We start from the raw sequence: 144,179 nt of genomic DNA, 5'->3' as shown, positions 1-144,179 counted from the left end.
ATGAGCTGTGAGGGCAGGGGAATATCTCACTCGGAGATGAGCTGTGAGGGCAGGGGAGTATCTCACTCGGAGATGAGCTGTGAGGGCAGGGGAGTATCTCACTCGGAGATGAGCTGTGAGGGCAGGGGAGTATCTCACCTAGAGATCAGCAGTGAGCGCAGGGGGAGGGGGTATCTCACTAGGAGATGAGCTGTGAGTGCAGAGGGAGGCTGTGTCTCACCCGGAGATCAGCAGTGAGCTCAGGGGAGGGGGTATCTCACCTGGAGATGAGCTGAGAGGGCAGGGGGAGGGGGTATCTCACCTGGAGATCAGCTGTGAGTGCAGGAGGAGAGGGTATCTCACCGGAATATGAGCTGTTAGCACAGGGGGAGGGGGTGTCTCACACGGAGATCAGCTGTGAGCCCAGGGGGAAGGTGTCTCACCCGGGGATCAGCTGTGAGTGCAGGAGGAGGGGGTATCTCACCTGGAGATGAGCTGAGAGGGCAGGGGGAGGGGGTATCTCACCTGGAGATGAGCTGTGAGGGCAGGGGAGTATCTCACTCGGAGATGAACTGTGAGGGCAGGGTAGAATCTCACTCGGAGATGAGCTGTGAGGGCAGGGGAGTATCTCACTCGGAGATGAGCTGTGAGGGCAGGGGAGTATCTCACTCGGAGAAGAGCTGTGAGGGCAGGGAAGTATCTCACTCGAAGATGAGCTGTGAGGGCAGGGGAGTATCTCACTAGGAGATGAGCTGTGAGGGCAGGGGAGTATCTCACTCGGAGAAGAGCTGTGAGGGCAGGGAAGTATCTCACTCGGAGATGAGCTGTGAGGGCAGGGGAGTATCTCACTCGCAGATGAGCTGTGAGGGCAGGGGAGTATCTCACTTGGAGATGAGCTGTGAGGGCAGGGAAGTATCTCGGAGATGAGCTGTGAGGGCTGGGGAGTATCTCACTCGGAGATAAGCTGTGAGGGCAGGGGAGTATCTCACTCGGAGATGAGCTGTGAGGGCAGGGGAGTACCTCACTCGGAGATGAGCTGTGAGGGCAGGGGAATATCTCACTCGGAGATGAGCTGTGAGGGCAGGGGAGTATCTCACTCGGAGATGAGCTGTGAGGGCAGGGGAGTATCTCACTCGGAGATGAGCTGTGAGGGCAGGGGAGTATCTCACCTAGAGATCAGAAGTGAGCGCAGGGGGAGGGGGTATCTCACTAGGAGATGAGCTGTGAGTGCAGAGGGAGGCTGTGTCTCACCCGGAGATCAGCAGTGAGCTCAGGGGGAGGGGGTATCTCACCTGGAGATGAGCTGAGAGGGCAGGGGGAGGGGGTATCTCACCTGGAGATCAGCTGTGAGTGCATGAGGAGGGGGTATCTCACCCGAATATGAGCTGTTAGCACAGGGGGGGGGGGGTGTCTCACCCGGAGATCAGCTGTGAGCCCAGGAGGAAGGTGTCTCACCCGGGGATCAGCTGTGAGTGCAGGAGGAGGGAGTATCTCACCTGGAGATGAGCTGAGAGGGCAAGGGGAGGGGGTATCTCACCTGGAGATGAGGTGAGAGGGCAGGGGGAGGGGGTAACTCACCCGGAGATGAGCTGTGAGCGCATTGGGAGGGGGTGTCTCACCCTGAGATCAACTGTGAGCGCATTGGGAAGGGGTATCTCACCCGGAGATTAGCTATGAGCTCAGGGGGAGGGGGTATCTCACCCGGAGATCAACTGAGAGCTATGAGCAGAGGAGGAGGGGGTTTTCTGACCCAGAGGTGAGCTGTGAGCGCATTGGGAGGGGGTATCTCACCCGGAGATCAGCTGTGAGCTATGAGCACAGGGGGAGGGGGTGAATCACACACAGGCTGTGCTTACAGCAGGGAGAGTTGTGACAGAGAATACATTTTGCATGCTGCGAGTAGGGAGCTCTTACGCCAGGAACTGCGCAAACTCGACCAGCTGATCACCCACTACCAGACGTAATGGAATAATGCAAGGGGGCGCCAGAGAACAGCATTTGAAAAATAAAAGCTTGGTATCTTTTGAATGAAGCATAATTTTGAATCACTATAAATTACAAAACGATTTATTTCCACCTTTTCTGGTTGGTCAATTGTATTCTTTATGGTGGCACAACCGCTTTAAGTTTAAAATTTCACATTTTTCTAAATTTTTAGAAAATCTGGGATATTTTCATGAATAACAACAAAACGTATTCATTTAAAATTTTCCAGCTGCAACAGGTACAATTTGTTCCAAAAAGAAGATCAGAATATCAGAATGACTAGCAGAAGCATTTCAAAGTTATTACCAAATAAAGTGACGTTTCAGATATGAAAAATGGGGCTGTCAGAAAGGTTAATACTGATTACCATGAGACAGGGTTAAGAAACATGAAATGGTAATGTGCAGTACATACCTATGCTCAAAAGTGCTGGCATATCATGCCAGTAATAAAAGAAAATACTGATTAGTCAGGGTGATAAAACAATGTATGTAACATGTAGGTGTGTGGTATGTATAAATATCATTTTTTTTTTCAGTGCCCTGGATAAAGTGACTACAAGAAGTAGGATTTTAGTTAATACCTCACTGAACACAAGAACAGTTTCCAAAATACTAACAAGACGGAGTTTCACAGAACATTTTTTTCACCCATAGCATGAAAGTAATGTTAATATCATAACTTTCATTACAAAATCTTCAGTTTTACCCAAATTCAGTGATGCACCCTACACCAAAACTACTACATCTAGTATTTTGTATGACCTCTATGATTGTTAAGGACAGCACCAAGTCTTCTACACATGGACCGAATAAGTTGGTGACATAAAGTAACATCTATCTCTTTCTATTCCTCCAGAACGACCATTTTAGAACCTGAATGTAGAGCCCTTCTAACTTGTCTCTTCAGAAATCCTCGGTATGTCCTGCACTTCTGTGATGCGTGTTGGAGTACTTGTAAGATGTGTGCAGCTTATTCTTGTGATCTTTCTGATATGTGCACATCTACTTGTGTAATTTGTGCACTGTGCTTGTGTGACATCTCTCAAGTCTACGCTGTGCTTGTGTGACATCTCTCAAGTCTGCGCTGTGCTTGTGTGACATCTCTTAAGTCTGTGCTGTGCTTGTGTGACATCTCTCAAGTCTAAGCTGTGCTTGTGCGACATCTCTCAAGTCTAAGCTGTGCTTGTGTGATATCTCTCAAGTCTGTGCTGTGCTTGTGTGACATCTCTCAAGTCTAAGCTGTGCTTGTGTGACATCTCTCAAGTCTACGCTGTGCTTGTGTGACATCTCTCAAGTCTGCGCTGTGCTTGTGTGACATCTCTCAAGTCTGTGCTGTGCTTGTGTGACATCTCTCAAGTCTAAGCTGTGCTTGTGTGACATCTCTCAAGTCTGCGCTGTGCTTGTGTGACATCTCTCAAGTCTGTGCTGTGCTTGTATGACATCACTCAAGTCTGCGCTGTGCTTGTGTGACATCTCTCAAGTCTGCGCTGTGCTTGTGTGACATCTCTCAAGTCTGCGCTGTGCTTGTGTGACATCTCTCAAGTCTGCGCTGTGCTTGTGTGACATCTCTCAAGTCTGCGCTGTGCTTGTGTGACATCTCTCAAGTCAGAGATGTGCTTGTGTGACATCTCTCAAGTCAGAGCTGTGCTTGTGTGACATCTCTCAAGTCAGAGCTGTGCTTGTGTGACATCTCTCAAGTCTGCGCTGTGCTTGTGCGATTTGTCTGGTGTGTGACAAGTGATTTTTTGATGTGTGCCTAACATGTTTTTATTGCATCAAATAATGTTACTTAAAGTGAATTTCTGTTTTAATTCTTTTACTGTCCTTAGGCTTGCCCTAGAGAAAAACAATAAAATCAGGGATACTCTCAGGGTCAGCAATTCCTCTTCCGCTACTGCCCTGGTCTTTGTTTTCAGGCTGCAGCCGTGATGTCCTGACTAAAACACGTGACTGCTGGAGCTTAAAGGGGTTATCCCAGAAACAAAAGTTCATTTTAAAAATGGTCTGTGTCTGACCGTGTATGGAAAATACCACAGCTCCTGAGCGGAGGAGGAAGCCAAAGACAATACAGACATTACATCAGGGGATCACAAAGGATTCATTTTGAGAGGTAAAATATTGTTTAAACACAGGCAGTGAAATATTTTACCTCACAAAATGAATCAATCCTATGAGATCCCGTGCTGGAATGTCTGCATTGTCTTTTGCAGCCTTCCCTGCCCAGGAGCTGTGGTATGATCAGACCATGTTCCGCACACGGTCAGACACAGCCAATTTATAAAATTAACTTTTGTTTGTAGGAAAACCCTTTTAATGACTGAGCTCAGCAGTAATGCCAAGGTAGATGGAACAAGCTGCTGACCCTATGATTGGCTACAGTGGTCACATGAGATATTACCACTGCAGCCTGTAAACACGGACAGGCCAGGAGCATAAAGACATCAATAGACTAGGTGAAAATGAGTAACTCTGATTTTATTATTTTTAGACCAGGTGAAAATGAGTAAATCTGATTTTATTATTTTTAGACTAGGTGAAAATGAGTAACGCTGATTTTATTATTTTTAGACTAGGTGAAAATGAGTAACTCTGATTTTATTATTTTTAGACCAGGTGAAAATGAGTAACTCTGATTTTATTATTTTTAGACTAGGTGAAAATGAGTAACGCTGATTTTATTATTTTTAGACTAGGTGAAAATGAGTAACTCTGATTTTATTATTTTTAGACCAGGTGAAAATGAGTAACTCTGATTTTATTATTTTTAGACTAGATGAGAATGAGTAACTCTGATTTTATTATTTTTAGACTAGGTGAAAATGAGTAACTCTGATTTTATTATTTTTAGACTAGGTGAAAATGAGTAACTCTGATTTTATTATTTTTAGACTAGGTGAAAATGAGTAACTCTGATTTTATTATTTTTAGACTAGGTGAGAATGAGTAACTCTGATTTTATTATTTTTAGACTAGGTGAAAATGAGTAACTCTGATTTTATTATTTTTAGACTAGGTGAAAATGAGTAACTCTGATTTTATTATTTTTAGACCAGGTGAAAATGAGTAACTGATTTTATTATTTTTAGACTAGATGAAAATGAGTAACTCTGATTTTATTATTTTTAGACTAGGTGAAAATGAGTAACGCTGATTTTATTATTTTTAGACTAGGTGAAAATGAGTAACGCTGATTTTATTATTTTTAGACTAGGTGAAAATGAGTAACTCTGATTTTATTATTTTTAGACTAGGTGAAAATGAGTAACTCTGATTTTATTATTTTTAGACTAGGTGAAAATGAGTAACTCTGATTTTATTATTTTTAGACTAGGTGAAAATGAGTAACTCTGATTTTATTATTTTTAGACTAGGTGAAAATGAGTAACTCTGATTTTATTATTTTTAGACTAGGTGAAAATGAGTAACTCTGATTTTATTATTTTTAGACTAGGTGAAAATGAGTAACTCTGATTTTATTATTTTTAGACTAGGTGAAAATGAGTAACGCTGATTTTATTATTTTTAGACCAGGTGAAAATGAGTAACTCTGATTTTATTATTTTTAGACTAGGTGAAAATGAGTAACTCTGATTTTATTATTTTTAGACTAGGTGAAAATGAGTAACGCTGATTTTATTATTTTTAGACTAGGTGAAAATGAGTAACTCTGATTTTATTATTTTTAGACTAGGTGAAAATGAGTAACTCTGATTTTATTATTTTTAGACTAGGTGAAAATGAGTAACTCTGATTTTATTATTTTTAGACTAGGTGAAAATGAGTAACTCTGATTTTATTATTGTTAGACTAGGTGAAAATGAGTAACTCTGATTTTATTATTTTTAGACTAGGTGAAAATGAGTAACTCTGATTTTATTATTTTTAGACTAGGTGAAAATGAGTAACTCTGATTTTATTATTTTTACACTAGGTGAAAATGAGTAACTCTGATTTTATTATTTTTAGACTAGGTGAAAATGAGTAACTCTGATTTTATTATTTTTAGACTAGGTGAGAATGAGTAACTCTGATTTTATTATTTTTAGACTAGGTGAAAATGAGTAACTCTGATTTTATTATTTTTAGACTAGGTGAGAATGAGTAACTCTGATTTTATTATTTTTAGACTAGGTGAAAATGAGTAACTCTGATTTTATTATTTTTTTTCCCTAGCGCAAGCCGATGAGCACAAAAATAATTAAAATGAAAGTCCCCTTTAAGAAGGGGGGATCATACACAATTCTTGCACAGGGACCCTTTGGTCTCAGTGCCCGCCCCTGCTTGAGACGTTATAATAATTCATAAATCATATGGTTTTGATTGGCTGCTCCTAGTAAGAACACAATAAAATAAGCTCTAGTGGGCTGTGTGCCCACTATGCGTTTTTTAAGCATTTCCGCAGCGGCAATTACGCTTAAAAAACGCTTGGTAGGAGGTCTGCAATGTTCCCCAATGATAATCCACATGTGCTGTGCACATGCTGAGGAAATATCCGCTGCGGATTATTATTACAGAAAAAAGCGCAGCACTACCAACTATTTTGCGTAAGCGCAGCGTTTTTGCCGCCATTGACTTGCATTGATTCGCATAATATCTGCATGACTACATGTACACATGCGGAAATTAAGCAATTCAATGTGCGGATGGAGAAGAGGAGACTCTCATCCAGACCCGGGTACCATAGTACCTGTAAAAAAAAAATTAAAATTAAAAAAAACATTATACTCACCTTCTGATGGCCTGCGGTCTTCTCTCCGATGTGTCTTGGCTCCCCGGTGGCTCGTCAACGTCAGCGGTCATGTGACCTGTCACCTGACTAAATTACATCATGGAAGGTCCTTTTACACCACCACGGGCCACCAGGGAGACCGGAGAAGGAGACCGTGGGCCATCGGAAGGTGAGTATAATGTTTTTTTTTATAGTTTTTACCATTTTTATTATTTTTTTTTAACTAACTTAGTCACACGGTTGCATGGATTTATATAGTGTGACCAAGTTGTCAAGCACTTTTCCAAGCCAAAATCTTTTAGAAAACGCTTGACAACCCGCATGGGAAATCGCATGTGCTAAACGCGTGACAAACGCTTGTCCCGGGCTGAAAATACGCATGTAAAATCCGCATGAGCTTTTTCTGCCAAGGAGATGCAGAAACGCTCAGGAAAAATCCGGAGCGTTTCTGCATTGTGGGCACATTGCCTAATAGTGGCTGTGGATCAACATACTTAATTCTCATCAATACTAAGCAGTATAAATTAATATAACTTTGCTTAATATTTCCACTAATATTCTTAATTTCAGTGTGTTGGTTTAGCCCTGCACTACAGTCACAGTATTTCATGTGAGCCCTTGAGAAAACTAATTGCCGACCCCCGATCCATGCTCTGTTAACCCCTTTACACCCCTTTACAGAATCTCTCACTGTTTCCGGCAATGTGATTGCCGGAAACAGAGGAGCACCGATCCTAGGCTGCAGATCAAAGAGCACCGATCCTAGGCTATTGCTAGTACACCACAGCCCTGGCCCCAGACTGCTATGATCGGTGCGATCGCCGATCACATCGATCGCAGCGCGATAACAGGGCGGTCATGGGGCGGTGACCGGCTTGTGACCTGCCTGTCACTGCCCCATGACCCCCTGTAATGTAATCAAAGTCCCCAGACTGCTGTGATTGGAGCGATCGATGATGACATCGATCGCTCCAATCAGAGCTCCTGAATACAGGCTGTCATAGGGAGGTGTCACCTCTCTGTGACCCCCTGTGGTGCGTTCTCTGCTACAGCCATGTCTGATTGGTGCAATCAATGTCACCAATCAGATGGCTGGGGCACAGCATGCACCACAGGGGGTCACAGAGAGGTGACACCTCCCTGTGACCGCCCGGTCACCTGTATTCAGGAACTCTGATTGGAGCAATCATTGATGACATTGATTGCTCCAATCAGATTACCTGACTACCTCCACCTGTCACCACCCCATCATCACCCTGTGACCACCCTGCAGACCCTCACACTTGGTGAGGATTTCTACAAAGCGGTCACATCTGATGTGTGTGTGCTGAGCCTTGTAGTGCCACAGAATATTCTGTGACACCACAAGACCATCTTCTCACCTGTTTCAGTCGCTGCTGCTGCTGCTCCTGGATCTTCTGCTCCAGCGTCCTGGGTATCCTGCTCCAGAGCCTGCTGCCGATCCTGCTGCTGATCCTGCAGAGAAGACTTTGGTAAGTCTGTTCTCCACTCATCCACCCCAATCCCCCCTCCCCCCTCTTTTTACCCCCCCTTACCACCATTTATTTTTCTGCGTCCTGCAGCGGTCTCCAGCTCCGGTCCGAGTCTCCAGCTCCGCTCCCAGCGCCGGGCTCTCGTTCCGGGCTCCCGGTCAACAGCACCGGTCTCCTGCTCCGGGCTCCGTCTCCTGTTCCGGTCCTGCTGCTGATCCTGTTGACCACTTGGTAAGTCCATCTCTGATCTCCCCTCATCCACCCCAATCCCCCTCTCCCCACTCCCCCATCTTTTTACCCCCCTTCCCACCTCAATCTCCCTCACTTCAGTGTCCCTGTTAATTCTCTCGTTTCTGGTCTCCAGCTCCAGTACCGGACTCCTGCTCTGGGCTCCCGGTCTCCTGCTCCGCGCTCCCGGTCTCCAGCGTCGTGCTCCCAGTCTCCTGCTCCGGGCTCCCGGTCTCCTGCTCCGGGTCTTCTGTTCCAGTCCTGCTGACCCTTTGGTAAGTCCATCTCTGATCTCCCCTCGTCCACCCCAATCCCCCTCTTCCCACTCCCCCATCTCTGAAGTTTTGGGGCCTGGTCCTTCTTATGGGGATCCTGAACAAGCCCGAGCTTCGGCAATACTGGAGTGCTGACGTTTTGTATAACACTCCAGTGTTCCGAATGGCCATGATCTGGAGACGCTTTCAGGCCATCCACATGTTCTTGCATTACCAAGATAATGCAAGGTGTCCTGCACGCGATGACCCGAACTTTGATCGTCTTTTCAAAGTTCGGCCGGTCATCGAACACTTCAACAACAAGTTTGCTGAAGTGGACGTGCCCCAAAGGGACATCTGCGTGGATGAGTCCTTAATCTCTTTTAAAAGGCGGCTTGGATTCCGGCAGTACCTGCCCAGTAAGAGGTCCAGGTCCGGGATCAAGCTGTATAAACTTTTTCAGAGTACCTCAGGGTACACTCACAAGTTTAGAGTTTATGAAGGGAAGGACTCCCGGATTGAACCCCCTGAATGCCTCCCGTTCTGGGAGTGAGTTGGAAAATTGTGTGGGACTTGGTGCACCCACTGCTGGATAAAGGTTATCACCTCTTTGTGGATAACTTATATACAAGTATCCCGCTCTTCAAGTCCCTCTCTGCGTGACGTACTGCAGCCTGCGGTACTGTCCGCAAAAATTAGAAAGGCCTCCCAAAGACACTAATTGGGCAGCTGCTCAGAAGGGGTGAGTGTTACAACTCTCCTGTTAGGTTTTTTTTAGTTTGCTGGTCACATGACCATTTTTGCCTATTTAATTCGGCTCCGCCCTCCTGACTTTGCTGGACTTCATTTGTATTTACTACTGTTGCGCTAGCTTGTTGCTCTGTTGCCGTTCTCTGTTAGTTTTGCTAGGTCTTTTGACACCTTTGCTTTTTGTTGTGTGTTTGTCTTTGACTGCTACTATTTCTGCTAATGGGTGTCCAACATTTCCCAGTCCCTAGATCTTGTAGGGATCCCTCCCTCACATCTATAGGTCTGCATTCAGACTAGCCTAGGACTTTAACGGGTCTGATCGTTACATCGTAGGGATCTAGTTTAGTTCTATTGTAGGGACAAATCTCCTCTCTTTCCTTAGTCTCTGTAGCAGATCATAACAGTAAGTCCAGCCATAAAAAAAAAAAAAAAATTTTTTCTAAGGAAAGACCTCCAGTTTTCCATCATGGTCTTGGTGCAAGATTTGGCTCAACGCTTGCAGGGACTCTCTCTGGAGGTGACCAAGCTCCAACAACACGTGAGTAGCTGTTCTGGAGCGCATTTTGTGGAACCAAAGGTACGTCTGCCTGATCAATTTTTTGGCGAACAACAAGATTTTTTTTCTTTTAAAAATGCTTGTCTATTATATTTTCGTTTGAGACCCGGATCCTCTGGTGATGAATCACAGCGCATAGGGATCATAATGTCACTTTTGCGCAAAGATCCTCAGGGATGGGCCTTCTCTCTCCAACCTAGTGATCCGTGCTTTAGATCAGTGGATAGTTTTTTTTCTGCTTTGGGTTTGTTGTACGATGATCCTGATCGTGTCTCATCTGCTGAGTCTGAATTAAGACGTTTGAGGCAGGGATCAGGTAATGTGGAAAAATATTGTTCTCACTTCCGTCGGTGGTCTGCCCAGGTGGGGAGGAACGATTCAGCTTTGAAAAGCTTGTTTCTGGCAGGCCTAGGTGAAAGGGTTAAGGATTTACTGATTGCTTATCCCACACCTGGAAACTTGCAGGAGGCAATGCAATTAGCTATACGGGTTGACAGGAGACTGCGTGAAAGGGTTAATGAGAGCAAATCCTCTGCTATGTCAGCTTCGAGTCCTGAGAGGTTCTGTGCTGACAATGGAGAGCCGATGGAAATTGGGGCGATGACAACCCGCTCTCAGGAAAAAGACCGCCGACTTTCTGAAGGCTTGTGTTTCTATTGCGGAAATTCTGGTCATCTTATTAAGAGCTGCGTGCTTCGTAAGAAGAAAGAAAAAAAATGGTCAGTCATGCTCGTATTGCCTGTTTAAATTCTAAGGGGGTATTCCTATCTGCCACTACTGCTGCTCAGGATGAATTAATTGAATTTCGGGTATTTGTGGATTGTGGATCTACTCTGAATGTGATTGATGGGGGGATTCTTGGAAAAACTTAGATTAGAACCTAAAACTTTGTCATCCCCTATTGCTGTGGTTTCTGTCGATGGCTCTCCCTTGAAGAGTGTTACTCACAAGGTCTGTGAATTTCCCCTCACTATTAATGGTATTCATCAAGAGAATTTGGATTTGGTGGTATTGGATAATTTGCCTTCTCCAGTAATATTGGGGTTACCCTGGTTAAAATTGCACAATCCTGTACTGGATTGGTCTACCAATGAAATTAAGTCCTGCTGTGGATAGAGGGGAATTGCCTGTACCTATTCAGGATTTTTGGAGAGTTTTTTCTAAGGAGGAGTCGCAGGTTTTGCCTCCCCATAGAGACTATGATTGTACTATTGAATTTGTCCCTGGAGCGACTCTTCCTAAGAGTCGTTTATTTAATCTTACTATTCCTGAGAGAAAGGCTTTGGAGGAATACATACAGACAAGCTTGGCCGCTGGTCACATTAGGCCTTCCAAGTCTCCTGTGGCTGTTGGTTTTTTTTTTGTGAAAAAAAAAGATGGCGGTTTACGTCCTTGTCTGGACTTTCGTGAGATTAATAAATTTACTGTACGCAATCCTTACCCACTGCCATTGATTCCCGATTTATTTAACCAGTTAGTGGGGGCCAAGTGGTTCTCTAAAATTGATCTCCGGGGGGCATACAATTTGTTGCGCATGAAGGAGGGTGATGAATGGAAGACTGCTTTTAACACTCCTGTGGGTCATTTTGAGAATCTGGTTATGCCTTTTGGTCTCACCAATGCTCCAGCATTTTTTCAGAATCTTATTAATGACATCCTTAGACCTTTAATCGGCAAAGATGTGGTTGTGTATTTGGATGACATTTTGATTTATTCACCGGATCTGGAGTCTCATTGGCGGAGCTTACGTGAGGTATTACAGTTATTAATGGACAATTCGTTTTTTGCTAAGCTGGAGAAATGTGAGTTCGCTGTACAGAGAATTAGTTTTTTGGGCTACATTGTCTCCAGTGAAGGTTTTGAGATGGACCCGGTTAAAGTTCAGGCTGTACAGGAATGGCCTAGGCCTATTGGTTTGAAATCGATACAGAGGTTTTTGGGTTTCGCCAATTATTACAGAAAATTCATAAAAAATTTTTCTATTATTGTCAAACCGCTGACCGATCTCACCAGGAAAGGTGCTAATGCGGTTCAGTGGACTTCTGAGGCCATTGAAGCTTTTGTGTTTTTAAAGGAGAGGTTCACCTCTGCTCCCATCCTTATGCAGCCTGATGTGACTAAGCCGTTTTTGGTTGAGGTTGATGCTTCTTCGGTGGGGGTTGGTGCGGTGTTGTCTCAGGAAAACAAGGATGGAGTACATCCCTGTGCCTTTTTTTCAAAAAAATTTTCCGAGACTGAACTTAATTACGATATTGGTAATCGGGAATTGCTGGCGATTAAACTCGCATTTGAACACTGGCGTCACCTCTTGGAAGGTGCTGAATTTCCCGTTCAGGTTTTCACTGATCATAAAAATCTGATCTATCTTGATGCTGCCAAGCGCTTGAATGCCCGTCAGGCTAGGTGGGCACTTTTTTTCTCGCGGTTTAATTTTTCCGTTACTTACATCCCGGGTACCAAGAATGTTAAAGCGGATGCTTTGTCTCGCAGCTTTTCTCCCATGGTTGGTGTTGAGGAGGAGGAGACCATTTTACAAGAAGGTGTTGTGATTGCTGCTTTGGACTCCGTTTTGGAGGATGAGATTCTTAAAGCACAGGAGAATGCCCCATCTAACACTCCCCATGGGAGGTGGTTTGTGCCTAGGACCTTTAGGAGAGATTTGTTTGTTGAGTGTCATGAGTCTCGGTTGGCAGGTCATCCAGGAATTTCTGAGACCAAGAGACTTGTGGGTCGCAGTTTTTGGTGGCCTGGATGGCAGAAGGAAGTCATTAAGTGGGTGCGCCAATGTACTGTGTGTGCAAGATCCAAGTCTTCGCATGCTCCTGCTGCGGGGTTGCTTTGCCCTCTGGAGGTTCCTAGTGCACCTTGGACACATCTGGCTATGGACTTTATTACTGACCTTCCTCCCTCTGAAGGTTTCACGGTCATCTGGGTGGTCGTGGACCGTTTTAGCAAGATGTGTCACTTGGTTCCCTTCATCAAACTGCCTTGCGCTAAGACACTCGCTAAGGCCTTTGTCAAGGAGATTGTCAGACTACATGGTGTTCCTACTGACATTGTTTCTGATAGGGGACCTCAGTTCGTGGCTCGTTTTTGGCGTGCCTTTTGTGACAGGTTGGGAGTTCATTTGTCGTTTTCATCCGGATATCATCCTGAGTCTAATGGTCAGACAGAAAGGAAGAACCAGGAAGTTGAGCAGTTCTTGCGTTGTTTTGTGGCAGACAATCAAGAGGGGTGGTCTGAGTTTCTGCCACTTGCTGAATTTGCTCTTAACAACCATACATCCTCTTCTGCTGGGTGTTCGCCTTTTTTTTGTTGTTCTGGGAGACATCCGTCTTTTGGGTCATTTTCCAAATTGGTTTCGGCTGTGCCTGAGGAGGAGAGTTTTTCTGGTGATTTGGAGAGAGTTTGGACGGATGTGCGTGGTAATCTTCAGGAGGCTAACAAAAAATTTAAGAGGTACTTTGATAGGAAACGGCAAGAGGTTTTGTTTGCTGTTGGTGACATGGTTTGGTTGTCCTCTAAGAATCTGCGATTGAGGATTCCTTCTAAAAAATTGGGTCCCAAGTTCGTAGGGCCCTTTAAGGTACTTCAGATAGTTAACCAATCTGCTGTTAGGCTGGAGGTTCCTACGTCCTGGAGGATTAATCCGGTGTTTCATGTTTCTCTGTTGAAAAAAGCTGATGTGTCGGATGGTGACGCCTCTGCCACTGTTCCTCCGGTGGTGGAGGACAGGGAATATGAAATTTCCCGCATCCTAAATTCTAGACGGTATAGAGGGAGTTTGCAGTATCTCGTCGCTTGGAAGGGTGTCGGACCTGAGGATAACTCATGGGTGAGGGCGGATGATGTTTCTGCCCCCAGACTTGTCCGAGCGTTTCACAGGAGGTTTCCTGGTAAGCCTGGGCCTAGGGTATCCGGAGGATCCTCTTAGAAGAGGGGGTACTGTTACAACTCTCCTGTTAGGTTTTTTTTAGTTTGCTGGTCACATGACCATTTTTGCCTATTTAAACCGGCTCCGCCCTCCTGGCTTTGCTGGACTTCATTTGTATTTACTACTGCTGAGCTAGCTTGTTGCTCTGTTGCCGTTCTCTGTTAGTTTAGGTCTTTTGACCCCTTTGCTTTTTGTTGTGTGTTTGTCTTTGACTGCTACTATTTCTGCTAGGGGGTGTCCAACTTTTCCCAGTCCCTAGATCTTGTAGGGATCCCTCCCTCACATCTATAGGTCTGCGTTCAGACTAGCCTAGGACTTTAGCGGGTCTGATCGCAGGATCAGGTTCCCCGTTACATCGTAGGGATCTAGTTTAGTTCTATTGCAGGGACAGATCTCCTCTCTTTCCTTAGTCTCTGTAGCAGATCATAACAGTGAGAGCATAGCCCAATGTAGCGACAACCTGCTGATGGTCAAGTACAAGGACAAGAGGCATGTCCTTTTGTTGACCACCATACATGGTGATGGCAGCACCCTCAGCTCTGTAAGAGGTTCCACTACACAGGTCGCCAAACCAGACTGTGTAGTGGGGTACAACAAGTACATGGGGGGAGTTGATCTCTCAGATCAAGTCCTCCAGCCCTACAGTGCTTTCAGAAAGGCCAAGGTATGGTATAAGAAGCTGGCCGTGCACATTGTACAGATGGCAATGCACAACGCTTTCCTTCTGTCACAACTTGCAAGCCAGACTTCTACGTCGTACCTTCACTTCCAGGAGACTGTTATCAAGGCCCTGATATTTGGCAGCGGTGACGGAGCAGGCCCTAGTAGTTCCGGAATTGAAGGACTGAGAATTGTACCAGGCCAGCATTTCCCAGGGCAGATCCCTCACAGCGGAAAAAAAGGAAAGTCACAAAAGAGGTGCCGAGTGTGTTATAAAAGTGGAATACGCAAGGACACCATTTATCAATGTAACAACTTCCCTGACAAACCTGGCCTGTGTATGAAAGACTGCTTCAAAAGGTACCATACTTCGATGGACTATTAAATTAATTTCTGACGTATGAGAACCTGACAAACACTACACAACTGACGTAGTGTTCGTCAGGTTGTCATACGTCAGTTGTGTAGTGTTTGTCAGGTTGTCCTACACAACTGATGTATAACACTACTGTTAGGTGTCGGTCTGGTGCTGGATTCGAAATGGGTCCAGGACCTTCTATGGTCTCAGAATCGCCGTCAGCCCCAACGACTAGCTGGTCCGCGAGCACTGTTTATCTCCCAGGTAGTTGTGCCTAGCAATGTTAAGCCTGGGTTGCAGAAGGAGACAGGGCTTGTGGAATCTAAGTCCAGGATTTGCCGAACTGAGCATGTCCGTGACCTGGCGGATCATGATTGGTGGGTTGGCACTCACCTGACCCGGTGACCAGCCACCGCCTGATTGGTCATTTGTCAAAGTGCGTGCTTAGTAATTGTCAAGGATTTATCATGAAGAGATTAACATTGCTGGACAACACTAGTCCAGCAACGCCCCCTGCTGTGATAAGCAGCACACCGTCTATGGACTTTGAACATGGAGAGCCTGGTGTGGGTGGGGACAGCTTTCTCAGCTCTGCTTCATTCTAAATCTAAAAGCTCTGATTGGGTCAGAACTGCTGCACCCAGTAATCTAAGTGATACATTGTTGGATTCAGCTTCTATTTGTCTACATTACGCTCCTCTCAGATGAGTAGTAAAACCTGCCGACAAATTCCCTTTTAGATTTTATTGCCGGTGTCAAGCTATTATTTATATGTACATTTTATAAAACCTATAAAAAGTTTGGAATCAATAAAATATAAAGTCATAGATTTCATTATACCTTCTGAATGCTCGTAGAGTTGTTCGCTAGGCCCACTTGCACTGCAGATTTAAGAAAAAAAAAGACATTACTACATGCATGTAAGAATTATTAACTACAATAAAAAATGGTTCTTTCCTTAAAGGGAACCTGTCACCTGAAAAAAACACAATCAGACTGCAGATATGGGGATAATCTCCAGATTAACCCTGCTCTGAACTTTATTTCTCCCGGCATCCATTGGATTCAGTCACCGCTCTGTGTATAGTGAGAAGTGGCAGCAAACACTCCCCCTGCACTGACTTACAGCAGCTCAGCAGTAGGGCCGGCTGTCAATCACTGCCGGGGACGAGGTTACAGCCGCCGCTCTCTATACAGAGAACGGTGACTGAACCCGCGCCGGCGCCGCCCGTGACTGAAACCAGAATGCTAAAAGGAGGAATAAAGATCATTTCCTCATGACAGTAGGGGTCTAAGTGCTGGGCAGGTTGAGAACGCTATTAATCTGCAGATTAACCCCATATATGCAGAAAAATAGCTTCTTTCATGTCACAGGTTCCCTTTAAGGAAAGAAAAAGTAATATTACATCAGTTGAGACCCTAGAAAGACCTAGGTGCATTCTGACCATAGGAAGAATCACCAAATACCAAGGTTCAGGAAGAACCAAATAGAGGACAATATACAGTAGGTACAGAAAGTATTCAGACCCCTTTAAATTTTTCACTCTTTGTTTCATTGCAGCCATTTGGTAAATTCTAAAAAGTTCCTTTTTTTCTCATTAAAGTGCACTCTGCATTCCATCTTGACTGAAAAAAAAACAGAAATGTAGAAATTTTTGCAAATTTATTAAACAAGAAAAACTGAAATATCACATGGTCATAAATATTCAGCCCCTTTGCTCGGTATTGAGTAGAAGCACCCTTTTGAGCTAGTACAGCCATGAGTCTTCTTGGGAATGATGCAACAAGTTTTTCACACCTGGATTTGGGGATCCTCTGCCATTCTTCCTTTCTCCAGTTCTGTCAGGTTGGATGGTGAACGTTAGTAGACAGCCATTTTCAGGTCTCTCCAGAGATGCTCAATTGGGTTTAGGCCAGAGCTCTGGCTGGACCAGTCAAGAATGGTCACAGAGTTGTTCTGAAGCCACGCCTTTGTCATTATAGCTGTGTGCTTAGGGTCATTGTCTTGTTCGAAGGTGAACCTTCGGCCAAGTCTGAGGTCCAAAGCACTCTGGTAGAGGTTTTCATCCAGGATATCTCTGTACTTGGCCACATTCATGTTTCCTTCAATTGCAACCAGTCGTCATGTCCCTGCAGCTGAAAAAGACCCCCATAGCATGATGCTGCCACCACCATGTTTCACTGTTGGGATTGTATTGGGCAGGTGATGAGCAGTGCCTGGTTTTCTCCACACATACCGCTTAGAATTATCACCAAAAAGTTCTATCTTCGTCTCATCGGTCCAGAGAATCTTATTTCTCATAGTCTGGAGTCCTTCATGTGTTTTTCAGCAAACTCTATGCAGGCTTTCATATTTCTTGCACTGAGGAGAGGCTTCCATCGGGCCATTCTGCCAAAAAGGCCCAACTGGTGGAGGGCTACAGTGATAGTTGACTTTGTGGAACTTTCTCCCATCTCCCTACTGCATCTCTGGAGCTCAGCCACAGTGATTTTGGGGTTCTTCTTTACCTTTCTCACCAAGGCTCTTCTCCCATGATTGCTCTGTTTGGCTGGACGGCCAGGTCTAGGAAGACTTCTGATGGTTCCAAACTTCTTCCATTTAAAGATTATGGAGGCCAATTTGCTTTTAGGAACCTTGGGTAGTGCAGAAATTCATTTGCAACCTTAGCCAGATCTGTGTCTTGCCACAATTCTGTCTCTGAGCTCCTTGGGCAGTTCCTTTGAGCTCATGATTCTCATTTGGTCTGACATGCACTGTGAGCTGTGAGGTCTTATACAGACAGGTGTGTGCCTTTTCAAATCAAGTCCTATCAGTTTAATTAAACACAGCTGGACTCCAATGAAGAAGTAGAACCATCTCAAGGAGGATCACAAGGAAATGGACAGCATGTGACTTAAATATGAGTGTCTGAGCAAAGGGTCTGAATTCTTATGACCATATGATATTTCAGTTTTTATTTTTTAATAAATTTGCAAAAATGTCTATGTAGCGCCCCGAGGGTTCGGCCGCTACAGGGGTATTGCACCTCCGACCAGAGGTGTGATATTCCACTCCCAGGTAAGGATGGAGTATGGACCAGGGCTCAGTTAGCTGCATACAACACACACACACCATTTCCGAGGGACAGCTCAACGGTGCTCCCACTAGACAGAAGTGCAGGCACGCCCGACTATGTCCCTGCCTGGAGTGGGGAGGGGGGTGGAACACCCAGTGCTGTAGGGGCAGATAGGGGTTGGTTCCTGAGCGTAGGAAGGAGCTCATTGGTTGCTGGTCACCTGGGCTCATGGTCAGAGGGAGGTATAAAAGGTGGGCACCATCTTAGATCTAGGTTCGTTCAACCAGAGGAGAAGACCGGGAGTGGAGGCTCTGTAGGAGCTCCATTCTGGAGCGGGCCTAGAGAGAGGCCGAGGGAGAGAGAGAGAGGAGGTGAAAGGGAGCTGTGATTAAGTCTCATCCCAGCTCCATGAGAAAGGAACAGAAAGGAACAGAGAAAGAGAAGAAGAGAGAGAGAAACAGAAGGGCTCAGGAACAAGAAGGTGGAAGGGACCCTAAGAACCCACGAGAATCCAGGGTGAAGGGTCAGGCAGATTAAGGGTACCGGATCCCAAGTTGGTGGAGGAGAAACTACCCTCAGCCAAAGACCGGTCGTCGTGATCATTTATTGGTGCTACACCTCATCAAACCTGCTAGGAAGGCACCATATAGGACAGCGGAGGACGGGGCCACGTTTAACCGCACAGGTCCACGGCAGCTGGACAAAAGCGGGTCACTGGTGAGGCAGGCCAGAGAAAGGATTAAAGGGGGTCCTGTGCCATGCTCCTGAACTGCCTGGGAGTTGACCGAGCCCCTCACCTGGTGGACGCAGCACGGCTCGGGCGGTCAGTGCCGAAGGAAGTGACCCGAAACAAACGAACTGTGAGTAAAGACCCTGGACTGTAACTTGTTGTCCGTGTGCTCCTTCGCTCCTCCGGCACTACCGGTACTGGGACTCTCACCACCATCACCCCCTACATCCACTACACTGCCCTGGGGCCGCACTCTTCCCGTGGGGAATCACACCATCCCAGCTGCACACATCATCAGCCCCAGCGGTCTGCCTTGCAGTGGCGGTACCTAATGACCGCAAATCCACGGGTGGCGTAGTCGGACATCATCTGAAGCACGTAGCAGACTACCATTGGTCTGACCACCCTGAGCCGCGGGATCGGGCCGCCACTACTACCCCCATCGTCTCCCTATCGCCCGGATCCGCGTGCCCCACGGCCCAGGGGGCGAGTCAGCTTTGGTGTATTTCGTGCCCGCTAACAACGGGTACTGCGCGCCTGAAAAGAGACTGTTTAGTTGTACTAAAGATGGCGCCCGCCCTAGAAGAACGAGCGCCATAATGTGCGCGCCAAAAGACCACAGGAGGCCGCCTCCCATCGTGGGCCGAGTCCCAGAATGGCGCCAAAGAGGAAGGGGCTGCCCCTGAGAGTGATTGTCAGCAGAATACCCCAGGACCACCCCCCATGGGGGCGGAAAGAGAAGAAAACTGCGGGGCAGGGGGTGGTCTGGATCAGTTTGGCCAGGCCACACCCAGAGATGGAGAAAGAAATCAGCTCCAGTACTTTGGCTAGGGGCCTGCTGCAAGCTACACCACCATGCAGCCTCACCGAGCTGCTAGCCCATCTCCCCAAGGAGGACCCCGAATATACGCTGGAGGAGCTGGACCGGAGGATGGTCCGGGCGCAGCAGGACGTGATCGCCGGGTGGAAAGAGGAAGTGGCTCGGCGGGCTGTGGCCCTGCAGCAGGAGGCGCCAGCGACATCCAGCGGTACACCAGCCACCGAGGGCAGTGAAGACAGAGCGGAGGCTGAAGACGACGCCGCGGAGGAAGCCGCGACAGCAGAGGCAGGTAACGGAGACGCCCCTACCCCGAACCCTGGGGCCGCTGATCTGCCCCTGCACCCCGCTGCGGAGCCCAACACACCTGGACCCGCCGTCGACACTGTGCCTCCACCGCCATCAACCGGTCTCCAGGCCGTCGACACTGCCAGTGAGCCCCGCCCCACGCCGTGCCCTCTGACCCCGGGCGTGCTCGGCCAACCGCCATCGCAGGCCCGGCCGCAAGGCCCAGCGCCCCCGGGTGCCGCTGCCCTGACGGAACCCCCTGCACCCGCTGTACCACCCCTGGGAGCAACAAGGAAACAACCAGCACGGGCCTGGTCGCAAGGCCACGTGCCCCCGGGCGCCGCCAACCCGCTTGCACCCCCTGCTGCTGCAGTACCACCACTGGGCGCAGATCTCTTCGCCCAACACACCAGTCCGGATGGGCTGTCTTTCATCTGGCCCCCCGAATTTGTCAACCCCCGCTATCGGAGGAGCCCGCCCGCGGAGGTTGAAGTACCATCTGAGCCCCTTATACCTGCTCCGGCGCCTCAGGAAATCCCCCAGCTACCATTGGAGGACGCCCAGTTTGAATGGGACCCCACCGGGGAGGACCTAATGGGGTTCACAAGGGAGACACGAGCGGGCGCAGCCGAACGGCGGGAGGCCTGCCGCCAACAGCTGGAAATGTTTGAGAAGGAGCAGCGAGAGCGGCGGGTGAAGCAAGAGAAGCTGCAGGTCCAGAGCGCGGAGCAGAAAATGAAGGCCCGGCGAGATCCCCGAACTGCCCGCAGTCCCCGAGTCACCGGGACTGTTGTGAAGTTCCAGATGGAGCGCGGCTGGGGTTTCATCCGAGACCCTGAGACCATCAGCGATGTATTTGTGACAAGGAGGGATGTGGAGAGTCACCTGCCGGAAGGCCATCGTGGGCGGGATCTATTTCCAGGTGATGTGGTGTCTTACACCCGACACCAAGGCGTGAAGGGATGGTACGCCCTCCACGTCCACAGAGTAGTAGAGGAGGAGGAACAGCACTACTCGGACGCTGAGTACCCAGAGGACCCGGATGGGCCTGAAGACAACGAGGAGGAGCAAGGCGCATATGGAGGACGACGATAGAAAGTAAGAAGAAGCGCCAATGTAAATAGTTAACCGTCAGGGTACAAAGGAACTGTGTGGGACTGTTTTAAATTGAGTGTGGTCCCCGTTGGGACTGATATAGGACTGTTTGACTGTTACCCTATCCCCTAAGTAACCAGGCTGAGGACTGAGAACAGCCATCCCTCTTCCCTTTACCAGGCTGAAGACTGTGAGTAGCCATTTCCCTTCCCAAAACTGGCCGAGGACTGAGAGCGGCCAATCCCCTTGTATATAGTTGCGCTTCCTAAAGCGCCCCCTACTGGTTTTATAAAAAGACTGCAACGTCTACCTCAAGACAAGTTTACTGGACTGTTGCACCTTTAAGAAGAAAGAACACCTGGTCGCAAGTTGCACCGCGACCATGAACCAAGAATTCAAGAATGTGCTTTACTTAAAAATGTTTTATATGAAGAGTTTAATATGCTGCTAGAAAATGTTTTACATAATCTTGAAACCGTTTTATATGATAAGTGACAAAAGAGTTCCAGAAGTATTAGCATGTGTTTTATAATAGTATAATAGTGTGACAAGAAAAGAAAAGTGTGTCCCATAAAGGAAGTTGAACAATGTCGTCCGTTTCTAAATGTAAAAAGTTATTGAAAAAGTTTTGCATGTCCTGTAATCAACTGTTTTTGCTCTTTTCCAGCCCGAGGACGTGCTGTGCTTTACCAGGGGGGAATGTAGCGACCCGAGGGTTCAGCCGCTACAGGGGTATTGCACCTCAGACCAGAGGTGTGATATTCCACTCCCAGGTAAGGATGGAGTATGGACCAGGGCTCAGTTAGCTGCATACAGCACACACACCCCATTTCCGAGGGACAGCTCAACGGTGCTCCCACTAGACAGAAGTGCAGGCACGACCGACTATGTCCCTGCCTGGAGTGGGGAGGGGGGTGGAACACCCAGTGCTGTAGGGGCAGATAGGGGTTGGTTCCTGAGCGTAGGAAGGAGCTCATTGGTTGCTGGTCACCTGGGCTCATGGTCAGAGGGAGGTATAAAAGGTGGGCACCATCTTAGATCTAGGTTCGTTCAGCCAGAGGAGAAGACCGGGAGTGGAGGCTCTGTAGGAGCTCCACTCTGGAGCGGGCCTAGAGAGAGGCCGAGGGAGAGAGAGAGAGGAGGTGAAAGGGAGCTGTGATTAAGTCTCATCCCAGCTCCACGAGAAAGGAACAGAAAGGAACAGAGAAAGAGAAGAAGAGAGAGAGAAACAGAAGGGCTCAGGAACAAGAAGGTGGAAGGGACCCTAAGAACCCACGAGAATCCAGGGTGAAGGGTCAGGCAGATTAAGGGTACCGGATCCCAAGTTGGTGGAGGAGAAACTACCCTCAGCCAAAGACCGGTCGTCGTGATCATTTATTGGTGCGACACCTCATCAAACCTGCTAGGAAGGCACCATATAGGACAGCGGAGGACGGGGCCCACGTTTAACCGCACAGATCCACGGCAGCTGGACAAAAGCGAGTCACTGGTGAGGCAGGCCAGAGAAAGGATTAAAGGGGGTCCTGTGCCATGCTCCTGAACTGCCTGGGAGTTGACCGAGCCCCTCACCTGGTGGACGCAGCACGGCTCGGGCAGTCACTGCCGACGGAAGTGACCCGGAACAAACGAACTGTGAGTAAAGACCCTGGACTGTAACTTGTTGTCCGTGTGCTCCTTCGCTCCTCCGGCACTACCGGTACTGGGACTCTCACCACCATCACCCCCTACATCCACTACACTGCCCTGGGGCCGCACTCTTCCCGTGGGGAGTCACACCATCCCAGCTGCACACATCATCAGCCCCAGCGGTCTGCCTTGCAGCGGCGGTACCTAATGACCGCAAATCCACGGGTGGCGTAGTCGGACATCATCTGAAGCACGTAGCAGACTACCATTGGTCTGACCACCCTGAGCCGCGGGACCGGGCCGCCACTACTACCCCCATCGTCTCCCTATCGCCCGGATCCGCGTGCCCCACGGCCCAGGGGGCGAGTCATCTATATTTCTGTTTTTTTTCAATCAAGATGGGGTGCAGAGTGTACTTTAATGAGAAAAAAAATGAACATTTTAGAATTTACCAAATGGCTACAATGAAAAAAAGTGACAAATTTAAAGGGGTCTGAATACTTTCCATACCCACGGTATTTGTTTGCACTTAGCAGTGAGAGATGTCACCAGTAGCAGAAGAGGAAGGATTGTGAAATCTGGAGACAGATCCACTTTAACCATTCACATACACATACATGAAACCAAGTAAATTTAAAGGGGTTGTCTGGTCAAAAGTGATAAGTCTGCAGTCACTCTATGTGACTTCAGACTTATGAATCCCAACCCCCAGCACAGGCACTGTGCGATGCGGGGATTTGCCAGTATGAGACCTGGTAATGGAGGGTATGCATGTGTTATACATACCCTTGGCCAGTGGACAGGCCTCACTCTCCATACACTTGTATTGAGCGAGGCTGCGTCTTCTAGTCGAAGCTCCTACTGGCAATCCACGGCACTAGACAGGGCCTGACCTCGCTCCATACAAGTGAACGAAGCGAGGCGGCGCTGACTGGCCAGGGGTATGTATAACACATACATAGCCTCCGGTCCCGGGTCTCATATCGGCAAATCCCCATAGCGCAAAGTGCCTGTGCTAGGGGGATTCATGAGTCTGCAGTCACACAGTGTGACTGCAGACTTATCCATTTTGACCGGACAACCCCTGCAACATTTAGAACTTCAGGATATATGAGAAAAGAGGACAGCTTCTTGAGTAATAAATTACAAAGAGAAGAAAAAGTAACAGCACTGAAGGGGTTCACTATAAAGGGATGCTCATGTACAGTACCAATAAAAAGTTTGAACACAACAGTTGATGAAATAGTTTACCTTCATTTTATTGGAATGGGCTCATAGGTCGATTCACGGGTCACTCCCGGTCATGTCTCATGAGTAGTGTTGAGCATTCCGATACTGAAAAATCGGGTATAGACCGATATTCGCGGTATCGGAGTTCCGATACTGAGTTCCGATACTTTTAGAATATCGAATACCGGAATTGGAAGTTCCCATAATGCCTGCGCTCTGCAGTGTGTCTGAAGGATGACAAGCTGGATGGCAGCGCTCAGCTTACTGTACTTGTCATTTAGTGTAAAGGATTTATTAAAAAAAATAATAGTGTTTTCATGCACCGTCTCTTAAAAAAAGCCGGCCGGCAATTCAGCAGCGGTACCCGACAATTTAGAATAGAAAGAATAGAGCATCACACATAGATTAGATACATAGAAACATATCAGTCACACATATAAGAAGCACAGTGACAGTGTTGCTTACTGTACTTGTCATTTAGTGTAAAGGATTTATTTAAAAAAATAATAGTGTTTTCATGCACCGTCTCTTTAAAAAAGCCGGCCGGCAATTCAGCATCTGTACTCGACAATTTAAAATAGAAAGAATAGAGCATCACACATAGATTAGATACATAGAAACATGTCAGTCACATATATAAGAAGTACAGTGACTGTGTTGCTTACTGTACTTGTCATTTAGTGTAAAGGATTTATTTAAAAAAAATAATAGTGTTTTCATGCACCGTCTCTTTAAAAAAGCCGGCCGGCAATTCAGCAGCGGTACCCGACAATTTACAACAGAAAGAATAGAGCATCACACATAGATTAGAGAGATAGAAACATGTCAGTCACATATATAAGAAGTACAGCGACAGTGTTGCTTACTGTACTTGTCATTTAGTGTTAAAATAAAGGATTTATTTAAAAAAAAATTGGCGTGGGGTTCCCCGTAATTTTAGGCTCTAGCGGAGGTTAAGCAGACAGCTGGGGCAGATGTTTGAAGCCTGGGAAGGGGGTAATACCCACGGAGCTTCCCAGGCTACTAATATCAGCCCCCAGCTGAATACCTAGCCTTTACTAGCTATTAAAATGGGGGACCCCCCAAAAAAATGACGTGGGGTCCCCCCTATTTTAATAGCTAGCAAAGGCTAGGCAGACAGCTGGGGGCTGATATTAATAGCTCAGGAAGGGTGCCATGAATATTGGCCCCCTCCCAGGCTAGAAACACCAGCCGTCAGCCGCCTCAGAAATGGCGCATCCATAGGATGCGCCAATTCTGGCACTTAGCCTCGCTCTTCCCACTGCCCTGTAGCGGTGGCAGTGGGGTAATAGGGCTGGGGTTGATGTCAGCTTATAATGCCAGCTGACATCAAGCCCAGGTTAGTAATGGAGCATAGTCAAAGTAAAAAAAAAACCACAAACACCCTGAATAAAGTCCTTTAATTGAAATAAAGATGCAATTCTTTATTGTTCTAAATTAAACCATACTTACCATCACGCCCATTCCGGCTGAAGCCAACGATCTCCTGCAATAAAAGTAAAATAATAAAGCACATCATCCTTACCTTTCCATGGTTCCCACGACAGCTTCAGCTCTGCTACATTCACATGACAGGCTGGATCGCTGCAGAAAGCTGCCATCCAGCTTACCATGCAGCAGACACTGAGAAGCGCAGGCATGCTTGCGCTCCTCAGTGTCTGGCTGTGACGGCATCCAGATGAGCCGAGTTCATGTCCAATGAACTCAGCTCATCTCATGCACGTCACCGACAGCGTGGGAGAATTCTCCTGCTGAAGCGCTGAGTGCAGGAGAATTTTCCCACGCTATCAGTGACGTGCATGACGTGAGCTGAGTTCATTGGACATGAGCTCACCTCATGCACGTCACTGACAGCGTGGGAAAATTCTCCTGCACTCAGCGCTTCAGAGTGAGAATTTTCCCACGCTGTCAGTGACGTGCATGTCCAATGAACTCAGCTCAACTCATGCAGCGTGGGAGAATTCTGACGCTGAAGCGCTGAGTGCATGAGAATTTTCCCACGCCGTCAGTGACGTGCATGAGGTGAGCTGAGTTCATTGGACATGACCTCGGCTCATCTTTATGCCGTCACAGCCAGACACTGACGAGCGCAAGCATGCCTGAGCTTCTCAGTGTCTGCGTCATGGCAAGCTGGATGGCAGCTTTCGGCTGCGATCCAGCCTGTCATGTGAATGTAGCAGAGCTGAAGCTGTCCTGGGAACCATGGAAAGGTAACGGTGATGTTGCTTTATTATTTTACTTTTATTGCAGGAGATCGTTGGCTTCAGCTGGAATGGGCGTGATGGTAAGTATGGTTTAATTTAGAACAATAAAGAATTGTGTGTTTATTTCAATTAAAGGACTTTATTCTGGGTGTTGTGTTTTTTGAAATACTTTACTAGAAATTCATGGCGGTCATGTCTAATATTGGCATGACCCCATGAATTTCAGGCTTAGGGCCAGCTGATAATACCAAGCTGGCCCTAACCCCTTTATTACCCAGTGAGCCACCGCACCAGGGCCCTGGATGAGTTGGGTACAGCGCCAGAAGATGACGCTTCTATGAACGCGCCATTTTCCGGGGGTGGCTGCGGACTGCAATTTGCAGCGGGGGGGGGGGGGGGCAGAAAGCTTGGGCCTCCCTGCACTGCAGATTCCAGCCCCCAGCTGCCTAGTTGTACCTGGCTGGACACAAAAATAGTGCGAAGCACCACATATTTTTTTTTAAATTATTTCATGAAATTCATGAAACAATTAAGAAAAAAAGGGCTTAACTATATTGTTGTGTCCGGCCAGGTACAAATAGGCAGCTGGTGGTTGGGGGCAGCCCGTTCCTGCCTGCTGTACCTGGCTGGACACAAATATAGTGCGAAGCCCCATGTCAATTTTGAAAAAATTATTTCAGGAAATTCATGAAATAATTTAAACAAAAAAATACGTGGGGCTTCGCCCTATTTTTGTGTCCAGCCAGGTACAACTAGGCAGCTGGGGGCTGGTATCCGCAGCGCTGGGAGGCCCAATCTTTCTGCCCCCTCCCCCCCCACTGCAAATTGCAGTTCACAGTCACCTCGGAAAATGGCGCGTTCATAGAAGCGCCATCTTCTGGCGCTGTACCCAACTCATCCAGGGCCCTGGTGCGGTGGCTCACTGGGTAATAAAGGAGTTAGGGCCAGTTTGGCATTATCAGTTGGCCCTAAGCCCGAAATTCATGGGGTCACGCCACTATTAGACATGACCGCCATGAATTTCTAGTAAAGTATTTAAAAAAAACACAACACCCAGAAAAAAGTCCTTTAATTGAAATAAACACACAATTCTTTATTGTTCTACATTAAGCCATACATACCATCACGCCCATTCCAGCTGAAGCCAACGATCTCCTGCAATAAAAGAAAAATAATAAAGCAACATCATCCTTACCTTTCCATGGTTCCCACGACAGCTTCAGCTCTGCTACATCGAGATGACAGGCTGGACCGCAGCAGAAAGCTGCCATCAAGCCTGTCATCCCGCAGACACTGAGAAGAGCAGGCATGCTTGCGCTCTGCAGTGTCTGGCTGTGACGGCATCCAGATGAGCCGAGGTCATGTCCAATGAACTCAGCTCACCTCATGCACGTCACTGACAGCGTGGGAAAATTCTGCTGCGCTATGCGCTTCAGCGTGAGAATTCTCTCATGCTCACCGCATGCGCAGGAGAATTCTCCCACGCTGTCAGTAACGTGCATGAGGTGAGCTGAGTTCATTGTCGGCTCATCTGGATGCCGTCACAGCCAGAAACTGAGGAGCGCAAGCATACTTGCGCTTCTCAGTGTCTGCGGTATGTCAGGCTGGATGGCAGCTTTCTGCTGCGGTCCAGCCCGTCATCTCGATGTAGCAGAGCTGGAGCTGTCCTGGGAACCATGGAAAAGTAAGGATGATGTTGCATTATTATTTTTCTTTTATTGCAGGAGATCGTTGGCTTCAGCTGGAATGGGCGTGATGGTAAGTATGGTTTAATTTAGAACAATAAAGAATTGTGTGTTTATTTCAATTAAAGGACTTTATTCTGGGTGTTTGTGTTTTTTTGTAACTTTGACTATGGGGTTAGCAATGGGGGTGTCTTATAGACGCCTCTCCATTACTAACCTGGGCTTGATGTCAGCTGGCATTATAAGCTGACATCAACCCCAGCCCTATTACCCCACTGCCACCGCTACAGGGCAGTGGGAAGAGCGAGGCTAAGTGTCAGAATTGGCGCATCCTATGGATGCGCCATTTCTGGGGGCGGCTGACGGCTGGTGTTTCTAGCCTGGGAGGGTGCCAATATTCATGGCACCCTTCCTGGGCTATTAATATCAGCCCCCAGCTGTCTGCCTAGCCTTTGCTAGTTATTAAAATAAGGGGGACCCCACGTCATTTTTTTGGGGGGGTCCCCATTTTAATAGCTAGTAAAGGCTAGGTATTCAGCTGGGGGCTGATATTAGTAGCCTGGGAAGCTCCATGGGTATTACCCCCTTCCCAGACTTCAAACATCTGCCCCAGCCGTCTGCTTAACCTCCGCTAGAGCCTAAAATTACAGGGAACCCCAAGCCAATTTTTTTTTTAATAAATCCTTTATTTTAACACTAAATGACAAGTACAGTAACCAACACTGTCTCTGTACTTAGAAACATGTCAGTCACATACATAATATCTATCTAATCTATGTGTAATGCTCTATCTTTCTGTTCTAAATTGTCGGGTACCGCTGCTGAATTGCCGGCCGGCTTTTTTAAAGAGACCGTGCATGAAAACACTATTATTTTTTTAAATAAATCCTTTACACTAAATGACAAGTACAGTAAGCAACACTGTCACTGTACTTCTTACATATGTGACTGACATGTTTCTATCTATCTAATCTATGTGTGAAGCTCTATTCTTTCTATTATAAATTGTCGGGTACCGGTGTATGCCGCTGCTGAATTGCCGGCTTTTCATGTTTCACTGTGAGCACTGTTCCCATCGATTTGGGCAACCCCCTCCCCCAATACATTCTACATTATTGTTAGTTGTTTTCCTTCATGTAGAATTAACCTACAAGGAAAGAAAGGGTTTATTTTCATTCCGATATTTGTGTCCCATTGACTTGCATTGGTTTCCGGATTCGGAATCGGCGATATCCGATACTTTTTGAGTATCGGCCCGATCCAATCCGATCCGATATTTCCTGATATCGGAAGGTATCACTCAACACTACTCATGAGCGATGACATTACTAAGTTACTGACGTTATCGGTTGTGAGACATAACCGGGAGTGACCTATGAAGCATGGTTCTCAAAACGACGCTCCATAGCTTGCTGTACAGAATCGTTAGATGTCGTGGGAACCCCAATGGGTTACGTCGCAGGTGCAGAGATTGTAATTTAAAAATAAATTGGCGAATGAGCGAGAGTTTCTTCCTTTTATTTATTTAACTTTCCTTTTATGTCTTTCAGGTTCCCATTTTTGGACTTCTTCTGATTGGCTGGATTACGTTGGATCTTCATGGTTTTTTTTTTGCTTTTTAATAAATAGGTGAACGAGGTGTGGGGGAGTGTTCTTTAAAATAAACTATGTTTTCCTGTGTGTGTGTGTGTGTGCTTTTGTTTTTTTTTTATTACTGGGTTAGTAATGGGGATGTCTGATAGACACCACTCCATTACTAACCCTTGGTTTTGATGCCAGCTGACATTACAAGGCTTAAAATGACGAATCCCGTCACTCACGTGGTTGATGAAAAGTTCTTTTTAATGGAGGTCCACATACAAAACATTTCAGCCCATCCCAGACTTTTGTCAATCATTACATTACAAAGCTGACATCAACCTGATAAAACTACTACCCCAATTGCCACTGCACCATCGCAATCAGGAAAAGCCAGCAAAGAGCCTGAGTTGGCGCATCTCATTGATGCGCCAATTCTGGGGTAACTGCAGGCTTTTATTTTTAGGCTGGGAAAGGGCCAATATCTATGGACCTTCCTATCTTGTTAATACAAGAGCACACCTCTGTTCTTTACAAAGGCTGGTTATAAAAAGTAGGGGGGAACCCACATCATTTTTTTTATATGCATGTGTTTTTGGGTGCATTTGCGCTGTGAAAACACACGTTACAAAGTGTGTTCTTTTTTTACTGCAGTGCTGTGGGAAAGTTCTCACCGCACATGCGTTAATGTCAGTGAGGTGAACAGAGTTCATTGGATAAGGACTCCGATGACCTTTCTGCCAGCACACTGAGGTGCGCAAGCTTGCACAGCTAATTGTCTCTGCAGGATGGCAGACTGTATAGTCGTATCTTGCGACAATACAGCCTGCCATCTTGATGTAGCAGACCTAGACCTGTCGCGCAACAAATGGATGATTTTATTCACGTCAGGGACAGGTGAGGATGATGATGCTTTATTATTTTATTTCAATTGACATCGGCTTCAATGGAATGGGTGTTATGTTATTAGTTAAATTTAGATTTATTAAAGGAGTCTGTGTGTTTCTTTCAAATAAATTAACTGATTCTGGGTATTTAAAAATTGAACGGCACTCGCAAGGTCCGAGAGCCGTGTGATTTTATTTTTCTCGCACCCATTGACTTGCGATTTTTTTTCTAAGTCCGATTTCAGCTGTGAAAAAAATTACAGATGAGCGGTAACTCATAGATTAATATTGGTCAAAGTAGAATCCAATTTTTTATCGGATTGCACTCGTTCGTTTTCCTTGAAAATGAATGTGAGATAAAACATTTCCCTGCCTGTTTTTAAAAAATGTTTTACCTCAAAGAAAGAATTTTTTGTGATCCAGTCCTGTAATGTTTGTAGACTCTTTTGCGTCTCCCCCTTCCCAGGAGCTGTGGAATTATCTGTCCATGTCCCTGCACCGTCAGACAAAGCCATTACACAGTACACAGCAGGGGCCCATTTATAAGATTATCTCAGCACAGGAACATTTTATTTAAACACATCCAATTGTGGAATTTATTATTATCAAGATCTATTGATTAAAATGAACTTTGCGGGTAAACCCTTTAAGTTTTACTTTGGCTGTGTTCACACATGTTGTGTTTTTCAGCTTCAGAAAACTGCATCAAAACACAATCTCTGGCAGGAAATTAGCTGCGTCAAAAACGTTTAGCTGCGTTTTTTGATGCATTTTTTGTGAGTTTTTTCAGCGATTTTTTTCACTGTCCTGTCTCTATTTATGCATGTACATAAAGTTCTGTTAAAAAATAACCCCATTCTATTTCACCATCAAAAACGCTGCTGCAAATTTTGGTGCATTTTTTCAGCGTTTTTTTCACCACTGTATAAGGATGTGATTTTCCTCCAAAATATCAGTAATTAATGGGGGCACTCTCCTACACCTCTACTGAGGTCCGATATTAACTATTAACATCAAACTTGACTATTAATAATTAATTTCCACTAACGTTATCTGTGCCTTATACTATATACCAACTGAGACAAAACCGTGTGCTAATAAAAGGTATTTATTACACAAAAGTCTACAGTTAATATACTACTAGGTATCACACTAACACAGTACACAAAACGGATTCACAATTCCCAATTACCTAATATATTTTCCACCCACGTTTGCTAATCACTCATGCAATATCGGCCCACCCAACTATACCAACTTTGCCTATATATATCTATCAATATCTAGGAGGGTTAGTACAGGGTATGTAGGGCTAGTAAGTAAAGAAGTTACAGGGGAAGAGAGATACTCAGCCATGTGTTGTTATGTCCATCTTCAAGAGTCTAAGGGGCCTTAGCACATGTGCATTCTGGGTTTTTAAGTCCAGCCAGTGTCCAGCTTCATGTCACAGGAAATGATGTATTATTCCCCGCCCACTGGCTAAGATTTTTGTTCATGTCCAACCATACTCGCAAAACCTGATTTAGCACATGGCTGGACATTCTATTGAAACCTCCCCCAGCAGCAAACAGACTGAAACACATGGGGAGATGTGGGGCCAATATATACATGTATACTTATCTGCAAGCATGGCTAGCATGCAGATACGTATATACATGTACAACCTGGGACACTTCCCTTTACAACCACCCATTATTTCCCATGGGTGAAAAAACACTGACAAAAATGCTGAAAGTGACATGCTCTATTTTCCAAAAACCCAACCAAGGCACAAAATACACAACAACAAAAAAGCATGATGTGTGAACAGAGAATTCTGGTTTCTCATAGACTTTGCTGGTACTGCAAAACACAACTGAAAATTTGCATAAAAATCTGCAGCAAAAAATGCTAAAAAAACACAACATGTGTGAACATAGCTTTTAAGTGAAGTTTAACTTGAACTTATTATATGTTGTCAAAATTACTCATAAAACGTCACTTTCAAAAGCCACAAAAGACGACGGAGGGGTTTCCTCATTTCTTATGAATTTCTTTCTGTAGAAACATACAAATCAAGGTCTGTGTTAAGAGTCAAAGTGAAAAGAAAAATACTATTTTAAATGATAAAACCATCAAGGTAGAGGGAGTTGTACTTGCAAATGTGGAGTGAAGAAATGTTCATTGTTCTCATGGGTCTTAATTCACCAACAACTACTTGGATATTGCATTTTACCTAACCAGGAGGGTGTCAAAAAGGGCAGATAGACACCTACACCATCACAAGACCCTACAATTACCATGAAAGGCAGCACCCACCACTTCCTCACTGATACCTCAGATGACGCTCCTAGATAAGAGCAGTCTATGCGGTATGCAATGTATCGTCCTTCAGGGAGCGCTTCTTCCCAGACCATTTCAAGGTCTCTATCATATCCAACTCCTTTTGAGTACCAGCCTACTGCTCCAATCATGCATTCCCCGTCACCTCTTTTGCCATACTTACGGATGCAAAGTCTGCTTCCAATATCACGGGCTGGAGTGACTTGTAAGTTTCGTAATAGTGAGATCACAGATGTCTGTGGAAGCACCGTGTAAAGCATGTTACACAAGTCTTGAATGGTAGCTCAAAAAAAGATGAAGAAGCATCGACTTCAATATCATCATAAGAAGCGTCGACACAAGTTTGCAAAAAGGTATGAAAAGTGAACTGTAGAAGATAGGAAACGGGTGGTTTGGAGCTATGGGACAAAAGTCAATAGACTAGGCTATGATGGATGAAAATGGGTCTGGAAGAAACAAAGGAAAATGGGGCTAAAGGATGGAGAAATTGAAGGAACTGTCAAGTTCGGTGAAGGAAGCCTGATGATATGGGGTTGTTTCACAGCTAAAGGCGTTGGATACTTTACCAGAATCGATGGTGGTCTCAATGCTGAGCTATATGTGAGTATCCTACAAGACAAATTACTTTGTACACTCGAGTACCATCGGTATGAAAAGGACAACATAGTGTTCCAGCAGGACAACGACCCAAAGCATATGTTGAGATTGGCAAATAAATGGTTCAATGACAATGAAGTCGAAGTGCTGGATTGGCCCCCACAGACCTCAGACCTTAATCCAATTTAACACTTGTGGGTAGAATGGAATAAAAAACTATATACATATCCAAGCGAGTCGAAGAGCATGCACCAACTGGGAACATGTAAAAGAGACCCGGAATTAGATGTCGGTCAAGACATGTTTGAATCTGATCGAGAGCATGCCCAGAAGGATTCAGGCAGTGTTGAAAGCTAAAGGTGGATTTACAAAATACTAATAAAATAATAAAAAATTGTATTTAGATTTTTAGGAGCAAAACAGTAACAGTGCAGTGACATGACAAGAATCTGCATAATTAATCATATGCCAAATAGTTGCAACTCAAGTTTATATATGAGATAGACAAGATGATTGTCTATAAAATGAGGGTAGTCTCACAATAAAATAAGTAGTGGATGGTGAGATATGGAGCCTGAAAGTCAAAAGTTCAAAAGATTGATACTCTTTTGCTCTTCACTGTATTCATGTGCAGTTGGTGGTTCTGGCGATGTATTCAATTAATAATGATGGTCCCAGTGCTATATTCAATTACCGATTATGGTTCTAATAATGAATTAGTGTATTAATGGTTGTTTTGGTGCTGTATCTAAGTACTGATGAGGATGCTGGTGCCATTCATGTACTGATGGAATGTTCTGGTGATGTATTCATTTAATGATCATGGATCTGGTGCGGTCTTCCCTCATTAAACACAAATTAAACAATTAAAGAAAATTTGGTATGTCCACATCCTTAAAAGTCTGATCTATCAAAATATAAAAAGAACTAACATATGCAGTAAAGAGAAAAAAAAATAGAAGAACTACTTTTTTTTGTCACCACACCTCTTACAGCAAAAAGCCATCCAAATGTATGCACCCTGAATTGATAGCAATAAATATTTCAACTTACTGTGCAAAAAACAGCCCTCACATAGCTTCATAGATATATTTTTATTGTTCTAACAGGTCCTTAAAAAAGCATCACAAGCTAAATGTTGGTTTTTTTTTTACAAAAATAAGAATCTCTGAAAGTTTGGGATTACTGTAATCACAAAGACCTGGAGAATCATGTTCACACGTCACTTTTACCACATAATGAATATCTTAAAAGCAAAACCTAAAAAACAATGATGGGATTGTGTTTATTCACTGCAGGTATACCATGAACTGCTGGGAGGGGTGCCACTTGAATTTTCGCCTTGGGCACCAAAAAAAAAAGCTAGAATCAGGCCTGTCCCCACAGATGTTAGGAAGCTAACCGATTCAAGCCAAAATCACCGGGTTTAGCCAACTTCTATCTCATGAGTCTGAGGGCATTTAGAATTAAATAACTTTTTGATCGCTGGGCATCAAAACAGCTCAGACCCCAAGTGATAAAGTCACAATATGATGCTGTTTTTCAGTTACAGTATGGTGGTTCTAAAATCATGTTATAAAAGTATAATTTAGTAACTATATGGCAGTATTAGTTACGGTATTAACCACACATGGTATAGAGAGATTCAGTAATGCTATGGTGGTATATGGTGGTACTGTTCAATCAATACAATCAATATAGTTGAGGATTTCTGTCCTTTAACCCTTTCACGACCTTGGGATTTTCCGTTTTTCGCTCCCCTTTTTCCCAGAGGCAAAATTTTTTATTTTTTAATATGGCCCTGTGATGGTTTATTTTTTCTGGGACGAATTGTAATTTTGAACGACATCATTGGTTTTACAATGTCGTGTACTGGAGAAAAAGGAAAAAATTCAAAAGTGCGTCAAAATTGCAAAAAAAGTATAATTCTACACTTGTCTCTTGGTTGTTTTTTTTTTTTACCATGTTCACTAAATGCTAAAACTGACCTGCAATTATGATTCTCCAGGTCATTATGTGTTTGCAGATACCAAACATGAATAGGTTATTTTTTTTAAAGTGGTGAAATAAATTCTAAAGTTTGTAAAAAAAATTATAATGGCGCCATATTCCGAGACCCGTAGCGTCTCCCTTTTTCAGGATCTGGGGCTGGGTGAGGGCTTATTTTTCGCACGCTGAGCTGAAGGTTTTATTGATAATATTTTTAGGTAGATATATATATATATATGTTTTAATCGCTTGTGATTGCGTTTTATTGCGATGTTGCAGCGACCAAAAAAACTTAATTCTGGTGTTTTGATTTTTTTTCTCGTTACACCGTTTACCATTTGGATTAATTCTTTTTATATCTTGATAGATCGGGCGATTCAGAATGCAGCAATATACAGTTATATGAAAAAGTTTGGGCACCCCTATTAATCTTAAGCTTAATGTTTTATAAAAATTGGTGTTTTTGCAACAGCTATTTCAGTTTGATATATGTAATAACTGTTGGACACAGTAATGTTTCTGCCTTGAAATGAGGTTTATTGTACTAACAGAAAATGTGCAATCTGCATTCAAACAAAATTTGACAGGTGCATAAGTATGGGCACCTCACCAGAAAAGTGACATTAATATTTAGTAGATCCTCCTTTTGCAAAAATAACAGCCTCTAGTCGCTTCCTGTAGCTTTTAATGAGTTCCTAGATCCTGGATGAAGGTATGTTTGACCATTCCTCTTTACAAAACAATTCCAGTTCAGTTAAGTTTGATGGTCGCCGAGCATGGACAGCCCTCTTCAAATGATCCCACAGATGTTCAATGATATTCAGGTCTGGGGACTGGGATGGCCATTCCATAACATTGTAATCGCTCCTCTGCATGAATGCCTGAGTAGATTTGGAGCGGTGTTTTGGATCATTGTCTTGCTGAAAGATCCATCCCCTGCTTAACTTCAACTTAATCACTGATTCTTGAACATTATTGTCAAGAATCTGCTGATACTGAGTGGAATCCATGCGCCCCTCAACTTTAACAAGATTCCCGGTGCCGGCATTGGCCACACAGCCCCAAAGCATGATGGAACCTCCACCAAATTTTACTGTGGGTAGCAAGTGTTTTTCTTGGAATGCTGTGTTTTTTTGCTGCCATGCATAACGCCTTTTTGTATGACCAAACAACTCAATCTTGGTTTCATCAGTCCACAGGACCTTCTTCCAAAAAGAAATTGGCTTCTCCAAATGTGCTTTTGCATACCTCAGCCGACTCTGTTTGTGGCGTGCTTGCAGAAACGGCTTCTTTCGCATCACTCTCCCATACAGCTTCTCCTTGTGCAAAGTGCGTTGTATAGTTGACCGATGCACAGTGACACCATCTGCAGCAAGTTGATGCTGCAGCTCTCTGGAGGTGGTCTGAGGATTGTCCTTGACTGATCTCACCATTCTACTTCTCTGCCTTTCTGATGTTTTTCTTGGCCTGCCACTTCTGGCCTTAGCAAGAACTGTCCCTGTGTTCTTCCATTTCCTTACTATGTTCCTCACAGTGGAAACTGACAGGTTAAATCTCTGAGACAGCTTTTTGTATCCTTCCCCTGAACAACTATGTTGAATAATCTTTGTTTTCAGATCATTTGACAGTTGTTTTGAGGAGCCCATGATGCCACTCTTCAGAGGAGATTCAAACAGGAGAACAACTTGCAAGTGGCCACTTTAAGTAGCTTTTCTCATGATTGCATACACCTGGCAATGAAGTTCAAAGCTCAATGAGGTTACAAAAACAAAAAGAGTGCTTTAGTAAGTCAGTAAAAAATAGGTAGGAGTATTTAAAACAAGAAAATGATAAGGGTGCCCATACTTATGCACCTGTCAAATTTTGTTTGAATGCAGATTGCACATTTTCTGTTAGTACAATAAACCTCATTTCAAGGCAGAAACATTACTGTGTCCAACAGTTATTACATATATCAAACTGAAATAGCTGTTGCAAAAACACCAATTTTTATAAAATACTAAGCTTAAGATTAATAGGGGTGCCCAAACTTTTTCATATAACTGTATGTATATTTTAGTTTTATTATTCATTTATTTTGAATGGGGCAAAAGGGGGGTGATTTGAACGTTTATATTTTTAAAAAAAAAAAACATTTTTTTTTTACTTTTTTCTGGCCTTAATAGTTTCCTTAGAAGACTTGAAGGTGCTTTCATCCGATCACTTGTGCTACACATGGTTAAAATGATCATCTGCTATGAGCGATGGCCAACGGGTAACGCTCATGGCAAATCGGCACATGATCCTGCTAAAAAACAGATTGCAGTAAAAAAGAAAACAATTTAAGACATTCCCGTCCTTATTTGAATGAACTAATTTTGCATTGTATCTTTTCATTTTTTATCACCCCTAACAAATCCAAAAACAGGTATAACTACCAGACATGTGAACATAGCCTTACAATACAATGTAACGAATGATAGTCGTATTTAGTGCTTACGTTGGCTGCACCTCCTCATCCTCACTGTCTTCAATTATTGGGTGCTTTAAGCCTTTTATTCTGGACGTCCTTCCTAAAATATATAACAAAACTGATTATGATTCTCATTCACCTCCAGATTTACACATCATCAGAGAAGCAGTCTCCACCTCTCACCATGGAAGAAGCAGAACCTATTACACACTGTAGGGATAAAATTATTGGGACACATACACATTACTCCTGGAGGAAATTTTATGACATTCCTTTTTAAATCCAGGGTCATTAACATGGAGTTGATCTCCCTTTGCAGCTAATAAAGCTTCCACTCTAAAAAAAAAATTGGGGACATTTCTGTGCAATTTGTTGTCCATTCTTCCAGAAGAGCAGTTATCAGGTCAGACACTGATGTTGGACAAGGGGACCTGGCTTGTAATCTCTGGTTAATCCAAAAGGTATCTATCTGATGGAGTTGAGGTTAGGTCTCTTGAAGGGTCAGTCATGTTCTTCCACACCAAACTCACCCAGCCATGTCTTATTTGAACTTTCATGAACTGACTTGTGACAACATATGACAGCAAGATGCTGAATTCAGGGAGCTCTTTAGAACGAGCCATTTTATCACAACTGTTCGCACAGGCAGACTACATGCTTAGATGCTGGATTTTATACCCATGGCAATGGAACCAAAAGAGAAAACCTTAATTCAATGATTAAGAGGTGACTTTTCATACTTGTTCACACAGTGTGTAAAGCTTCCTTCACATGTACATGTTTTCAGCACGTGTGGCATTCGCTTTCACATGCATTGAAGACACGTATCCACACATACCTATCATAATCTATGGTGATCTTTGCATGAGACCCGTCCGCATGGATTACAAGGGCCAATACACATTTCTGGCTCCGTGTGAAACATCCTTGTGACAACCGTGTGCTGTACATGTTTAACACTGCAAAGTATAGGAGAAGCTTTGGAATTGATATTTAAGTCATGGTGGAAAAAAAATGAATTGCACACGGATGGAACACTGATGGCACACGGACGGCACACTGATCCAAAATACTTATGACACCGGTACCATTTTTCCAGTACCGGTATTATATGGACATGTGAAGGGTGGTTTAGTCAAAGGAATCTGTTAAACATGTCGTCGGTCGGGTAACAAACCCTGAGCTGGAGGTTTTCAGGAGGCAGACACAGAGCTTTTCCCCAGGATATTGTAACTTACTTTTTCCTCTCCTTGTAACAAGAACCATAACCTTTCTAATATTTCGACATAGCCGCAAGAGGGCTTGTTTTTTGCAGAACACAACTTATTCTATGAAATAAGTGGAAACGGTGAGGAAAAAAACTGTAATTCCACATTTTCTTTTTCAAGGTTTTGTACTAGCGCCGCTTACTTTGTGGTAATCAGGTGGTGATCTGTTACCTTTGCTCTATGGGTCAGTATGGTTACGGGATCCCAAATCTATATATTTCTATTCATGATTTACTAATTAAAAATAAAATAAAAACATTTACAAAAACAATTTGGCTTTTGTCACCATATTCTGAGAGCCATATATATATTTTTTTAAAGAGGTCATCCGGCAGTCAAGGTAACCCTTCGTCAATGTGCATTCATACTGCACGGTGGCCCCATGTTCATTAGAACTGATGGCCATTATGTTAAAGTCTGTTACATGTCACCATCACACTTGACAGCGGTATTAACCCCATAACGCCCAATGACGGACACTGCACGGCATGAGCAGGTGTAAGTTAATGCTCCTTGCCGTGCATTGTCCATTATGGCTTTAACCCCTTAAGCCCCGCGGGTGGTTTGCACGTTAATGACCGGGCCAATTTTTATAATTCTGACCACTGTCACTTTATGAGGTAATTACTCTGGAACGCTTCAACTGATCCCCCTGATTCTGAGACTGTTTTTTCGTGACATATTGTACTTCATGATTGTGGAAAAATTTCTTCAATATCACTTGCGTTTATTTGTGAAAAAAACGGAAATTTGGTGAAAATTTTGAAAATTTTGCAATTTTCAAAATTTGAATTTTTAAGCCCTGAAATCAGAGCGATATGTCACACAAAAGAGTTAATAAATAACATTTCCCACATGTCTACTTTACATCAGCACAATCTTGGAACCAAAATTTTTTTTGTTAGGGAGCTATAAGGGTTAAAAGTTGAACAGCGATTTCTCATTTTTCCAACAAAATTGACAAAACCATTTTTTTAGGGACCACATCACATTTGAAGTCACTTGGAGAGGTCTTTATGACAGAAAATACCCAAAAGTGACACCATTCTAAAAACTGCACCCTTCAAGGTGCTCAAAACCACATTCAAGAACTTTATTAACCCTTCAGGTGCTTCACAGGAATTTTTTGAATGTGGAAGAAAAAAATGAACATTTAACTTTTTTCACAAAAATGTTACTTTAGACCCAATTTTTTTATTTTCACAGGGGTAACAAAAAAAATTGACCCCAAAATTTGTTGTGCAATTTTCCCTGGGCACGCAGATACCCAATATTTGGGGAAGAAACACTGTTTGGGCGCACGGCAGGGCTCGGAAGGGAAGGAGCGCCATTTCACTTTTTGATTGTAAAATTTGCTTGAATAATTAGAGGACGCCATGTTGTGTTTGGAGAGCCCCTGTGTGCCCAAACTTTGGAGCTCCCCCACAAGTGACCCAATTTTGGAAACTAGACCCCCCAAGGCACCTTTATAGATGCATAGTGAGCACTTGGAACCCCCAGGTGCTTCACAAATTGATTCGTAAAAATGAAAAAGTGAAAAAAAAAACACTTTTTCATTTTTACGAATCAATTTATGAAGCACTTAGGGGCTCCAAGTGCTCACTATGCATCTAGATAGGTGCCTTGGGGGGTCTAGTTTCCAAAATGGGGTCACTTGTGGGGGAGCTCCAATGTTTGGGCACACAGGGACTCTCCAAATGCAACATGATATCCGCTAACAATTTGAGCCGACAATTTGTTAGCGGATATCATGTTGCATTTGGAGAGTCCCTGTGTGCCCAAACATTGGAGCTCCCCCACAAGTGACCCCATTTTGGAAACTAGACCACCCAAGGCACCTATCTAGATTGATAGTGAGCACTTGGAACCCCAGGTGCTTCCCAAATTGATTCATAAAAATGAAAAAGTGTTTTTTTTTTCACTTTTTCATTTTTACGAATCAATTTGTGAAGCACCTGGGGGTTCCAAGTGCTCACTATGCATATAGAAAGGTGTCTTGGGGGGTCTAGTTTCCAAAATGGGGTCACTTGTGGGGGAGCTCCAAAGTTTGGGCACAGAGGGGCTCTCCAAACGCAACGTGGTGTCCGCTAACAATTTGAGCCGATTTTCCATTCAATTTGTTAGCGGATATCATGTTGCATTTGGAGAGCCCCTGTGTGCCTAAACATTAGAGCTCCCCCACAAGTGACCCCATTTTGGAAACTAGACCCCCCAAGGCACCTATCTAGATGCATAGTGAGCACTTGGAACCCCAAGTGCTTCACAAATTGATTCATAAAAATTAAAAAATGTTTTTTTTTCACTTTTTCATTTTTACGAATCAATTTGTGAAGCACCTGGGGGTTCCAAGTGCTCACTATGCATCTAGATAGGTGCCTTGGGGGGTCTAGTTTCCAAAATGGGGTCACTTGTGGGGGAGCTCCAATGTTTGGGCACACAGGGGCTCTCCAAACGCAACATGGCGTCCGCTAACAATTTGAGCGGATTTTCCATTCAATTTGTTAGCGGACACCATGTCGCGTTTAGAGAGCCCCTGATGTGCCTAAACAGTGGAGCTCCCCGACAAGTGTCCCCATTTTGGAAACTATACCCCTCAAGGATTTTATTAAGGTGTATAGTGAACATTTTGAACCCAGAGGTACGGCACAGAATTTGTTTACATTAGGTCATCATATTGAATAAGTTGTCATTATTCTTGAGCGCAAGTGCTCGCTACTTGAGTTTGCATCGGGTACTCAGGTATGCACCATGTAAAGCGTGTGCTCGAGTGACATGCTCGAGTCCCTGCTCCGCATGTTTCACGGTTATTAGACACCCAAAAAAAAACATGCGGGGATCGCTCGTGCATGGCAGGCAATCCCTGTAAACTTTTTTGGCCGCGAAGCATATGGGGCAGAGACTCGAGCATGTCACTCAAATACCCACGATACTCAATACATACCAGAGCACCCGATGCAAACTCAAGTAGCGAGCACTTGCTCTCAACACTAGTCGCCATATCGTCATCTTTTTTTCTTACTTTTGAAAAAAATCCCAACCCCAGCCCTAACCCTAGCACAACCCTAACCATAGCGCAACCCTTGCCCTAGCACAACCCTAGCCCTAGCACAACCCTAGCCCCAGCACAACCCTAGCCCCAGCACAACCCTAGCCCCAAACCCAGCCCTAACCCTAGCCCAATCCTAACCCAAGAGTTTATTTTTGACGCTGTTCCTTGTGCGGTATAAGTGATTAGACGACTTTATTCTTCGGGTCGGTGTGATTACAGCAATGCCAGAATCATATGGGGTTTTTATGACTGACAGCTGTCACACACTAAAAGACGCATTTTTTGTAAAATCTAGTTTTTGCATCGCCATATTTTGAGAGCTATAATTTTTCCAGATTTTGGCAGACAGTCATGTGACGGCTCGTTTTTTGCGGGATGACTTGACGTTGTTATTGGTGCCATTTTCAGGCACGTGACATTTTTTGATCGCTTTCTATTCCGATTTTTGGGAGGCAGAATAAACAAAAACCAACAATTCAGGAATTGTTTTTTTTTTTTTTTTTTTTTTTTATTCTGTTCCGCGTGTGGTAAAATTGATGAGGTAGCTTTATTCTTCGGGTCAGTACGTTTACAGCGGTACCACATTTGTATAATTTTTCTATGTTTTGACGCTTATACACAATAAAAGCTATTTTATAGAAAAAAATATTTTTTAGCATCGCTTTATTCTGAGAGCTATAACTTTTTTATTTTTCGGCTGATGGACGCGGCGATACCAAATATGTGTACTTTTATTGTTTTTTTGTGTTTTTTTATAATAATATTTATTGATGGGTACATTATATTTTTATTTTTGGTGGATTATTTTTTTTATTTTTTTTTTTATATTTTTGCAAATGTTTTTTTTATTTTTTTTTCCACTTTCACACAGTTTATACACTTTCTTACTTTGTCCCACTCTGGGACTTTCACTTTTTTTTCTCTGATCGCCTGCATGGCACAGGAATGCAGCACCATCCCTATGCCATGCAAGCTGTCAGAAATGCACAGTGTGAAGATTGCTTGGAGATGCACTGCGCATGTCCAAGCAATCTTCCTGCTGTCTGGTGACCCGGATGTTGTCATGACGACATCGGGTCGTCATGGCAACACCCGGGAAGCCTTTGCAGACTGCGCTGGAAGCCGGAAGAGGAGGTGAGTATCGGCGATCACCTCCGCTTGCCCCCGCAATGCCGCGATCGACTTCGATCGCAGCATCGCGGGGGTTAATGTGCTGGGAGCGATGCAGGACCGCTCCCTGCACATAGTACCGGGTGTCAGCTGTGACAATCAGCTGACACCCAGCGGCGATCGCGCCCGCACAGCCTGTGTGCGCGCGCGATCGCCATGACGTCCTTATACGGGTCTGGCTCTTAAGTCCCAGGGCACAGACGCGTATTAGTACGGCAAATGTTGTTAAGGGGTTAAACTGTCACAGTGTGTAAACACGCAGTGACAGATAAGTGCGGACAGCTATCTGTGACAGCTGAGCAGCACAAGATGGGGTGCAGGGAGCCATATGGTCGGTCCGCACACCTAGATCGCTGCGATCAGTCAGTCAATCTGACTGACCGATCTCAGCATGATCGTGCAGGAGATGCTGAAATATCAGCGTCTCCAGCCCGATCAGTGCTGGAGTTCAGCGCCGCCAGTGGCTGATCTCCGGCACTAAACAGCTAGTAGGAGTGTCAACACCACCCCTGGCTGTTAACCCCCTGACAGATCGGTGGCCCTGCGATGTCGTGGGGCCCAATCATTGCCATGGTGACCAGGGGTCGTCATGACGACCCCCTGGTCACCAAGCTACGGAAAGCTGCTGAAACCATGCTCACAGCATGGGCTCAGGAGCTTTCACTAAAGGTATAATCAATGCACTGCAATCTAGTACATTGCAATACATTATACCTGTGATCAAAGAGAAACAAGTGAAAGTCCCATAAAGGGACTAAGTAAAAAGTAAAGAATAAATGGCAAAAAACTTATACAAATACATAAAAACAAATATTAAATAATATTAATTAAAAAAAACATATTCACTAATAAATACACATTTTTATGTAAAAAAATAACAATAAAATAAAAAAAGTACACATATTTGGTATTGCCGATTCTGGAACGACCCGACCTATAAAAGTGTCACACTAGTTAACCCCTTCAGTGAACGCCACACAAAAAAACCTTAAAAAAACGAGGCTAACGATGCTTTATCATCATACCACTGGGAAAAAAAAGGGGAATGAAACACGATAAAAAAAACAAATATAAATAAAATTAGTACCGCTGAAAACGTCATCTTGTCCCACAAGAAACAAGCCGCCATACAGCCCCATCAGTGGAAAAATAAAAAAATTATAGCTCTCAGAATAAAGCGATGCAAAAAATATATATATATTTTGTATAAAAACGATATTAACCACTTCGCACCAGAGCCTGTTTTTGCCTTCGTGACCAGGCCAATTTTTACAATTCTGATCACTGTCACTTTATGAGGTAATTACTCTGAAACGCTTCAACGGATCCCCCTGATTCTGAGACTGTTTTTTCGTGACATATTGTACTTCATGATAGTGGTAAAATTTCTTCAATATCACTTGCGTTTATTTGTGAAAAAATCGGAAATTTGGCAAAAATTTAGAAAATTTTGCAATTTTCAAACTTTGAATTTTCATGCCCTTAAATCAGAGAGATATGTCACACAAAATAGTTAATAAATAACATTTCCCACATGTCTACTTTACATCAGCACAATTTTGGAACCAACATTTTTTTTTGTTAGGGAGCTATAAGGGTTAAAAGTTGACCAGCGATTTCTCATTTTTCCAACAAAATTTACAAAAACATTTTTTTAGGGACTACATCATATTTGAAGTCACTTTGAGGGGCCTTTATGACAGAAAATACCCAAAAGTGACACCATTCTAAAAACTGCACCCTTCACGGTGCTCAAAACCACATTCAAGAACATTATTAAACCTTCAGGTGCTTCACAGGAATTTTTGGAATGTGGAAGAAAAAAATTAACATTTAAGTTTTTTCACAAAAATGTTACTTCAGACCCAATTTTTTTTATTTTCACAGGGGTAACAGAAAAAAATGGACCCCAAAATTTTTTGTGCAATTTCTCTTGAGCGCGCTCATACCCCATATGTGAGGGAAAACCACTGTTTGGTTCGGAAGGGAAGGGTTCGGAAGGGAAGGAGCGCCATTAGACTTTTTGAATGTAAAATTTGTCTGAATAATTAGCAGACGCCATGTTGCGTTTGGAGAGCCCCTGATGTTCCTAAACAGTGGAAACCCCTGTATTGAGCTGTAAAAATAAAATTTTCACATTTTTCCCACAAAAACGTTTTTCATCCCTTAATTTTGCATTATCATGAGGGTAATAGGATAAATTGCACCATGAAATTTGTTGTGCAATTTCTCCTGAACACGCCAATACCCCATATGTGGGGGAAAACCACTGCTTTGGTGCACGGCAGGGTTTGAAAGGGAAGGAGCGCCATTTGACTTTTTGAATGTAAATTTTTTGGAATAATTAGCAGATGCCATATCGCATTTGGGGAGCCCCTAATGTGCCTAAACAGTGGAAACCCCCCACAAGTGCCACCATTTTGGAAACTAGACCCCTTAGGGAACTTATCTAGATGTGTGGTGAGCACCTGGCACCCCCAGCTGCTTCACAGAAGTTTATAATATTGAGCCATAAAAATAAAATTTTCATATTTTTCCCACAAAAAATGTTTTTCATTCCCTAATTTTGCATTATCATAAGGGTAACAGGATAAATTGCACCATGAAATTTGTTGTGCAATTTCTCCTGAGTACGCCGATACCCCATATGTGGGGGAAAACCACTGCTTTGGTGTACGGCAGGGTTCGGAAGAGAAAGGAGCGCTATGTTGGCTGGGATAGGCAGCAGACACCATGTCACATTTGAAGAGTCGCTGACATGCCGAAACAGCAGAAACCCCCACAAGTGACCCCATTTTGTAAACTACACCTCAAGGAATTCATCTAGGGAAGTAGTGAGTATTTTTTAATTCTTAAATTTATACCATTGGGCAGTGAAAAAAGCATAATTATATTTTTACCACAAAAAAATGTTTTACCCTCAGATTTTACATTTTCACACAGGGCAATGGGTAAAATTGGTGCCGAAATGTGTCACACAATTTCTTCTAAAAGTGTCAATACCCCATATGTGGCTGTATTGTACCGCTCAGCCATACGGTGAGATCTGGGGGGGACGGAGTGCTATTTGACAATTGGAGAACAAATTATTGTAGAATAGGTATTTGGATTTGGGAGCACAAAAATTTCTAAATTTCTTTTGGGGGGCAAGGGCCATTTCGCTTTTCCAGAGCCTTTCTGCTACCAGTAACTTGCAATATTTTTAACAGATGACGGACCTGAGTGGGGACTAGCTTTTTTTGAGGACTGAGTTGAAGCTTTTATTGGGAACATTTTACGTAACATTTATCCAGCGCTCTAGGCTGAGCACTTACATCGGGGTTTCCATCTATATTTCCAAGTGATGTAATTCAGATGAAACCCCTGCGGGATCCATTCACTGTAATGAGGCAGCAGAGTTACTCTGGACTCCGTCTGGTCTCTGTTTAGCGGTGTCCTTTTTTTCAGAAGTGCACAAAACTGTGGCCAACCGCACTTTTACTAACGCCTAAAACAAATGACACCGTGGGATCACAGGCCAGACGGCATCCACAGTGGCATATATTTGCCTCATTACAGGGAATCTTCCGTCATGGGTTCCGTCTGAATAACGTATTTCAGAGATTTACACGGAAACTCTGGTGTAAGTGCTCAGCGCAGAACGCAAGATAAATGTGAGCAGAGCCTTACTGCGATCTTTGGGAGACATAATAAACAAATCAGTAGCAGGTGAAGAATTGGTTTTATTTATTTTTTACGCCGTTCCTCGTGTGATATAACTGATTAGATTACTTTATTCTTCTGGTCGGTGCGATTACAGAGATACCAGATTTATATCGGGTTTTTATGACTGACAGCTGTCACACACTAAGAGACGCCTTTTTTGCAAAATCTAGTTTTTGCATCGCCATATTTTGAGACCTATAATTTTTCCATATTTCGGCCGACAGAGTCATGTGACGGCTTGTTTTTTGCGGGACGAGTTGACATTTTTATTGGTACCATTTTTGGGTACGTGACATTTTTTGATCGCTTTCTATTCCGTTTTTTGGAAGGTAAAATTAACAAAAACAAACACTTCAGGAATTGTTTTTTGAGGTGTTTTTTTTTATGCCGTTCTGCGTGTGGTAAAAGTGATAAGGCAGAATTATTCTTCGGGTCAGTACATTTACAGCGATACTACACTTACTGTATATTTTTTTTTATGTTTTGGCGCTTTTACACAATAACACAATTTTATAGAAAAAATATTTTTTTTGCATTGCTTTATTCTGAGAGGTATAACTTTTTTATTTTTCGGCTGATAGAGCTGTATGGTGGCTTTTTTTTCCGGAACAAGATGACGTTTTCAGCGGTACCATTTTTATTTCCATTTTGCTTTCTGATCGCATTTTTTTCCACTTTTTGTTTGGCGATATGATGAAAAAGCATATTTTTTTGCTCCGTTTTTTATTTATTTTTATTACGGTGTGCACAGAAGGAGTTAATTAGTGTGACAGTTTTATAGATTGGGTAGTTTCGGACGCGGCGATACCAAATATGTGTACTTTTTTTGGTTTTGCATAAATATATGGATTTATTGGTTTAATATTTTATTTATTTATTTTTATTTATTTTGTGATTTTTTTTTAACAGTTTAAAAACATTTTTTTTACTTTTTTTTTTACATTTTTACTTAGTCCCTGTATGGGACATTAATTTTTATTTTTCTGCTCACTGATCTCATGTAATGTAATAGACATGTATTACATTACATGAGATCTTTTCTGACTGTTTCACAGTCAGTGTGTCCTGCCAGGCTTCAGCTGCAGGTTGACCCTGGCAGGACACCATATATGGCAGATCTGGAGGCGGTCATGTGACCTCCAGCTGCCATAGCAACGCCAGGTCCTGGAAGGTATCAGGGGTCGTCGGAGAGGTAAGTAAGACGACCACCTCTCCTCTGTCTATCTTCTATATGCCGCGATCACTATAGATCGCGGCATATAGAACATAGCAAAGGGTTAACATCATTGGGACCTGATCCAATCAGGTCCCGATGATGTCCCCTGTCAGAGCTAACGCTCTGCACCAGAATCGCAGCGCTTGCAGGACCCTGGGGGTCCTGAGCGCTGCGGGACCGCCCACCGTTTTTAAACGTCGGCGCTGCACAGAGCCCAGCAAGCGCCGACGTTTATCTACAGTGGGCGGTCGGGAAACGGTTAATGTGGTACCGCTGTAAACGTACAGACCTGAAGAATAACTCTGCCTTATCAATTTTACCACATGCATAAAAAAAAAACACAATTCCTGAATTGCCAGTTTTTGGTCATTTTCCTTCCCCAAAAATTAGAATAGAAAGCGATCAAAATATGTCATGTGACCAAAAATGGTACCAATAAAAACGTCAAATCGTTTCGCAAAAAACAAGCCCTTACATGACAGTCCCAGAGGAAGATTCCCTAAAACAAGGCAGATGGCAACACTGGACGCCGTCTGGCCTGTGATTCAGCGTTGTCCGTCTTTTTAGGTGTGCATAAATGCGCGATCGGCCGCAGTTTTGGGCACCTCTGAAAAGTAGGACAAAGCTGAACAGAGGTCAGATGGAGCCCAGAAGAGTAACTCTGCTGCCTCATTATAATGAATGGATCCCCTGGGGGGTGTCACCTGAATCACGTCACCCAGAGATTTAGATGGAAACCCCAAAATAAGTGCTCAGCATAGAGCACCGGATAAATATGATCCAAAATGTTATGTAAAATGTTCCCAATAAAAGCTTCAAATCTATCCACAAAAAAAACAGAACACTCCGATCCATCATCTGTCAATGTAAATATAGGGGGCTTCCACGTTACTGGTAGCACAAGGGCACTGGAAAAGTGAAATGGCTCCTCGCCCCCAAAAGAAATAAAGCAAATTCTGCGCTCCGAAGTTTTAATGCTACCCCCCTCCCCCACCCCACCCCCGCCCTCCAGAGCTCCAGTGTGTGCCTACATCAGATTTACCATCCACATGTTTGGCAGGGGTATAACTTACAAAATGGGGTCACTTGAGGGGGTATTCTGCTCTTTTTTAGCATTTAGGTTCTGTGCATATGGAGTCCGTAAACTATTCTAGGAAAACCTGCACTCCAGCAGTGAAATAGCGCTCCGTCCTTCCCGAGTGTCGCCGTGTGGCTAAGCAGTACTGTACAGTCACATATGAGGTATTGCTACATTCAGCAGAAATTGTGGGACACATTTTAGGGGCCAGTTTTATCCATTAACCCCATTGAAAAATGTAAAATCTGGGGCTAAAACAAAATTTTTGAGATAAAAACGTAATTATTTTTTCTTCACTGCCCAATGGTATAAAATTCTGTGACACACTCATGATGTCAATATGATCATTTCACCCCTAGATGAGTTCATTGAGAGGTGTAGTTTGTAAAATGGGGTCCTCAGGCTGCTATGGCACCTCAGGGGATCTCCCAGTGGATGATGGCACCCTCAAACAATAACAGTAAAATGTGCATAATATAGCGCTCCTTCCCTTCTGACCTTTGCACTATGCCTCAAAAGTAGTTACCAATTACATGTAGGGTATGTTCTGGCATACTCAGAACAAATTGCACAACAAAATGAGAGGTCTTGTGCAAATAAAAAATTTGGAGCTAAAAGAAAATTTTTGTGGAAAAAATAGATTTTTTATTTTCATGGCTCTACGTTATAAACTTTTGTGAAGCACCTGGGGGTTCAAAGTGCTCACCACACATCTAGATAAGTGATGTCACTTGTGGGGAGTTTGCACTGTTTAAGCACATTACAGGGTCTCCAAATGATACATGGCATCAGCTAATTATTCCAGCAAATTTTGAATTCAAAAAGTCCAACTGCGCTCCTTCCCTTCCGAGGCCTGCCGTGTGCCCAAACAGTGGTTTTCCCCCACATATGGGGTATCGGCATGATCAGGAGAAATTGCACAGTACATTTTGGGGTCCATTTTTATCTGTTACCCTTGTGAAAATAAAAAAATTGGGTCTAAATTAAATTGTGAAAAAAAAGTTAAATGTTAATTTTTTTTCTTCTTCATTACTTCAGTTCCTGTGAATCACCTGAAGGGTTAATAAACTTCTTGAATGTGGTTTTGAGCCCCTTGAGGGGTGCAGATTTTAGAATGGTGTCACTTTGGGGTATTTTCTGTCATAAAGGCCCCTCAAAGTCACTTCAAATGTGATGTGGTCCCTAAAAAAATGGTTTTGTAAATTTTGTTGGGAAAATGAGAAATTGCTGGTCAACTTTTAACCCTTATAACTTCCTAACAAGGAAAAATTTTGTTTCCAAAATTGTTCTGATGTAAAGTAGAAATGTAAGAAATGTTATTTATTAACTATATTGTGTGACATATCTCTCTGATTTAACGGCATAACAATTCCAAGTTTGAAAATTGCAACATTTTCAAAATTTTCACCAAATTTCCATTTTTTTCACAAATAAACGCAAATGATATCGAAGAAATTTTACCACAATCATAAAGTACAATATGTAACGAAATATTAATCTCAGAAACAGTGGGATCCGTTGAAGAGTTCTAGAGTTACCTCATAAAGTGACAGTGGTCAGATTTAAAAAATAAGGCCTGGTCATGAACCTACAAAGTGACTCTGACCTCAAGAGATTAAAGAAGTAAAACTGATGTGAACAGAGATAACTTGTAAGGCTAGGTACACAGTGTTTGTGCCCACTGGCTGATGCATGCCCTCAAGAGATATATGTCTGACATTGGCCACAGTCAGGATGGGTGTCAAGGCATCTGTCCGCTATAGGGGCGCACTATAAGGAAAACCTATACTGTACAGTATACGTTTCTTTGCTGTGGCTTTTGTGTAGGAAGGCACAGCCCACTGAAATTTCTTTTTCCATTTTTTTTGCTAAGTTTTTAATTTAGTTTTTTTATGGTGTTCACTGAAGACATTAACTTCAATTTTACAAATCAGGTTATTTCGGATGAGATGATAACAAATGCGTTTACTTCTTTTATTCTTGTTTTTACATAAATTTACGCATGTATTGTTTTTTTTTATTCTTTTGATCTTTGTAATTTTTTTTTAAATATTTTTACAATTTTGTACCCCTCCCCTCCTTTTTTACCTAGTCCTTCTATGGGACTTTAAAGGGGTTGTCCACTACTGTTGAAAATAGGCCAATGTATTTTTATGATGAAAATAAGTTTCTTTGTAAATACCTTGAGTGATACTGCCTGTGAGCGGCGCTATCGCTGGCCGCTGACAGGCATCACGTGGCCCCCGGCTGCAGCGGGCTCTGACATCCGCTGATGTCACATCTAGTTCCGACTGTAGCCGGGTGTGACTCAGTACTGCGTTGCATGGTGGATGCTCGGCTGTGGGTGGGGTTACCCCGCACGTCACACCCAGCATCCACAGCGCGTTCTCCCTCTCACCATTCATTGGGAAAGCGCGCAGTAGATGCAGGGTGTGACGCGGGGGGTAACCCCGCCCACAATCCAGTAGCCACCGCGGGACCGTGTCACTGATGTCACGCCTCGCTTGACATGACATTAGCGGCGGGGTCACATTATGCCTGGGAGCGGCCAGCAGTGGTTAATAAAATGTTGTACAAATGTTCTCTCAGTCTTGTTTTAAACTTTCTGGTGGTGGAACCAACGTATTTGAGCTTACAAGCAGTGCACTCAATCACATAAACCACATGCTCTAAATTGCAGTTTACAAAACTTTTAATTGAAAATATTTTAGACTTGTTGTTATTAGAAAAAATAATTTTTTTAGAGGCAAATGGACATGTGCTGCATGAAAGCAAGACACATTTGTGAAAACCACTCACTGATAACCATGTGTTTTTTATAGAGGGACTGGGATTAAAAAGACTGGGGGACAGTTTATTTCCGATTGTGGGTGCTCTACGAGGCACCACTCTGATACTTTAAAAAAAAAAAAAAGTCCATAGTACTGTCCTCTCTCAGGATATCAATATTTCTTTTTACTATGTCCGAAATAGCTGGATAATGGGTATTGTAGGTGAGGACTAATGTTGGAATCTGCGTATTCATTTTTTATATATTTTTATTTCAACCAGAATTATTTTTTTTTGGAGATTAGATCCTCTCTATTTTTATTATCCACAATGCTCTTCGCATGATTAAGGCTATGTGCACACGAAGCGTTTTTGATGCCTTTTCACGTCGGTTTTCCCGCTGGGAAAACGCTTGTTAATAGGTCTGCCAGCTATAGCAATGGTAATCCTGATGTGCTGTGCACATGATGTGGAAATTTCCGCTCAGGATTACAATTGCAGAAAAAAACACAGCATTGAACCGCAGCAAGCCCGCAAGTATAATATCTATACCTGCGGATTTGCTGTTTCAATTAAAGCCAATGGACGCAAATTTGCGCAGGAAACGCGCTGCGGGTGGTACCCAGGTCAGGAGAGGAGGACTACTACTTCTCTCATCCGATCGCCACTCCCACTAATAACATTGAGAGCGGTACGTCTGGGGAGAGCAGTAGTCGGCTGTGCCCAGCCCACAGTAAAAAAAAAAGACAAAAAAAGTAAAAATAATACAAAAAAAGTATACTCACCTGTCCGTCTCCCCCTGGTCCCTGGCGGCGGTCATTTTTCCAAGAAAAACTAAAACACTTGGTTCAGGAGGGAATAGCATTGGGTATTTTAACAAAAAAAGAATCTGAATTCATTATTGTAAATCATCCAACTATACTTATTATTCATGCATTACCCAAAACACACAAAAAAGAAAAACTACCACTGATGCATCCAATTGCTGCAGGCATAGGCTCCTTTAGCGAACGCCTTGGACAGTGGCTGGATTCAGCTCTCCAACTACTTGTCCTACGTATCCCAGGTTCCATTCAAGATTGCTGTGATGTTTTGAGCTGGAGTGGAACTATATACAAGCATCCCGCACCACGTTGCTATTTCTGCAGTTGATCATCACCTGTCCAAATTTAGTTCTTACTCTCCTGATCTACAGTCATTCATTAAATCTGTTCAATAAAATATTTTTTCTCCAAAACAGCGGAGTTTCCATGGGGGCTAAATTCTCCCCATCAGTAGCGAACATCGGAATGGCATGGTGGGAGGAGTGTTTTATTATTATAGCGCCATTAATTCCATGGCGCTTTACATGTGAAAAAGGGGTATACATAGCAAACAACAAGTACAATAGTTCGAACAAATACAAGTCGCCGACTGGTACAGGAGGAGAGAGGACCTTGCCTGCTAGGGCTCACAATCTAGAAGGATGGGGGGTTAGGATACAGTAGGTGAGGGAACAGCTGGTCGTGCAGCGAGGGTTACTGCAGGTTGTAGGCTTGTCGGAAGTGGTGGTCTGCAGGTTCTTTTTGAAGGTTTCCACGTTAGGGCGAGAGTCTGAAATGTTGGGGTAGAGAGTTCCAGAGTAGGGGGGATGCATGGAAGAAACCTTGTATGCGATTGTGGGAAGAGGAGAAAAGAGGGGAGTAGAGAAGGAGATCCTGTGAGGATCGGAGCTTGCAGGTAGGTACCAGGAGACTAGATCACAGATGTATGGAGGAGACAGTTTGTGGAAGGCTTTGTATGCCAAGGTTAGGGTTTTCTACTGGAGTCTCTGGGCAATGGGGAGCCAGTGAAGGGATTGACAGAGGGGAGAGGTCGGGGAATAGTGGGGGACAGGTGGATTAGTCGGGCAGCAGAGCTAAAGATAGATTGCAGGGGTGCGAGAGCAGTAGAAGGGAGGCCACAGAGCAGGAGGTTGCACTAGTCGAGGCGAGAGATGATGAGGGCATGCACTAGTGTTTTTGCAGATTCATGGTTGAGGAATGTACGGATCTTGGAAATATTTTTGAGTTGGAGCCAGCATGACGTGGAAAGGGCATGGATATGAGGTTTGAAGGAGAGATCAGTTAAGGATTACCCCGAGGCAGAGAGCTTGCAGGAGTGGGGAGAGTGGACAGCCATTGACTTTTATAGATTGGTTAGGTGGGGGGTTGAGTGAGATGGTGGAAAGATGATGAATTCAGTTTTATACATATTAAGTTTTAGGAATCTAGCAGAGAAGAAAGATGAAATAGCGGACAGACATTGCGGGATTCTGGTTAGTAAGGAGGTGATATCAGGTCCAGAGAGGTAGATCTGTGTGTCATCAGCATAGAGGTGATACTGAAAGTCGTGACACTCTATGAGCGGCCCCAGGCCAAAGGTGTAGATGGAGAAGAGCAAGGGTCCTAGAACTGAGCCTTAGGGGACACCAACAGATAGGGGGCGAGATGAGGAGGTGGTGTGTGAGTGGGAGACGCTGAATGTCCGGTCTGTTAGGTATGAGGAGATCCAAGTCTGTAGTAAGAGGGAATGGTCCAGTGTGTCAAAAGCAGAGGACAGGTCCAGGAGGAGGAGAACAGAGTAGTGTCGCTTGGATTTGGCAGTCAGTACGTCGTTGGTGACTTTAGTCATGGCAGTTTCAGTGGAGCGATGCAATTGAAAGCCAGATTGTAAGCGGTCAAAGAGGGAGTAGGAGGACAGGTGGGAGGAGAGTTCAAAATGGACGTGTTGTTCCAGTAGTTTTGAGGCATAAGGGAGAAGTGAGATGGGGCGATAGCTAGACAGAGTGGATTGGTCAAGGGAGGGCTTTTTGAGGATGTTTGAAGCATGAGGGGAAGACGACAGTTGTTAGTGACAGGTTGAAGAGGTGGGTTAGGGTTGGGATGAAGACTGCGGTGAGGTTTGGGATGAGGTGAGACGGAATTGGGTCAAGTTCACAGGTGGTAAGATGTGACTTGGAGAGTAAAGAGGAAAGTTGATCTTACGTAATGGCAAAGAAGCTTATTTTGGAGGCGGAGAGTCGAGTAGTTATGAGAAGAGGCTATGGGGACTAATGGCCAAAGCTTTGCCTTACGTTGTCAATCTTCTGCTTGAAGAATGATCAAAGTCTTCAGCTAAAATAAGCGAGGAGGAGGAGCTGGAGGATGGAAGAGAGAATTGAAAGTACTGAATAGCTGTTTAGGGTTGTGAGACAGGGAGGATATGAGCAATGAGAAGTAGGCTTGTTTTGCTGCAGTTAGTGTGGACTTGAAAGTAGTGAGGGACTGTTTGAATGTGATGAAGTGCTCGTTGGAGTGAGACCTTTTCCATCTTCGTTCAGCAACTCTGGAAACCCGTCTCAGTTCTTTAGTCAGGCTGGTGTGCCAGGGTAGCCTGTTGATGGTGCAAGCTTTGGTATGTGTGAGGGGGGCGACCAAATTGAGAGCTGCAGCTGTTGTGGTGTTATATAAAGCAGCAGCAGCATCTGCATCGTGTAAGTAATTTATGTAAGAGGGAGAAGGGATTCAGAGAATGAGTGTTGGTCAAGGAGTTTGAGATTTCTGCGAGCGTGTGCAAGTTTCTGGATGGGGGATTGCAGACCTGGAGAGGAGAGGGGAAAGAATATGAGTAAGTTGTGGTCAGAAAGAGGGAGAGGTGAGTTAGAGAAGTTAGATAGGGAACAGAGGCTGGTGAAGATGAGGTCCAATGTGTGTCCATCTTTGTGAGTGGCTGCGGAACACTATTGAGCGAGGCAGAAGGAGGAAGTGAGGGATAGAAGCTTAGAGTCAGATGATTGGGAAGTGTCAATGGGGATGTTGAAGTTACCCATGATGATAGTGGGGATATCAGCAGAAAGGAAATGGAGTAGCCAGGTGGTGAAGTGGTCTAAGAAGGTGGTAGCTGGCCCTGGGGGGTGGTAAATGACAGCCAGTTGGAGGTTGAAGGGTGAGTAGTTGTGCACACAGTGCACTTCAAAAGAGGGGAGGGTAATGCAGGATGGCAATGGGATATGTGAGAAGGAGCAGTTATCTGACAGAAGAAAGCCAACTCCTCCACCATACTTGCTGCTGGGGCGGGGTGTGTGGGAGAGGTGGAAACCGCCATAAGAAAGTGCAAATGAAGAGGTTGTGTCAGAAGGGGGTGAGCCAGATTTCAGTGATGCCGAGGAAGGAAAGTTTGTTAGTAATGAAAAGATCATGGATGTAGGAAAGTTTGTTGCAGACAGAGTGTGCGTTCCATAGAGCTTCTGTTAGTGGGGCTGGGCGGATGGGTATAAGGTTAGAAAGGTTGCGGAAATGTGTGATCGATCAAGGATGAGAGGTAGATGTGACTGTGGGGATGTGGTGGGTGGGGGGGGGGGCAGGATTTGGGGAGATATCACCAGCAGTGAGGAGGAGTAGAGAAAGTGTTAGTAGGTGAGAGCAGGAGAGAGCATAAGGTGGTTGTCTGGGCTTAGAGACACAGGATTGTATGTTGAGGATCAGTTCTGAGGAGGAGGTGAGATGGATGGGGAGAATGGAGAGACAGATGACCAATTCCTTACTAGGAGTAGGGATTATAGGGGTTAGTAGAAAGTGAAGGACTACAGAGGAGAGAGTGACAACAAACAGGAACATTGTTTACTGTGACTAAGGATCCAGTTACCTTCAGTTACCTTCAGGTTTTATAAATAGTGTCCACAATCCTTTTTGTTCTTCTATTATCATCTATACCAGATTTATTGATGATTAATCATCTGGGGTGGTGAAACTAATGATATTACAGAGTTTTAACTTATTTAAACAACAATGAGTTTAATTTGTGGTTCACCCATACCATAGACATACCATAGACAGAACTAAAATAACATTCCTGGATTTGGAATTAATAGGAGAACACAAGGCTCCCATCCACACAAAAACCTTCAGAAAACCCTCTGCAGGAAATACTATTGTTACGGGTCCGGGTGGAGGAACCTCTGTGCCGAGGTGCAAAGAGGGACCCAGAGGGGTGTGACTAAGTATCAACCCGAACCGACCCTGGTCGGACGGCGACTAACGACTCCGTGACCAGGGAGGATCCGGGCAGAGGGACCAGGTGCTACTCTGGGGACGACCTTGTAAGACAGCAGGTGGCTCCCACGGGACAGATGGCTGGGACTGACCAGTAAGATGGATGGACACGGCAAGCAGGCAGAAGTCTCTGGTAGCTGACAGGTGATCACGGTTCGTGACAGCAGAGCAAGTAGTAGTCTCTAGGTTTACCAGGCAGGTGGTCACAGCAAGTGACGGCAGAGTCTCCAGGCAGGCTGGCAGGAAACAGGCGGGTGCCCCCAGGTGAGCGGGCAGACAGACAAAGCAGGTAACAGGCAGGTAACAGGTGGGCGCTCCCAGGTGAGCGGGCTGACGGACACAGCAGGTAACAGACGGATGCTCCCAGGTGAGCGGACTGACAGACAGGGCAGGTAACAGGCGGATGCTCCCAGGTGAGCGGGCTGACCGACAGGGCAGGTAACAGGCAGGTAACAGGTGAGCGCTCCAGGTGAGCAGGCTGGCAGGCTTGGCAGGTAACGGGCAGATAACAGGCTGGCAGGCAGGGCGAGGAGTCAGGCTAGCAACGGGACCTGAGGGCTAAAGCAGAGATCAGAAACTGTGCAACAACTTTGCTTGGGCAACTCCATTTTGGAGGAGGTGCCTTATATATGGGAGGTCCTCCGGCAATTGGCCGGGGACTCCTTAGGACAGCGCGCGCAGTCCCTTTAAGAGAGGGGGAGCGCTCGCGCCCTAATCACAGTGCCATGGAAGGAGCGCGCGCCGGCAGCAGCGGGGAGAGAAGCGCTGGAGGACGCCGAGCCAGGAGCGGGAAGGTGTGAGTGACGGAGTCTCTGCCTAGCAAGGGGCAGAGACGCTGATGCTACAGTACCCCCCCTTTAGGCCCCCTCTTTTTTTGGCCTGAAAGAAATTTTTCAAGGAGAAGCGGGGCGTTCTTGTTCTCCCTGGGTTCCCAAGTTCTCTCCTCAGGACCAAACCCCTTCCAATCTACCAGAAAAAGGTCTTTCCTCTTACCCTCTTGGTGGCCAGAATACGCTCTACCTCAAAGACGTCCTCAGCGGAAACCAGAGCAGGGGGAGTACCTGGATTGTTGGAAAAAGAGTTAAAGACAATGGGTTTGAGGAGAGATACGTGGAAGGAGTTGGGAATCCGTAAGGTGGCCGGGAGTTTTAATTTGTAGGCCACTGGATTAATTTGCTTGAGGATTTCGAAAGGGCCGATGAAGCGAGGACCTAACTTGTAGGAGGGTATCTTGAGCCGCACATGTTTGGAGGAGAGCCAAACCTTCTCTCCCAGACGGAATTGAGGCGGATCCAGACGTCTCTTATCAGCATATCTCTTCATCCGCCCAGAGGACTGAAAAAGTGCAGACCTAGTACTCTCCCAAATGGTGGAAAACTCGCTGACAAGAGACTTTGCGGCAGGGTTGTCCACAGAGGCGGAGACGGGAAACGGAATCCGGGGAAGTTGGCCATAGACTATAAAGAACAGGGATTTGGAAGAGGATTCACTCTCGTGATTATTATAAGAGAATTCGGCCCAAGGAAGGAGGTCTACCCAATCAGAATGGTGGACATTAACAAAGTGCCAGAGGTAGCTGGTAAGGATCTGATTGATCCGCTCCACTTGACCATTGGACTGAGGATGGTAAGCGGAGGAGAAATCCAAGGTGACAACCAGGAGTTTACATGTCGCTCTCCAGAAGCGTGAGGTGAACTGAACCCCTCGATCCGACACGATGTGGAGACCATGGAGACGGAAGATATGGCGGATAAAGTCTTTAGCCAGCTCAGGTGCAGACGGGAGACCAGGCAGGGGAATGAAGTGGGCCATTTTGGAGAAGCGGTCCGCGACCACCCAAATGACAGTACACCCGGCAGAAACAGGGAGGTCGGTAATGAAGTCCATAGCGATGTGTTGCCACGGGGCAACAGGTACGGGAAGCGGCAGGAGATGACCGGCTGGTAAGTGTCTGGGAACTTTGTTGCGGGCACAAGATGAACAGGCTGAGACGAAGTCTACCACATCCTTACGCAGGGTAGGCCACCAGTAATGCCGGGAAATGAGCAGGAAGGTCTTCTTTTGGCCAGCATGGCCAGCTAGTTTAGAAGAATGACCCCAGCGAAGAACCTTCTCACGGTCTGGTACCGCTACGAACGTCTTACCGGGTGGAAGACGAGTCAAATCCAAGGGGGCCACATTCATCACCTTGGAGGGGTCGATGATGTGCATAGGCTCCTCCTCTTGATCGGAGGACAGGAAGGATCGGGACAAGCCATCAGTTTTGACATTCTTGTCCGCCGGGCGGAAATGAAGGATGAAGTCGAAGCGGGCGAAGAACAAAGACCACTAGGCCTGACGCGGATTAAGTCTCTGGGCATTTTGGAGATATGCCAGATTTTTGTGATCTGTGTAGATGATCACCGGGTATAGAGCCCCTTCAAGCAGATAGCGCCACTCCTCCAGCGCCAATTTGACGGCTAGCAATTCTCGGTCTCCTATGGAGTAGTTGCGCTCAGATGAGGAGAAGATTTTGGAGAAGAACCTGCAGGTTACCATTCTCCCGGAAGAAGATTTTTGTGTGAGCACCGCCCCGGCTCCGGAGGAGGAAGCATCAACCTCCAGGTAGAATTGTTTATTACAATCCGGACGGTGCAGTACAGGGGCAGAGGAGAAGGCTTGCTTTAAGGAAAGGAAGGCCTCCTCAGCTTCGGGTGACCATTGCTTGGGATTTGCTCCCTTACGGGTGAGCGCAGATATGGGAGCCGTCCGAGACGAGAAGTGTGGAATGAAGAGACGATAGTAATTGGCGAAGCCCAGGAATCGCCTTCAACCCCTTAGGACGGGGCCACTTTATGACAGCAGAGAGTTTCTCGGGATCCATTCGCAAGCCTGTCTGGGAGATAACATAGCCTAGGAATGGAAGAGAGGTCTGTTCTAAGAGGCACTTCTCGTATTTAGCATAGAGGTGGTTCTGCCTGAGCCTAAGCAGGACCTGACGAACATCTCTCCGGTGTGTGGGAAGATCCGGAGAGAGAAGACCAAGATGTCGTCCAGGTATACCACCACGCAGGAGTAAAGAAGATCACTGAAGATGTCGTTGACCAGTTCTTGGAAGACGACGGGAGCATTGCAGAGACCTAAGGGCATCACACGGTATTCATAGTGACCGTCCCGAGTATTGAATGCCGTCTTCCACTCGTCTCCTTGCCAGATACGGACCAGGTTATATGCTCCACGTAGATCCAGCTTGGAAAAGATCCTGGCGCCTTTAAGGCGATCAAACAACTCGGAGATGAGTGGCAGGGGGTATTTATTCTTTACCGTGATCTGATTGGGTCCTCTATAGTTAATACAGGGGCGTAGCGAGCCATCCTTTTTTTTGACAAAGAAGAATCTGGCGCCGGCCGAGGAGGTAGACTTCCGGATGAATCCCCTAGACAGATTCTCTTCAATGTACTCAGACATGGCCGGGGTTTCGGCCGCGGACAACGGGTAAATACGGCCAAGGGGTGGAGTGGCGCCAGGTACCAGGTCGAGTGGGGAATCATATGGCCTATGAGGTGGCAAAGTTTCTGCTTCTTTTTTACCGAAGACGTCAGCATAGGACCAATAAGGAGCCGGAAGACTGGGTAAATTAGCTGGGGTAGGTGGTGGACGAATCGGATGAACCGGAACCAGGAAGGTCTTGTGGCAGTCCGGCCCCCACCGGAGTACTTCATCGGATTGCCAGTTCAACACGGGTTCATGTGTCTGGAGCCAAGGTAGGCCTAGCAATAGGGAGTGAGAGAGTCCAGGTAGCACATGGAAGGAAATTTTCTGAGAGCAGCATTCCCACCTGCAGGGTTATGGGTTCCGTGACGAGCAGGATGGTCACCGGAAGAAGTCTTCCATCCACGGAGGCGACTGACAATGGTTCAGCCAGAGACTTGGTGGGGATATGATATTTCTCAACCAGGGACTGGGAAATGAGGTTTCCAGCAGCTCCAGAATCCAGGTGAGCGAGTTCAAAGTGACGGCTCTCTCCCCAGGAGATAGAGACAGACATAGTCAGGGATGGAGAGGGTTTACTTTTGTATAGGGCGACCTCTCCGAGCGGTCCTAGACACTGGAGTTTCCCGGCCTCTCTGGGCAGGAACGGATCAGGTGCTCCTTACTGCCGCAATAGAAACAGCTCCCCTCGGCTCGGCGTGACTCCTGGCGAGATTTGACCATCTTGGTCTGGTCGATCTGCATGGGCTCAGGTGAGTGCGCCCGAGGAGTAACAGATGAGGAGACAGGTCTCTGGAAAGTAGGAGCAAGGCAGGGAAACCTTCTCTCACAGGTGGTCTCTTTGGTGTGCTCTTGAAACCGGATGTCCGGGTAGCCAGCGACACCAGGTCATCCATCGTAGTAGGAATGTCCCGACCGGCGAGCTCGTCTTTAATCCGGCCAGAAAGGCCTTCCCAGAAGATGGACACTAGGGCCTCGTTATCCCAGGCAAGCTCAGAAGCGAGGGTGTGGAACCGTATGGCATATTGGCCCACGGTGAGACTCCCTTGGCGGAGACATAGCAGAGAGGAGGCTGATGAGGTCTTACGTCCTGGTTCATCGAAGACTTTCCGGAATGCCATGAGGAAAGACGACAGGTCGGACACCAGGGGGTCTCCTCTCTCCCACAGGGGATTTAGCCATTTAGACATCACGTGACCCCCGGCTGCAGCCTGCTCTGACATCCGCTGATGTCACATCAAAAAAAAAAAAAACTAAGCAAAAAACAATGCTTTATCATCATACCGCCAAACAAAAAAATGGAATAACACGCGATCAAAAAGACGAATGTAAATAAAAATGGTACCGCTGAAATGGTCATCTTGTCCCACAAAAAACAAGCCGCCATTCAGCTCCATCTCAAAATAAAGCGATACAAAAAAATTATTTTTTCTAGAAAAGTTTTTATTGTGTAAAAGCGCCAAAATATAAAAAACAACATAAATACGGAACCGCTGTAAAGGTACTGACCTGAAGAATAAAGCTGTCTTATCAAATTTACCAAACGTGGAACGGCAAAAAAAAAAAATTCCTGAATTGCTGGTTTTTGTTTATTCTGCCTCCCAAAAATCGGAATAGAAAGCGATAAAAAAAAGTCACATGCCCGAAAATGGTAGCAATAAAAACTTCAACTTGTCCTGCAAAAAACAAGCCATCACATGACTCTGTTGGCCAAAATATGGAAAAATTATAGCTCTCAAAATATGGAGATGCAAAAACTAGTCTTTGCAAAAAAGCATCTTTTAGTGTGTGACAGCTATCAATCATAAAAACCCAATATGAATCTTGAACTGCTGTAATCGAACCGACCTGAAGAATAAAGTCGTCTAATCACTTATACCACACGAGGAATGGTGTAAAAAAATAAACTCTAGGGTTAGGGTTGTGCTAGGGTTAGGGTTGGGCTAGGGTTAGGTTTGTGGTTAGGGTTGGGGTAGGGTTAGGGTTGGGGCTAGGGTTAGGGTTAGGGTTGGGCTACGGTTAGGGTTGGGCTAGGGTTAGGGTTGGGGTTAGATTTGGGATTTTATCAAAAGTAAAGAAAAAAAAAATGATGACAATATGGCGACCCGTGTTGAGCGCAAGTGCTCGCTACTTGAGTTTGCATCGGGTGCTCGGGTATGCACTGAGTATCGCAGGTGTTCGAGTGACATGCTCGAGTCTCTGCACCATATGCTTCGCAGCCAAAAAAAACATTGCTGGGATCGCCTGCCATGCAGGAGCGATCCCCGCATGTTTTTTTTTGGGTGTCTAACAACCGTGAAACATGCAGGGCAGGGACTCAAGCATGTTACTCGAGCACCCGTGATATATGGTGCATACCCGAGTACACAATGCAAACTCAAGTAGCGAGCACTTGCGCTCAAGACTAATGACAATTTATTCAATATGATGACCTAATGTTATCAAATTCTGTCATACCTCTGGGTTCAAAATATACACTATACCCCTTGATAAAATCCTTGAGGGGTCTAGTTTCCAAAATGGAGTCAATTGTGGGGGGTTTCCACTATTTAGGCACATCAGGGGCTCCCGAAATGCGACATGGCATCCGCTCTTGATTCCAGACAATTTTGCGTTCAAAAAGTCACACAGTGCTCCTTCCCTTCTGAACCCCGACATGCGCCCAAACAGTGTATTTTGCCCACATATGGGGTATTGGCGTACTCAGGAGAAATTGCAAAACAGTTTTTAGGTTCCAATTTCTCCTCTTACCCTTGTGAAAGTAAAAAATTTGGGGCTAAAAGATCATTTTTGTGGAAAAAGTTAGATTTTTTTATTTTCACGGCTTCATGTTTTAAACTTCTGTGAAGCACCTGGGGTTAAAGGTTCTCACCACACATCAAGATAAGTTCCCTCAGGGGTCTAGTTTCCAAAATGGTGTCACTTGTGGGGGTTTTACACTGTTTAGACACATCAGGGGCTCTCCAAATGCAACATGGCGTCCGCTAATTATTCAAGCAAATTTTACATTCAAAAAGTCAAATGGCGCTCCTTCCCTTCCGAACCCTGCTGTACGCCCAAGCAGTGGTTTTCCCCACAAATGGGGTATTGACTTACTCAGGAGAGATTGCACAACAAGTTGCATGGTGCAATTTCTCCTGCTACCCTTATGAAAATGCAAAACTGGGGGCTGAAAAACATTTTTGTGGGAAAAATGTGAAAATTTTATTTTCACGGCTACATGTTATAAGCTTCTGTGGGGGGTTCAAGGTGCTCACCACACATCTAGATAAGTTCCCTGAGGGGTCTAGTTTCAAAAATGGTATCACTTATGGGGGGTTTCCACTGGTTAGGAACATCAGAGGCTCTCTAAACGCAACATGGCATCCGCTAATTATTCAAGCAAATTTTACATTCAAAAAGTCAAATGGCGCCTTTTCCCTTCTGAGCCCTGCTGTGCGCCCAAACAGTGTTTTTTAATCACGTATGAGGTATCTGCGTGCTCAGGGGTAATTGCACAACAAATTTTGGGGTCCATTTTTTCCTGTTACCCCTGCAAAAATAAAAAAAAATGGGGTCTAAAGTAAAATTTTTGTGAAAAAAGTTAAATGTTCACTTTTTTCGTCCCCATTCCAAAAATTCCTGTGAAGCATCTGAAGGGTTAACAAATTTCTTGATTGTGGTTTTCAGCACCTTGAGGGGTGCAGTTTTTAGAATGGTGTCAATTTGGGGTATTTTCTGTAATAAAGGCTCCTCAAAGTCACTTCAAATGTGATGTGGTCCCTAAAAAAATGGTTTTGTAAATTGTGTTTGAAAAATGAGAAATCGCTGATCAACTTTTAACCCTTATAGCGCACTAATGAAAAAAATATTGGATTCCAAAATTGTGCTGATGTAAAGTAGACATGTGGGAAATGTTATTTATTAACTATTTTGTGTAACATATCTCTCTGATTTAACGAAATAAAAATTTAAATTTTGAAAATTGTGAAATTTTCAACATTTTCACCAAATTTCCAATTTTTTCACGAATAAATGCAAGTGATATCGAATAAATTTTACCACTGTCATGAAGTACAATATGTCACGAAAAAACAATCTCTGAATCAGGGGGATCCGTTGAAGCGTTTCAGAGTAATTACCTCACAAAGTGACAGTGGTCAGAATTGTAAAAATTGGTTGGTCATTAACGTGCAAACCACCCTGGGGGGGGGGGGAGTAAGGCTATGTGCCCACGATGCAGAAATGCTCCGAATTTTTCCTGAGCGTTTCTGCATCTCCCTGGCAGAAAAAAACGCATGCGGATTGTACATGCGTTTTTCTTGCCAGGTACATGCGGATGTGAAGCGTTCTTCACATGCATTTCTGCATGCGGGTTGACAAGCGCTTTCCAAGCGATTTTAGCATCACTTGGAAAGTGCTTGTCAACTTTATATAGTGTGACCGAAAGAATGTTTAAAAATAAATCTATACTTACCTTCCGATGGCCCCCGCAGTCTTGCTTCACTCCGTCCTCTCATGCCAGCAGATCGCGGTACACTGAAGGACCTGCCGACGTCAGTGTCACGTGACCAGTCACATGACTATGACATCAGCGCAGGTCCTCCAGTCCATCGCGATCTGCCGGCATGAGAGGACGAGCGCACCGGGGGCCACCAGAAGGTAAGTATCATATTTATTTTTTATTTTATTGTTTTTTTTACAATTTTCTATGGTACCCAGGTCCAGAGGAGAGTCTCCTCTCCTCCACACCCGGGTACCATCCGCACATTGAACGCATATATTCCGCATGTGCTTATCTATTGAAGCGTAATCCATTCGTTCTAATGCAAATCCATGGCGGCGAAAACGCAGCACTTCCGTAAAATAATTGGTAGTGCTGCGTTTTTTTCTGCAATGATAATCCGCAGCGGCAATTTCCGCAGCATGTACACAGCACATGCGGATTATCATTGGGGAACATGGCAGGCCTTCTACCATGCGTTTTTTAAGTGTTTCTGCAGCGTTTTTGCCGCTGCGGAAATGCTTAAAAAACGCATCGTGGGCACACAACCTAAAGCGGTTAAGCTAAAATGTTACTTCAGACTCAAATTTTAGCCTGCACAATGTATTATGCAATTTCTCCTGAACGCAGGATCACCCCATATAGAGCAGACACTTATATTTTATAGCTATATACATCTCATTAAGGGTATACAATTAAGTTTAAAAATTGCAAATTTTTTCTAAATTTTCAGAAAATTTGGAATACTTTCATAAATAACGACTAAACAACTGATCCAGTACGAACAGGTGCAATGTTTTACAAAAACAAAATTACAATCTCAGAATCACTGGCAGAAGAAGAAGCATTTAAGGGTATGTGCACACGATGCAGAAATGCTCAGGATTTTTTCCTGAGCGTTTCTGCATCTCTCTGGCAGGAAAAAACGCATGCGGATTGTACATGCGGTTTCCTGCCAGGGACATGCGGAAATGAAGCGTTCTTCACATGCATTTCCGCATGCGGGTTGACAAGCGCTTCCCAAGAGATTTTAGCATCACTTGGAAAGTGCTTGTCAACTTCACACTATATAAATCCATGCAACCGGCATGGATTTATATAGTGTGTGAATGTCAAAAAATAAAAAATAAATCTATACTTTACCCTCTGATGGCCCCCGGTGTCCTGCTTCGCTCGGTCCCGGCTGCCGGCAGTGAAGACTTTAGGACCTTCCGACGTCAGCGTCACGTGACCCGTCACATGACTCTGACGTCAGCGAAGGTCCTTCATTCAACCGCGAAGTGCCCGGGAAGCCAGCAGGACGCAGCGCGGGCCGTCAGAAGGTGAGAATATATATATTTTTTATTTTATTCTTTTTTTTTTAATGGTACCTGGGTCTGGATGAGAGTCCTCTCATCCACACCCGGGTACCATCCGCACATTAGACCGCATTAAAAGCGCATCAACATATACAGTGATGCGGATTCCATGCGGTCTAATGCAAGTCAATGGCGGCAAAAGAGCAGCGTTTCCGTAAAATTAATTGACATGCTGCGGATTTTTGACCGCAGCGTTTACGCTGCGGAAAAATCCGCATCATGGGCACAGCACATGCGGATTTCCATTGGGGAACACTGCTGCCCTTCTACCATGCGTTTTTCATGCGTTTCCGCGGCGTTTACGCAACTGCAAAAACGCAGCGGAAACGCATGAAAAACGCATCGTGTAAACTTAGCCTTAAAGTTATTACCACATAAAATGACATGTCATGCTTAAAAATGTGGCTGTCAGGTTAATGCTGATTACAAGACAGGGTTAAGAAACATGGAATGATAATGTGCAGTACATACCAATTGGTGAAGGGTCCTCTTCCTCTTCCTCTGTAAAGTAATGAAACACTTATTAGTCAGGGTGATAAATATATATATATATATATATATATATATATATATATATATACAGGTGCATCTCACTAAATTAGAATATCATCAAAAAGTTAACAGGTGCATCTCACTAAATTAGAATATCATCAAAAAGTTAATTTATTTCAGTTCTCCAATACAAAAAGTGAAACTCATATATTATATAGAGTCATTACAAACAGAGTGATCTATTTCAAGTGTTTATTTCTGTTAATGTTGATTATGCATTACAGCCAAGGAAAATACAAAAGTCATTATCTCAGTAAATTAAAATAATTAACAAAAAACACCAGCAAAGGCTTCCTAAGCGTTTAAAAAGGTCCCTTAGTCTGTTTCAGTAGGCTCCACAATCATGGGGAAGACTGCTGACTTGACAGATGTCCAGAAGGCAGTCATTAACACAATTCACAAGGTCCCAGAGTTTCAATTTTCATTTGGAAATCAAGGTCCCAGAGTCTGAAGGAAGAGTGGAGAGGCCACAATCCAATGCTGTTTGAGGTCTAGTGTGAAGTTTCCACAATCAGTGATGGTTTGGGGAGCCATGTCATCTGCTCGTGTAGGTCCACTGTGTTTTATCAAGACCAAAGTCAGCACAGCCATCTACCAGGTAATTTTATAGCACTTCATGCTTCCCTCTGCCGACAAGCTTTTTGGAGATGGAAATTTCATTCTCCAGCAGGACTTGGCACCTGTCCACACTGCCAAAAGTACCAATACCTGGTTTAAAAACAACAGTATCACTGTGCTTGATTGGCCAGCAAACTCACCTGACCTTAACCTCATAGAGAATCTATGAGATATTGTCAGGAGGAAGATGAGAGACTCCAGACCCAGCAATACAGACGAGCTAAAGGCTGCTATTAAAGCAATCTGGGCTTCCATAACACCTCAGCAGTGCCACAGGCTGATCGCCTCCATGCCACATTGCCGCACTGAGCAGTAATTGATGCAAAAAGAGCCCCGACCAAGTATTGAGTGCATTTACTGAACATACATTTCAGTAGGCCAACATTTTGGATTTTACAAACATTTTTCAAGCTGTTGTTATAAAGTATTCTAATTTACTGAGATAATGACTGTAGCGCTGGCGTCCCTGCCCTCTGCTAGGCAGGGACGCTGCTCCCCTCACCGCTCTGCTCCGTGCCCGGCGTCCTTTCCCCGCTCTGCTGTCAGCGCGCGCTCCGTCCCGGCGTCCTCCTCCTGCTCTGCTCTCGGCGCGCGCTCCTTCCCGGCCCCTGTGCTTAGGGCGCGCGCGCGCGCGCTCCCCTCCTCTTAAAGGGGCTGCGCGCGCCGCCCTAAAGAGTCCCCGGCCAATGGCCGGAGGACTTCATCATATATAAGGCACCTCCTCCAAAATGGAGGTGCCCGAGCAATGTTGTTTGCACCTGTGTCTCACCTGTGCTTCAGCCCTCAGGTCCCGTTGCCAGTTACCTGCCAGTTTCCTGCCAGTTTCCTGTTAGTTACCTGCCTGATTCCTGCCTGAATACTTGTTACCTGCCTGCCTGCCTGAGGTCCGACGGTCTGCCTTACAACTCCGGTCAGTCTGTCTATGGACCAGCTTGCCCGCTCACCTGGGAGCGCTTCTCCGCTACCTGCCTGCTTGCCAGCCCGGAGGCTCCGTTGTCACGTGCGGTGACCACCAGCTATTCCAGAGACTCTTGCCCGCTCACCTGGGAGCGCTTCTCCGTTACCTGCCTGCCTGCCAGCCCGGAGGCTCCGTTGTCACGTGCCGTGACCACCTGCTATTCCAGAGACTCTCGCTTGCTCACCTGGGAGCACCCATCTACCATCTGCCTGCTAGCCTACCCGGAGGCTCTGCCATCACAGGTCGTACCTTCCCCTTACCCAGAGACTGCCCTGATCACTTGCCGTATCTCCCTGTCCGTTCACCCAGAGACTGCCCTGATCACTTGCCGTATCTCCCTGTCCGTTCATCCAGAGACTGCCACCCGCTCCCTTACAAGGGCCGCCCCCTTGTATAGTAGCTCAGAGGTTCCGCCTCCCGGACCCGTTACAGTTTGCTCGGGCCATGGAACCCGGTGGCACCCAAGCTCCCTCGCTCTCGGACCTCTGTCTTGAACTGTCCCGTCAGAGGTCCCAACAGGAGACCATCCTGGGTCACCTGCGGAATGTTAATACTCGCCTGAACACTCTGTCTGATCCACCAACAACCCCCGCCAGTACCATGGTATCCTTTTCCGGACCCCGGCTCTCTGCACCTCCTCGCTTCGGAGGCGACTCCGTCCTGGCTCGGGGCTTCATAAATCAGTGCACCCTGCATTTTGAACTATTATCCCACCAGTTTAACTCCGACCGAGCCAAAATTGCCTTTATCATGTCCCATCTCACCGGGGAGGCCCTGGCCTGGCTAAATCCTCTATGGGAGAGAGGAGATCCCCTGGTGTCCGACTTGCCTGCCTTTCTCATGGCTTTCCGGAAAGCCTTCGACGAACCCGGACGGAGGACCTCATCCGCATCTTCTCTGCTTCGCCTCCGTCAGGGAAGCCTCACCGTGGGCCAATATGCCATACGGTTCCGTACCCTTGCCTCGGAGCTGGCCTGGGATAACGAAGCCCTGGTATCCGTCTTCTGGGAGGGTCTGTCCGGCCGTATTAAAGATGAACTTGCTGGTCGGGACATTCCTACCACTCTCGATGATCTAATAACCCTTGCCACCCGGATTGACCTACGGTTCCAGGAGCGTGCCAAAGAGGTCACCCGTGAGAGAGGGATTCCACGTCTAGCTCCTACTTTCCAGGAACCCGTCATTCCTTCCGTTTCTCCCCAGGTACACTCTCCTGAGCCTATGCAGGTCGACCAGACCAAGATGGTCAAATCCCGTCAGGATTTCCGCCGTGCCGAGGGGAGCTGCTTCTACTGTGGCAGTAAGGAGCATCTGATCCGTGCCTGCCCGGAGAGGTCGGGAGAACGCCTGTATCTAGGTTCACTCAGAGGGGTCGATCTAGACAAAAATAAATCCTCTCCATCCCTGCTGTTGTCAGTCTCAATCATCTGCGGGGAGAATCGTTATTCCGAACTAGCCCAACTTGACTCTGGAGCAGCCGGAAATCTTATTTCACAGTCCCTGGTGGAGAAATTCCGCATCCCCACCAAACCTCTGGCTGTACCCTTGTCTGTTGTTGCCGTGGATGGGGGCCTCTTACCTCGCCCCATCCAATTCATCACCGAATCCATTACTCTGCAGGTGGGAATGCTGCATTCAGAGAGTATCTCCTTTCACGTTCTGCCTGGTCTCCCTCACGCCCTCTTGCTAGGTCTGCCTTGGCTCCAGAGACATGCACCCGTGCTTGACTGGCAAACCGGAGAAGTCCTTCACTGGGGACAGGCCTGTCATAAAACCTGCCTGGTTCCCGTCCATTCCGTCCGTCCCTCTCCTATCCCAGCTAATCTACCCGGACTTCCGATTCCTTATTGGTCTAGTGCTGATGTCTTTGTTAAGGAGGAGGCAGAGACATCACCACCTCATAGACCATGTGACTGCCCCATCGATCCCGCCAGAGTAATGCAGGTGGCTCCCGTGAGTCTAAATTGTCTCCCTCCTGGTAAGACGTTCGTATCGGTACCTGATCGGGAGAGAATCCTACACTGGGGTCATTCGTCTAAACTAGCTAACCACGCCGGTCGGAAAAAGACCCTCCAGCTTATTACCCGACACTACTGCTGGCCTAACCTGCACAAGGATGTTATGGACTTTGTTTCTGCCTGTGTGTCCTGCGCCCGCAACAAAGTTCCGAGACACCTGTCGGCCGGCCGCCTTCTTCCTCTGCCAGTACCTGCTGCCCCCTGGCAGCATTTAGCGATGGACCCTCCTCAATTCCGTCCTGGGGATAAAGTCTGGCTCTCGTCCAAATATGTCCGACTCAAGATCCCTTCCTATAAGTTAGGGTCTCGGTTCATCGGCCCACTGGTGGTCATCGGTCAGATCAACCCGGTAGCCTATAAATTGAAACTCCCGGCCAACTTACGGATCCCTAACTCCTTCCATGTATCTCTCCTCAAACCTGTGGTACTTAACTCTTTTTCTAAGTCTACAGGTACGCCTCCTGCTCTGGTTTCTGCTGAGGACAAGTTTGAGGTAGAGAACATTCTTGCCAGCAAAAGGGTAAGAGGAAAGACCTTTTTTCTGGTAGATTGGAAGGGGTTTGGTCCTGAGGAGAGAACGTGGGAGCCCCGGGAGAACATCCATGCCCCTCTCATCCTAGCTAAATTTCTGTCTGGCCTAAAAAAGGGGGGGCCTAAAGGGGGGGGTACTGTAGCGCTGGCGTCCCTGCCCTCTGCTAGGCAGGGACGCTGCTCCCCTCACCGCTCTGCTCCGTGCCCGGCGTCCTTTCCCCGCTCTGCTGTCAGCGCGCGCTCCGTCCCGGCGTCCTCCTCCTGCTCTGCTCTCGGCGCGCGCTCCTTCCCGGCCCCTGTGCTTAGGGCGCGCGCGCGCGCGCTCCCCTCCTCTTAAAGGGGCTGCGCGCGCCGCCCTAAAGAGTCCCCGGCCAATGGCCGGAGGACTTCATCATATATAAGGCACCTCCTCCAAAATGGAGGTGCCCGAGCAATGTTGTTTGCACCTGTGTCTCACCTGTGCTTCAGCCCTCAGGTCCCGTTGCCAGTTACCTGCCAGTTTCCTGCCAGTTTCCTGTTAGTTACCTGCCTGATTCCTGCCTGAATACTTGTTACCTGCCTGCCTGCCTGAGGTCCGACGGTCTGCCTTACAACTCCGGTCAGTCTGTCTATGGACCAGCTTGCCCGCTCACCTGGGAGCGCTTCTCCGCTACCTGCCTGCTTGCCAGCCCGGAGGCTCCGTTGTCACGTGCGGTGACCACCAGCTATTCCAGAGACTCTTGCCCGCTCACCTGGGAGCGCTTCTCCGTTACCTGCCTGCCTGCCAGCCCGGAGGCTCCGTTGTCACGTGCCGTGACCACCTGCTATTCCAGAGACTCTCGCTTGCTCACCTGGGAGCACCCATCTACCATCTGCCTGCTAGCCTACCCGGAGGCTCTGCCATCACAGGTCGTACCTTCCCCTTACCCAGAGACTGCCCTGATCACTTGCCGTATCTCCCTGTCCGTTCACCCAGAGACTGCCCTGATCACTTGCCGTATCTCCCTGTCCGTTCATCCAGAGACTGCCACCCGCTCCCTTACAAGGGCCGCCCCCTTGTATAGTAGCTCAGAGGTTCCGCCTCCCGGACCCGTTACAATGACTTCTGTGTTTTCATTGGCTGTAAGCCATAATCAACAACATTAACAGAAATAAACACTTGAAATAGATCACGCTGTTTGTAATGACTCTATATAATATGAGTTTCACTTTTTGTATTGAAAAACTGAAATAAATTAACTTTTTGATGATATTCTAATTTAGTGAGATGCACCTGTATATGTATATGATATATACATACTATATATACATATATATTCCATGCTCACCATAAATGAGTAGACACCATTTGAAAAGTCATTGGACACAACAATTTCAAACATTTTGACAAGACTAAGTTACACAGAACATTTTTGTAACCCAAAACAAGCAAGTAAGATTAATATTATAAAAAATCTTCAGTTGCACTCAAATTAGTTGATGCAAACATGAATACACCCCACATAAAAAAACACTACATCTAGTATTTTGCCTGACTTTCATGGTTTCTAAAGACAGAAAGTCATCTAGGAGTGGAATAAACAACTTGGCGACATAAACCGACCTTTATAGAGCCTGGATGCTGGATGCAGCGTGATGCTCAACTTATCTCTTCAGAATTCAACATAGGTGTTTCATTTGGGTTTAGATTAGAAGACATACTTGCACACAAGGGGAGAAAAAGAGGAATGAGGGGGGCCATGCATACCAGGATGAGGGATGAAGGGATGAAGGGTGTCATGCATACCAGGATGAAGGGTGCCATGCATACCAAGATTAGGGAGAGCATACATACCGGGATGAGGGGGGCCATGCATACCAGGATGAGGGGGGCCATGCATACCAGGATGAGGGGGGTCATGCATACCAGGATGAGGGATGAGGGGTGACATGCATACCAGGATGAAGGATAAGATTCATACCAGGATGAGGGGTGCCATACATGCCAGGATGAGGGATGAAGGGTGCCATACATAACAGGATGAGGGATGAAGGATGACATACAAACCAGGAAGAGGGATGAGGGGGGCCATGCATACCAGGATGAGGGATGAAGGGTGCCATGCATACCAAGAAAGGGGATGAGGGGTGCCATGCATACCAGGAAGAGGGATGAGGGGGGCCATCCCTTTTCAATTCAGTTCACGCTGAACTTTCCTCTCACCTCTCATCTCTCTCTTCGACAACTGACAATCTGGCTTCCGCCCCCACCATTCCACCAAATCTGCACTTACCAAAATTATTAACCAAAATTACTAATGACTTACTTACAGCCAGAGCAAATAGACAATTCCCTGTACTCCTTCTTCTTGACCTGTCCTCTGCCTTCGACACAGTTGATCACTGCCTCCTACTACAGATCCTCTCTTTCTTTGGGTCAAAGACCTTGCCCTATCTTGGATATCCTCATACCTTTCTAACCGCACTTAGCGTCACCCTCTCCCACACTACCTCCTCATTCCGCCCCCTCTCAGTTTTAGTCCCTCAAGGCTCTGTCCTAGGACCCCTACTCTTTTCAATCTATACCCTTAGGCTGGGACAGCTCATAAAATCCCATGGCTTCCAGTACCATCTGTACGCTGATGACACCCATATCTACATCTCTGGCCCAGATGTCACCTCTCTGCGGTCCTTAATCCCAGAATGTCTATCAGTCACATCCTCCTTGTCCACGATGTCAATTTCCCAAGCTCAATGTGGACAAAGGTGAATTCATCATCTTTCTCTCATCACACATATCTTCCCCACCTGATCTATCTATCACAATAAATGACATCACACTTTCCCCTGTACCGGCAATCTGCTGCTTCGGAGTAACCCTTGACTCTGCCCTGTCCTTCAAGCCCCACATCCAAGCTCTCGCCACCTTCTGTCGCCTACAGCTCAAAAATATTTCCAGAATCCGTCCTTTCATCAACCCTCAATCTACTAAACTGCTTGTGTATGCCCTCATCATCTCCTGCCTCAACTACTGCAACACTCTCCTCTGTGGCCTACCTGCTAAGACTCTCGCACCCCTCCAGTCCATCCTTAACTCTGCTGCGCGACTAGTTCACCTCTCGCCTCACTACTCCTCTGCTTACCCACCTTTGCAAATACCTTCACTGGCTCCCATTTGCCCTGCATATCCAGTTCAAAGTACTAACACTGACCTACAAAGCCATCCATATCCTTTCTCCTTCGTACATCTCTGAACTAATCTTCTAATATATTGCCTTACGTAATCTCCGGTCCTCCCAAGACCTCTTTCTATTCTCCACACTTCTTCGTTCCTCACCCAACCGCCTCCAAGATTTCTCCCGAATATCTCCCATGCTATGGAATTCTGTGCCTCAACACATCAGATTAGCCTCCACATTTGGATCCTTGAGACTGAACCTGAAAACCTACCTCTTCAAACAAGCTTACAGTCCGCCATGACCTTGCTTGCTGCCACCTCAACACTGGAGCTACCGCAACCCCCCAAAACTACTGTCGCCTTCCCCATTCCTGTAGAATGTAAGCCCGCAAGGGCAGGGTCCTCTTCCCTCTGTACCAGTATATCATTGTTTGTTACTGTAAGTGATGTTTGTATTTGGTATGTAACCCCTTCTTATGTACAGTACCATGGAATCAATGGTGCTATATAAATAAATAATAATTGGCCACAGTCAGGATGGGTGTCAAGGCATCTGTCCGCTATAGGGGCGCACTGTAAGGAAAACCTATACTGTACAGTATACGTTTCTTTGCTGTGGCCTTCTGTGTAAAAGGGAACAGCTCACTGAATTTTACTTTTCCATATTTTTGCAAAGTTTTTAATTTATTTTTTTATGTTGTTCACTGAAGGCATTAACTTCAATTTTATAAATCAGTTTATTTCGAATGAGACGATAACAAATATGTGTACTTCTTTTATTTTTGTTTATATATAAATATACCTATTTATTTGTATTTTTTTTTATTTTTATCATTCTAATTTTTTTTTAATATTTTAACAATTTACTTTTTTTTCCACTTTTTTACTTAGTCCTTCTATGGGACTTTAACTTTTATTACTCTGATTACTGGTACAATGCATTTAAATGCACCAACACTGCAATGCATTATACCTGTCAGTATTAAGCTATGTTCACACATTGCGTTTTTGATTAGTGTTTTTTATGGAAATTAACCTTCACCCACTGGCCATTTTCTGCTTTTGCACTTCCGTTGTTTTGTTCCCCTTCTTCCAGAGCCATAATTTTTTTTATTTTTCTGTCAATATGGATGTGTAAGGGCTTGTTTTTTGCCGGGCGAGTTGTACTTTTGAACAACACCATTGATTTTACCATATACAGTGTTGGGCAACCCCGAACAGTAAAGTTCGGTGTCCGTACCAAACATCTACTGTTCGGTCCCGGACTCCGAACACAGACTTCCTATGGAAGTCTGTGTTACTGTTCGGGTTCAGGCATGACAGCGCAGGAAACACAGGCTCTAATAGGCGGTAATTGCATACCTGTAATAAAAATAAAATAATAAACCAACCTCATCCTTACCTTGCTGACGCAGTCCAAACAACAAAGGTCCCACAAAGATTGCATGAACACAGCATCCACATAGTATGTGACTGCCCTGATCATTTGCCGGCAATACACTGACTCAGTGTATTCCCGGCAAATGAGGTCAGTGCACGCGCAATGAGTATTCTCCCACGCTTGCAATGAGGTGAACTCAGTTCAATTAATTGTATGCGTGTGAAAATACTCACTGTGCATGCGGTGACCTGTTTTGCAGGGAATACACTGAGTGATTGTATTGCCGGCAAATGATAAGGGCAGTCACATACTATGTGGCTGCTCTGTTTATACAATCTTTGTGGGACCTTCGTTATTTGGACTGGGTTGGCAAGGTAAAGATGAGGTTGGTTTATTATTTTATTTTTATTAAAGGGGACCGTCCAACATACTTTAAATGGGACAGTTTCCATCCAAAACACATAAAAAAATTATAAATCTAATGTCTACAGCCAAGCCATCAGATGCAATCGGGTATGTTCCAACCCTATGGATAGAGACAAACACCTTGGTGGCCTCAAAGACTTTTTTGAATCAGGGCTACCATCCAAAAAAATTGAGAACCAGATTACAAGAGCCACCAGAATATCAAGGAATCACCTCCTACATTACAAAACTAAACAAAAAAGCAACCAGGTTCCTCTAGTAGTCACCTACAATCCCAATCTGGAGGCACTAAGGAGATATGCATGGAAACTACAACCCTTATTACAAAAAGATGCCCGATTACAATCCATATTTCCAGACCCCCCACTTTTGTGTTTCAGGCAGCCCCCAAATCAAAGAAGCATCATTGTCAGAAGCTCCCTGTATCTCCACCAGCTACAGGTACCTTTCCCTGCAACCATAAAAAATGTAAAATCTGTCCGTTTATAATGACCATAGACAAGATAAAATCCCCAATTCACATCAGAACTGCAATATCCCAGGTACTTTCAGCTGTATCACATCTAATGTAGTGTACTTAATTATATGTACCAACTGGGGTCTGTATGTAGGCGAGACAGGGCAAAAACTTAGCACAAGGATAAATCATCGCCACACAATAAAAGAAAAAAGAATAGATCTGCCTGTGTCCAAGCATTTTTGTCTCCCTGATCACAGCATCAAGGACATGAAATTACTGGTATTAAAAGGTAATTTCAAATCTCAGAGAGACAGAAGAGTCTGGGAATATAAACTAATGGTGACCTTTGACACCTTCAGAGCAGGAATGAATGTGTTGTATGGATTTATGTCATTCTACATCAACTAAGGAATGTGCCCATTAGACTTGTGGGGTCATCACAACACTAGACCCAGTCACAGGACAATAAAACCTTCACACTCCTCATCTATGAACTGCTAAAATATTTACACGCAGAACTGTTAGTAATAGCTCTGCTTTTCATCACCTTTCTCATCTACTGCATTATTTCTGTGTCCTATTGTGTATAAATATTTGACTTCATATTTTGGGGTATACTAGCCTGATGAAGAGAACTGAGTAGTCTCAAAAGCTTGCAACTTGTTACCATCTTTTCAGTTAGCCAATAACCCCTTTACCCCCGAGGGTGGTTTGCACGTTAATGACCGGGCCAATTTTTACAAATCTGACCACTGTCACTTTATGAGGCAATACCTCTGGAACCCTTCAATGGATCCTGCTGATTCTGAGACTGTTTTTTCGTGACATACTGTACTTCATGATAGTGGTAAAATTTCTTTTATATCACTTGCATTTATTGGTGAAAAAATCTGAAATTTGCCGAAAATTTCACAATTTTCAAAATTTGAATTTTTATGGCTTTAAATCAGAGAAATATATCACACAAAATAGTTGATAAATAACATTTCCCACATGTCTACTTTACATCAGCAGTTAGGGAGTTAAAAGTATTAAAAGTTGACCAGCGATTTCTCATTCTTACAACAAAGTTTGCAAAACCATTTTTTTAGGGACCACATCACATTTGAAGTGACTTTGAGGGGCCTTTATGACAGAAAATACCCAAAAGTGACACCATTCTAAAAACTGCACCTCTGAAGGTGCTCAAAACCACATTTAAGTAGTTTATTAACTCTTCAGGTGCTTCACAGGAATTTTTGGAATGTGGAAGAAAAAAATGAAGATTTAACTTTTTTCACAAAAATGTTACTTTAGACCCAAATGTTTTTATTTTTGCAGGGGTAACAGAAAAAATGGACCCCAAAATTTTATGTCAAAATTCCCCTGAGCACGCAGATACCCGTTACGTGGGGAAAAAACACTGTTTGGGCGCACAGCGGGGCTCAGAAGGGAAGGAGCTATTTGACTTTTTGAATGTAAAATTTGCTTGAATAATTAGCGGACGCCATGATGCGTTTAGAGAGCCCCTGATGTGCCTAAACAGTGAAAAACCCCAATAAGTGATACCATTTTGGAAACTAGACCCATGAGGAAACTTATCTAGATGTGTGGTGAGCACCTTGAACCCCCAGGTGCTTCACAGAAGCTTATAACATGGAGCCGTGAAAATAAAATGTCCACATTTTTCCCACAAAAATGTTTTTCAGCCCCCAGTTTTGCATTTTCATAAGGGTAACAGGAGAAATTGCACCATGCAACTTGTTGTGCAATCTCTCCTGAGTAAGCCGATACCCCATATGTGAGGGAAAACTACTGCTTTGGCGTACAGCAGGGTTCGGAAGGGAAGGAGCGCCATTTGACTTTTTGAAAGTAAAATTTGCTGAATAATTAGCGGACGTCATGTTGCGTTTGGAGAGCCCCTGATGTGCCTAAACAGTGGAAACACCACATAAGTGACACCATTTTGGAAACTAGACCCCTCAGGGAATTTATCTAGATGTGTGGTGAGCACATTGAACCCCCAGGTGCTTCACAGAAGTTTATAACATGGAGCTATGAAAATAAAATTTTCACATTTTTCCCACAAAAATGTTTTTCAGCTCCCAGTTTCGCATTTTCATAAGGGTAACAGGAGAAATGGCACCATTCAATTTGTTGTGCAATCTCTCTTGAGTAAGTCAATACCCCATAAGTGGGGGAAAACCACTGCTTTGGCGTACGGCAGGGTTCGGAAGGAAAGGAGCGCCATTTAACTTTTTGAATGTAAAATTTGCTTGAATAATTAGCGGATGTGCCCCTGATGTGCCTAAACAGTGGATAACCCCCACAAGTCATACGATTTTGGAAACTAGACCCCTCAGGGAACTTATCTAGATGTGTGGCGAGCACCCTTAACCACCAGGTGCTTCACAGAAGTTTATCACATGGAGCCGTGAAAATAAAAAAATCTAACTTTTTCCACAAAAATGATCTTTTAGCCCCAAATTTTTTATTTTCACAAGGGTAAGAGGAGAAAATAGGACCTAAAAACTGTTGTGCAATTTCTCCTGAGTACGCCAATACTCCATATGTGGGGAAAATACACTGTTTGGGCGCACATCAGGGTTCAAAAGGGAAAGGAGCACTGTGTGACTTTTTGAACGCAAAATTGGCTGGAATCAAGAGTGGACGCCATGTTGCATTTCAGGAGTCTCTGATGTGCCTAAATAGTGGAAACCCCCCCCCCCCCACAACTGACTCCATTTTGGAAACTAGACCCGTCAAGGATTTTATCAAGGGGTATAGTGTACATTTTGAACCCAGAGGTAAGACAGAATTTGATAACATTAGGTCATCATATTGAATAAGTCATTAGTCTTGAGCGTAAGTGCTCGCTACTTGAGTTTGCATCGGGTACTCGGGTATGCACCATGTATCACGGGTGCTCGAGTGACATGCTCGAGTACCTGCATGTTTCACGGTTGTTAGACACCCAAGAAAAAACATTCGGGGATCGCTCATGCATGGCAGGGGATCCCAGCAATGTTTTTTTTGGCCACAAAGCATATGGGGCAGAGACTCGAGCATGTCACTCAAACACCTGCGATACTCAGTGCATACCCGAGCACCCGATGCAAACTCAAGTAGCGAGCACTTGCGCTCAACACTGGTCGCCATATCGACATCATTTTTTTTTTCTTTACTTTTGAAAAAATCCAAAATTTAACCCCAACCAAAATACAACCCCAACCCTAGCCCAACCATAACCCCAACCCTAGCCCAACCCTAACCCTAGCTCAACCCTAACCCTAGCCCAACCCTAACCCTAGCTCAACCCTAACACTAGCCCAACCCTAACCCTAGCACAACCCTAACCCCAACCCTAATACAACCCTAACCCTAGCACAACCCTAACCCTAAAGTTTATTTTTTTACACCGTTCCTCGTGTGGTATAAGTGATTAGACTACTTTATTCTTCAGGTCGTTGCGATTACAGCGATAACAGATTCATATCAGGTTTTTATGATTGACGTCTGTCACATACTAAAAAGCCCTTTTTTTTTTTTTGCGAAGACTAGTATTTGCATCACCATATTTTGAGAGCTATAAATTTTCCATACTTTGGCCGATAGAGTCATGTGACAGCTTGTTTATTGCGGGAGAAGTTGACATTTTTATTGGCACCATTTTCGGGCATGTGACATTTTTTGATCGCTTTCTATTCCGATTTTTGGGAGGCAGAATAAACAAAATTCAGGAATTGTTTTTATGGGTTTTTTTTTTATGCATCTCCGTGTGTGGTAAAATTGATAAGGCAGCTTCATTCTTCAGGTCAGTGGTACCAAATTTATATAATTTTTTTTATGTTTTGGCACTTTTACACAATAAAAACTATTTTCTAGAAAAAAAAAAATGTTTGTATCGCTTTATTCTGAGAGCTATAACTTTTTTATTTTATGGATGATGGAGCTGTACAGTGGCTTGTTTTTTGTGGGACAAGATGACATTTTCAGCGGTACCATTTTTATTTACATTGGTCTTTTTGATCGCAAGTTATTCCATTTTTTGTTTGGCGGTATGATGATAAAGCATTGTTTTTTGCTTCATTTTTTATTTTTATTTTTTACTGTGTTTACTAAAGGGGTTAACTAGTGGCACAGTTTTATAGGTCAGGTCGTTCCGGACGTGGCGATTCCAAATATGTGTACTTTTATTGGTTGTTTTTTTCTTCATAATAAATAAATATTATGGGTTCAATATATTTTTATTTTTTGGGGATTTTTTTTTCATTTTTTTAAATATTTTTTATATTTTTTTTTTTTTCACTTTCTTGCACTTTTTTTTACTTTTACACATTGTCCCACTATGGGACTATAGAGAGCAGCAGCTCCCTATGCCATGCAGCCTGTCAGCGCTGCACACAGGGCTCATGCACTGCGCATGACCAAGGTAACGTCCTGCCTCCGGGTGACCCCGATGTTGTCATAACTGCATCGGGTCGTCATGACAACATCCAGAAGCTGCCGCAGACATCGGTGGATGCCGGCAGGAGATGAGTATAGCGATCACCTCCCCCCTTGCCCCTGCAATGCTGGGATCAATTTCGATAGCAGCATTGCGGGGCTTAATATGCAGGGAGCGGTGCGGGTGCAATCGGCGCATGCGTAATAGTATGTATCTGGTCCATAAGTCCCAGGGCGCAGCTACGTACTATTACTGACCTCGTCGGAAAGGGGTTAAAAGGTATCAACCACTGAGGACTCTCAAATCTAAATATTTCTCTATCTATCTATGAATCTATTTATCTATCTTTATATCTATCCATATATCTATTATTTACCTATGTATCTATCCATATATCTATCTATCCGTATATCTATTAATCTATTTGTGTATCTATCCATATATCTATTATCTAGCAATATATCCATATATCTAACTATTATCTATCTATAAATCTATTTATCTACATATCTATTTATCGATCTATTATCTATTTAGATATCAGTATATCTATATATCCATATATCTATCTATTATCTATCTTAGATAATTAGATAGGTCAACAGATAATAAATACATATATGGATAGATAAATAAATAGATAATAGATCCATAGATATATGGATAGCTAGATATATACACACATGGTCAAAATTGTTGGTACCCCTCGTTTAATGAAAGAAAAACCCACAATAGTCACAGAAATAACTTGAATCTGACAAAAGTAATAATAAATTAAAAATCTATGAAAATGAACAAATGAAAGTCAGAAATTGCTTCTCAACCCTGTTTACACAGAAGTTTTAAAAAAATTAAACTCCTGAAATAGGCCTGGACAGAAATGATGGTACCCTTAACTTAATATTTTGTTGAACAACCTTTTGAGGGAATCACTGCAATCAAACGATTCCTGTAACGGTCAATGAGACTTCTGCCCCTCTCAACAGGTATTTTGGCCCACTCCTCATGAGCAAACTGCTCCAGTTGTTTCGTGTTTGAAGGTTGATTTTTCCAGACGTCATGTTTCAGCTCTTTCCAAAGATGCTCAATGGGATTTAGATCAGGGCTCATAGAAGGCCACTTCAGAACAGTCCAATGTTTTACTCTTAGCCATTTTTGCGTGTTTTTAGCTGTGTGTTTTGGGTCATTATCCTGTTGCAAGACCCATGACCTGCAACTGAGACAAATCTTTCTGACACTGGGCAGCACATTTCTCTCTAGAATCCCTTTATAGTCTTGAGATTTCATTGTAGCCTAAACAGATTCAAGATACCCTGTGCCAAATGCAACAAAGCAGCCCCAGAACATAACAGAGCCTCCTCCATGTTTCACAGTAGGGACAGTGTTCTTTTCTTAATATGCTTCATTTTTCCATCTGTGAACATAGAGCTGATGTGCCTTGCCAAAAACTTCCATTTTTGTCTCATCTGTCCATAGGACATTCTCCCAGAAGCTTTGTGGCTTGTCAACATGTAGTTTGGCAAATTCCAGTCTGGCTTTTTTGATTTTTTTTCAACAATGGTGTTCGCCTTGGTCGTCTCCCATGAAGTCCACTTTGGGTCAAACAACGAAGGATGGTGCGAACTGACACTGATGTTCCTTGAGCTTGAAGTTCACCTTTAATCTCTTTAGAAGTTTTCCTGGGCTCTTTTGTTACCATTCGTATCATCCGTCTCTTTGATTTGTCATCAATTTTCCTCCTGCGGCCACGTCCTGGGAGGTTGGCTACAGTCCCATGGATCTTAAATTTGTGAATAATATGTGCAACTATAGTCATAGGAACATCAAGCTGTTTGGAGATGGTCTTATAACCTTTACCTTTAACATGCTTGTCTATAATTTTTTTTCTAATCTCCTGAGACAACTCTATCATTTGTTTCCTCTGGTCCATGTTGAGTGTGGTACACACCATGTCACCAAACAGCACAGTGAGTAGGCCTAAATACAGGCCCACTGACTGATTACAAGATTGTAGGCACCTGTGATGCTAATTAGTGGACACAACTTCATTTAACATATCCCTTTTGTCACATTATTTTCAGGGGTACCATCATTTCTGTCTAGGCCTATTTCATGAGTTTAAGTTTTAAAAAAATTCCGTGGAAGCAGAGTTGAAAAGCAATGTTTGACTTTCATTTTTTCATTTTCATAGATTTTTAATTTATTATTACTTTTGTCAGATTCAAGTTATTTCTGTGACCATTGTGGGTTTCTCTTTCATTAAACGAGAGGTACCAACAATTTTGACTATGTGTGTTGATAATATATAATAGATAGATATACAGATAGATAATGACACGGGGTCCCCCTATTTTAACAGCTAGCAAAGGCTATGCAGACATCTGTGGACTGATATTAAAAGCCTAGGAAGGGACCATGAATATTGGCCCCCTCCGAGGCTAGAAAGAGAAGCCCTCAGCCGTCCCAGAATTCTGGCACTTAGCCTCGCTCTACCCACTGCCCTGTAGCGGTGGCGGTGGGGTTATAGGGTTGGGGTTGATATCAGCTTATAATGCCAGCTGACATCAAACCCAGGTTAGTATTGCAGAGGCCCCCCCATTACTAACCCCATAGTGAAGGTAAAATGTAAAATAAAAACACTCACAACCAGAATAAAATATTTTATTTGAAATAAAGACAGGATTCCTGTAATATTCTAAATTAAACCATACTTACCATCTTGGCCATTCCAGCTGAAGCCAACGTCCCCTGTAACAAAATAAAATAAACCAACCTCATCCTTACATTTCCGACGCAGTCCAAACAACAAGTGTCCCACGAAGATTCCATGAACAGAGCAGCCACATAGTATGTGACTGCTCTGTTCATTTGCCGGCAATACACTGACTCAGTGTATTCCCGGCAAAACAGGTCACCACATGCGCAGTGAGTATTTTCCCACGCGTGCAATGAGTTGAACGGGAATAAAGGTGTAGGTAAGTATAATGTGTTTTATTTTTATTATAATATTTTTTTTAATAATTTAATTTTTTTTTTACTTACAGCAGAGCACAGGCGCCAGTGGATTGGAGACTACTGCTCCCATCCAGCGGCGTCTGTATCTGCTGCTTCCTATGGCAGGAGGTGCCAGCTAATGGTGGTAGTACCATCAGCTGGCACCTAAGCCAGTAAGCTTTTTACCGCCGGGTCACTGCCACAGCGCTCTGCAATTACCGCCGATCAGAGCCTGTGTCTCCTGTGCTGCCACGCAAATGACAGTGCTGGATACCAGGTAAATTCGGATCCCCCATTCACATGAATGGGGTCCGTGTTTGGGGTCTGGGTACTGTTCTGGTACCCGAACTTTAAAAAAACTGTTCGGTGTTTGACTATATTAGCCGAACTCTTAACACTGACAGGTTCACCCATCACTAACCATATAATGTACTGGAAAACAGGGAAAAACTTCCAAGTATAGTGAAACTGCAAAAAAGTGCAATTCCACAAATGTTTTGGGCTTTTTTCTCTACCATGTTCACTGAATGGTAAAACTAACCTGACATTAAGATTATCCGGGTCATTACGAGCTTGAAGATACCAAACATGTGTGCATTCTTATTTATTTAAGTGGTGAAAAAAACAATTTAAAAAATTTTTCCGAGACCTGTAGTGTCTCCATTATTCGGGATCTGGACCCGGGTGAGGGCTCATTGCTTGCGTGCCAAGCTGACGTTTCTACTGATACTATTTTGGGTTAGATACAATGTTTTGATCGCCTGTTATTGCATTTTAATTTTTTTCTCATTTCGCCGTTTACTGATCAGATTAATTCTCTACTTGATAGATCGGGCGTTTCAGAACGTGGCAATACCAAATATGTGTATTTTTTATTGTTTTGTTTTGAATGGGACAAAAAGGGGGGTGATTTGTACTTTTATATGATCTTTTTTTAAACTTTTTTTTTTTTTTTACTTGCTTTAATAGTTTGTTCAGGAGATGTGAAGCTGCTATCATTTTTGAGATTTTCCCAAGTTTAAACCATAATGTCTTAGTCGCCTCACCTCAGAATGGCAGTTAGGATTACTAAAGTTTAATTAAATTACTGATGTGTGTAAAGTAAACATTGCCTGACTGTAACATCCCTGGCGGCGTGCTTGCATAGTGCACCACCTCCCACTATGCAAGACTGCAATCTTACCTGTCAGTCCAGCCTACAAACCTTGCTTCATCCAGTTCATGCTGTGTGCATATCTTTTGACTGACTGCTTAGGGCGGCGGCCCGGTTACTTCCTGATTCTTATAGCTGCTGTGGGCACACTCCTAATGCGTCTCCAGCCTATTGCTGTGAGTCACTGGATATTTAAACCCCCTCCACCCAGAAGGAGGTGCCTGAGCAACACTAACATTCAGTGTGCTCCTTGACTCTGAAGTTGCCAGGTCCAGTTCTGCTTCTTGTCTGTTTCCGCCACTATGGGGGCTGCATTCCCAGACCTGTTATCTGTGACTTCTAGTATGTTTCCGCCACTCTGGGGGCCGTATACCCAGGCTCGTTCCTGTATCTCGTTGCAGTATCAGTTCCAGTCTGAACTGTCTCTTAGCCTGTTACCTGTTTTGTCTCTATGTCCGTACCCTCCCTTTTCCTGCAGTGTCTGAACCTGCACCTAACTCCAACTCGTTGTCTCTGTACTTCTGTTTGTGAGTTTTGTGTCCACTCGCTACTTCATAGGAAGTACCTTGTGTGTATCTGGTTCTGCTAGTCCCTTTTCCCTTCCTTCATATCTTCCCGTATTTTCCTTGTCCACCGCACCTGCGGTTTCGCTCCGCTCGACTTGCCCACCGCTCAGGCGGCTTCCCTCTGCTCTGCCTTACCCACCGCTCCGGCGGCTTCTCTCTGCTCTGAATTGCTCACCGCTCCGGCGGCTTCTCTCTGCTCTGCCTTGCTCACCGCACCAGAGGTTTCTCTCTGCTCTAACTTGCCCACCGCTCCGGCGGCTTCTCTCTGCTCTGCCTTGCTCACCGCACCAGAGGTTTCTCTCTGCTCTAACTTGCCCACCGCTCCGGCGGCTTCTCTCTGCTCTGCCTTGCTCACCGCACCTGGGGTTTCTCTCTGTTCTGACTTGCCCACCGCTCCAGCGGCTTCCCTTTGCTCAGCCTTCCCCACCGCTCCGGCGGCTTCTCCCTGCTCTGACTTGCCCATTTTCTCTGCTCTGCCTTGCTCACTGCACCAGCAGTTTCTGTCTGCTCTGCCTTGCTCAGCGCTCGGGCGGCTCCCCTCTGCTCTGCCTTGCTCACCGCTCCGGCGGTTCCCCTCTGCTCTGCCTAGCCCACCGCTCCGGCGGTTCCTTTCTGCTCTGCCGTGTTCACCGCTCCTGCGGTTTAGTTGTGCTCTGCTTGCTCACCGCTCCGGCGGTTCCCCTCTGCTCTGCCTAGCCCACCGCTCCGGCGGTTCCTCTCTGCTCTGCCTAGCCTACCGCTCTGGCGGTTCCTCTCTGCTCTGCCATGTTCATCGCACCTGCGGTACCACTCTGCTCTGCCTTGTCCTCCGCTCCGGCGGTTTCGCTTTACTCTGCTTGTCTACCGCATCTGCGGCTCTGTTCCTGTCTCCCAGTCTGTACTGAACTCTATCCAGCCTGCGCTCCAACCTGCTAGTACCCACCTGTCTACACTCCAGCCATGTTTGCCAGTATTTCCCTGTCTGCACTCCAGCCGTGCTTGCCAGTACCCACCTGTCTGCATACCAGCCGTGCTTACCAGTAACCCCCTGTCAGCATACCAGCCATGCCTGCCAATACCCACCTGTCTGTATGACAGCCTAACCTGCCTGTTCCTGCATTCCCTGGTGTGGGTCAAGAGCTGTGACCGGGATCTGACCTGGAGTAGCACCTGGTCCCTCTGCTCGGTTCCTCCTTGGTTCATGGAGTCGTTAGCCGCCATGCGACCTTGGTCGGATCAGGTAGATACTTAGTTACGCCCCTCCAGGCACTTCTCGGTTCATTATACAGTGGGATCACTAATCACGCTCATGCCAATCAGTCCGGGCGCGAGCGTAACACTGACCAAGATGTGAAATTGAACATTACCTGACCAACTGGAGGGCCGACCAATGCATGAAATTAAACAGTGTGCTAAAAACTCAATGCTCTGCTAATGTCACGCCAGGTGTGGGAAAGACTTAGTACAACACAAAGGGAAGAGGGAAAGGGATCCCAGACTCTAGGGAAAGGGGGAAAGTGGAGACCTCTTAGGTTGAGCTAGCTTCACCCTGTCTCCCCTAACGTCCCTGTATTGATTCTGCAACAATCGCCGCACCCGTACCTTGCCCTGTCTTTCCCTGGCGTATGGCTAGGGAAGGAATATGAGCCCTACTAGATCCACTAAACACTATAGACAACAAGGGTACACAAACGGGGAAATTGGTTAGCTTTAGACAACTCCAGATAAATGCACATACGTCCTCAAGCTCCAGAAAGGACGAACTACTGCTCTTGCTAAGCCTTCACAAGTAATCAAGGACTGCACGGATCTTCACCGGTTCCATCCGGAAACCTGAAGACAACAAGTACCCCAAAAACTGCACCTCCTGAACAGCAAAAACACATTTTTCCAGTTTAGCATAAAGTTTGTTATCCCTTAATATCTGGAGTACCTGCTTAACATGCCACCGATGTGTCTCAAAATCAGGTGAGTAAACCAAAATATAGTCCAGATAGACCACCACAAACCTCCCCACCAAATGATGAAAAATATAATTTATGAAATGCTGGAATACCGTAGGTGCATTGGTCAAACCAAAAGGCATAACCAAACTCTCAAAATCTCCTGTTTTCCATTCATCCCCTTCTGTGATTCAAACCAGATTATAGGCTCGTAGCAAATTGGGAAAGGGGAGAAAACGGTATGAGTAAAATTAATAAATCTTTATTTAATAATGTTAAAAACCTAATAATCCGTACATCCCATAGATGATGTATATTGAATCACGGTTAATATGAATTATAATCCTATAAAACCATGATACACTAGATTCCTGATAGGTTCAGACAGTGAATCGAATTACAAATAGAATAAATCCCTAGCCAATGTCCATTATAATTATTATGCCTAATAATTGACCGCATGCTGCAGAGTGCAGTGTTACAACGTTGCACGATACATATCTACCCCATTTTAGTTGTCAGCTTTATCTAGACCTGAAAGATCGCAGACATAGTTGAACTTCGAAATTGCCTCTCCCGCTGATCGCACTTACACATTTGTTGACAGTGTGGGAGAATCCGACAGCTGCACATGTGAGTCGAATCTGAGATCAAAGTAGGCAGATTGTTTGTTGGATCCCCTGTACAACCAGGGGATCATGATCCATATATATTATCTGCCTCCCCTGCTGACCGGTAATTTGTGTGCGAACAGCGTGAGAGGCTGCCTGCGGCATAGCTGAGCCGCACGTATACAGTTATATGAAAAGGTTTGGGCACCCCTATTAATCTTAAGCTTAATGTTTTATAAAAATTGGTGTTTTTGCAACAGCTATTTCAGTTTGATATATGTAATAACTGTTGGACACAGTAATGTTTCTGCCTTGAAATGAGGTTTATTGTACTAACAGAAAATGTGCAATCTGCATTCAAACAAAATTTGACAGGTGCATAAGTATGGGCACCCTTATCATTTTCTTGTTTTAAATACTCCTACCTACTTTTCACTGACGTACTAAAGCACTTTTTTGGGTTTTGTAACCTCATTGAGCTTTGAACTTCATAGCCAGGTGTATGCAATCATGAGAAAAGCTAATTAAAGTGGCCACTTGCAAGTTGTTCTCCTGTTTGAATCTCCTCTGAAGAGTGGCATCATGGGCTCCTCAAAAAAAACTGTCAAATGATCTGAAAACAAAGATTATTCAACATAGTTGTTCAGGGGAAGGATACAAAAAGCTGTCTCAGAGATTTAACCTGTCTGTTTCCACTGTGAGGAACATAGTAAGGAAATGGAAGAACACAGGGACAGTTCTTGTTAAGGCCAGAAGTGGCAGGCCAAGAAAAATATCAGAAAGGCAGAGAAGAAGAATGGTGAGATCAGTCAAGGACAATCCTCAGACCACCTCCAGAGAGCTGCAGCATCAACTTGCTGCAGATGGTGTCACTGTGCATCGGTCAACTATACAACGCACTTTGCACAAGGAGAAGCTGTATGGGAGAGTGATGCGAAAGAAGCCGTTTCTGCAAGCACGTCACAAACAGAGTCGGCTGAGGTATGCAAAAGCACATATGGAGAAGCCAATTTCTTTTTGGAAGAAGGTCCTGTGGACTGATGAAACCAAGATTGAGTTGTTTGGTCATACAAAAAGGCATTATGCATGGCGGCAAAAAAACACAGCAGTCCAAGAAAAACACTTGCTACCCACAGTAAAATTTGGTGGAGGTTCCATCATGCTTTGGGGCTGTGTGGCCAATGCCGGCACCGGGAATCTTGTTAAAGTTGAAGGACACATGGATTCCACTTAGTATCAGCAGATTCTTGACAATAATGTTCAAGAATCAGTGACAAAGTTGAAGTTACGCCGGGGATGGATCTTTCAGCAAGACAATGATCCAAAACACCGCTCCAAATCTACTCAGGCATTCATGCAGAGGAACAATTACAATGTTCTGGAATGGCCATCCCAGTCCCCAGACCTGAATATCATTGAACATCTGTGGGATCATTTGAATAGGGCTGCCCATGCTCGGCGACCATCAAACTTAACTGAACTGGAATTGTTTTGTAAAGAGGAATGGTCAAAAATACCTTCATCCAGGATCCAGGAACTCATTAAAAGCTACAGGAAGCGACTAGAGGCTGTTATTTTTGCAAAAGGAGGATCTACTAAATATTAATGTCACTTTTCTGGTGAGGTGCCCATACTAATGCACCTGACAAATTTTGTTTGAATGCAGATTGCACATTTTCTGTTAGTACAATAAACCTCATTTCAAGGCAGAAACATTACTGTGTCCAACAGTTATTACAGATATCAAACTGAAATAGCTGTTGCAAAAACACCAATTTTTATAAAACATTAAGCTTAAGATTAATAGGGGTGCCGAAACTTTTTCATATAACTGTATCTAAGCCGGCTAAGCCTGTGTTAATGCCTCCTTATCTTTACTGCGTACCGCAATAAAGGAGCTTCAGGCATAATTTAAGATCAACCACACAGACACAGTTAGGTGTAATAGTGTGTCCTGACAAATAAATCATTGTATAAAGGCTCATTATAATCACATCGATTAGACCTGTTAGGGTACGTGCACACAGTGCGGATTTGTTGCGGTTTTGACGCTGCAGAATTTCTGCACCATTTCTGCACCTAATATGCAAATTAGGTTACTTGCGGTTTTTACATGCGGTTTGCTGCATGCATTTTTTGATGCGGTTTTGCCGCATGCGTTTTTCATGTCTTCATGTTGAAATTAGAGAATAGGTTTTTTTTAAACAAACTTTATTGATCATCATGTAGCGTTTCTGTGTGCGTTTCCGCTGTGGAAACGCACATAAAACGCACATAAAACACACATGTGGTTTTTAAGCATGCGGATTTTCCTCATCTAATGCAAGTCTATGGGGAAAATCCGCATGCATTTCCGCAAGAGAAATAGACATGGTGCGGATCTGAAAAACGCACCTCATGTCAGCTTCCGCAGGTGCACAAAAATGCATAGTGGGCATGGGATTTCTTGAAATCTCATCCACTATGCTGTAACATCTGGCCGCTGCGATTTTGACGCTGAATAAACACACAGCGTCAAAACCGCAGCAAAATTTGCACCGTGTGCACATAGTCTTACACTTCCTGCATATAATATGGGGAGTGTATTCCTTGGGTTAGGATAATGTGTTTATTATTAATTATATATTGGCTATATGAGCCTTCAATTTGACAAAAACCTTCTCCTGGATGAAGATACTAGAATAATCTAGTGCACTTTGATATAATTTACGGCATTTACTTTGAAAATATAAACCCAGCCATTATCCCCTTCACCCAGAAGCCTGTTTTCACCTTCCTGACCGGGCCATTTTTTTTAATTCTGACCCCTGTCACTTTATGAGGTAATTACTCTGGAACGCTTCAATGGATCCCCCTGATTCTGAGATTGTTTTTTCATGACATATTGTACTTCATGATGGTGTTAGAATTTATTTGATATGACTTACATTTATTTGTGAAAAAATCGGAAATTTGGTGAAAATTTTGCAAATTTCAAAATTTTAATCTTTATGTACTTAAATCAGAGAGATGTGTACACAGTACGCAGACATATGCGCGCGCACACACAGTACGCAGACATATGCGAGCGCACACACGGTACGCAGACACGCACGCACACACAGTACGCAGACATATGCGCGCGCACACACGGTACGCAGACACGCGCACGCACACACAGTACGCAGACATATGCGCGCGCACACACGGTACGCAGACACGCACGCACACACAGTACGCAGACATATGCGCGCGCACACACGGTACGCAGACACGCGCACGCACACAGTACGCAGACATATGCGCGCGCACACACGGTACGCAGACACGCACACACAGTACGCAGACATATGCGCGCGCACACACGGTACGCAGACATATGCGCGCGCACACACGGTACGCAGACATATGCGAGCGCACACACAGTACGCAGACATATGTGAGCGCACACACAGTACGCAGACATATGCGCGCGCACACACGGTACGCAGACATATGCGCGCGCACACACAGTACGCAGGCACGCACGCACACACAGTACGCAGACATATGCGCGCGCACACACGGTACGCAGACACGCGCACGCACACACAGTACGCAGACATATGCGAGCGCACACACGGTACGCAGACACGCACGCACACACAGTACGCAGACATATGCGCGCGCACACACGGTACGCAGACACGCGCACGCACACACAGTACGCAGACATATGCGCGCGCACACACGGTACACAGACACGCGCACGCACACACGGTACGCAGACATATGCGCGCGCACACACGGTACGCAGACATATGCGCGCGCACACACGGTACGCAGACATATGTACACATACAGACATACACATAGATAAAACAGACAAATATATATACACAGTCATATACACTGACATTCACATACATGCACTCACACAGACCCATTACTAATATTTTTAATATGGGGATTGGGGAAGCCTCACTCACCTGTCCCCGGTCCAGTGTCCTGTCCAGCAGCTCCTCAGGTATGGGGCAGTGCAGGGCCCCCGGCGTGTCACACACTTCATGGCCCTGGAACATCAGAGGGGCCCACTTGCTCTCGGGTCCGGGCCCCTCCCGCCCATCTGTGCAGGACCTCCGACGGTGTTTGATTGCCGGCACTCCCCTAGACATGGCCGCGCGCTGTGCGGTTGTGTCTGCTAGTAATGACGCGGCAGGGGCGACACACAAGCACAATTAAAGGTGCAGTGCCGTCGACCCTGCCGCGTCATTACTAGCAGACACAGCCGGACAGCGCGCGGCCATGTCTGGGGGGAGTGCCGGCAATCAAGCAGCGCCTGCGTCACTGAACAGGTGCCGAGGAAGCGGCCAGGGCCCCGACAGTGAGTGGGTGTGTGGGCCCGGCCCCGACAGTGAGTGGGCGGGTGGGTGTGTGGGCCCGGCCCCGACAGTGAGTGGGCGGGTGGGTGTGTGGGCCCGGCCCCGACAGTGAGTGGGCGGGTGGGTGTGTGGGCCCGGCCCCGACAGTGAGTGGGCGGGTGGGTGAGTGGGCCCGGCCCCGACAGTGAGTGGGCGGGTGGGTGTGTGGGCCCGGCCCCGACAGTGAGTGGGCGGGTGGGTGTGTGGGCCCGGGCCCCGACAGTGAGTGGGCGGCTGGGCCCCTATAATTTTCCAGGGCCCCGGCACTTGCCCGGGTACGCCGGGTGCTGACGCCGGCCCTGGTGCAAAGCTCAGAAGGGAAGAAGCACCATATTACAGTTCAGATTTTGTTGGACTAGTTTGTGGGTGCCATGTCACATTGGTAGAGCCCCTAACGTGCCAGATCAGCTGAGCCCCCCCATAAGTGACCTAATTTTACAAACTACACCTCTCAATGAATTCATCTAGGGGTGTAGTGATCATATTGACACCACAGGTGTGTCACATAATTTTATACCACCGGGCAGTGAAGAAAAAATAATTACAGTTTTACCACTAAAATTTTGTTTTAGCCCCAGATTTTACATTTTCACACTGGAAAATGGGTAAAAATGACACCAAAATTTGTCCCACAATTTCTGCAGAATGTAGAAATACCCCATATATGGCTGTACAGTACTGCTTAGCCATACGGCCATACGGTAAGACTCGGGAGGGACGGATCACATTTTGCCTCCTGGGAGCAGATTTTCCTAGAATAGTTTGCGGATTCCATATACAGAGACCCTATAAGAGCAGAATCCCCCTCAAGTGACCCCATTTTGGAAATTATACCCCTTTGTGAATTTATCTACAGTTGTAGTGACGATTTTGACTCCATGTGTGTTTTCCAGAAACAAGCATAGTGGATGTTGCTAAGTGAAGATTGCAAACTGCTGTTGTAGTGACCAGTACACTGTAGTGAACAGTACGTTGTAGTGACCAGTACATTATGCCCAGCTCGTTCTTCTGAAGACATGCACCCATTAATTAGGCAGTCTCTCATTGCTACAGGAATGCCAAACATGTGGACGCTAACTGCGGTTTAGACACATCCTGGAGCTCAGAAGGAGGGGGACATTTGGATTTGAGAGCGCTGGATTTCTTTTGGAGGGCGAGGAGCCATTTTGTTTTTCCAGAGCCTTTGTGCTACCAATATTGTGGAAGCCCCTATATTATTGTTAACAGATGACGGACCTGAGTGGGAGCTTTTTTGTAAATGGAACTGAAGCTTTTATTGGGAACATTTTACATAACATTTTGGATCACGTTTTTCGTGCGCTCCACTATAATGAGGCAGCAGAGTTCGTCTGGACTCCGTCTGGCCTCTGTTCAGCGTCGTCTTTCTTTTCAGAAGTGTATAGAACTCTGGCTGACGGCACTTTTATGCATGCCTAATAAAAAGACGGACACCGTGGGATCACAGGTCCTATGGCGTCCACAGTGCCTCCATCTGTCTCATTACAGGGAATCTTCCGCCGGGGGTTCCGTCTCAATCACATATTTCAGAGATTTACACAGAAACCCCGGTGTAAACGCTCAGCACAGTCCACCGGATAAATGTATGCTGAGCAATCTTTGGGAGGCAGAATGAATAAATCAACAGCATGTGAAGAATAGGTTTTATATAATTTTTATGCCTTTCCTCGTGCGGTATAAGTGATTAGACGACTTTATTCTTCGGGTTGGTGCGATTACAGGGATAACAGATTTATATGAGGTTTTTATGATTGACAGCTGTCACACACTAAAAGACGCTTTTTATTGTAAAAACAAGTTTTTGCATCGCCATATTTAGCGAGCTATAATTTTTCTATATTTTGGCCAACAGAGTCATGTAAGGGCTTGTTTTTTGTGGGATGAGTTGACGTATTCATTGGTACAATTTCGAGCACGTGACATTTTTTGATCGCTTTCTATTCCATTTTTTTGGAGGCTGCATGAACAAAATCCAGCAATTCAGGAATTGTTTTTTTGGGGATTTTTTATGCCGTTCCGCGTGTGGTAAAATTGATAAGGCAGATTTATTCTTCGGGTCAGTACGATTACAGCGATACCACATTTATATCTCTTTTTATGTTTTGGCGCTTTTAAACAATTAAAACTATTTTATAGAAAAAAATTATTATTTTGGCATCGCTTTAATCTGAGAGCTGTAACTTTTTTATTTTCTACTGATGGAGCTATATGGCGGCTTGTATTTTGCAGGATAAGATGATGTTTTCAGTGGTACAATATTTTTTTACAGGCGTCTTTTTGATCACGTTTTATTCCACTTTTTGTTCGGAAGTATGATGAAAAAGAACAATTTTTTGCCGTGTTTTATACCTTTTTTTATGGTGTTCATTGAAGGGGTTAACTAGTGGGAAAGTTTTATAGGTCGGGTCGTTACGGACGCGATACCAAATATGTGTACGTTTATTGTTTTTTTTACACAGATAAATATATTTATTGGATTAATATTTTTTCTTTTCTTTCTTTATTTTGTGATTTTTAAAAAAAATATTTTTAGAATTTTTATTAAATGTTTTATTACTTTTTTTACATTGTCCCAGGGTGGGACATCAACTTCAAACTGTCAGATCGCTGATCTGATGCTCTGCAATGCATCTGCACTGCAGAGCATCAGAGCAGCGTCTGACAGGAAGGAAAGAGGCGTCTCAGCTCCTGCTCTCTGAGCAGGTGCTGACAGGCCACCTTCCTGCAGGACCCTGAAAGACCCCGCGGCCATCTTGGGACCGGGGGTCACCAAAGAGACCATCAACATAACGCGATCACATCGCGTTGTGTTGATGGGATCACAGAGGGAGCCCACTCCCTCTGCGATGCCCTGCGATGTCGTTGTAACTACTGACAATGGCATCACAGGGGTTAAATGCCCGCGATCGGCTGACACCCGCATGTGATCGCGGCGGCGCTCCCGCAGAGCAGTACATGTACGGCGTATGTGGGGAAGGGGTTAATTATAAGTGACATTGGCTAGGGATTTATTCTATTTATAATTTGATTCACTGTCTGACCCTATCAGAAATCTAGTGGATCATAGTTTATAGGATTATAATTCATATTAACCGTGATTCAATATACATCCTCAATGTACGGATTATTAGGTTTTTAACACTATTAAATAAAGATTTATTAATTTTACTCACACCCTTTTCCCTTTCCCTATTGCTACTTGTAATTTTGGTGGTATCCACCTTGTAAGTACTGTCTGATGAGATCAGACAATACTTTTGCCAGATTATAGGCTCCCATTAAATCCAACTTGGAGAAAACCTTAGCTACCTCAACCTGGCTGAACAAATCAGGAATCAGAGGAAGACAGTATGGATCGCGGATAGTAATTTGATTTAATTCCCAGAAATCTAAACAGGGATGTTGGCCATCATCTTTTTTTTTTTTCACAAAGAAGACCCTGCCGCCATGGGCGAAGATGAGGGTCTGATATGTCCCTTCTCCAGACTTTCCGCAATGAAATACTTCATGGCTTGTCTCTCAGGGGCACAAAGGTTATACAGTCTGGACTTCGGTAGTTTAGCTCCGGGGGTCAGGTTAATAGAGGACAGTCATAAGCTCGATGAGGAGGCAAAACCTGACACCAGCTCACAGAAAAAACATCTTCAAAAACAGACCAAAAAGCAGGTAATATTTCCGTAGAGACAGTAGCAAGGGAGATATCTAAACAGTTTTCATGGCAGTAATCTCCCCATTCAATAATCTCGCCGGTTTGTCAATCCACCAATAGATTATGTTTAACAACCCAAGGTATACCCAAAACAATCCGTGTGGGAAGATTGTCCAGGACATAGCAAGGAATTATTTCACAATGAACTGACCCCACCCTCAGTTTTACAATATATATAATCTGAGTAAATGCTTTCTGTGCAAGTGGCGCTGAGTCGATGTCAAAACTGGAAATAGGTTTATCTAAAATACAGCAAGCAAGACCATGAATCTTCACAAACTCAGCATCAGCCATGCTGACTCCAGCTCCACTGTCAAGAAGCAGAGACATTTTCTCGGTTTTGCTCTCTAGTACCACCTCTGCTGTCAGGACAAACTGGAAACTGCAGTTTGGTCACAAATGCACCCCTTGTTTATCCAACTCCAGACTAGCAAGAGTTAATAGAGTCTCCTTTTGTTTAGAAATTGAAGGAGAGGTCCCAACAAAATGTCCTTTTTTCCCACAAAAAAAAGACACCTTTTTTCTTGTGAATCTCCAGAGAGATGTATGATGCAGAGACACCCCCTAACTGCATGGTTCCTCCACCTCCCCCAGTACTAGTTCACCTCCAGACCGCTCCCCCGGCAGAGGTACACAACTCCGACAAGAAGGCCCCAGAGAAGGCCGGTCTCACCCGTCTATCCCAAAGGCGTGTATCAAGACGTATGGCCAATGACATGTTTGCCTCCAACGACTGAGAGGTTTCATATACTGCCAAGGCATCTTTCAACCTTTCAGTAAGCCCCTCACAAAATTGACTTCTAAGGGCTGAGTCATTCCATTTGGAATCCATTGCCCATCTACGGAATTCCGAACTGTACGTTTCCACTGACCAATTCCCCTGCTCAAGGCGATGTAGCTTAGACTCAGCCAAGGCGACTCGGTCAGGGTCATTATAGATGAGCCCCGAAAAAACCCTCCACAGACTGGAGGCAAACCGAGTCCTGCAGTAAAGAAAACACCTACGACTGAGGATCTTCCAGCAGTAGAGAGATCACAATTCCAACTCGTTGCTCCTCATTTATGGAGGAGTAAGGACGAAGTTTAAAATACAGTTTGCATGCCTCCTTGAATACAAAAAACTTGTTCCTACCTCCAGAAAACCTGTCCGGGAGGGCAACTTTGGGTTCAGTTTGGACAGGCCTACCTAAAGAGACCCCCACATCGGCGACCTGTAGCCGCTGGTGCTGCTGCTGTACCTCACCGTGGAGGTCATTCACCTCCAGGGACAACTTGTGCAGCCGCACGGTGAGCTCTGCAACTGAACTCATACCAAGGGAGAAAGGGAAAAAAAGTACATGCCTAAAAACAACAAAGTGTCAGTTTTCTTTTTTTTTCCTTTCAAAATGTGCTTGGCTGGTGATAATGTCACACCAAGTGTGGGAAAGACATAGTGCAACACAAAGGGAAGAGGGAAAGGGAGCCCAGACTCTAGGTAAAGGGGGGAAGAGGAGACCTCCTATCTGCAGCATCATATCTATCTAGTGTCACCCTGTCTCCCTTAATGTCCCTGTATTGGCTCTGCACCAATCGCCGTACGCGTGCCTCGCCCTGTCTTTCCCTGGCGTATGGCTATGGCTAGGGAAGGAAGGAGATGAGCACTAGTCGGTCTCCACTAAACACTATATACAATAAGGGTACACAAACAGGGGGAAATTGCTTAGCTTTAGACGACTCCAGACAAATGCGCATGCGTCCTCAAGCTACAGAGAGGACTAAGTACTACTCTTGCTAAACCTTCACAAGTAGTAATGAATATCATCGGCAACTCCCTCTGAAGCACAGCAGGTATTTATACAGACAGGCAGGGTGTTAATTAGACGGAGGTAGCCGCTGGGTCCTAGAGACAGCCTCTAAGAAGATGTCTGTAATGCCAAACGTAGAGATCTCCTGCAACCAACTGCAGGGCGACTGTCTGTCACTCTGACACACCCGTGACAGCTAATGTCTTAGATAAACTATACCTGACCAATACAACTTTCCAGGCGGTTACATTTGCAATTGTGTATTTTTCAGTAACTCATATGAACTTTTTTGTTCAGAGTAGTCACTTTTTTTTTCAGACATAAAAATCTTTTTTTATCCCAAATAGTTTCAGCAAATTAACCTTTTTTCCAAAAATGGTTTTATGATTTCACATATGTATTGCATTGCTGACGTAACACCTTCCATTGTTCATGCTTCTGTGATAGAAGCAAAGGTGAACTTTGGGATTCTGGAAAGCACAGCAAAAAAAAAACATCCAGCAAAACTGTAACGTGTGAACATAGCCTTACGTCAAAGTACATAGTCTTTCATATTTTCAAGGAAATTTAAAATATACTGCATTTTAGGGCCTTTGAAGTGACTTTGAAGGGCCTCTTTATTGTAACATCCTAAAAGTTACCCCAGTTCAATGAATGGAGGCTTCAAAGTATTCAAATTTGCTAATCCTTAAGGTGCTTTACATTAATTAATGCAAAATGGAATCAAAAAATGAAAAATTCCATTAAGTCAAATTCCATTCAGATAGAATGTTACTTCAGACCCAAATTTTAGCCTGCACAATGTACTATGCAATTTCTCCTGAACGCAGCATTACCCCATATAGAGCATATATTTACATCTCATTAAGGGTATACAATTAAGTTTAAAAATTGCACATTTTTCTAAATTTTCAGAAAATTTGGAATACTTTAATAAATAACGACTAAACAACTGATCCAGTACGAACAGGTACAATGTTTTACAAAAACAAAATCACAATCTCAGAATCACTGACAGAAGCATTTTAAAGTTATTACCACAGAAAGTGACGTATCAGACTTGAAAAATGGGGCTGTCAGGAAGGTTAATGCTGATTACAAGACAGGGTTAAGAAACATGGAATGATAATGTACAGTACATACCTATTGGTGAAGGGTCCTCTTCCTCTTCCTCTGTAAAGTAATGAAACACTTATTAGTCAGGGTGAAAAAAAAATATACCGTATTTTTCGGATTATGAGACACACTTTTTTCCTCCAAAATTTTGGAGAAAAGTGGCGGGTGCGTCTTATAGTCCAAACTGTGTCCCATACTATATAACTATGGCTGTGGGTGGTGGGGGATGTGGGGGCAAAGGCAGCAGGGCACAGGAGGCAGCAGCTGCCTGCTGCAGCCTCCACTGTGCCCGCTGCTACAGAAAATGAATATTCAATTTCCTTAATAGCGCATACACTCTACCGGCTCCTGCTGTGCTCGGTCTGTGTGCCCGATATTAAAGTCCATGAATATTCACTACAATCAACTCCCATGGGTTGTAGTGAATATTCATGGTCTTTAATAGCGGCACACTGAAAGCCAGCCGCAACAGGAGCCGCGCTGCAGGTACAGTGTGTGCGCTATTAAGGAGAGTGAATGGTCACTGCTCCCCACGCACAGAATCCCAGCGCGGGGAGCAGTGACTATTCTGGCACAGCATATCACTGTTTGAGGGCACATGGAAGAGACGCCATGTGCGGCTCACACAGTGAGTGTCGGAAGAAGAGCGAGATGAAGCACTGAAGGAAAGAGGAGGTGAGTGTGATTGTTTATTTTTGTGTGTGCAGCGTGATGGGGATCAGGGGGTGCCAAGCATACCAGGATGGAGTGGTGCCAAGCATACCAGGATGGGGATCAGGGAGTGCTTTTCATACCAGGATGGGGATCAGGGGGTGCCATGCATAACAGGATGGGGATGAGGGGGTGCCATACATACCAGAATGGGGATCATGGGTGCCATGCATACCAAGATGGTGATCAGGGGTGGCATGCATACCAGGAAGAGGGATAAGGGGTGTCATACATACCAGGAAAAGGGATGAAGGGTGCCATACATACCAGGATGAGGGATGCCATGTAACCAGAAAGAGGGATGAAGGGTGCCTTGCATACTAAGATGAGGGGGGCCATGCATACCAGGATGAGGGGTGCCATGCATACCAGGATGAGGGGTGCATGCATACTTGGATGAAGGGTGCCATGCATATCAGGATGAGGGGTGCCTATCATACCAGAATGGGGATCAAGGGGTTCCATGCATACCAGGATGGGTGATTGGGGTGCCATGCATACCGGGATGGGGGATTGGGGTGCAATGCATACCAGGATGGGGATGAGGGGTGCCATGTATATCAGGATGGGGGTGAGGTATGCCATGCATATCAGGATGGGGGTGAGGGATGACATGCATATCAGGATGGGGATGTGGGCCATGTATAACAGGAAGGAGAGGGCCATGTATACCAGGGTGGGGGATATTAACAGAATTGGGGAACATTACCCCTATAATAGTGCCGACAGCAGAACCCCTCCCCCTTAACAGTGCATCATGACCACATTTTTTGCTTACATTTTTTTTCTATTTTTCCTCCTCTAAAACCTAGGTGAGTCTTATGTTCCGATGCGTCTTAGGCTAAGTGCCCACGATGCAGAAATGCTCCGGATTTTATCTGCATCTCCTTGCCAGGAAACACGCATGTGGATTTTACATGCGTTTTTCCTGCCAGGTAGAAGCGTTTGTGAAGCGTTTTTGCATGCGTTTCCACATGCGGGTCGTAAAGCGCTTTACCAAGAGATTTTAGCATCACTTGGAAAAGTGCTTGAAAACTTGATCACACTATATAAATCCATGCAACCGGCATGGATTTATATAGTGTGACCAAGTTACGATGCTCCAAATGCAACATCAATAGTAAAAAAAAAGAATAAAATGGTACACTCACCTTCCGATGGCCCCCGATCTCTTTCTCCGGTGTCTTCGACGGCTCGTGGTGGTGTCGTCAGCGGTCGCATGACCTGTCACATGAGTAAATGACGTCATGGAAGGTCCTTTTACACCACCGCAAGCCGCCGAAGACACCGGACACCGTAAAGGAGACCGGGGGCCATCAGAAGGTGAGTATAATGTTCTTTTTTATTTTAATTCTTTTTTAACTACAGGTGCTATGGTACCCGGGTCTGAAGGAGAGTCTCCTCTTCTCCAGACCTGGGTACCATCCGCGCATTGAATCGCTCAATATCCGCATGACTACATGTACACATGCGGATATTGAGCGATTCAATGCGCGGATGGCGGCAATTACGCCACGTTTCCGCAAAATTAATGGATGTGCTGTGGATTTTTCCGCAATAATAAGCCGCAGCGGAAATTTCCGCAGCATGTGCACAGCACATGCGGATTATCATTGGGGACCATTGCAGACCTTCTACCAAGCGTTTTTTAAGGGTTTCCGCGGCGGAATTGCTGCTGCAGAAAAGCTTAAAAAACGCATAGTGGGCACACAGCCTTATAGTCCGAAAAATAAGGTATATATACTATGTATGCATATTATCTATATATATATATATATATATATATATATATATAGTGTATATACATATATATTTCATGCTCACCATAAATGAGTAGACACCATTTGAAAAGTCACAATTTCAAACATTTTGACAAGACTAAGCGTCACAGAACATTTTTGTAGGGATACTTTGTTCACATTGGTATGTGAATCTATCTGTAATGTGGAGCTGGCGCTGAGTCACTTTTTTAATAGCACTTTATTTGTCCATGTGTTATATACAGTATGTCATTTGGAATTTTTAATCCTGAATCATTAAAAGGTATTTTTTAAGTTTACAGAGTCTAATTTCTTGTAAAATACGAACATTTTTTTTATACCCAAAACAAGAAAGTAAGGTTAATATTATAACTTTCATGACAAAATCTTCAGTTGTACTCAAATTAGTTGATGCAAACATGAATACACCCCACATAAAAAAACACTACATCTAGTATTTTGCCTGACTTTCATGATTTCTAAAGACAGAAAGTCATCTAGGAGTTGAATAAACAACTTAGCGACAAAAAAATGACCTTTTTAGAGCCTGGATGCTGCATGCAGCGTGATGCTCAACTTATCTCTTCAGAATTCCCCATAGGTGTTTCATTTGGGTTCAGATTAGAAGACATATTTGCACACAAGTGGAGAGAAAGAACCACATCGAATGACCAGCACACCTCCTAATCATATGATAAATATACAAAATCTTTATTCCAAGAAATATAAAGACATACTATACGCTTAAAAGCATTTAAAAAAACAAACATATATACACAGAAGAATCTTGCCCCTATAATAATCAAGGATATAGATTCAAACTCAAGGTAACGCAATGTAGCTCCAATGCTCCATTAGATGTACCCAACAAGTAGTCAAAACAAAATATAAAAAGGTTTTGAAATGCTGTAGAGAGAAGACTCAAATAATGAACAATTAGAATAATTTCATATATATTAGCAAATCCTGAACAGCAAGAATAGTATCATATGTATTAAAAAATAACAGAGTCTAGAGATATGGACATACCTACACAGTAGTAATTATTTCCCACTATAAATGCAAATATTAGAGTATCACTATACACAGTCTTGTGGAACCTGGCATATCATATATACTAGAAGACATACTTGGTCACTGAATCATTTTCACTCTGTTCTTCAAAAGTGCAACATATGAACATATGTGTGTTTTGGATCATAGCCATGTTGGAAAAATGTATGTCTAGTAAGAACTTGTGGTAGCATCTACTTTTTCAATATAGACCAGTACAATATGAAGTCATGATGCCTACAATGAAATGAAGCTCCCCGACATTAACTGCACCCATGCAGCCCCACATAAGGACACTGCAGCCACCAACATGTTTCACTGTAGGCATCATGCATTTTTCTAAATTCATATTTCCTAATCCATAATGACTACAGTAAACATGGTGGCAGCAGTGTCCTTAAGTGGAGCTGTATGAGTACTGCTGGTGTTGGGGAGCTACATTTCATTGAAGCTATCATGAGTTCAAAGATGTACTGCCCTATATTGAAAGAAAAGATGCAACCAAAACTCTGTGCCCATGGTAGACATACAAGTTTCCAACATGACAATGATCCAAAACACACATGTTGCCTTTCTGAAGAAGAACAGGGTGAAAGAGATTCAGTGTGCAAGAATTAATCTGAACCCAATCAAAAAACCTATGGTAAATTCTGAAAAGCCTGTTATGATCTGCTACAGGGACTAAGGAAAGACAGGAGATCTGTCCCTACAATAGAACTAAACTAGATCCCTACAATGTAAAGGGGAACCTGATCCTGCGATCAGACCCGCTAAAGTCCTCGGCTAGTCTGTACGAAGACCTATAGATGTGAGGGAGGGATCCCTACAAGAAGTAGGGACTGGGATAAGTTGGACACCTCCTAGCAGAAATAGTAGCAGTCAAAGACAAACACACAACAAAAAGCATAGAGGTCAGAAGACCTAGCAAAACTAACAGAGAACGGCAACAGAGCACCAAGCTAGCTCAAGAGTAGTAAATACAATGAAGTCCAGCAAGGCCAGGAGGGCGGAGCCGGATTAAATAGGCAAAAATGGTCATGTGACCAGCAAACTAAAAAAAAACTAACAGGAGAGTTCTAACAGTACCCCCTCTTCTAAGAGGATCCTCCGGATCCCCTAGGCCCAGGCTTACCAGGAAACCTCCTGTGAAACGCTCTGACAAGTCTGGAAGCAGAAACATCATCTGCCCTCACCCATGAGTAATCCTCAGGTCCGAAACCCTTCCAAGCGACGAGATAGTGCAAACTCCCTCTATACCGTCTAGAATTTAGGATGCGGGAAATTTCATATTCCCCGTCCTCCACCACCGGAGGAACAGTGGCAGAGGCGTCACCATCCGACACATCAGATTTTTTCAACAGAGAAACATGAAACACCGGGTTAATATTCCAGGACGTAGGAACCTCCAACCTAACAGCAGATTGGTTAACTATCTGAAGTACATTAAAGGGCCCTACGAACTTGGGACCCAATTTTTTAGAAGGAATCCTCAATCGCAGATTCTTAGAGGACAACCAAACCATGTCACCAACAGCAAACAAAACCTCTTGCCGTTTCCTATCAAAGTACCTCTTAGATTTTTTGTTAGCCTCCTGAAGATTACCACGCATATCCGTCCAAACTCTCTCCAAATCACCAGAAAAACTCTCCTCCTCAGGCACAGCCGAAACCAATTTGGAGAATGACCCAAAACACGGATGTCTCCCAGAACAACAAAAAAAAGGCGAACACCCAGCAGAAGAGGATGTATGGTTGTTAAGAGCAAATTCAGCAAGTGGCAGAAACTCAGACCACCCCTCTTGATTGTCTGCCACAAAACAACGCAAGAACTGCTCAACATCCTGGTTCTTCCTTTCTGTCTGGCCATTAGACTCAGGATGATATCCGGATGAAAACGACAAATGAACTCCCAACCTGTCACAAAAGGCACGCCAAAAATGAGCCACGAACTGAGGTCCCCTATCAGAAACAATGTCAGTAGGAACACCATGTAGTCTGACAATTTCCTTGACAAAGGCCTTAGCGAGTGTCTTAGCGCAAGGCAGTTTGATGAAGGGAACCAAGTGACACATCTTGCTAAAACGGTCCACGACCACCCAGATGACCGTGAAACCTTCAGAGGGGGGAAGGTCAGTAATAAAGTCCATAGCCAGATGTGTCCAAGGTGCACTAGGAACCTCCAGAGGGCAAAGCAACCCCGCAGCAGGAGCATGTGAAGACTTGGATCTAGCACACACAGTACATTGGCGCACCCACTTAATGACTTCTTTCTGCCATCCAGGCCACCAAAAACTGCGACCCACAAGTCTCTTGGTCTCAGAAATTCCTGGATGACCTGTCAACCGAGACTCATGACACTCAACAAACAAATCTCTCCTAAAGGTCCTAGGCACAAACAACCTCCCATGGGGAGTGTTAGATGGGGCATTCTCCTGAGCTTTAAGAATCTCATCCTCCAAAACGGAGTCCAAAGCAGCAATCACAACACCTTCTTGTAAAATGCTCTCCTCTTCCTCCTCAACACCGACCATGGGAGAAAAGCTGCGAGACAAAGCATCCGCTTTAACATTCTTGGTACCCGGGATGTAAGTAACGGAAAAATTGAACCGCGAGAAAAAAAGTGCCCACCTAGCCTGACGGGCATTCAAGCGCTTGGCAGCATCAAGATAGATCAGATTTTTATGATCAGTGAAAACCTGAATGGGAAATTCAGCACCTTCCAAGAGGTGACGCCAGTGTTCAAATGCGAGTTTAATCGCCAGCAATTCCCGATTACCAATATCGTAATTAAGTTCAGTCTCAGAAAATTTTTTTGAAAAAAAGGCACAGGGATGTACTCCATCCTTGTTTTCCTGAGACAACACCGCACCGACCCCCACCGAAGAAGCATCAACCTCAACCAAAAACGGCTTAGTCACATCAGGCTGCATAAGGATGGGAGCAGAGGTGAACCTCTCCTTTAGAAACACAAAAGCTTCAATGGCCTCAGAAGTCCACTGAACCGCATTAGCAACTTTCCTGGTGAGATCGGTCAGCGGTTTGACAATAATAGAAAAAACTTTTATGAATTTTCTGTAATAATTGGCGAAACCCAAAAACCTCTGTATCGATTTCAAACCAATAGGCCTAGGCCATTCGTGCACAGCTTGAACTTTAACCGGGTCCATCTCAAAACCTTCACTGGAGATAATGTAGCTCAAAAAACTAATTCTCTGTACAGCGAACTCACATTTCTCCAGCTTAGCAAAAAGCAAATTGTCCATTAATAACTGTAATACCTCACGTACGCTCCGCCAATGAGACTCCAGATCAGGCGAATAAATCAGAATGTCATCCAAATACACAACCACATTTTTGCCGATTAAAGGTCTAAGGATGTCATTAATAAGATTCTGAAAAAATGCTGGAGCATTGGTAAGACCAAAAGGCATCACCAGATTCTCAAAATGACCCACAGGAGTGTTAAAAGCAGTCTTCCATTCATCACCCTCCTTCATGCGCAACAAATTGTATGCCCCCCGGAGATCACTTTTAGAGAACCATTTGGCCCCCACTAACTGGTTAAATAAATCAGGAATCAATGGCAGTGGGTAAGGATTGTGTACAGTAATTTTATTAATCTCACGAAAGTCCAGACAAGGACGTAAACCGCCATCTTTTTTTTTTACAAAAAAAAATCCAACAGCCACAGGAGACTTGGAAGGCCTAATGTGACCGGCGGCCAAGCTTGTCTGTATGTATTCCTCCAAAGCCTTTCTCTCAGGAATAGTAAGATTAAATAAACGACTTTTAGGAAGAGTCGCTCCAGGGACAAATTCAATGGTACAATCATAGTCTCTATGGGGAGGCAAAATTTGTGACTCCTCCTCAGAAAAAACTCTCCAAAAATCCTGAATAGGTACAGGTAATTCCCCTTTTTCCACCGCAGCAATACGTCCGTTACAACACTTGTCATAACACTTAGGGCTCCAAGACTTAATTTCATTGGTAGACCAATCCAGTACAGGATTGTGCAATTTTAACCAGGGTAACCCCAATATTACTGGAGAAGGCAAATTATCCAATACCACCAAATCCAAATTCTCTTGATGAATACCATTAATAGTGAGGGGAAAATCACAGACCTAATGAGTAACACTCTTCAAGGGAGAGCCATCGACAGAAACGACAGCAATAGGGGATGACAAAGTTTTAGGTTCTAATCTAAGTTTTTCCAAGAATCCCCCATCAATCACATTCAGAGTAGAACCACAATCCACAAATACCCGAAATTCAATTAATTCATCCTGAGCAGCAGTAGTGGCAGATAGGAATACTCCCTTAGAATTTAAACAGGCAATACGTGCATGACTGACCATTTTTTTTTTCTTTCTTCATACGAAGCACACAGTTCTTAATAAAATGACCAGAATTTCCGCAATAGAAGCACAAGCCTTCAGAAAGCCTGCGGTCTTTTTCCTGAGAGCGGGGTGCCATCGCCCCAATCTCCATCGGCTCTCCATTGTCAGCACAGACCCTCTCAGGACTCGGAGCTGACATAGCAGAGGATTTGCTCTCATTAACCCTTGCATGCAGTCTCCTGTCCACCCGTATAGCTAATTGCATTGCCTCCTGCAAGTTTTCAGGTGTGGGATAAGCAATCAGTAAATCCTTAAGCCTTTCACCTAGCCATGCAAGAAACAAGCTTTTCAAAGCTGAATCGTTCCACCCCACCTGGACAGACCACCGACGGAAGTGAGAACAATATTTTTCCACATTACCTGATCCCTGCCTCAAACGTCTCAATTCAGACTCAGCAGATGAGACACGATCAGGATCATCGTACAACAAACCCAAAGCAGAAAAAAAGCTATCCACTGATCTAAAGCACGGATCACTAGGTTGGAGAGAGAAGGCCCATACCTGAGGATCTTTGCGCAAAAGTGACATTATGAACCCTATGCGCTGTGATTCATCACCAGAGGATCCGGGTCTCAAACGAAAATACAATAAACAAGCATTTTTAAAAGAAAAAAAATCTTGTTGTTCGCCAAAAAATAAATCAGGCAGACATACCTTTGGTTCCACAAAATGTGCTCCAGAACAGCTACTCACGTGTTGTTGGAGCTTGGCCACCTCCAGAGAGAGTCCCTGCAAGCATTGAGCCAAATCTTGAACCGAGACCATGATGGAAAACTGGAGGTCTTTCCTTAGAGAAATTTTTTTTTTTTTTCTTTTAGGGCTGGACTTACTGTTATGATCTGCTACAGGGACTAAAGAAAGACAGGAGATCTGTCCCTACAACAGAACTAAACTAGACCCCTACGATGTAAGGGGAACCTGATCCTGCGATCAGACCCGCTAAAGTCCTCGGCTAGTCTGTACGAAGACCTATAGATGTGAGGGAGGGATCCCTACAAGAACTAGGGACTGGGATAAGTTGGACACCTCCTAGCAGAAATAGTAGCAGTCAAAGACAAACACACAACAAAAAGCATAGAGGTCAGAAGACCTAGCAAAACTAACAGAGAATGGCAACAGAGCACTAAGCTAGCTCAAGAGTAGTAAATACAATGAAGTCCAGCAAGGCCAGGAGGGCGGAGCCGGATTAAATAGGCAAAAATGGTCATGTGACCAGCAAACTAAAAAAAACCTAACAGGAGAGTTCTAACAAAGCCAAGTTAAAGGGGATATCCCACAAATAATAGTTCATTTTAATCAATAATTAATTTAATTAATAATTTCCACAACTGGATGTTTTAAAAAAAAAAAAAATGTTCCTGTGCTGAGATTATAAATATGCACCTGCTGTGTTCTGAGTAATGGCTTTGTCTGATCTTACAGGAACACTGTCTGATCCAGATGTGTAGTTAGGTTTTCTGGCACCAGGGGCAAAAATTCAGTTTGATGCCTCCCACCAAGCACATATTTGATTTGCAAACTTAGTCTCGTGCCAACAAGCTGCTCTCCCTAATTCTCTCAATGTTCAGGTAAAAACTTAGAGAAGCAGGAAGAGAAGCTAGTTGTCATGTGACTATAAGTGCTGAGCGAGCATGCTCGCCACTATTTGGTACTCACCTAAGCCTCACAGTGCTCGAGAAGTTCGGTGCTCGACGAGTATTTTTGGAATCCTCGGGCGGGAGCGCAGATCCCCGTCCCGCACTTTTGGCGCTGTTTAGACAGCCAATTAACTTGCATGGATTGCTTGCCAGTCACTGTAATGCAGTAGCCATGTTGATTGTGGCATTGCAGTGATTGGCTAGCAGCACAGCGTCATCGGGTCGATTTAAGATCTGAGACCGTATGCTCACCACAGTAGTTTATGGGAGGAAAAGACACTACATAGTAGACGAGCACACCTCCAGTATAGAAAAGTATGAAAAAAAGTTTATTGAACAAGACATGATAAAAACATTTAAAAAAAAGGCCGTATGCTCACCACAGTCTACTCTGGACACAGGCAGAGTAGGGAGAGGTGCTGCTTAGCGACAAAGAGAATTGGTGCTTGTTTCTGTGTGAGGTATTTCACAGCATTACAAATCTACACTAACAGTCCTTTTAACCCCTTAATAACATCTGACGTACTAATACGCGTCTGTGCCCTGGGACTTAAGAGCCAGACCCGTATTAGTACGTCATCGCGATCGCGCGCGCACACAGGCTGTGCGGGCGCGATCGCCGCCGGGTGTCAGCTGATTGTCACAGCTGACACCCGGTACTATGTGCAGGGAGCGGTCCTGCACCGTTCCCAGCACATTAACCCCCGCGATGCTGCGATCGAAGTCGATCGCGGCATTGCGGGGGCAAGGGGAGGTGATCGGCGATACTCACCTCCTCTTCCGGCTTCCAGCTCAGTCTGCAAAGGCTTCCTGGGTGTTGCCATGACGACCCGATGTCGTCATGACAACATCCGGGTCACCAGAGAGCAGGAAGATTGCTTGGACATGCGCAGTGCATCTCCAAGCAATCTTCACACTGTGCACTTCTGACAGCCTTCATGGCATAGGGATGGTGCTCCATTCCTGTGCCATGCAGGCGATCAGAAAAAAAAAGTGAAAGTCCCAGAGTGGGACAAAGTAATAAAGTGTATAAACTGTGTGAAAGTGGAAAAAAAAAAAAAAATGTGCAAAAATATTATAAAAAAATAAAAAAAATAATACACCAAAAATAAAAATATAATGTACCCATCAATAAATATTATTATAAAAAAAATAAAAAAAAAACAATAAAAGTACACATATTTGGTATCACCGCGTCCGGAACAACCTGACCTATAAAACTGTCCCACTAGTTAACCCCTTCAGTGAACACGGTAAAAAAAAAATAAAAAAAAAACGAAGCAAAAAACAATGCTTTATCACCATACCGCCAAACAAAAAGTGGAATAACACGCGATCAAAAAGACGCATATAAATAAAAATGATACCGCTGAAAACGTCATCTCGTCCCGCAAAAAACAAGCCGCCATACAGCTCCATCAGCCGAAAAATAAAAAAGTTATAGCTCTCAGAATAAAGCGATACAAAAAAATATTTTTTTCTATAAAATAGCTTTTATTGTGTATAAGCGCCAAAACATAGAAAAATGATACAAATGTGGTACCGCTGTAAACGTACTGACCCGAAGAATAAAGCTACCTCATTAATTTTACTACACGCGGAACAGAATAAAAAAAAAAAAAAAAAAAAAAACAATTCCTGAATTGTTGGTTTTTGTTTATTCTGCCTCCCAAAAATCGGAATAGAAAGCGATCAAAAAATGTCACGTGCCTGAAAATGGCACCAATAACAACGTCAAGTCATCCCGCAAAAAACGAGCCGTCACATGACTGTCTGCCAAAATCTGGAAAATTATAGCTCTCAAAATATGGCGATGCAAAAACTAGATTTTACAAAAAATGCGTCTTTTAGTGTGTGACAGCTGTCAGTCATAAAAACCCCATATGATTCTGGCATTGCTGTAATCACACCGACCCGAAGAATAAACTCGTCTAATCACTTATACCGCACAAGGAACGGCGTCAAAAATAAACTCTTGGGTTAGGTTTGGGCTAGGGTTAGGGCTGGGTTTGGGGCTAGGGTTGTGCTGGGGCTAGGGTTGTGCTGGGGCTAGGGTTGTGCTGGGGCTAGGGTTGTGCTGGGGTTAGGGCTGGGGTTGGGGTTAGGGTTGGGGTTAGGGTTGTGATGGGGTTGGGATTTTTTTCAAAAGTAAGAAAAAAAGATGACGATATGGCGACTAGTGTTGAGCGCAAGTGCTCGCTACTTGAGTTTGCATCGGGTGCTCTGGTATGCATTGAGTATTGTGGGTATTTGAGTGACATGCTCGAGTCTCTGCCCTATATGCTTCGCAGCCAAAAAAACTTTACGGGGATTGCCTGCCATGCACGAGCGATCCCCGCATGTTTTTTTTTGGGTGTCTAATAACCGTGAAACATGCGGAGCAGGGACTCGAGCATGTCACTCGAGCACACGCTGTACATGGTGCATACCTGAGCACCCGATGCAAACTCAAGTAGCGAGCACTTGCGCTCAAGACTAATGACAACTTATTCAATATGATGACCTAATGTAAACAAATTCTGTGTCGTACCTCTGGGTTCAAAATGTTCACTATACACCTTAATAAAATCCTTGAGGGGTATAGTTTCCAAAATGGGGTCACTTGTGGGGGAGCTCCACTGTTTAGGCACATCACGGGTTCGCCAAACGCGACATGGTGTCCACTAACAAATTGAATGGAAAATCGGCTCAAATTGTTAGCGCACGCCATGTTGCGTTTGGAGAGCCCCTGTGTGCCCAAACATTGGAGCTCCCCCACAAATGACCCCATTTTGGAAACTAGACCGCCCCAATGCACCTATCTAGATGCATAGTGAGCACTTGGAACCCCCAGGTGCTTCACAAGTTGATTCATAAAAATGAAAAAGTGTTTTTTTTTTTCACTTTTTCATTTTTACGAATCAATTTGTGAAGCACCTGGGGGTTCCAAGTGCTCACTATGCATCTAGAAAGGTGCCTTGGGGGGTCTAGTTTCCAAAATGGGGTCACTTGTGGGGGAGCTCCAAAGTTTGGGCACAGAGGGGCTCTCCAAACGCAACATGGTGTCCGCTAACAATTTGAGCCTATTTTCCATTCAATTTGTTAGCGGATACCATGTTGCATTTGGAGAGTCCCTGTGTGCCCGAACATTGGAGCTCCCCCACAAGTGACCCCATTTTGGAAACTAGACCCCCCAAGGCACCTAGCTAGATGCACAGTGAGCACTTGGAACCCCCAGGCGCTTCACAAATTGATTCATAAAAATGAAAAAGTGTTTTTTTTTTTCATTTTTACAAATCAATTTGTGAAGCACCTGGGGGTTCCAAGTGCTCACTATGCATCTAGATAGGTGCCTTGGGGGTCTAGTTTCTAAAATGGGGTCACTTGTGGGGGAGCTCCAAAGTTTGGGCACACAGGGGCTGTCCAAACACAACATGGTGTCCGCTAATTATTCAAGCAAATTTTACAATCAAAAAGTCAAATGGCGCTCCTTCCCTTCCGAGCCCTGCCGTGCGCCCAAACAGTGTTTTTTCCCCACATATTGGGTATCTGTGTGCCCAGGGGAAATTGCACAACAAATTTTGGGGTCAATTTTTTCTTGTTATCCCTTGTGAAAATAAAAAAAATTGGGTCTAAAGTAACATTTTTGTGAAATAAGTGAAATGTTCATTTTTTTCTTCCACATTCAAAAAATTCCTGTGAAGCACCTGAAGGGTTAATAAAGTTCTTGAATGTGGTTTTGAGCACCTTGAGGGGTGCAGTTTTTAGAATGGTGTCACTTTTGGGTATTTTCTGTCATAAAGACCTCTCAAAGTGACTTCAAATGTGACGTGGTCCCTAAAAAAATGGTTTTGTAAATTTTGTTGGAAAAATGAGAAATCGCTGCTCAACTTTTAACCCTTATAGCTCCCTAACAAAAAAAAATTTTGGTTCCAAAATTGTGCTGATGTAAAGTAGGCATGTGGGAAATGTTATTTATTAACTCTTTTGTGTGACATATCTCTCTGATTTCAGGGCTTAAAAATTCAAATTTTGAAAATTGCAAAATTTTCAAAATTTTCGCCAAATTTCCGTTTTTTTCACAAATAAACGCAAGTGATATCGAAGAAATTTTTCCACAATCATGAAGTACAATATGTCACGAAAAAATAATCTCAGAATCAGGGGGATCCGTTGAAGCGTTCCAGAGTAATTACCTCATAAAGTGACAGTGGTCAGAATTGTAAAAATTGGCCTGGTCATTAACGTGCAAACCACCCTCGGGGCTTAAGGGGTTTAGGAGTAGGTCTCCTATACTGCTATTGCATATATGTTATATTACCCCCAGCGGCCTTCAATGACAAAACGCCAGCAGCCAGGACCTCCATGGTGTAGAGACAGTTCATGCCACGTGTCCAGCGTGCATACCACAATAGTTGTAAAGGCACAGAGGAATCACAGAGGACGCTGGTACGGTGGCAAGGGTAGTCCTTCAGCATCTTCCAAAACTTTTCCCTCCTTGACAGAGTAACTTGAGCGTCAGGGCCTGGGCACTCTAAGGGTTTGAGAAAACTGTCCCAGACCTTTGACAGCATTCCCCTGCCCCTGCTGCATCTTTCTTTCATCCTTCGCCTGTACTCCTTGGTTGTCCAAGAAGCTGTGACCTCTGCCACCAGCGTTGTCAGATGGGAATTTTTATAATAATTCTTCAACAAGGTCAATCTGGTACTACAACATACAACATAGGATTGGGTCTCCTTTACTGTTATTGCATATGCAGCAAGTTTAAGGGCTGCCAAAAATTATGACGCACTCCAATACCAATTTGAAGAGACGTAGCGGAGGGCCTCAGTTTACATGTATTTTGTATTATTAAGGAGTGCGTCTCCTATCCTGTTATTCCATATGCAGAAAGTTCAAGAGCAGCCAAAAAGTAGGACGCACTCCAATACCAATTTGAAGAGACATAGTGGAGGGTCTCAGTTAAAAATGTAATTTCTATTATTAAGGAGTGGGTCTCCCAGACTGGTAATGGCCATGCACTAAGTGCATGGTCTGAAAAACATTGACCCCTGGGGGGTGCACATATATAATATGTAAAGTTAGAGGTATGCCTCTAAAAATAGTTCCCACAGGCATCATAAACACCCTTAAAAAAATGATGCGGGTGTGGCATAATGGTCACCCTGGTGATATGGTGGTGGAAGATGAGGAGAAGGAAGCGAGCGACCTAAAATAGAAGAAATCCTGAAGCGTATACCCATGTTTGGGTGTGAAGGGTTGCATTGGAATAGACCCCCAAAAAATAAACACTGGATTTAACTTTATGTTCCACTGCTATTATCCGTTGGTGTTGAGAAGTCTGGCACAATCCAGCCCTTGCTAATTTTGATAAGACTCAGCCGGTCAGCATTTTCAATATACTGCCCCCGGCGGCACTAAAAACCCTCTCTGACAAAACGCTAGCGGCAGGGCTGGCCAGGACCTCCAAGGTATAGAGAGTCAGTTCTTGACACGAGTCCAGCTTGGACACCCAATAGTTGTAAGGCAAAGAGGAGTCACAAAGGATGCTGATGTGGTCACTAAGGTAGCCCTTGAGCATATTCCAAAACTTTTCCCTCCTTGTCAGAGTAACCCGCGTATCAGGGCCTGGGCACTGTCCCAGACCTTTGTTCCCCGCATCTGGTTTGTGTCTCCGTCACCTATACTCCTTGGTTGTCCAATGAACTGTGACCTCTGCCGCCAGCGTTATCAGATGGGAATATTCTAAATCCTTTTTGTACTGCAACATTTTATTAGACCTCTCCACCAAGGGAAGGAGAGATAGAAAGTGTGGGTCTAGAAGTTCTCCTTGTTGTGTGGGTCTAGATCCATACACACAGAAATCTATGTGCCATCAATACCCAGCAGCTTATGAACAATCTACCGTCATCTTTTCTCCCATCCTCTCCCTCTCCTGTCCAGACTCAGCATTGTCACACTATAACAACACATTGCAGAGTCCCCTGGATGAAGCAGCACCTGCTACATGCAGAATGACCCGGCATAGAAGGCAGCCCTGGCACAATATGCAAACATGTTTTCTCCAGCGCTGCTCAAGGTGCGCTGAGAGTCTGTGGAGAATATCACTTTCAGCAGAAGACTTCATCCACTATAAGTTCATGCTCAAAACTTACAACTCTGCTCTCCATCTAGCTAAACATGTTTACTTTACCATCTTCATCATATCTCTAGCCAACAATCCTAAATGACTTTTTGAAACCTTCTACTCCCTCCTGAGCTCTAAAGTACAGGCCCCGGTCACCAACCTAAGTGCTGACAGTCTGGCTACTTATTTCCTACAAAAAAATCAATCATATCCGTCAAGACAATTTTGCACAATGCCCTCAGAATCGGGATTTCTTTCTCTCTCGCACCTCAAGTTCACTTTCTATCTTCGAGCCTGTCACAGAAAAAAAAGTGACCAGACTCCTCTCTTCTTCTCGTCCTACAACCTGCAACAGTGACCCTATTCCCTCATATCTCCTTCAGTCCCTTTCCCCAGTTGTCAATACCCACCTAAAATATTTAACCTCGCTCTTTCTTTGGGTATCTTTCCCTCTTCATTCAAACATGCAATCATAATCCCTTTACTTAAAGAGCCATCCCTGGACTTGAACTGCGCTGCTAATTACAGACTGGTCTCTAATCTTCCTTTCATCTCTAAACTCCTGGAACGCTTGGTTCACTCCCATTTCATCTGCTATCTCTCAGATAGCAATCTTCTCGACGCTTTACAATCTAGTTTCCGCTCTTCACACTACTGAAACTGCCCTTACTAAAATCTCTAATGATCTACTAACAACAAAATCCAATGGTCACTACTCCCTGCTGTTTCTCCTGGATCTCTCTGCCGCATTTGACACTGTGGATCACCAGCATCTCCTCACTATGTCCCGCTCTATAGGCCTCAAGGAAACAGCTCTTTCTTGGTTCTCCTTCTATCTCTGACTGCTCCTTTACAGTATCTTTTGCCGGCTCTTCTTCTAACCTTCCCCTTACCATCTGGATTCATCAAGGCTCAGTCCTATGCCCCCTCCTCTTCTCTTTGTATAATGCCCCTATTGGACAAACCATCAGCAGATTTGGTTTCCAGCATCATCTCTTCATCTCTGCTGATGACACCCAATTATACACCTCTTCACCTGACATCACCCTCTCTCTAATACAAAATACCAGTGCTTGTCTTTCTGCTGTCTCTAACATCATGTCCTCTCTCTATGTGAATCTGTATCTCTCCAAAACTGAACTCCTTGTGTTTCCTCCCTCTACTAACCTACCAATACCTGACTTTGCAATTTCCTGAGGTGGTGCCAACATAACTCCCAAGCAGCACGCCCGCTGTCTTGGAGTCATATTTGACACACAACTTTCCTTTATTCCCCATATACAATCACCCACTCGCTCATGTCACCTTCACCTTAAAAACATCTCCAGAATCCGACCTTTTCTCACCTTTGATACTACAAAAACACATACTGTCGCTCTTATTCACTCTCGTTTGGACTACTGCAACTCTCTTCTAATCGGTCTCCCTCTAAACAAACTTTCTCCTCTCCAATCCATTCGGAATCCAGCTGATAGGGTTGTATTTCTATCAGGCCGCTTCACCGATGCCTCTACCCTGTGCCAGTCTTTGTACTCCTTACCCATTCACTAGAGAATACAAAACAAATTCATCTCTCTCACCCACAAAGCTCTACACAGTTCTGCACTGCCCTATATCTCATCCCTCATTTCTGTCTATCACCCTTCCTGTGCCCTCCGTTCTGCAACTGATCTAAGACTAATATACTCCTTAATCTGAACCTCACACCTCCGTCTCCAAGACTTCACTCGTGCCGCACCAGTTTGCTGCACTACCCCAAACGATGTGACTAATATCTAGTCCCCATGTTTTTAAAGATGCTTTAAAAACACATCTGACAAGCCTATCACCGCAACTCCACATACTCGGTACCCAATAGCACACAGTAACTGCACTTAGATAGATACTGGCTGATGACCATGTTCTACCTTTTGTGTCCCCCTATTTCCATATAGATTGTAAGCTTGCGAGCAGGGCCCCTCACTCCTCCTATAACTGTTGAATTGTGATACATTATATTGTTTTCATTGTCTGTACATGTCCCTACTTGTAAAGTGCTGTGGAATATGTTGGCACTATATAAATAAAAAAATTTTTTATTAAGTGTGACCAGCTAGTAATTATTGTTGCCCAAAATGCGTACAACGCGAGAATCACGGTAAAGGCAGCGGAACATAGAGTCAGCCATGTTTGCCAGACTGCCAAAAGCCAAGACTTTTCTATCACGACCAAGAGGATGACGGTCCATGCTCTCCTCCTCACCCTCCTCCTCAGGCCATCCACGCTGAACAGACGGTATGAATGTGGTGTGGGTAGTACCATCTGTAGCGCAGGAAACCAGCTGCTGTTACACCCAATCCGCATTGAGATGAGATGAGGCTGAGGTGTGTTGGATCACTCAGTATAGTGCCTTGCTCCATCTCACTGTGCTCTGCCTGTAATGACACCACTTTAATTGTGAGCAGCGGGCATTACAGTAGACAGAGAAGCAGGATGGTGGCGCTAATTATGGCGTTATCGCCACTCACCATCTTGGTGGATTCCTCAAAGTTTTGGAGGATGGCACAGATGTCAGACATCCATGCTGTTAGAACCTTGCTCTTAGTTTTTTTTTCCTTTGCTGGTCACATGACCTTGTTGGCCTATTTAAGCCTGCTCCGCCCTTCTGGCTTTGCTGGACTTCATTGTATATCTACTTTCTAGCTAGCCTGTGCTCTGTGTCTTGCTCTGTTAGTTTGCTTGGTCTACTGACCTCTATGTTCTATATATTTTGTTTGTTCGTCTGTCTGCTACTATTTCTGTTAGGAGGTGTCCCATATTCCTCCCAGTCCTTAGTACTTGTAGGGATTCCTTCCCCACATCTATAGGTCTCCGTACAGACTAGCTTAGGACTTTAGCAGGTCTGATCGCAGGATCAGGTCCCCTGTTACATCGTAGGGATTAAGCTGAGTTCTATCGTAGGGACAGATCTCCTCTCTTTCCTTAGCTGTGGTAGCAGAACATAACAGTAAGTCCAGCCTGCAAATTCTCTAAGGAAAGATTTTTCTGTTCCATCATGGTGTCGGTTCAGGATTTGGTTCATCGCCTGCAGGGACTCTCTCTGGAGGTGGCCGAGCTCCGTCAGCACGTGAGTAACTGTCCTGGAGCACATTTCTTGGAGCCTAAGGTATGTTTGCCGGATTTATTTTTTGGTGAACACCGAGAATTTTTTTTCATTTAAAAATGCTTGCTTATTGTATTTTCGTTTGAGACCTAAGTCCTCTGGGGATGAATCCCAGCGCGTAGGGTTCATAATGTCACTTTTGCGCAAAAAGCCTCAGGAGTGGGCCTTTTCTTTGCAACCTAGTGATACATGCTTCAGATCAGTGGATAGTTTTTTTTCTGCTTTGGGACTATTATATGATGATCCTGACCGTGTCGCATCAGCTGAGACTGAGTTGAGACGTTTAAAACAAGGATCAGGTAATGTGGAAAAATATTGTACTCATTTCCGTCGTTGGTCTACTCAAACAGGGTGGAACGATTCTGCTCTGAAAAGTCTTTTTCTTGCTGGGCTCAGTGAAAGGGTTAAAGACCTGCTAATTGCTTATCCTACACCTGAAGATTTGCAACAGGCTATGCAATTAGCTATACGGGTGGATAGAAGACTGCGTGCAAGGGTTAATGAGAGCAAATCCTCTGCTATGTCAGTTTCTGGTTATGAGAATGTGTGTACTAACAGTGGTGAACCGATGGAGATTGGATCGGTGATACCTCGCTCTCAAGAAAAAGACCGTCGATTTTCTGAAGGCTTGTGTTTCTATTGCGGAAAATCTGGTCATTTGATTAAAGGCTGTGAGCTTCGTATGAAGAAAGAAAAAAAAATGGTCAGTCACGCCCGTATTGCCTGTTTAAATTCCAAGGGTATATTTTTAGCTGCTTCCACGATTGCTCAGAAAAAATTAATGGAATTTCGGGTATTTGTTGATTGCGGGTCTACTCTGAATGTAATTGATGGGGGATTCGTGGAAAGACTCAATTTAAAACCTGAACCTTTATCATCCCCCATTGCTGTGGTTTCTGTGGATGGTTCCCCTTTGAAGAATATTACTCTCAAGGTCTGTGAATTTCCTCTCACTATTAATGGTGTTCACCATGAGAAATTGGATTTGGTAGTTTTGAATAACTTGCCTTCTCCAGTAATATTGGGATTGCCCTGGTTAAAATTTCACAATCCTGTACTGGATTGGTCTACCAGTGAAATTAAATCCTGGAGCCATAAATGTTATGACAAGTGTTGTAACGGGCGTATTGCAGCTTTGGATAGGGGAGAATTGCCTGTTCCTATTCAGGATTTTTGGAGAGTTTTTTCTGAGAAGGAATCGCAGGTTTTGCCTCCCCATAGAGACTATGATTGTTCTATTGAATTTGTCCCTGGAGCGACTCTTCCTAAAAGTCGTTTATTTAACCTTACTATTCCTGAGAGGAAGGCTTTGGAGGAATACATACAGACAAGTTTGGCCGCCGGTCACATTAGGCCCTCTAAGTCTCCTGTGGCGGTTGGATTTTTTTTTGTGAAAAAAAAGGACGGCGGTTTACGTCCTTGTCTGGATTTTCGTGAGATTAACAAAATTACTGTACGCAATCCTTACCCACTGCCATTGATTCCTGATCTGTTTAACCAGTTAATGGGGGCCAAGTGGTTCTCTAAAATTGACCTTAAGGGGGCATACAATCTGTTGCGCATGAAGGAGGGTGACGAATGGAAGACTGCTTTTAACACTCCTGTGGGTCATTTTGAGAATCTGGTTATGCCTTTTGGTCTTACTAATGCTCCTGCATTTTTTCAGAATCTGATTAATGACATCCTTAGACCTTTGATCGGCAAAAATGTGGTTGTGTATTTGGATGACATTTTGATTTATTCGCCGGATCTGGAGTCTCATTGGCGGAGCGTGCGTGAGGTATTACAGTTATTAATGGACAATTCGCTTTTTGCTAAGCTGGAGAAATGTGAGTTCGCTGTACAGAGAATTAGTTTTTTGGGCTACATTATCTCCAGCAAAGGTTTTGAGATGGATCCGGTTAAGGTTCAGGCTGTGCAGGAATGGCCTAGGCCTATTGGTTTGAAATCGATACAGAGGTTTTTGGGTTTCGCCAATTACTACAGAAAATTCATAAAAAAATTTTCTAGTATTGTCAAACCTCTGACTGATCTCACCAGGAAAGGTGCTGATGCTGTTCAGTGGTCTTCTGAGGCCATTGAAGCTTTTGTGTATCTCAAGGAGAGGTTCACCTCTGCTCCCATCCTTATGCAGCCTGATGTTACTAGGCCGTTTTTGGTTGAGGTTGATGCTTCCTCTGTGGGGGTTGGCGCAGTATTGTCTCAGGATAACGGGGATGGATTACATCCCTGTGCCTTTTTTTCAAAAAAAATTTCGGAGACTGAACTGAATTACGATATTGGTAATCGGGAATTATTGGCTATTAAACTCGCATTTGAACACTGGCGCCACTTCTTGGAAGGTGCGGAATTTCCCGTTCAGGTTCTTACGGATCATAAAAATCTGATATATCTTGATGCTGCCAAGCGCCTGAATGCCCGTCAGGCTAGGTGGGCACTGTTTTTCTCGCGGTTTAATTTCTCCGTTACTTACATCCCTGGTACTAAGAATGTTAAGGCGGATGCCTTGTCTCGCAGTTTTTCTCCCATAGTCGGTGCTGAGAAAGAGGAGAACATTTTACAAGAAGGTGTTGTGATAGCTGCTTTGGACTCCGTTTTGGAAAATGAGATTCTTAAAGCACAGGAGAATGCCCCTTCTAACACTCCTCATGGGAGGTTGTTTGTGCCTGGGACCTTTAGGAGAGATTTGTTTGTTGAGTGTCACGAATCTCGGTTGGCAGGTCATCCCGGAATCTCTGAGACCAAGAGACTTGTGGGTCGCAGTTTTTGGTGGCCTGGATGGCAGAAGGAAGTCATTAAGTGGGTGCGTCAATGTACTATATGTGCTAGATCTAAGTCCTCACATACTCCTGCTGCGGGGTTGCTTTGTCCTTTGGAGGTTCCCAGTGCTCCTTGGACACATTTGGCTATGGACTTTATAACTGACCTTCCCCCCTCTGAGGGTTTTACTGTCATCTGGGTGGTCGTGGACCGTTTTAGCAAGATGTGTCACTTGGTTCCCTTTGTCAAACTGCCCTGCGCTAAAACTCTCGCTAAGGCCTTTGTCAAGGAAATTGTCAGACTTCATGGCGTTCCTACTGACATTGTTTCTGATAGGGGTCCTCAGTTCGTGGCTCGTTTTTGGCGTGCCTTTTGTGACAGGTTGGGAGTTCATTTATCGTTCTCGTCCGGATATCATCCTGAATCTAATGGCCAGACAGAAAGGAAAAACCAGGATGTTGAGCAGTTCTTGCGTTGTTTTGTGACAGACAATCAAGAGGGGTGGTCTGAGTTTCTGCCACTTGCTGAATTTGCTCTGAACAATCATACATCTTCTTCTGCTGGTTGTTCGCCTTTTTTTTGTTGTTCTGGGAGACATCCGTCGTTTGGGTCGTTCTCCAAGTTGGGATCTGCCGTGCCTGAGGAGGAGAATTTTTCCGGTGATTTGGAGAGAGTTTGGACGGATGTGCGTGGTAATCTTCAGGAGGCCAACAGAAAATCTAAGGACTACTTTGATAGGAAACGACAGGAGGTTTTGTTCGCTGTTGGTGACATGGTTTGGTTGTCCTCTAGGAATCTGCGGTTGAGGATTCCTTCTAAGAAATTGGGTCCCAAGTTTGTAGGGCCCTTTAAGGTGCTTCAGGTTGTCAACCAATCTACTGTTAGGTTGGAGGTTCCTACCTCCTGGAGAATTAATCCGGTATTTCATGTCTCTCTGTTGAAAAAAGCTGTTGTTTCGGATTGTGACGCCTCTGCCTCTGTTCCTCCGGTGGTGGAGGACGGGGAATATGAAATTTCTCGCATCCTTAACTCTAGACTGTATAGAGGTAGTTTGCAGTATCTAGTGGCCTGGAAAGGTTTCGGACCCGAGGATAACTCTTGGGTGAGGTCGGATGATGTTTCCGCGTCCAGACTTATCAGAGCGTTTCACAGGAGATTTCCTGATAAGCCTGGTCCTAGGGGATCCGGAGGATCCTCTTAGAAGGGGGGGTACTGTTAGAACCTTGCTCTTAGTTTTTTTTTCCTTTGCTGGTCACATGACCTTGTTGGCCTATTTAAGCCTGCTCCGCCCTTCTGGCTTTGCTGGACTTCATTGTATATCTACTTTCTAGCTAGCCTGTGCTCTGTGTCTTGCTCTGTTAGTTTGCTTGGTCTACTGACCTCTATGTTCTATATATTTTGTTTGTTCGTCTGTCTGCTACTATTTCTGTTAGGAGGTGTCCCATATTCCTCCCAGTCCTTAGTACTTGTAGGGATTCCTTCCCCACATCTATAGGTCTCCGTACAGACTAGCTTAGGACTTTAGCAGGTCTGATCGCAGGATCAGGTCCCCTGTTACATCGTAGGGATTAAGCTGAGTTCTATCGTAGGGACAGATCTCCTCTCTTTCCTTAGCTGTGGTAGCAGAACATAACAGTAAGTCCAGCCTGCAAATTCTCTAAGGAAAGATTTTTCTGTTCCATCATGGTGTCGGTTCAGGATTTGGTTCATCGCCTGCAGGGACTCTCTCTGGAGGTGGCCGAGCTCCGTCAGCACGTGAGTAACTGTCCTGGAGCACATTTCTTGGAGCCTAAGGTATGTTTGCCGGATTTATTTTTTGGTGAACACCGAGAATTTTTTTTCATTTAAAAATGCTTGCTTATTGTATTTTCGTTTGAGACCTAAGTCCTCTGGGGATGAATCCCAGCGCGTAGGGTTCATAATGTCACTTTTGCGCAAAAAGCCTCAGGAGTGGGCCTTTTCTTTGCAACCTAGTGATACATGCTTCAGATCAGTGGATAGTTTTTTTTCTGCTTTGGGACTATTATATGATGATCCTGACCGTGTCGCATCAGCTGAGACTGAGTTGAGACGTTTAAAACAAGGATCAGGTAATGTGGAAAAATATTGTACTCATTTCCGTCGTTGGTCTACTCAAACAGGGTGGAACGATTCTGCTCTGAAAAGTCTTTTTCTTGCTGGGCTCAGTGAAAGGGTTAAAGACCTGCTAATTGCTTATCCTACACCTGAAGATTTGCAACAGGCTATGCAATTAGCTATACGGGTGGATAGAAGACTGCGTGCAAGGGTTAATGAGAGCAAATCCTCTGCTATGTCAGTTTCTGGTTATGAGAATGTGTGTACTAACAGTGGTGAACCGATGGAGATTGGATCGGTGATACCTCGCTCTCAAGAAAAAGACCGTCGATTTTCTGAAGGCTTGTGTTTCTATTGCGGAAAATCTGGTCATTTGATTAAAGGCTGTGAGCTTCGTATGAAGAAAGAAAAAAAAATGGTCAGTCACGCCCGTATTGCCTGTTTAAATTCCAAGGGTATATTTTTAGCTGCTTCCACGATTGCTCAGAAAAAATTAATGGAATTTCGGGTATTTGTTGATTGCGGGTCTACTCTGAATGTAATTGATGGGGGATTCGTGGAAAGACTCAATTTAAAACCTGAACCTTTATCATCCCCCATTGCTGTGGTTTCTGTGGATGGTTCCCCTTTGAAGAATATTACTCTCAAGGTCTGTGAATTTCCTCTCACTATTAATGGTGTTCACCATGAGAAATTGGATTTGGTAGTTTTGAATAACTTGCCTTCTCCAGTAATATTGGGATTGCCCTGGTTAAAATTTCACAATCCTGTACTGGATTGGTCTACCAGTGAAATTAAATCCTGGAGCCATAAATGTTATGACAAGTGTTGTAACGGGCGTATTGCAGCTTTGGATAGGGGAGAATTGCCTGTTCCTATTCAGGATTTTTGGAGAGTTTTTTCTGAGAAGGAATCGCAGGTTTTGCCTCCCCATAGAGACTATGATTGTTCTATTGAATTTGTCCCTGGAGCGACTCTTCCTAAAAGTCGTTTATTTAACCTTACTATTCCTGAGAGGAAGGCTTTGGAGGAATACATACAGACAAGTTTGGCCGCCGGTCACATTAGGCCCTCTAAGTCTCCTGTGGCGGTTGGATTTTTTTTTGTGAAAAAAAAGGACGGCGGTTTACGTCCTTGTCTGGATTTTCGTGAGATTAACAAAATTACTGTACGCAATCCTTACCCACTGCCATTGATTCCTGATCTGTTTAACCAGTTAATGGGGGCCAAGTGGTTCTCTAAAATTGACCTTAAGGGGGCATACAATCTGTTGCGCATGAAGGAGGGTGACGAATGGAAGACTGCTTTTAACACTCCTGTGGGTCATTTTGAGAATCTGGTTATGCCTTTTGGTCTTACTAATGCTCCTGCATTTTTTCAGAATCTGATTAATGACATCCTTAGACCTTTGATCGGCAAAAATGTGGTTGTGTATTTGGATGACATTTTGATTTATTCGCCGGATCTGGAGTCTCATTGGCGGAGCGTGCGTGAGGTATTACAGTTATTAATGGACAATTCGCTTTTTGCTAAGCTGGAGAAATGTGAGTTCGCTGTACAGAGAATTAGTTTTTTGGGCTACATTATCTCCAGCAAAGGTTTTGAGATGGATCCGGTTAAGGTTCAGGCTGTGCAGGAATGGCCTAGGCCTATTGGTTTGAAATCGATACAGAGGTTTTTGGGTTTCGCCAATTACTACAGAAAATTCATAAAAAAATTTTCTAGTATTGTCAAACCTCTGACTGATCTCACCAGGAAAGGTGCTGATGCTGTTCAGTGGTCTTCTGAGGCCATTGAAGCTTTTGTGTATCTCAAGGAGAGGTTCACCTCTGCTCCCATCCTTATGCAGCCTGATGTTACTAGGCCGTTTTTGGTTGAGGTTGATGCTTCCTCTGTGGGGGTTGGCGCAGTATTGTCTCAGGATAACGGGGATGGATTACATCCCTGTGCCTTTTTTTCAAAAAAAATTTCGGAGACTGAACTGAATTACGATATTGGTAATCGGGAATTATTGGCTATTAAACTCGCATTTGAACACTGGCGCCACTTCTTGGAAGGTGCGGAATTTCCCGTTCAGGTTCTTACGGATCATAAAAATCTGATATATCTTGATGCTGCCAAGCGCCTGAATGCCCGTCAGGCTAGGTGGGCACTGTTTTTCTCGCGGTTTAATTTCTCCGTTACTTACATCCCTGGTACTAAGAATGTTAAGGCGGATGCCTTGTCTCGCAGTTTTTCTCCCATAGTCGGTGCTGAGAAAGAGGAGAACATTTTACAAGAAGGTGTTGTGATAGCTGCTTTGGACTCCGTTTTGGAAAATGAGATTCTTAAAGCACAGGAGAATGCCCCTTCTAACACTCCTCATGGGAGGTTGTTTGTGCCTGGGACCTTTAGGAGAGATTTGTTTGTTGAGTGTCACGAATCTCGGTTGGCAGGTCATCCCGGAATCTCTGAGACCAAGAGACTTGTGGGTCGCAGTTTTTGGTGGCCTGGATGGCAGAAGGAAGTCATTAAGTGGGTGCGTCAATGTACTATATGTGCTAGATCTAAGTCCTCACATACTCCTGCTGCGGGGTTGCTTTGTCCTTTGGAGGTTCCCAGTGCTCCTTGGACACATTTGGCTATGGACTTTATAACTGACCTTCCCCCCTCTGAGGGTTTTACTGTCATCTGGGTGGTCGTGGACCGTTTTAGCAAGATGTGTCACTTGGTTCCCTTTGTCAAACTGCCCTGCGCTAAAACTCTCGCTAAGGCCTTTGTCAAGGAAATTGTCAGACTTCATGGCGTTCCTACTGACATTGTTTCTGATAGGGGTCCTCAGTTCGTGGCTCGTTTTTGGCGTGCCTTTTGTGACAGGTTGGGAGTTCATTTATCGTTCTCGTCCGGATATCATCCTGAATCTAATGGCCAGACAGAAAGGAAAAACCAGGATGTTGAGCAGTTCTTGCGTTGTTTTGTGACAGACAATCAAGAGGGGTGGTCTGAGTTTCTGCCACTTGCTGAATTTGCTCTGAACAATCATACATCTTCTTCTGCTGGTTGTTCGCCTTTTTTTTGTTGTTCTGGGAGACATCCGTCGTTTGGGTCGTTCTCCAAGTTGGGATCTGCCGTGCCTGAGGAGGAGAATTTTTCCGGTGATTTGGAGAGAGTTTGGACGGATGTGCGTGGTAATCTTCAGGAGGCCAACAGAAAATCTAAGGACTACTTTGATAGGAAACGACAGGAGGTTTTGTTCGCTGTTGGTGACATGGTTTGGTTGTCCTCTAGGAATCTGCGGTTGAGGATTCCTTCTAAGAAATTGGGTCCCAAGTTTGTAGGGCCCTTTAAGGTGCTTCAGGTTGTCAACCAATCTACTGTTAGGTTGGAGGTTCCTACCTCCTGGAGAATTAATCCGGTATTTCATGTCTCTCTGTTGAAAAAAGCTGTTGTTTCGGATTGTGACGCCTCTGCCTCTGTTCCTCCGGTGGTGGAGGACGGGGAATATGAAATTTCTCGCATCCTTAACTCTAGACTGTATAGAGGTAGTTTGCAGTATCTAGTGGCCTGGAAAGGTTTCGGACCTGAGGATAACTCTTGGGTGAGGTCGGATGATGTTTCCGCGTCCAGACTTATCAGAGCGTTTCACAGGAGATTTCCTGATAAGCCTGGTCCTAGGGGATCCGGAGGATCCTCTTAGAAGGGGGGGTACTGTTAGAACCTTGCTCTTAGTTTTTTTTTCCTTTGCTGGTCACATGACCTTGTTGGCCTATTTAAGCCTGCTCCGCCCTTCTGGCTTTGCTGGACTTCATTGTATATCTACTTTCTAGCTAGCCTGTGCTCTGTGTCTTGCTCTGTTAGTTTGCTTGGTCTACTGACCTCTATGTTCTATATATTTTGTTTGTTCGTCTGTCTGCTACTATTTCTGTTAGGAGGTGTCCCATATTCCTCCCAGTCCTTAGTACTTGTAGGGATTCCTTCCCCACATCTATAGGTCTCCGTACAGACTAGCTTAGGACTTTAGCAGGTCTGATCGCAGGATCAGGTCCCCTGTTACATCGTAGGGATTAAGCTGAGTTCTATCGTAGGGACAGATCTCCTCTCTTTCCTTAGCTCTGGTAGCAGAACATAACACATGCTCACTCATCAGGTCTTATGAGTGGAGGCTGACCTGAATATCAATGGGCGTGTTGAAGCTGGTACTCAACAACTGCCCTCTGCTGCCCACAAATCATTCCCAACATATGCAACCAATGTGTGGTGACATCACTTACCAGTTGGTGAGCTGGAAGCTGCAAACGCTGCTTAAGTACGGCAAGGGCTGCGGAAACTGTTGCTGACTTTCTGAAATGGGCACACATGTGCATACTTTCACAAGCAGCTCAGGCAGATCCAGGTAGGTTTTGCAAAACTGCTGAACTACTATGTTGAGCATATGGGCCAGGCATGGTATGTGTGCGAGGTTGCCAAGCCTCAGAGCAGCCACCAGGTTCCGGCCATTGTTACACACGACCATGCCTGGCTGTAGGTTCAGTGGTGAGAACCACAGATCATCCTGCTGTTACAGCTTTCAACAACTCTGCAGAGGTGTGTGCTTGTCAACTAAGCATACTGTCCAGCTCATTGTTATTGTAACCCCAAAAAGATACAGCAAATTATGTGCTCTCAAATCCAAATGACCCAATCCCTTCTGAGCCCCACAGTGTGACTAAACCACATATAGCATCCATGTTTTTGGCAGGGGTATAATTTACAAAATTGGGTCACTGGAGTTGGAATTCTTCTCTTCTAATACTTAGGGGCTTTGTACATGAAGTAAGCAAACAATTCAAAGAATATCAGCGCTCGAAGAGGCAAATAGCGCTCCTTCTCTTCCGATTCTCACCGTGTGGCTATGCAGTACTGTACAGCCACATCTGGGGTATTGCCACATTCAGCAGAAATAGTGTGACAAATTTTGGTGCCAATTTTACCCATTTCCTCTTTTTAAAATGTAAAATCTGGGGTTGAAACAAAATTTTTGTGTTAAAAATGTTATTATTCTTTCTTCACCACCGAACGGTATAAATTTTTGTGAGGCTCATATGGCGTCAATATGATCAGTGCACCCCTAGATGAAATAATTGAAAAGTGTAGCATGTAAAATGACATCACTTATAGGGTTGTTCTACTGTTCTGACACCTCAGGGGCTCTGCCAATGTGACATGGCACCCTCAAACTATTCCAGCAAAATCTGTTGTGCAATTTCTCATGCATGTGCCAATATGGCGCTCCTTCCCTTCTGAGCTTTGCACCTTGCCTCAAAAGTAGTTTTGCCCCGCACATGGGGTATTGGCAAATGCATGAGAAATTGCACAGCAAATTTAGGGTCCATTTTCTCCTGCTACCCTTGTGAATAAAAAAATTGGGGCTAAAAGATAATTTTTGTGGAAAAAATTTGATTTTATTTATTTTCTCTGTTCTACGTCATAAACTTCTGTGAAGCATCTGGGGGTTCAAGGTGCTCACCACACATCTTCATAAGTTCCTTGTGGGGTTTAGTTTCCAAAATGGGGTCAACTGTGGGGGCTATGCACTGTTTAAGCACATAAGGGGCAATCCAAGTGCACCATGGCGTCCACTCTCAATTCCAGCGTACTCAGGAAAAATTGCACAACAATTTTTGGGGTACATTATCTCTTGTTACAATGTTAAAATAAAAAGATTGGGTCTAATGTATTTTTTTTGTGAAAGAGTAAAAAGTTAATTTTTTCCTTCCACATTGCTTCAGTTCCTGTGAAGCACCTGAAGGGTTAATAAACTTCTTGAATGTGGTTTTGAGCACCTTGAGGGGTGCAGTTTTTAGAATGCTGTCACTTTTGGGTATTTCTGTCATACAAACCTCTCAAACTCACTTTAAATGAGATGCGGTCCCTAAAAAAATAGTTTTATAAATTTTGTTGGAAAAATTAGAAATCGCTCATCAACTTTTAACCCTTATAACTTCCTAACAAAAAAAAAATTCTATTTCAAAAATTGTGCTGATGTAAAGTAGACATATGGGAAATGCTATTTATTAACTATTTTGCATGACACAAGGGCTCTTTCACACGTCAGTGTCTCCAGTGTGTGTAGTGACAGCTTTCACACGCATCGGAGACACATACACAAGCAGATGACCAAATGAATGGGTCTGCGCACATGTCAGTGTTTCCACAGACCGTGACCGTGGTCAAAACACATTGACATGTCCGTTTTTTTTCGCGCTGCACAGACCACAAAACGTCCCACACTGATAAGGATGACATCAGTACTGGCGCCTGGGAATCAGTGTACAGTTAGTGCTATTCTCAAGCACCGGATGCTGAATGCTGTCCTCATCATAGTTCCCTGCTTGTGCTGCGAGATACGCCAGCAGGGGACAATGATGAGTGTAGTATTCTGTTCCCTCTGTGTCCTGGTGTAAAAAATAAAATAAAAAATCCTTATACTCACAGAGATGTCCCCCACTGTAATTCATGTGTCCGCTCATGCCAAGGAGTCAAGGTAAATGACTCGCTCCAGTGAGCAGGCCCCGATCCTTAAGGGGTTAAAGGGAATCTGTCACCAGTAGGGATGAGCGAGCACTAAAATGCTCATTGCTCGGGTTCAGCAAATTGTAATGCTCAGGAGCTTGACCCGGGCAATGGGTCCAATGTATGTCTATGGGAAACTGAAGCATTTTTCCAGAGGTCTGCAGGGAGCCTAAAAATTCCCCAAATCTATGGGAACAGCATGGGGAAGACCCCTGGAAGCATCTCTGACTCCCAGGTTACTGCTGTGAACAATGTTGTCAGAGTATTTTGCCACTTTTACAGGGTCACAATAAAACATACAAAAACTAAACCAAAGTGGATTTTCATGGGAAAAATGTTAAAGATCATCCTTTCCATTATAATGACTTGTATATAAAGTAAAATACACTGCTCAAAAAAATAAAGGGAACACTCAAATAACACATCCTAGATCCGAATGAATGAAATATTCTCATTGAATACTTTGTTCTGTACAAAGTTGAATGTGCTAACAACAAAATCACACAAAAATCACCAATGGAAATCAAATTTATTAACCAATGGCGGCATGGATTTCGAGTCACCCCCAAAATTAAAGTGGAAAAACACACTATAGGCTTATCCGACTTTGATGTAATGTCCTTAAAACAAGTCAAAATGAGGCTCAGTATTGTGTGTGGCCTCCACTTGCCTGTGTGACCTCCCTACAACACCTGGGCATGCTCCTGATGAGGTTGCGGTTGGTCTCCTGTGGGATCTCCCCCCAGACCTGGACTAAAGCATCCGCCAACTCCTGGACAGTCTGTGGTGCAACGTGACATTGGTGCATGGAGCGAGACATTATGTACCAGATGTACTCAATCGGATTCAGGTCTGGGGAACAGGCGGGCCAGTCCATAGCTTCAATACCTTCATCTTGCAGGAACTGCTGACACACTCCAGCCACATGAGGTCTGGCATTGTCCTGCATTAGGAGGAACCCAGGGCCAACCTCACCAGCATATGGTCTCACAAGGGTTCTTCATCATCCACCACCTCGTCTTCGATTTCCGCACTCTGGTCCTCCTGCTGACTTTCTGGCAATTGTGTCTCATCATCATCCTCCTCTTGTGACAGTAATTGCACTCTCCCACCGTCGCCTTCGTGTGACCGTGGCTGCTTAAATATGTGGGCATCGCTACATGCGATCTCCTCTTGCCCGCTTGAAGCTGGCCGGAAGAGAGGCCCGAATCTATAAATGGAAAAGTGAACAGCTCTTCAGAGTGTCCAAGTGTGAGATCATTTGTCTTCGGTCACTCGGCATGGTGGGAGGAAGGAGGATCAGGGTGAGGAATTTGCGGTCTCACTACTGAGACTTGACCATGTGGAAGAGAGGATGGTGGTGGTGGCAAAGTCACTGAAAGCATTATCTGCTATCCAACCAACAACCTTTTGACACTGCTCTGGGTTCAATAGTGGAGTGCTGCAGTACCCTAGTAATTGGGACAGGAAGGTCGGGAAACAAGATTCATATCCCGTGAACTTTTCCACATTTTTTTCACATCTCCCCCACAAAATTAAATATATTTTATTTGCATTTTATATGCTATACCAACACAAAGTAGAAAGTATTTGTGAAGTGCAAGGGAATGTGCACACGTTAAGTATTTGGAGCAGAAATTTCTGCACCTCTTGGCAGGAAAGACACGTCATCAAAGACTTGCTTTTTTGCGGTGTTTTTTACATGAATTTTTTGGTGCAGATTTTTTCCAAACTCAGTAGAATGAGTGAAATCTGCAGCAAAAAGCTGAAAGAATTGACATGCTGCAGATTTAAATCTGCCCCGATCTCTGCAAGTCACAAATACGGTGGCATGTAAAAGTTTGGGCACCACTGGTCAAAATTACTGTTTTTGTGAACAGTTAAGCAAGTTGAAGATGAAATGATCTCTAAAATGCCTAAAGTTAAAGATGATGGATTTCCTTTGTTTTTTAGGCAAAATATATATTATCATATTTTACATTTTAAAAATTACAAAAAGGTAAATGGTCCAATGTAAAAGTTAGGGCACTCTGAATGGTTAGTACCTAGTAGCACCCCCTTTTGCAAGTATCACAGCTTGAAAACGCTTTTTGTAGCCAGTTAAGAGTCTTTCAATTCTTGTTTGAGGGATTTTCATCAATTCTTCCTTGGAAAATTCTTCCAGTTCTGTGAGATTCCTGGGTTGTCTTGCCCGCACTGCTATTTTAAGGTCTAACCACATATTTTCAATGATGTTCAGATCAGGGGATTGTGATACCTTCAGCTTGCGCCTTTTGAGGTAGTCTATTATGGATTTTACCCTGTGTTTAGAATCATTATCCATTTGTAGAAGAAATCCTCTTTTCAACTTTAGCTTTATTACAAATGGTGTTATGTTTGCATCATGAATTTGTTGAAATTTCATTGAATCCATTTTTCCCTCTAACCGTGAACTGTTCCTCGTACCATTGGTGTATGGTGCACAGGGCAGTAGTCATGGGTGAGGGGCTGCTGTGTTCACACACCCTGGCACCCTACAAATAAACAGTGTCCTGATTCACCTGTGCTATGCGTGTGGTGCGTAACACTCACATTTTGGTCACAGGCCTCTGCTGTCTCCGGTTCTTCAACTTCAGAAACCTTCGCACACACATTAGGGGACATCAAATTCATATTATAATAAAGAAGTTTCCTTAACTCTCCATTTTCATCATATTGAAACAGTATTGGGCACAAACTTTTCTGTTTTCAAAGTCCATAGCACAGCACGTTCTGATGTCCACTGTTCGCTTGCCCTGAGCTAACCCTTTCCTGTCTGGCATCTCTGACCTCTGGGAATCTCTGACCGGTTCTGCATCTTTCATGAGTCCAGTCCCAAGTCCCCTAGGCATTTACCCCTACGACTGCCTCTCATAGGAAGATATTCAGACACACTTCTCAGTGCCTCAGTTCGATTGCAGGCCCCCGGATGTTCCAGGAATGTCCGCTCTAAATTTATGGCTGACGTTCTCTTGCTGCTAAACAACCCGTGTTCCTCGTGCCCTCAGACCTCCAAATACTGCTCTCTCCATTTAATCTCCTACTCTTGACTGTGTAACATTGCACCAGGTGGTAGTTGTAGGCACGTGTCATGACTTTGACACTCCGGCATGCTACTGAAAACAGTGGTCTGTTTCCAGTGTGTCTGTTGCTGTTGTGGCTGTGGACACTTCTTGCCCACTCTGGTCTGCCTTAGCGTGGCTGTGATTTCCCGCGACCCCACAAATGGGAGACCACCACAGTGTACAGGAACATTTTAAACTTTACACAAAGTACAGCAGGAGACATCTTTCTTTAGGTTGCAGTACAGAGACAAACTATTGGAATTAGTAGCTTTCAAGCTTCCTAGACAGCCTCTTTGGCTGCTTCTTCCTACTTTCTCAAGCTTAAGCCACATTCAAGAACCACGTAAAGAAAGAGTCTGTGGCTAACTTCTTAACTGTATGTGCCCCCAATCTCGCTAACTAGTCTCTTCTTAGACCCACAGCTCTCAAGCTTTGGCTGACCCTTAGCATTCACGGAGTCCCATAGGATCTCTCCTAAGTTGCTGAATCAGAGTTCACTTCCCCAACTCGCCTACAAGGAGTATTCCACAGTCACCACTCAAGCTCTTCTTAGTCGCTTTCCTTCTCTGTCTGTCTGTTTCTCTGTTTTCCTCTTCCACACATACACTCACCGCTGCAGATCACCTTGACCAGAGGGTGTCCTGACTTCTTTCCTTGTCTGCGTTCACTCTTAGGCTATGTGCACACTGTACATTTTTTATGTGTTTTTGCAGCGTTTTTTCCATGCGGAAATGCACCAAAAGTGCTAGGTAATCGGTGTGCCAGCTAATGCAACGACAATCCTGTCAGAATTATCACTGCGTATAGATTGGCAGCTTGTCAATTCTTTGTGCGTTTTTGCGGCATTGTTCACCCATAGACTTGAATTGAGTCAGTCAAGTCCGCAGCAAAAATGCAGGTATAAAAATATTTGTGGATTTGCTGCGGAGGTTTGCTTCATATTTGACTGACTCAATTTAAGTCAATGAGTCAAAACTGTGGCATAAAAGCACAAAGAATTGCCTGGGGGAGGCTACTCCTCCCATGATCCGACGGCCGCTCCCGTTGACAATAGCGTGATCAGGTGCGGCTGAGGGGATGAGTAGTCTGTGTAAAAAAATAAAATAAATCAATATTAAAATAAAAACACCTGTCTGCTATACCCAGGGTGTACTACGGCAATCTGATCATCCGGCGATACACTGACGGGAGCGTGATCGCTCCCGGCAGTGTACAGCGCTGCTGGAACTGAGTTCACCGGAGTTCATCAGCTGAAAACCAGCTGACGAGCTCCGGAGACCTCACTTGTGGCACCGATGCTGCGTGTGAATTTTGTCACGCAACACTGATGCAGTAAGTGAGGTCACTGGAGCTCTCAGCTAATCATCGGCTGATTGAACTCCAGCGACCTCTATCCTGCAGCACAGCAATGTACACTGTGATTACACTCCTGTCAGTGTATTGCAGCGCTGTCTTCTACAACAGCCACATTGGTGATTGCTCATGTGGCTGCTGTAGAAGTGACCCGGATCATTGTGGGACACTGTTGATTACATCATCATGGCGGGTTAGGGTGTTTTTTTATTTTTGCTTTCTTACAGGAGATGAGGGCATCAGCAATTAGGAGTTAAGTGAGTATACAGTGTTTTTTTATTTTTAAATAAAAGATTAAAAACCGTGTGGAATTTTATTTAAAATAAAAGACTTCATTCTGGCCGTGTCTATTTAAAAAATGTCAAAAACTGTACTACGGGGTTATTAAGGGGGTGTCTTATAGACACCATCCATTATTAACCTGGGCTTCATGTCAGCTGCCAATACACGGCCTACATGAACCTCAACCATATTACTACACTTGCCACCGCACCAGGGCAAGTTGGCGAGCATAGACTAAGCGCCAGATTTGGTGCATCTCATGGACGTGTCAGTAGTGGGGCTGCTGAGAGCTGATATTATTAGCCTCAGCGGGGACTAGTATACATGGCCCCTTCTCTCGCTATTAAAATCAGCTCACAGCTGTCTGCTGGTTAGATTCTATAGGGGTACCCTATGTCAATTTTATTCTGGGGTCCTCTGTAATCTAGCCAGTAAAGACGGATTTTGGTAAGACCTTACCTGTAAAATCCTTTTCAGCGAAGGAAGGAAGGGAGACACAGATCCATTACTAGTGGATAGGCGGAGCCCCACAGGATAGTTCACCTCAGATTTATAAAAAGTGACGACCGGCCCCTCCAGCTTAGGCTCCTCCTACTCCCATGTTCTTCAGTCCGTACACAAGCTAAGGAAGAGCAGACAACACCAGCGGAACAACACAACCCCTTCCGAAAATTCAGAAATGCAAGAGAACAGGTTATGCATATAACAGAAAAAAAACACACAGTCCCAGGCACTACTCACTGGACCTGACAACTGCGATGAGCTGGCAATACTGGAACAGAGCCCTAGCGCGCCGACCCCAGCCCAGATGACCGCCATCAGAGAGGAGTCGCGCCGCATCTGGAAAACAATAATGCACTTCTGCCATGGGAGGGTGCTGTGTCTCCCTTCCTTCCTTCGCTGAAAAGGATTTTACAGGTAAGGTCTTACCAAAATCCGTCTTTCAGCAGCAGAAGGGAAGGAAGGGAGACACAGATTCATTACTAGTGGGACGTCCCAAAGCAGTCCAGAACTCAAGGGTGGGAAACAGTGGCAGAATCGCCAACACCCCAACAACTTAGTAAAGCGAGCAACAAGCGCCAAAACTAGATAAAGAGATAACCTAAACCACCGCCGCCTGCAGGACCCTGCGTCCCAAGGCCGCATCGGCGGAAGCACTCACGTCCACTTTATAAAATTTAGTAAAGGTGTGAATGGAGCGCCAGGTAGCCGCCCGGCAGAGCTGCGCTGCCGAGGCCCCCTGATGAAAAGCCCACGACGAACCAACAGCTCTCGTGGAATGAGCTCGAACCTTAACCGGACAAGGCTTGCCCTTGAGCCGGTACGCTTCCAGGATAGCCGAATGTATCCACTAAGCTATAGTGTCCTTGGAGGCCCGCTGACCACGCCGACGACCAGCAGAAATCACAAAAAGAGAGTCCGACTTCCGAAACCGTTGTGTGATTGAAAGATAGAACTTCAAAGCCCGCACCAAATCCAACGAGTGCAAGGCTCGCTCCTTTGGACTTTTCGGATTCGGACAGAGGGAGGGCAACACGATGTCCTGATTGACGTGGAAACGCGACACCACTTTAGGCAGAAAATCGCCACGGGTACGAAGCACCACGCAATCCGAGTGGAACTCGAGAAAAGGGGGCGAGCAAGACAGTGCCGCCAACTCAGAAACCCTTCTGAAAAGAGGTGACCGCCATCAGGAAGGCCACCTTCCAAGAAAGCAAGTAAAGCGTAGTTGAATCCATAGGCTCAAACAGCCCATGCTGAAGAGCCTCCAAGACTAGATTGAGCTGCCAAGGAGCCACAAACGCCCTCCGAGGCGGAAACTGACGTGCTACCCCACGAAAAAAAGAGCGCACATCCCTGCGCGAGGCAATCGCCTTCCGAAAAAGCAAGATACCTGACCCCGCAAGGTACCAACCGCCAGACCCTTGGCCAAACCGCATTGCAGAAAAGCCAAGAAGTTGGGAATGGAAAAAACCCTCGGGTTCCTTGACAATCCAGAACACCATGAATAGAAGGCCTCCCAAGTTCTGTGATAAATCCTAGTCGTAGCTGGACCTCTGGCTGCCCGCAAGGTGGCAATGACCTCGGCCAAAAACCCACGACGGGTCAAGATCTCGGTCTCAAGTGCCACGCCGTCAAACAAAGCGACTTCAGGTCCGGATGACAAATGGGCCCTTGGGTTAACAGGTCCGGGCGAAGAGGCAGTGGAAACAGAGGCGCCGCCAGGAGAGACACCAGCGTTGAATACCACGCCCTCCGTGGACAATCCGGCGCCACCAAAATTGACGGAATTCGTTCGAGTTTGATCCGCCGGATGACCAGAGGAAGTAAGGATACCGGCGGAATCAGTTCGAACTGGTCCCACGGGGCCACTAGAGCATCTACCGCCACAGCCTCCGGGTCCCTGTACCTGGACATGAACGTCGGAATCCTGGCGTTCAGCCTGGATGCCATCAAGTCCCCCAACGGGAGCACAGCAGTGCAAAAACATCCGGATGAAGACTCCATTTTCCGGGATCCACCTGCTCGCGACTGAGGAAGTCCGTCATGGTATTCAGCACTCCTGGGATTTGAATCGCGGAAATGGCTGGAACCCTGGACTCAGCCCAAACCAGGATCCGAGAGACCTCCATCATGAGTCTGGAACTCCTCGTCCCGCCCTGATGGTTGATATACGCGACAGCTGTCGCATTGTCTGTCTGAATCCGGACCGGCAGACCGCTCAAAGGGACCGTCCAATGTCGGAGGCAGAGAAATATCGCTTTCAACTCCAGGATGTTGATCGGCAGAGAAGACTCCTCTGACGACCAGACCCCCTGAACCCAGAGATCGTTCCAAACCCCCCCCCAGCCAGTCAGGCTGGCATCGGTGGTAATGACCGACATCCGTGGGAGGAGGAAGGATTTCCCCAGGGATAAAGCCTCCGGACGTAAACACCATCCAAGAGATTCTCGCACCCTGCGGGAGATACCGATACAGCGATCCAGCGATCAATCCCAATGGGTCAGAATAAGATCTTGGAGACCCCGGGAATGAAATTGTGCAAACGGTACCGCTTTCATTGCCGCCACCATCAGACCCAGAAGGCGCATACACTTCCGAAGGGACATCGCCATCGCCGACCTCATAGCCTGGACATGGTGACGCAGGTTCGCTTGTTTGTCCGGAGGCAGGGACACCACTGCCCCTAAAGTGTCGAAATGCATCCCCAAGAACAGGATTGACTGCGACGGCTCCAATGACGACTTCTTCCAATTGACCAGCCACCCGAAGTCCTCCAGGTGCTGAAGGGAGAGATCGCGAGCTGTCACCGCCTCCTCCGCTGTGGGCGACACAATTAACAGGTCGTCCAGATAGGGGAGAATCGTAACTCCTTGCCTTCGAAGGAGCGCCATGAGCGGCGCCAGAATCTTTGTAAAAACCCTGGGAACCGAGGCCAACCCGAATGGTAGGGCCACAAATTGGTAATGGGCCTGAACTATGGCGAAACGTAGGAAGCGCTGGTGAGCCCTGCCGATAGGGACATGCAAATAGGCGTCGAGGATGTCGATCGACACCAAGAAATCGTACTGTGACAGGGCCGCCATGAACAGAGCGAAGAGACTCCATACGGAATTTCCGGGTCCATACATGAACATTCAATTCTTTTAGGTCCAGAATGGGGCGAAACTTGTACTCCTTTTTGGGAACCACAAAAAGGTTGGAGTAAAACCCCCTTCCCTGGTCCTCCGGTGGAACCGGAACCACCACACCCTGCTGCAGAAGAGAGTCGACCTCCCGCAGCAGTGCGGCAGCTAGCTTGGGCTCGGACGGGATACATGACTGACTAAACCTGTCCGGGGGTCGAGAATGAAACTCTATGAAATAGCCTGCCAACATAACCCGCGTCACCCAGGCGTCCGATACGTGGGACGCCCAAATCGACCCGAATTGTAGCAGACGACCTCCCACCCGAGAGCCTTCGAGAGGGTTCCTGGCGTCAGTCCGCCTTAGCGGGCTTTTTGTCAACCTCCCGTTTGTCCTGACGGAAATGTTGTTTCCAGGGAGTACGGGATTTCTGGGTGGTCTTTTTCCCGGAAGACGAGGGACGACCCGATCTCCAAGAGGGCTGACCGAACCGTCCCCTGGGCCGAAAGGACCAATGACCACTACCGGAACTTGACTTGCCAGACGTAGAAACCGCTGCTTTCCGCTGCGGCAAAGCCGAATCCTTGGCCTTGGCCTTAGCAATCAGCTCCATGAGGTCCGAACCAAAAAGCTGACCGCCCTTGTACGCCAGACTCAGCAGACCTTGTTTGGATACTGCATCTCCAGTCCACTGTTTAAGCCACAGTGCTCTCCTGACTGTGACGGCCGAGGATTGAGTCCTGGACAGAACCGAAGTAGTATCCAGCACTGCGTCCCTGCCATATCAGGCCGCCTCTTCCAACAGCTGGAAAAGCCTTTCCACCTCAGACAGCGGAGTCCCATCTTGCCACGCCGTCCGCAGCTGAGCCAACCACCGCAGAGAAGCCTCACTAGCCCACATGGCCCCCAAGGCCGCTCGAAATCCATGACCCGCGGCCTCGTAGATGGACTTCGCCGCTAACTCCGTCCTTCTGTCCAGCGGTTCCTGTAGACTCGCCTTCCCTTTAACAGGAAGCAAAGAGGATTTGCTCAGCTGAGACAATGGCACGTCCACTTCCGGAGAGGGGACCCAATTAGCGATCGTCTCCGTGGAGCAGGGATACACGGCATCAAAACACCGCATCCCCTGGAAGCGTTTATCCGGACACAGGCGTTCCTTCTCCACCACCTCGTTAAGTTCGTCGTGCGCTGGCAGCATCGAGCGAGCCCGACACGACTCCTGATACAGCCGGGCCGACTTGCCAGGGCGCCTCTTCAGACAGCTGTAACGCTTCCCGCATAGCTCCAATAAAGGCGTCCACGCGGCCCGAAAGCGAAGCAGAGCGACCCTGCCGATCCTCTTCATCAGAATCGGAGATCTCACCAGCAAAGTCTGTCGGTGATTCCGTAGCCTCCGACGCACTGCGCGGAGGAGACAGCGCCACCACAGGCCTGTGGCGCTTCTTGCCTCGTGACGTCGGTTGGGACTTAGCTGATACCCAATGACCCAGGAGGTCAGACTGTCAATGGAGCGAGTGAGCGCCTCCACTTTAACATCACTGAGACCCCCGACCAGTGTCGAACCTGACGCCGAAGACCCCGGCGTATCAGTTACGCGTGACCGATCCTGAAGCGGGCCGGGAGAGAGGTCCGCGCCCCCTGATCCGACATGCCGCCACACAGTTGCGAGCGTCGCGGATAAGGCGGTAATAACCCCTTACAATGGGTACAGGAACCGAGGATGTGTGATTCTGCTACCACAGCTGGGTCAGCTCCAGCGCGCGCTTTCCTGGCACTTCCTGTCTGAGGCTATGATGACAGGCAGCAGAGAGGCGCGAAGCCACGCCCCCTGCTGCCGCTACTAACGGAGCCCGCGCTCCTCTGTCCCCGCTCCCCTGCCGATAACACAAACGCCTGCAGCGGAGATATCCTCCTGCAGGGACAAAAAAAGCAGTCACCACATGAAACAGTAACAGCGGCTGCCGCAGCAGCCGCTGAAGCCCTCAGACCACAGAGAGCACTTACCCAGCTGAGCGCCACAGGGACCCCCAGGGATGTGTGGATCCGTGGCCCTTTGCTCCCCCCCACGGCGGAGCGCGCAGGGACCCCACAGAAGCGGTGTGCGTCTCCGCCAGGGAGCGCCCTGTATCCCCCGGGGCCGGCAGGCTTCTGCGGGGACCTCCTTAGGGGGTACACAGATCTGCCAGGGGAGGGTCAGGGGTCCCAGCAGCACCGAGACCCCCTGAGACCTCTAGACCACGGGGAGTCCAGGTCTCCGGAGTAAAATAAAAAATTCTTCTGAGGAGCTGCAAAGGCAGCGACTATCCTCTGCGACCTCAAATTTTAGACTGAAGAACATGGGAGTAGGAGGAGCCTAAGCTGGAGGGGCCGGTCGTCACTTTTTCTAATCTGAGGGGAACTATCCTGTGGGGCTCCGCCTACCCACTAGTAATGGATCTGTGTCTCCCTTTCTTCCCTTCTGCTGCTGAAAGGCTAAGCAAATAGCTGTGGGCTGTTATTAATAGCCAGGGAACATTTTTGGCTAATGGCCCCTTTCCCGGCTACTAATATCAGCTCCCAGCAGTCGGTTTTCCCTCTACTGGCTATGAAAATGTGGGAGCACAAGTCATTTCTTTTAATTTTAGGCTATGTGCCCACGATCCAGACATGGCAGCGCTTTGGACGCAGCATATTTTTTTGTGTCCAAAATGCTGCGTTCTAGTGAACACAGATAAATCTGCATGTGTTCACGGATGCAGATTTACAGCATTCAATACATTAAAGTTGCTAAATTTCTGTTGCAGAGATTAGCGACTCGGCAAGTAAATTTTACATGCTGTGGTCCTGAGAGACACGAGCACGTCAGTTTCCACGGGTGCTCCGCAGCCTCAGATGCATGCATAGTGGACATGGAATTTACAGAAATTCCATCCACTATGTTGTAACATCTGGCCGCTGCAGAACTGATGCTGCATCTTCAAACTTGCAGCATTTCCTGATCATGGGCACATACCCAAACTCACTCACAGCAGATCAATTTCTGTAGCGGAGACGTTACTCTCCACTGCAGATTATGACTGATTGAAATGTCATTACATGCGGTGGATCCGCATGTATTGACAAAACAATATGCAGCATAATAACACAGCTTTTTGGATGCAGCAAAAATATGCTGCATCCAAAGTGCTGCTGGTTGCTAATCATGGGGATAGTGGCTGAACATGTTTGCCTTCCTAGGTTAAAAATAGCAGCTCGCAGCTGCCCCAGAAATGACATTTGTATTCAGCCCCCCTGAGTCAATACTTTGTAGGATGCAATTACTGTTACAAGTCATTTGGGGTAGTTCTCTACCAGCATTGAACATTTAGAGACTATGTTTGCCCATTCTTTGCAAACTAGCTCTAGCTCATGGAAGGAGAACAAAAAGGAGTGCGGCACTTCCATCCAGCGATTTACTAAAATGGGAACTTTATTGAAAAACTTTGCAACCCAAATCACATGTTAAAAGTCCGATGCGTTTCTGGTGCACAGTGGCCGTAGTCTGGAAACGCATCAGGAATTTAACATGTGATTTGGATTCCAAAGTTTTAATGTTATTTCAATAAAATTTCCATTTTACTAAATCGTTAGTTGGAAGTGCCGCACTCTTTCAATTCTCCTGCCATTGGCTGTGCTCTACTAGCAGTATCAGGCACCCTCCACACAGTCTACAACCGGGATATAGTGACTACACAGAGTGGTGAGCTCTTCCCCCTCTTTCCTTCCTTACTAGCTCTAGCTCAGTGAGATTGGATGGAGAGTGTTTGTGAACAGAAATTTTCACATCTTGCCTTAGATTCTCAATGGGATGTAGGTCTGGACTTTGACTGGGCCATTCACACACAAGAATATGCTTAGATCTAAACCATACCATTGTAAGTCTGGCAGTATGTTTAGGATCGTTGTCCTGCTGGAAAGTGAACCTACGCCTCAGTATCAAGTGTTTTTCACCTTGAAACAGGTTTTCCTCCAGGATTGTTCTGTATTTAACTCCATCCATCTTCTCTCCCTGCTGAAAAAAAGCCTCTTTCCACTCCACATCATAATGCTGCCACCATCATGTTTGATAGTGGGGATGGTGTTTACAGGGTGATGTGTAGTGTTAGTTTTCCACCTCGCAGTGATTTGAATTTAGCCCAACATTTTCTACTTTGATCTCATCTGCCCAGAGCACCTTCTTACATATGCTAGCTGTGGCACCTACATGACTTTTTGCAAACTGTAAATGGGATTTCTTATGGTTTGCTTTCAAAAATGGCTTTCTTTTTACAGTAGAACACAGGCAAGAAATTGTGAAGTTAATGCTGGATAAAGGTGGCCATAGTTACTATTTATGGAGTTCTACTATGTCCTCTGTGGTCTATTTGTATACACCTGTATAGGATGTGATTAACATCAGCGTGTGATATTGGGCGGATATAAAGGGACGTGTTTTGGATGACGAGAGGTAGTAACTGCACATGTGCATTATGTATACTGAGATTATTTGTAAAATACACATGGGTACAGGGTGTATGGGAGTCCTAAGGTGTCTTACATATAGATAGTATTCCTCTGCCAAGTATTTGGGTGGTGCATGCATAAGGAGTATGTCACAGATTGGAAAGTGGTGTTCGTATCGAGAATATGACTTTTAGAGGTAGAAGAGGAAGGGAGAGGAATATATGGATGCATTAAACAGAGAAATAAAAAAAGAGAGGATAGAGGAGAAAGATTATAAGTTGAAAGATAAAAAGGCCCATATTGTAAAGAAAGGGGAAATAAGGAAAAAAGATAATGAGGAATAGAAACTGTTATAAGGAAAGGAATATACCAATAATATGGATGATCTGTGTCCTAGCCATTCTGTAGAAAGAGGGATGTGAGTAAACCCATATAGTAATCAATTTATAAGCGATGGGAAAAAATTTGTGTATAAAACTGGAAATGTGATACTCCCCATAAGACCCTTAGGGTGAAGAGTTTGTAACCGATGGATCTATAATGCTTCCTTTCGCTTTAAATCCTGTTGATAATTACCAACTCGTCTAAGCGTTGTGTTGTGAATGTGTTCCAATACCTGAAATCTAAATTGAGCAATGGTGTAATTAGCTTGATGGAAATGGCATAGAGCTGAAAGACCTTTTTACCGGGAGTCTATAGGCAGCACAGTATGGGAAAACGTGCTGGCGACGGACTATATGAAAATTGCATCTATTCTTTTTTTTTGCAACTTTTGCAGGATATGCAGTCCCTTATGTGTTAGGTACTTAATAAATCTGTTATCATTTATAAATCAGTCCACATACATATTTTATGGCATATAACAAAAAGGATGATTCACATGTGAAGCATTCTTTTATTGGGATGCCCTCCCGTGTGTGTGGATGGCACATTTTGTCACTTTTCATGATGTTGTTACACTGGACAAAATTTACTATCCACTGAAAGGTGGCTAATGGTCGCATAGTCGATGGGAGGTATGTGTCATAGAGATGGCTGCCCTACGTGATGCAGCCCGGAGTGTTTCTCTAGTGCACGTAAGCACTAAGAAGATTATTTGGTGCACCTGGGACCGGGTTATTGGTAGCTATGAGAGTTGGACGGGTCTAGCTACCGACATACCTCACCTCTAGGTGTGGTCAACAGCCTATATAATGGAGGCTGTTGTTTGGCACATTGTCTGTGTATCTGGAGGGAGAAGGCCTCCTGTGTGTGGTTGTTTCCCGACTGAGCTGTGTACTGGATGCTATCCAGCCTGTGTGACCACAGGACCGGTTTACTAGAGACTTTTCTTAAAGTACTGTTTTCTTTGTTTTTGCCTACACTAAAGGCTTTTTGTTTGCATTTTGCTTTTGACCGGTTTATGAAGTAAATAAACCGCTATGGACATTTAAATGAAAACGCTTCCTGTTTGCCTTCGACGCTCCCAAGTGGGTAACATCCCTTCACCACACATAGAGGTTCAGGCCAAAAACTGTTACTACATTTTCTGTAAGGAGATATTACAGCTGATGGTACAACAAGAATACCTGTGTTCCCAATATAAGGCTGACCCAATATATCTAGTTTATTAAGCAATAACACTTTGACATTTTTGTACTAAAAAAAGGCCAAAAAAAGTGAAATCTCTGTTTCTAGCTTGGCTGATTGGATTAGAATTCAATGAGGGTCCTCATAGCTATTGGAGGGATAACCCGTAGTTGGTGTAGCTTTTGGGGGGAGAGAGGGGGGTTTGCAAAGTTAGAAGTTGCTGTCAGGCCCTCCTACCATATAAGAAGACATCAACATTAGGCTATGCTCACACAGTGCGTTTTTTTTTCTGCAGCAAAGCCTGATCTCTTGTCAGGAAGGTTTGTTCAGGATTTTGCTACAGAAAGCTGCTGAGACCATGCCCACAGTATGGTCTCAGTAGCTTTCACTATAGGTATAATGCATTACAATCTAGTGCACTGCAATACATTGTACCTGTGATCAAAGGAAAAAAAGTGAAAGTCCCATAAAGATACAAAGTAAAAAAGTAAAAAAAATATTACAAAATAATAATAATAAAAATATTACACTAATAAATACACATTTTTAAGTAAAAAATAAATAAATAAATGAAATACAAATATTTGGTATCGCCACTTCCAGAACGACCCAACCTATAAAAGTGTCACACTAGTTAACCCCTTCAGTGAACGCCGAAAAAAAAAAAAAAAAAAAACAAAGAGGCAAACAATGCTTTATCATCATACCATTGGAAAAAAAGTGGAATAAAACGAGATAAAAAAAC

This window comes from Phyllobates terribilis, unplaced genomic scaffold (genome assembly GCF_046119375.1).
Source record: "Phyllobates terribilis strain yellow unplaced genomic scaffold, ASM4611937v1 Scaffold_147__1_contigs__length_4592116, whole genome shotgun sequence".
NCBI classification, from domain to species: Eukaryota; Metazoa; Chordata; class Amphibia; order Anura; family Dendrobatidae; genus Phyllobates; species Phyllobates terribilis.
The sequence above is the reverse complement of the archived record's forward strand: the minus strand, read 5'-3'. Positions refer to the sequence as shown.